This window comes from Perissodus microlepis, chromosome 16 (genome assembly GCF_051167445.1).
Source record: "Perissodus microlepis isolate ML-2025 ecotype Zambia chromosome 16, ASM5116744v1, whole genome shotgun sequence".
Lineage (NCBI taxonomy): Eukaryota > Metazoa > Chordata > Actinopteri > Cichliformes > Cichlidae > Perissodus > Perissodus microlepis.
The window spans coordinates 11207453-11351631 of record NC_140476.1 but is presented as its reverse complement, the minus strand read 5'-3'; the positions used below and the strand labels follow the sequence as shown (position 1 = coordinate 11351631).

Sequence of the window (144179 nt, the reverse complement as noted above, 5' to 3'; positions counted from 1 at the left end):
ACAATCCCTATAATATATTCACTTTTTAGCATTTAAGTTCATACCACAAGTAAAAAGCATTCAGGAAACCAATAACTGTAATTGCCAATCGTTTGGCCTTTTGAAAGATCTACTTCTTTTATAAATCACAACAAGATGGCTAATGTATTAGAAGTGTAAAAGAAAAAGGCAAAGAGCCATGGGCTGCAAATATCCGACACATTAAGCCTGGAAGATTTCCAGGGAAATCTTTCAATTACACAGAGTGAGTACCAGCGTGCTTCAAGGGAATGATGGATAACTTTTAGAATGAGCTGTCAATGAAGTAAACTACACTATAGATTTAATTAGAGTAACACATCTGGGAGCTTACAGCAGCTTGAAGAACGCTGCGTCGTAACAGACAGTTGGACGGCAAATCGATGTGTTGGCCAGAGGATTCATATAAAAACCCTAAGAGATAAAGTAAGATGGAGTTACAAGGAGAAACTTAGAGTCACATTTGTCAGTTTAATCAAAGGAAGGTACTTTAAGAGGCAGTGCACAATTACACATTTTTCTTAGTTGTGAAAGTTTGTAGTCCACGTGAACCAGTGCGAATGAATGTCAGTGATCATCTGCCGCGACCAGTTGGGGTTAGAGAAGGAAGACAGGATAAAAGACATGCTGTGAAAGTTTAATAAAAACAACTTATGTCGTCATATTTCAAAGCTTCCTTTGATATCTGTCCCTGATATCCCTTTAGTTAATAGTGAGACAGGTCTGTCACTCCCAACTTGTCACATATGGCAGTCTTCAGTTACATATCTCTCAGTCATGTTACCAGGTAGGCTTGCGTACTAAATGCATGCCCTGGCCAGGATTTAGATCCCAAACCTTCTACTGAGAGAGAAGTGGCAGGAAATGCCAGTGAAAACAACAACTATCTCATGGATATTGACCATATAAGCGACGGGCTCCAGTGTGTGAGACTGGGTTGTCAAACTTGGTGATGTGCATTAAAAGACCTCCACATAGGCCTGGACTAGAGAGATGGTTATCTACTTCGAGCATGAGGACAGCTGCACAGTCCATGGCAATCCCCAGGCAGGGTCTTGATGTGCTGGAGTACCTTAATGTCAAAACTGACAAAAATCTAACCAACACTGAGGCTTTATAAATAAAAATTAAATAAATAAAAAATGGTTGAGCAGTCTGGCTTTCCCAAGGAGGCTGAGATTCTTCTACATGTGCAACAAAATGTTGGAGGTCAGTCATGTGTGGTGAGCGCAGTGTTTGTGGTCTGCTGGGGGACCAGAATCAGAGCTGGAGGTGCAGCACCAACAGACTGAATAAACTGATTAGGAAGTCTGGCTATGAGATTGGCTGCAAACTGCACACTTTTGAAGCTGTGGTGGAGAGGAGGTCACTGAACAATGTTATCCATTATAGATATTCATTACCACCCTTTGCACCACTTACTGGACAGGCAGCCGAGCACTTTCTCTAACAGACTGATTTAGCTCTGCTGCCAGAAGGCCAGATACAGGAAATCATTCATACCACATGCAATAAAGCTTTATAATACACTACATCTGTCTGACAGGGAGTCACCCACTCTTTAAGTCTAACATTTTATTGATATTTAAAGTTTTATTTTGCTATACAGTGCAATAGCTGAGCACAAATAACAGCGGCAGTTTTTACTTTGCACGTTTTTTTTTTAAATAAATTGTTTATTTAGTTCTTTGCTTCATAAATCTTTTTATATACCTTATTTTATTTGTCTCTATAGCTTGTTTTTTTATTTTTCATTTATTTTTTATTGCGTTTTTCTTGTTTTTTTCCGTGCATTGACCTTATGACAATGAAGAAATTTGAATCTTCACTGAGTCTGAGATATTTTATTTACTTATCTTATTGTTTGTCATGGTCTGGGTAGTCTGTCCCCCCCCCCTCCCCCCTTTTTCTGACTCTTGCTCTTTTTCTCTTTTCAGGTGCAGTTGCGGGCGACTGTTCTCCCCGGGCCCACCTGCTGGTGGAGCCTCTGTTTCCAGGCTTCAGCTGTCACACCTGTCTCTCATCTTCTCATCAGTGAGCAGTACTTAAGGACCAACTTATGTTTTCATTCTCCCCTAGGTTTTTGCACATTGATGGAAGTATTTTTGGCTCCCTCATACTCCGAGCTGATTTTTGCTTTGTGCCCTGTTTAACTGTGCTCTCTTGATTGGCTCGTGTGAAAGGATGGTTGATGTTTTCCTTTGCTATTCCTGTATTGTTGTGGTCATTCAAGAGTCCAAAGCTGCTACTGCTTCAACCTGTTATTACAAGTCGGCTAGCAGTTACCTCAGGAATACTTGCAGTAAAAGTCGGAATTATCTGCCTGCCCATCCTCCACTGCTCTCTCCCAGTCTACTCTGCAGTCCTCTGGCCATTTAGTATGTTCTCCGCAGTCTGTTAATAAAGATAACCAAGTAACCCACCAACTCCACTTCCTTCTAAAATTAAGATCAATTCTGGAACTCTGGCTGAGTGTAACCTCTGTTTCCCTCTTACCTGCACAATTTCCTGCTGTAGTGCTAGTATTGTTAGGGCCAGCTCTTGTGGTTGCTGTTGTTGCTGTTGTTATTTATTGCTGTAGCAAAAAAATTTACCAAATCCAAATCTTATCTTCCTCTCTCACACTTTTACTTCTCCAGCTTCAGGAATTATTGGGCTGGAGTCAGTAACTCAACCTGGTAGAGCTCAGGGCATTCAGCATTTTAACAGCAGGGAAGTCATCCTTCTCAAAACAGCCCTTTATGGTATAGGTGCTTACTGTCATCCTCCATTTTCTCTGGCCTGGGGATGTCATTGAGGAACGCCTGACTAAAATGTTCACGTCCTGCTCCCCTCTCAGCACTTAACCCACATTTTGCCATTTTACAAATCAATGAAATAGGTGGATACAAGTATGACAGAAATAGCTGTGTACAAGTATGACAGTATGTCACAGAGAGAAACGGGTAGCAGTGTATTGAGTATTATGAAGCTATTAGTTCTAACAGATCTGCAATGAAATCTATGAAGTTGGTGTCCCTCAATCAAGATTTATCAGTGTGAGGCTTATTAAATAATTTTATCTAATCTTCTAAGATGTGGTAAGATCCTTCCAAGATTGCATGCCTCTGTCTTTCAGGCAGTCCGCTTGTGTCTCTGCCAGGTCCTACAGCATCCACCCTGTGAAAGACCAGTCTGTCATTGCTCTCTCAAGCACTTTGTGCCAGACATGTGGTTCCTATTTTGCAGCCAGCGCAGCAGATTAACATAAAAGAGGGTGTGTAACAGTTCTTGCATTGAAAACCCTGCCTGAGGCAAGAGGAGGAGAGGCCACAGCTGGATTACCTCATTTAGAATCCTTTAGAACACTGTTTACCTTGCAAAGTGTGCATCTCAATGAGGTATTGCAGTGGCAGCAAGCATAACAGGGTCAATGGTATTAACAAACAATCTTCTTGAGCGAATGATTTTACTTGGCACCAGGAGACATGGATATAAGGCTGAGAGTCATGGGTAACTCGTGAAATGACACTATGACAACATTTAGTCCTCAATATAGGCCATACTGAAACAAACTGTATTTCAAAACAATTATGATATTGCACTGCAACTTTAAGTGGAAAGATACACAGAACCCTATAAAAAAGTTGGCTTTAGCAAGAAGTGAACTGGACATTTCATTTTATTTGAGAGTAGATCATTAATTAAAACATCCATCAGTCCATTCATTTCTTATCAACTTATCCAAGATTGCACAATCCAGGATTGCTGGAGGGCTGGGGCCTGTCCCAGCTGCCGAGGGGTGAGAGGTGGGTTACACCCTGGACAGGTCACCAGTCTATTGAAGGGACAGCACACAAACAACCATTCATACATACAAGCAAAGTCAAACAAGCAAAAGTTTCAATTATATCATTACACCAAAATGTTAGGGATTAAGTTAGCATGTAGTTACAAGTTTTGGTTATTATTAATATATTGGGTATTTGTAACTTTCGTATTGTTTTTCACCCACAAAGCATAGACCAGAGGCTGGAGTTGATGGGAAAAGTAAAATAAAACAAGGTATTGGTTAGTAATTATTATATTAACAGTGTAAAAGAAAATGGTAATAAAGTCTCATGTAATTAATCATCAAACTAAATTTTAGTTATTGTATAAAGCAACTAATTCTACTACCAAATGTGAACTATATTCACAGGTGAGTCCCATTTTCCTGCCATTTCCCTTTGTGTGCCCTGCTGACCTGTTCATGGAGCTACTGGGATGCTAGGTTCATGTTGTTCATGTCTATACATATCTAATGTAAGTCTGTGTGGCTGATGTAAAACAAAGTAGACATTGCTTATTCGATTTTGGCTTACAGCCAGGAGAGCTTTGACCAGTACTGGATTTTGAAAGCACCAGTTGTGCCAGAAGGGTGAGAGGATCTTTCTTACATGCTTGTGTAAGTCAGATCAAAAAGAAAGTGAAAGATTTCATATGCAAAACCCTATTTAATTTTTTGACATTTATGTCTGTATTGTGAGGATGATCTGATATCGTCGTGTTGGTGTTGTTCCTGGAACAACATAGTAAATGTTGTTCCAGGATCAACATTGCAAGTGACCAATCACATTCTTGTGACGTTATTCTTTGGCGCGCCAAGCCATTCGTGCATTTATGAAATTCCAATGTTGCAAGGACAATATCAATTCTGCTTAGCGTTTATTAAAGGGTTAGGGTCAGGGTCAGGGTCCGTTGATCGGCGGACAGAGGCGGTTTCTCGCAGCTTAAGTACAGTTTTTTGTTTTACGGTGGATTTTCCCGAAGTTGCAAAAGTATGACGTCACAACATTCTGATTGGTCACTTGCAATGTTGATCCTGGAACAACATTTACTATGTTGATCTGGGAACAACACCAACACGACAATATCAGATCGTGCGTATTGTGATGGCCAGTGGGCTGGCCTTGTGTTTTGCTTTTTCTGTTACCTGTTTCTTGCAGGTAGGTGGAGCTGACCCAATTATAGATGCAGCACACCTGAGAAGGCCAGTCCCAGTGTATAAAGACACCTTGACTGAACCAGCTGTCTTGCTCTGGCTCTGGCTCTCTCTGTCTGGCACCCATCATGTTCATTTGGAAGTTTCAGTTATGGCTGTTATGTCCTTTAAATTGTGTTTAAGTTGCTTTACCTTATTTTCATTAAATATGTCTTACAGCCTTTAAAAGCCTGTGTGTGGTCTCCCTCTTGATTGTCACTTCCTATGAGCCGGGTTGTGACAAATGGGGGCTTGTCTGTGCAATTATCCTGGTTTGGTAAGCTTTCTAACATTTGATTGAGAGCTGGTCTGTTTGCAGCTGATTGCAACTAGTGCTGTTTGATGTCATCTGTTTAGGTGACTTTGTCTAGTTGTGTCTTGGCTAGGACTTGTAGGCAATTGTTGAGTTAATTGCTGATGAGTTTGGTTATTTGTGGTGATTTGATATTCTGGGTTTGCTGTGTATTGTTTTTGGGAGGCCACATGGTTAGGAAGATTAAGTGGCGGCAGTCATGTTAATACTGTTGTTTTGCTATAGACTTAAGTTTCCTGGCGCTACTGTTGGTGTGCTGTCTTGTGTGAACTTTGTGTGAAATGCAGTATGAGCTGTATTGATGATTGAATATGCATAAGTTAAAATCAGTGCTTTCCCTGTTAGGTTGAAGGAGTGTTTCTCTCTTGAGAATCATTCATGAAATTTCTGTTGCGGTGAACACGGTTAGAGCAGTTGTCTCGGGAGCACGTCCCCAGAATTGAGGAGGTCGCTGTTTGTGCAGTTGCTTTTCTCTTTCTGGCGGTTTTTAGTGCATAAGTACCCACTGTAAGTAACTGCATGAAGACTAGGCTATAGTTAACTAGATTTTGGTTAGGCAGTTAGTGGGAAAGTGCTGTTTTCAATTGTATGTCAAGGATCAATACTTTGTTATGGCTACAGTTGATGCTTTTGTTCAGTCTCCATCGGAGGAACTCTTGAATAGTTGTACTAAAGAACAACTGTTGAAACTTGTTGAACATTATGATGTCGATGTTGGGGATAAACGGTTGAAAGATGAGGTTAAAGGAGTGTTAAAGGCTGCATTAGTAAAGAAAGGCGTGTTGCCAGGTAAAATGAAGACTTTAGTGGCTGATGTTGATCAGTCTGTGGTCTCGACTACAGTTGCTTTGTCTTTTGAGCAGGAAAAGGAGTTGTTACTCTTACAAATGGAAAGGGACAAGCTGAGCATTGAGAAAGAACATGTGAGGCCTTCTTTAGAAAAGGAAAAGATGGAGCTAGAGCAGTATCGGCTAGACCTAATCAAGGCGGGCAAGTTATCAGGTGGTGTTGAGGCTGAAGAGTCTTCTCCACAAGGATTTGAAATTTTTGATATTGTGTGTAATTTGCGTTTGGTGCCAAAATTTGATGAAAGAGAGCCAGATGCCCTTTTCTCCCTTTTTGAACGCATTGCCGAATTGAGAGGATGGCCAGAAGCTGACTGTGTGATTATGTTACAGTCTGTTTTGACTGGAAAGGCTCAGGAAGCTTATTCAGCACTCAGTGCAGTTGATTGTCAGAGTTTTGCTACTGTTAAAGATGCAGTTCTGAAAGCGTATGAGTTGGTACCGGAAGCTTACCGTCAACGTTTCAGATCATGGAGGAAGTCTGATAAGCAGTCGCATGTAGAGTTTGCGAGGGATTTAACTAAGCACTTCAACAGATGGTGTTCTGCACTGGGAGTGATTACTTTTCAGGATTTATGTGAGTTAATGGTATTGGAGCAGTTTAAAGATTGTGTTCCTCCTGTGGTTGCCACTTACATTGCCGAACGGGAAGTGACAACAGTTTCTGACGCTGCTAAATTGGCAGATGAATATATCTTGGCACATAAGGGGCAGGTTGGTAGAAACTGTTTTTCAGTTGGTGCTCCTGCTAGAGCTATTGGTCAAACTAAGTTATGTCATCGGTTCCAATGGTGGTGTGAAGCCCAGTAAGTTTGGTCAAGCTTGCAACTACTGCCATGGCGATGGACACTGGAAAGCAGAATGTCCCTTGTTGAAAAGCAAGTTGGCGCGTACAGGCAAACAGGTTAAGCCTGCGGCTCTTACCATTCCTGCACGGGAAGTTTCAGTAGTCTCTCGGGAAACGCTAGTTTCGCCTAAGTCTGACTCAGAGAGCTATTCGGGGTTTGAGGATTTTGTGTCAGATGCGTTTGTATCACTCCCAGGTGATGTTCATAAAGTTCCTGTAAAGATTTTGCGTGACACAGGAGCGAAGGATTCTTTTGTCTTAGCCTCCGTGTTGCCATTTTCACAGGTTACTGGTACTGGTGAGTGTGTACTTGTTCAAGGCATGGGTTTAACCACTATCTGTGCCCCATTGCATAAAGTCAGGCTGTCAAGCAGTTTTGTGGATGATGATATCTGCCTTGGTGTTCGTCCTGCTTTGCTACTTGAGGGCGTGGGGAATGATTTGGCTGGAAATAGAGTCTGGGCTGACAGTTCTTTACCTGTTGAATCTAGAGTTCTGAATGAGTCCCCTGAGTGTGAACAGGGTTTTTCTGACTTTGCAGCTTGTGCTGTTACTAGGGCTGCAGCTAAAAGGGATGCAGAGCCTGTAACTCAAGCAGAAGAGTGTCAGGTTGAACCAGATTTGATTGTTCCTGAACATTTGTCAGTTTCCCAGCAAGAGTTAATTCAAGCACAGCGTGCTGATGCTTCACTGACTGAGCTGTTTCACAAAGTGCAACCTAGTGTTGATGCTAGAAGTGCGGCCTCTGGTTATTTTCTGCAGAAGGATGCACTAGTCCGTAGGTGGATTCTGCAAGGGTTGGACTGTGTTGGAAGTCCAGTTGTCCAGATTGTGGTTCCGACTAAATACCGAGACGAGGTGTTGAAGTGTTCTCATGACAAATCTGGGCATTTGGGAGTGACGAAGACTTACAATTACATCTTGCGCTACTTCTTTTGGCCACATTTTAAGCGTGATGTTTCAATAAGTCTATTAAACCTGCTCCACTTTGTCCCATCCCTGCTGTGAGTAACCCATTTGAACATTTGCTCATTGACTGTGTGGGCCCTCTTCCTAGATCAAAATCTGATTTTGACTGTGATGTGCCAGGTTACGCGTTATCCTGCTGCATATCCACTGCGTACCATCACAGCCAAGTCTGTGGTGAAGGCTTTGACACGGTTTATTTCTATATTTGGCATACCAAAGATTATTCAGAGTGACCAGGGATCAAACTTTTCGTCAAATCAATTTGCGCAAGTTCTCAAGCTGTTGAACATCACACATAATAAAGCCTCTCCTTATCATCCACAGAGCCAAGGTGCTTTAGAGCGCTCCCATCAAACACTGAAGTCCTTGTTACGTGCTTATTGCACCGAAATGAGGAGTGACTGGGAGGAAGGTTTACCGTGGCTTCTGTTGGCAGCGCGAGAAGTGTGCCAGGAGAGTACTGGGTTTAGCCCAAATGACTTGGTCTTTGGCCACAAAGTTCGGGGACCCTTGAAAGTGCTGTGTGATAAGTGGTTGTCAGGTGAACCACCAGTGAACTTGATAGATTATGTTAATGATTTTCGGCACAGACTGTATGTGGCAGGTCGGTTGGCAGAACAGAACCTTGAAAAGGCTCAGGTCAAGATGAAATATTTTCATGACCGGCGTTCTGAAGAGCAGCAGTTTAGTGCGGGTGACCAGGTTTTGGCTTTACTGCCGATTGCAGGGTCACCATTCCAGGCACGGTTTGCTGGGCCTTACACCGTGGTACAGAAACGGTCTGAACAGAATTATCTGATTGCTACCCCAGATCACCGGAAAAGAAATCTTTAAAAGCCTGTGTGTGGTCTCCCTCTTGATTGTCACTTCCTATGAGCCGGGTTGTGACAGTATGTAACAGTCAACAGATTTGAAGGGAAAGAAAACAAGGGCCATTGTTATAATGGCAACAAGGATCTCTGGGTCAGGAATCAAACTGTTGACGCTGCATTGTGGAATGTGCAGGGCTGGCTCTAGACAACACAGGACCCAAAGCAAGTTTTTCTTTGAGGCTCTCATCACTTTTCCTGGAGCCGAGAACTATGATTATATCGAAAGATGGATTGAGAGCAGGAAATACACAAAGATACAAACTCCTGATCTCTTTCACTGTAAATTCTCAAAACAGTTCTCAGAATAGAATGTTTTTCAACATTAATGTGACCACCTTTTAAGCAGAAAAAGACAACTCCTTAAAAAAATGTTGTTGTTTTTTCACCTAAAAATGAAAATGGATGTAATATTATAAATTTGGTCTTTACATACAGCGGTGTGTAAAATTTATGATCCACCCCTCGTTTCTTTATGCTTTGATCTGAAAGACCCAGGTGTTCTTGTGCATAAAAATAGATTAAGAGTATCTGAAAGTAATGTCCTTAAGAAATAGGAAAAAATATCTTATTTAAAACTTTTACACTCATACAGGACACAAGAGACCCATCTGGTCCTTCAGTTGATCCATTTACTGTTCAGTGAATGGAATGGTTGTGTACACACACACACATACAGAAAAGGGTGGAGAATCCAATCCCGATCAGAGACAAATTTCTACCCTAAGTAGGAGTGAGGGAGCAGCAGATCAACAAACAGATTGGGGCTGCTCTGCACTGATGTTGATGCTGTACCGGTCCATCTTGGCGAAGAGAGAGCTGAGCATGAAAGCGAAACTCTCGATTTACCGGTCGATCTATGTCTCTATCTCCACCTGTAGTCACGAGCTCTGGGTAGTGACTGAAAGAATGAGACTGTAGAAATAGGGGTTGAGGAGCTCAGCCATCCAAGAGGGGCTCAGAGTAGAGCCACTACTCCTCCATGTCAAAAGGCGACAGTTGAGGTGGTTGGGGCATCCGACAAGGACGCCTCCTGGATGAGGTGTTCTGGGCATGTCATACGGGAGACCCAGGACATGCTAGAGAGATTATATCTCTCTGCTGGCCTGGAAACGCCTCAGTGTTCCCCTGGAAAAACTGGAGGTGGTGCCTAGGGAGCGGAAGGTGTGGGCTTCTGTGCTTAGGCTGCTGCTCCCACAACCTGGATACACATAGCAGAGGAAAATGGACTGAAAGATGCAGTGATGGATGAATGGAATGAAACAAAAAAACCAAACATTTTTTTAGAAAAGGGAAACCAAAGGGATCCAAAAGATCTGGACTGGAAATCAGTGGAAACATTGTCAATAGCCATCTGTAAAATATGGTATCAGCTTTGTTGTGGTTTGGGACTACATTTCAGCCAAGGTGTTGGGGATCTTGTCAGAAAAATAGGTGGAATTATGAATTCAGATTTAGATCCACCATAAAATACTGTCTTTTTTTTAACATTTACTAAAAGAATACCTGGATAGAAAATCACACGGTGGAACATTGTAAGTCATGGATTCACCTCCCCAGACTGAGACCTTAACATTATTGAAGCATTGTTGGATTATCTTGACAGAGAACAGAACAAAAAGGAACCAACATTCAAAAATGAGCTTGTTGCAAGCCTATAGAACTGTTCCTGAAGACTACTTAAAGAAATTACAAGAATGCTTGTTTAAGAGAGTTCAGACTGTGTTGAAGAGAAGATCTGGTCATATAATATACTACATAAATATTGACTTTCAAGCCTCATAACATTGTGCAGACTCTGTTTTTCTGCTTATACTGTATTACCATGTGTGTTTGCACAAGTTTCAATAAATTGCTGCACATGTTTCCCATTGTCCTATTAAAATATAAAGAAATAAGGGATGGCTCAAGACTTCTGCAAAGCATTCGAATTTGTGTGACGGCAGTATAGTTTTTTTGAGGTATGCTTAGTTAAGTTAGGAGGTATGCTTTGCAGATGTATCTGATATTGCCATATTGAAGGTATTCGGAAGAAAAAAAACACGCACACACATTCTTAATGTTCCTGGAGAAACATTGCAATTAATGAGTCACAATTCTGGAAAAAAAACAACCATAGTCAGGGGAGTTTCCCTTTAGTGCATAATGGTAAATGGCCTTCCTTCCAGAAAGGCTGCCTATGGTGGGTCTTTACACACTTGCATATTCAGCCTACTGGTGATGTATGCGTTTCAACCATAGGACTGCACATTATTACAACACATTATTCAATTATTAATTAAATTCTGCAGATTCGGTTAATTAAAGGGACCATTTAATATATAAAACAGCAAGTATCTTAAAAATTCAATCCTTTTATTTTCTTTACTGCTTGTGAAATTAAAGGATTTTTCTTCTTCTCTGCTGCAGACCTTAAGCTATAGGCCCAAGATTTCTCCTGTAAAACCACCTTCCTAATGCATGCACACGGGGGAAAGGCCACATAAGAAGGAGCCCTTTGTGAGAGAAAAATGAATATAATTCTATGCAGTTTGATTAAATCATAATGTGGCAGGTAATGAATCTTCACCTTTGCAGTTCCATTACTCATTGGAGTCATGTTATCAGGCCCTAAATATAACCTCATTACATATTCCATTTCTACCAGTATGATTCAGAAAGAGAAAAAAAGGACAAAAAAAAGCTCCTTTCTGAGCGTCAGGTGTATATTTCACTTTACTGTTCACACTCCTTTCCTTTTCTCATTCCTTTCACTCCATCTCCTTGAGTTATGGCCAGCAATCGCATATACCAGCCAGATAAAGGTGACTTTTGCAACATGAATTGGAAATAGATGAAAGAACCAGGGTGAAGCACTTCAATGGAAGGTTCAATTATTTTGATGGTTGGTCTCAGGACATTTTTTATGATGACACTCATTTATTCCCAGTAGTGCTCTGTGGAGACTCACTTACATTATCCTTACTCACTCAGCATAATATATTCAAAATCAGCACCTAATTCTGGCCCATATAATCTAATTCCTAAATTTCCTGTTATATGATAAAGTTTAACTTCAACTCTTAATCCATCTTCAAATGACCCTGTGTTCCTCAGCCACAAACATCCAATTAAGCAAGGTAAATCTGTAATTAGGATGGTGCATAATGAACTTGACCCCTGAGGTGGGGCAGATGATGTCCTAACTAAAGATGATGAGCTAATCTGTTTCGACAGAAGAGTCAAAGGTCACCGATGAAGCTCAGATACGAGACAGGCCTAATGAATAACAATTGCTGGATTAACTGGAAGCCAATCCTTGATGGGGGGAGATTTGGCCAGTAATGACCTCTCAGATTTGCACATTGAAAATGGTGGTAATGATGTCATACAGACTGGAAGATGGCCTTATTTTTGAGTTTTTAACCAAACTGATTCTCTGGACTGATATCTCACACCTAAAAGTAATTTTGCAAAACAAAAAGAAGTATTGTTGGGACAATGGAATACACACTTTCTTACTCTGCAACATAGCCACACACACACAAATGGTCACATATAGTAGGGTAAGTCCATAATTACATCCTTTCACTACCACAAGTTTAATTAAAATTTAATGCAGTTATGCACATCTGAGAAATGTTCAGTTGTGGGAGACTGAGACTGCACTATAATTTCTAACAAGGAAATCTCAAGTCTTATGTTTCACTGCTGAATAGAATGAACCATTAACTAGATGTCCAAGTAACCAAACAATAATAAACTGACTTATTTCTGAACATCAGCACATAACTTGGTGATGCTGTTATATATTTTTTATATCTTTATTTCACAGTATGAAGCGTGTGTGAAGTGTGTGTGCGTCTGTGTGCACGTGTGCATGTGTCCTTGCTGCAGAGCATCCCTGGGGGTCTCCTCAGCAAATCTCAACAAAGGTCATTGATTGTGGGGGAGGACACACACCCTGCTTTGACCCCTGAGGTCACAGGAGGCCTGTATGATGGAGATACCCGAGAGGGTCAGATAATAGAATAACAATATATATTATGTCTTGTGTTTTATATGCCCTTGTGCACAGCCTGCACACATGCATGAATTCTCCCATTCACTATGTTTGCCCATTTAAAGCATGCATGCAAGTAATTAGTGTAAGCTTACGTTTGCTTTGTCTGTTAGCTTGCATGAATCTTGCATTTAAAACTGAGCAGTTCTCCTGCGGCTGGATGGATGTGTCACAGATAATTGTGTTTGCATCCCTGATTCTGCACATAAGAGAGGAAATCCTTGTGTCCACAACCCAAATATTGCTTTCTGTTTATCCTATGGATTATAAACTGTAGATAATTAGAGATAACAAGCTTGCTTATAGAGTCTGTCAGTGTTGCTTCTATCACCGGGCAATGGTGCCATTAACCTTTCCATTTCAAATGTGAATATTTGTTTTTGTCTTAGACAAAAATGGGAAACTCAAGAAAAAATATTATATATATATTTTTTACTTAAGTGCTTACACCAGTTCCATTCATTTTAAACAATATATTCTTTCGAATTCTCTTTGGTTTGCCTGCTAATTAAAAGTCTCAGCGGTGTCTCTAAAGAATAAAGAAAGACAAGTGGACACACATACTTACTTGGATGTGCAATCTCCTGTTAAAGAAGTAGTTAGACAGGCGTAAAGTAACAACAACAATAATAAAATATGAAATTAAACTGCAATATTCAGCATGGATGTAAAGACTGTTTACATGAACTTTAAGGGTTTGCACAAAGTGCTTTTAAAAGTTAGAGAAGTACTTGGAAACTGGCAAAAAATAAAGCTAATTTATCTGTAATTTTCACTCTAAAAAAATGAGATTTATCACTTAAATCAAGTTTAGGTTGTATTTTGTTTAGATTTTAAAATAGTAAACAACATGTTATTTACCATATTCAGTAGTGTATGTTTGAACTGTCAAAAATACATGTAATTTCAACAGAATTCAGCCAACACAGGTTCTCATATTTGCAGCTGCATCAGACACAAGATGCTTTTATGTGTTAAACACTGAGCAGTGTTCATCTCTCATGCTTCCCACTTGCCCCTCAGCAACAGATCCACATGCAGGCACGAAAGCTGGACTAATGTAGATCTAATTGCAGCACTGGAGCCCTGAATCATCTCTTAGAATGTTTTTCAGAAAACCTAATCGTGTGGACAGGCAGAGTGAACTAATTATCTGCATGCTGTTTTCCCAGCCAAAGCTTGTAATTTAGCAGCAATTGACCTCATGCAGTCTGCCAGCAAATGAAAACATGTAGGCCAGTCTGCTAACGAAGGGCCCGAAGACCCCAGGGTTTCTCCGGACCCTGCTCTGCACCGTGGACACAGAACCCCTCACTTCAGTTCCAATTTACTTCTTCACCACCTCCAGGGGAGACTTCATCGTCCTCACGCTGTGTAATGACTTAACGTGTCTGGAGCAGAGGAAAGGCCTGTTGGGAGAACAACTCAATACTGTGATTGTCTGGAAAACAGGATGTACTCCTTTCCAAGGTGGTTCACTGATGGCATGTGGCCTTAATGACTTTAGTTGAAGCGAAGACTAGCCGGTTAGGATTGAAAGTTTTACAAATATTGATCCTTTTAGAGTAGCTTTGACTGGCTGTGTGAGAAGGTGCAATTGTAAAATACAACCTAAGGTCAAGAAGTCACAGCACTGCTTTTGATTTTTTGAAAAGTGATCAAAGAAAAAGAAAGAAAAATAAATATAAACACGTCAGTCATTGTTTATCCACTACTTTATATCTGCAGAAATTATTGGTTTGGTGCATGTTTGTCCATATGATTCTTATTGTGATATTTATCGAGTCTAAGAGGTTTTAGCTTTTTCAGTTAATTATTTCTTGAAATAAGTACAAAGGCAATAACATAAAAATCTGTAATAATGAAGTTGCACCGGGCATGTGCCTTTGATGCACACACCAAAGTCTGCTTAAAACATGGCCTAAGGCTGTTACTGGGTGACATGAGTCATTGTTTCTTTCCTCACACAGCATTGTTGCTGTGCTTTGGCCATGTTGTGTAGACAATGTTGCATGATCCCTGTACTAACAACTGCCAAATTATGTAGAGTCAGCTAACTGGATACAGTACCAGCATTATAATATAATGGGTGCTCTTCCAGCATAAAATCTAATGGGCTATTGAGACGGGTAAGCAACAAGAATACTAATGAGCACAAGCAGGGCATCACAACACAAAAGTAAGAATGAGGCCAACAAAACTTGGCTTATACAAGCAAATACTCTCACTACTTAGAATTTCACTTTAAAATTAAATTTAGAGGATAAAATATAGATTGGGACGGATTTTATAAGGCTTTAATATGTATAATAGCTAATCAAATTATTGTAATATATAGGAACAGGAAACATTTTTCTCATTAGCCTCTTTGGGTTGAGATCACATGATTTTCTCAACCAGATTCCAACTCATCAGTCTGAAAAGTACTTTGATTGCATTGCACGTATTTTTTTTTTTTTACTGATGTACAGTGCTAAAGAAAGTTATAAGATCACCTGTCATAAAAACAAGAAGACAAATTTTTTTCAAAACTTTAAATTATTGAATTCACTAAACAGAAATCACATTTTTCACGATTTGAGCCAGCACACTGGAAATGTCAGAAATTAATCAATCACACCATTTAATAAGTCCGTGTTATTTTAGGCTTGCACCCCTTACATTGTCTAATAATTTTTTTTTAAGCACTGTATGCCTTTGAACTGCTGCCTGGTGAAATGTCTACAGCACAAATATGTTTTGATGCATTTATCTGCATTTGAGCACATAGACTTTTCATGTAAATAGCCATAAATGCCAGTTACAGTTCCACTGCCAGCAGTAAATGTTTAAGCCATAACAGAATCCAAACATGTTTGATTGATAAGGTTATGCTTTGGTTGAGTTGGTGACTTTTTTTTGGTTTTACTATTTCTTCAAACATGTAAAGCTATGAGCCATGTGTTCCCATCTTGGAAATTTGAACAATTTGGGGTAAAACAAAATGCAATTTAAATGTTTACATTAAAGCTGGGGCTTTTCATGTTAATATTTTCATTATTTTAAAATAAATGTAATAGTAATAATAATTTAATATTTAATTAAATTTAATATTTAATATGTTTTTTTGTATGTTTGGAAGTAGAGTGAGCAGAACAAAACACTGTAACTCTACTAATATTTAAGACAATATCAGCTGAATAGCTGATATTGTCTGATAACTCAGTTAGGTGAGTTGATGGGTTACTCCTCATTTAAACTTGCATGCAGCAGTAAGACGTGGCTTTCTTCCAAATTTTTTCCTCCTGAGGTCCAAGATAAAGCCATAATAATTGTAAACCCTCCCCAAAAATAGCATCTCGTCGTACAAGTCATGTTTGTGTCTCCCTTGAAGTGATTTGTGCTTTTTCGTGCACTGTATGCCTTGTATGTAGAGTTTAACTTCATTACTTGTAGCGGTTGCTTAAGTAAACAAGGTTCTTTTTATTAAGAATGAATAACTGCACCACCGTTATGTGCTAATGTGTTTATATATGTGTGTTTGCTGTGAGGGGTGAGTAAGTTCACCACAGACACGTGGTCAATAGTACAGTTACTGTTACTACACTTTATTACAAGCAGTTTGCAATGCCAGTAACTGGCTGACACGAGAGACATCTGTCATCAACATGCAGAACAATAATAACAATGAAGGATTCATGAATAACCTTCAGACTGGAGAAAGTCATTCAAAGTCAAAGTCATTAATATGGCTCCAATCCCCTGTTTCTAATTAAAATCAAAGGATTTCTGCAGTTTTGTGACTGTAATTCTGGCAACACTCAATTACTGTATTCTGTTCATTTCTTTGAAACCATTAAAAGATACCCACCCTGTTTTATTGAAAATTTCTTTCTCGTCGTTTATCCATTATTTGTTGATTTCATACATTTCTGAGCTTTGAAGCCAAAAACAGCCCCCAGATGTTCCATTTTGTGCACAAATAAAGTGGCTAAAACCCCTTCCTGACCAAAAAGTAGGGAATTATTTCTTTTTTAGTGATGGAGTCATACATACACTTTTAACCATCTGCCTATTATTTTATTATGTTGAATTAAATGTAAGCAGGAGGATTAAATGTGTCACTTTACATATTGGTGTAACTTCACACAAAATATGTAATGCAATGCGATAACATGCAAAGTGATTTTCCGATGTATGAATGCTTTCCGTATGTTATTTCATGTTGCGTACAGTGAAAAAAATATCAGGTATCTTTTAATACCTTTTATGTTTTTGAAATGAATTTCATGAATCCCTATATCCCAACAGCATCAGTGAATGCATGAGTTATAAAACAAAATAGCAGTTTTTTGTTATTCAAAAAAAATATTAATATGGTAAGCCAGTTTAGGGATAGTTGTGAAATTGATTTAACATCTGCTTACAAAGCACCTGTGGAATAATGTTAGCATTTATGTTAGCATATGCTATGGTTTATGGGAGCAGTTTATTTTATTTTATTTTATTTTTCAACAGGTGCTTGTTTTATCTATAATGGACACTCTAAAAGAAGTGAAAAACCAAAACGGTGAAGTTGTGCAGGACAGCATAACACTGAGTTAGAGAAGGCCTCTACAAGATTCAAGTAACAATTCTAAATATATTGTAAAAACAGTGCTCATAACTCTAAGACTTTCAAGGATATTAGCATACATTGACAGTGCTGTACTGCAACCATTATCATACTATTTCCTTTTTAATTGCTTATCCCAAGGTCTTATCATAATAAACAATATGATGTACAGACCATCGTTCACATTTATAATTTAACAGTCTGGAGTTAAAAGCATCAAATGGCACTTCACATTCTACAGTTTTAATCTGCCTCCCTATAGCTTTGCAATGTGAGGACGAATGTGGATCAGTCTGTTTACTTCTGCACCGTCTCTGGCCAAAACACCTCTTGAATGTTGCAAGTAACTGTCAGTAAAACAATGTTTATTTGCAGCATTTCCCACGAAAGTCATTGTTCATCATCCGCTGCTCAAAGTAAACATTTGTTCACTGAAGTGAGACTCACGCTGAAGCAAACTGTACAAAATACGGCACGCTGGTATTGTAATCAGAGGATGTAGCTGCATCCTTGTCAACCTGCGGACATTTTCCTTATGTTTGCTCAGCTTCCGCTGTATAGAGCTGCCAGTCCTGATTAGTTCTGATTGGTTTCATTTGTTCCTCGGTGTTTAGACATCAATCACAGCACTTCCTTTCCTGAGATTCAGTAATCTCGGCTGCCTCCCAGCAGCAGAGATTCTGGTTATATTTCGTGTGTGAATCTGTCTGTGCATGTCTGTGTATATGCTTGGTTTGTAACCGCGCTGGTGGTCTGGTGTAAATCTATAGGTGATCAGAGAGAAACAAACAGAACATAAATGGCTATGAGGGGTGAAGGTGGGAGTCTGTGTGTTCTTAGTGGAAAGATGTCTAAATTTTTGCCCACTGTTCTGGCAGTATGCCTGCATATGTTTGAGCCTGCAAGATTTCAGCCAGCATGTCAGTTTTTCCATATGTTAAGCTAAATACCAGCCAGCTATATCTAAGAGGCTGTCATTGATTGGTATTACAGTGACTGTCATCTGATGAGCTAAACAGGAATTGATTAAAAAATGTGTCTATAAACTTGTTAGACATTTACTAATATAATTATTACTATAGTGGTGATGTGGAGTTGTAAATTGAGTGTCAGATTTCTACTCTAACGTCAATATAAGCACTGAAAATTACTCCTGCTGAAACTAAAAAATCTAACTAACATATTCAAGCATATTTTTTTCAGAACTTCAAGTTTACTTGGATTGATCCAATATTTGTGTGAAACCCGAAGAAGATATCAGAGTAACTCTGTGGCTGTTTATCCTTGAACAGGCAACACTCTGGCTGTCCTGATTGCTGTTATTTTGGAATGGGAAAAAATGGCAATGCCCTTCCTTGGATGGCCCACGGTATGATTTATTACTTTGTTAAGAAGCAAAATAATCCTTCTTGAAGTTCTCGGCTCCCACTCAATACCTTGAAAGAAGAAGGGATAGGGTGTTAGGATGCAACTTTTGGCAAAACAAAGGGCGTGATTTTCCATGAAAGCTTGAGGAATGATGAGGTGGGAGGCTGGCAGAAAAATAAAATAAAATGGAGCAGTAGTGTATTAAAGTGAGATCTCTGACGTGCAGCTGAATTCTTCAACCTGGCAAGGCTTGGAATGGCCTTGCCTTTGAAGGATATGAGGCAGTGAGGGAAGGAAGTGAAGAAAGACAGGACAAACCATGTGTGGAAAAAGGGGATGGTATTACCCTTCTTCGTTTAACCACACAGGTCAACTGAGGACTTTTTTTTTTTTCGCTCAGTGCAATTACAATGCTGTTCTCTGTGAAACTGCCCATGTGGTTCTGGCCCTGGCATACTCTCCAATGGATGGGAGGAAATAAAGGATGGGAGGACCGTGGAAGTATAACACTGGGTTGGCAAATTGAGCAGAATCTAAGTGGTGCCTGAGTACTCTGGCAGACAGCATGGCACCTCTAATCACATTGAATCAATCCTCTGTAGAAAGCCCAAGTCAACATCACTACCAAACTCCACCAGTCTCTCACCAGTGTTGTGCATGAGAGGGCTAGTTGAAGCTAAATTTGAAGATAGCTGTGCTCTGACCCAAGACTATTTAGCAGAAACATCTTAACTCAGAGTGATGCTGAAAACCTAGCTCAAACATTTGTTACTTTTAGGCTAGACAATTGTAATTCTGTATTAACACGCAATTCTAAAATCATGGTGAAAGTAGTAGCGGGAACTGGAAGGACAAATTATATTTCTCCCATACTGGGTATTCTTCAAGCACTCCTTATTAATTCTAGAATTTAAATTTAAATTCTTCTTCCAACATTAAAAGTGCTGCTCCCAGTTTGGACAGACATCCTCTCGACTTTTAAGATTAGGTTTATAACAGCGCTAGGACTCAATCAGTTGACCTTGAATCATCCCTGGGTTCTGTTGCTATAGCTTCAGGCTGCTGTGGGACTTCCCATGATACAGTAAGGACTGCCCCATTTTTCACTCTCCATGCATTTATATGCCACTATTGCATGCCATTACTGCATTTTCTTCTCTCTCCCATAGTGTGCATCTAGTCTTTGTCTCTTTATGTCCTTCTTTTCTCTCTTCTCTTACTGCAGGCCCATCTAAAGTTGTGATCATCACAGCCTCCAAAGCTCAAAACTGGTTACTAATGTTTTGATTATGCTATAATGGTATTCAAATCTTTTGACTTTGTTAGAATAAGCACACTGTGTTCCATGTACAACAATGTTTTCAGTTGTTGTAGCGTTCACATTTTATAACGGATTTTATATTATATTTATATGGTAAGTAACACATTTTTGAATAGCAGACCTACTTTTATGGTTTCCTTTTATTGTGTGAATCCTATTTCTTTTTGCCAAAAATCAAGGTGTTTGGATTGTAAACCTTTCAGTTATAAACAAACCCTGGTAAGTGCGTCTCACAAATGACATCTCCCTGTAAGAATGTATCTCATACACTATTAGTCTATTAGTCCAGCTGATAGCAATCAGAGGACTATCTTAAGTTTAAAAAAAAATCTTGTGAGAGTAGTTGTAACTTTGTGAAACAACATCTTTGTTGGCATGTCAACTCATTTGAAATTAGCGAAACATTGTTTTATGTGTTAATGCCATCCCTTGTTAGACACTCCACTGACCTGAGATAATGACTAAAGAAAGGCACCAATAGTCGTGTGCATTGTTGCACAGATTGCGAAAGAAAAGAGCACATTTGGCTTAAGGCCAGCCCCAATTAATGACAGCAGGTCTGCTGAGAAGTTACAAGAAAATAGTAATTTGGAAGCAAAGTAATGGATGCGATGATGCTAAGCTTGTGTGTCAGAGAAACTGTGCCACTGGGCCTGTGTCACAACGCTTAAGTCTGTCTAACATGCATGTGTGTGTATATTAGCTTGTGTATACACGCAAGCCAGAGACATCATGCAAATTCAGTGCACTGTGTCCTGACACTGACACGAGATACATTCAGCATTCTGCATGTTTTTGTTTTAGTGCTTGCCCTTCTCTGTTGTTACCCTCTGAACCAACAGTGATGCAATGTTGCCCTTTGGGATTATAACAGGATTTTTACAGTATGTTCACTTAAGCAAACTAGGTATGCTATACACAAGGAAGGTTCTTGCACAATTTTCACATGGGAAAAGTGTGCAAATAATTTGTGTGATGGGAATAGTGCAATGATTATTGGGCCAAGTCCATAAAGACTTGCTGCTTGTCAAGCAAAATTGGAAGCAAAAGTTGGAAGTACAATTACTTAAATTACTTTGACAAAGTAGATTTATGTGTGTGTACTGAGCACATAAGACTTAAACACAGGCCTTAATAAATCTGAATTTGAATCATTTAATGCTGAGGCTGAATTTTTATCCATATTTAAGTAAAGTTTATTTACCCACTAATGTTTATATAACCTCTTACCAAATCTAAACATCTAACCTGTGCACTGGTTTGGAAGTAAGCTAATTAACTGTAGCCACTGAATTTCAAGCCTACAACAAGCCTAACAAACATTACCTCACTAGTTCTGAATGTGGCCTCAGTCACACAGGCCTAGTGACCTATCTGCAACCAACTGACAACCAGGAATGTCTGTGCACTTTTGAGAGGTTGCTGGCAGTCAAAATCAACTGCTAAAGCCCCATTCACACAGGCATAGTGACCCATGGCAATCATTAGTACCTAGGGAAAAGCGTCTAGCCCGTGAAAAGTTGGTGAGTGCTAGGAGTCATTAGCATGAAACTAGTTGCAAAGAGATGCATTTGGTCACAAATAAAGCAATCATGAGAAGGTTTTTGATGTAGCGCCTCTTTGCAACTGATTCCATCATTCTTTATAAGGTGACATCAACCTCCAGCAACCACACACAAATGGTCAGTGTTGTCACGTTTTAATGACACAAATAGTTCTTTATATTATTTTTGTGTTGCATAAAAAAAACATCAAGATTTTAGTCACCATATTGAAATCTGTGGAAAGCTGTCAGAGTGTTTTTTATATATTCATAATTGATTATTTTTTACTGGGCAAAATACTGGGCAGTTGTGGCTCAGGAGGTTGCCTAGTCCACTTGCTAAAGTGTCCTTGGGCAAGATACTGAATCCAAAGTTGCCCCTAATGTATCCATCGGAGTTTGAATGTGTGAGTGTTGAGTTAAAAAATGGCTTGGGCATAGAAAGGTGGGTGTATGAATGTGTGTGTAAATGAGGCTTGTGCTAAAAAAGTGCTTAGACTTCTTAAAGCGCTACATCAGTAGCAGTTTCTTGGTCATAGGCGTACGCAGCAAAGATCCAAATACCTTTTACACTGAAGTTGCTCTTAATTTAATGTAATTTAATTTACTGTGGACACCAGTAGTGCTTGGATTTGACCATCACAAAAAGGGATCAAATTCTAAAATTTTAAGTCACTAAACAAATCACTTGTGATATTTTTTCAAAGAAGAAGAGGAGTGGAAAGCTGTCTTCCAACGGAAACCACCTTTAGTCATTGTCAGTTTCCTATCCCTGTGCATGTTCAGTAAGACATTTGGACAAGAGAAAACAAGTATGTTACAACACAATTAACTCCTCACATTTCAATTAACATTTGAGTATAATTAACATGCCAAGAATACATCATGGTATAGCATAACTCCAGATTTTGGATCCTCACTTCTGACCTGACTATTCGCATTTCAAAAGCACTCCTTTCTAACTGCTTACCTATACAGGCATCTAATCATCCATAGAACCATAGAATGCAAAGCAAAAAATATCTCCTAATTGGGCACAGTTGCTTCATTTTTCATGTTTGTTTGTGCTTTGCAATTAGGAGCATTTCAGCTGCCAGTTGGACTGTATACTGTGTTTTTGAGGATGAGTACATGCTTCATAATTTGAATCACAGTGTATTGCAATCATCCATATATTAGAATGGATCAAACACCCTCTCCTCCCTAGAATTTCAGATATGCAAGAATAATTCATTTATGCATTCATCCGAATGAAATGAAAAACTCAAAATACCCATTATAAGCAGCTAGCTCTCAAGAAAGAGAGAGAAAGTTGAATGATTATTCTTTTCACAGAAATATTTGTAGCACCGTAGGAGGTTGGAGCCAGAAATATGCGTGTTGATAAATTCCTATGATGAGATTCAGAAACAGCTGGCTGCGCAGGGTAATTTTCTGGTTTGTTGTCTTCTCAATACTTCCCGCACTCTCTCACATGAGGTGAACGTGCACACGCTCACTCTTACACACACACATAGATATGATGCAGAAGAGAGGCGAACAAGACAAGAGAGGCAAGTTGAAGTTCTCCAAAGTCCATACATGGATTCCTTCAGTGGTTTAGCTTGAAGCTATCTTGAAGCAATGTCCTGCAAAATACTCAAATCCAGGCAAATTGATGTAATCTCAGTTTTTTCTTTGTAGAGGAAAAGATGAGCCGGAGACACTTAGTCAGAGAAGCGGTGTAGGCTAAAGACAGTCAGGCCACACCTCAAGCCAGGCCAGAAACCAGACGCTAAATCACAAAGACTTGCTCAAACTGAGTGTGCTTGTTAGCAAAAGCTTGCGAATCCTTCCCCAGAATCATTTCAAAACAACTTAAACAAGACAGGAAGAGCATCAGACATGTTTTACATGAAAGAGTTGCGACTGATGACTGATGAAGGTTTTCCCACTCAGTGCTCTGGTTAAATGTGCTACAAATACATTGCGCTATTTCGTGTGTGTCATAAAGCAAAGGAGCATAATGACACAGAGTCCATTACACACGGTATTTAGAGATTAGACTAACACTGTGGTTTTGTGGTTTGAGTTGTGCTGATGGTAACCATGTGTTTCCAGAGGACATACATACTTTGACTGTGCTGACAAATAATACACTAATGCTTGCCAGCATACCTGTTCCATGATGAAGTGCCATGTGGGTTTTACGGGAACAGGCTCGGTTATGATCAGCAAAGCTAAGAGCCTTTGCCTATACTTTACTGTAGCTTTCAATAATTCCTAAATGCTTTCATGTGTCAGAACCTTTGGCAGATCATTTATTTCTTCAAAACACAAATCTGGCAAACAAATTGGTTCAAATTTTGAGAAACGAAAATACAATGATTGGGCTTTGTTTTCAAGAGCTTAAGCTTAGAAATTCTTAGTGCAGGCACATTGAACTGGTTGTACTTAATATCTTAGAAGTGTTATTGTATTCATTTGTATAGCTAGAAAAGCATGAAAACATTCAACTCACTTGCTGTGGGAAAGTGATACGATGTGTTAATAATCATACATGGCTGTTTTTATCTGAGTGTGCAACTTAATTTGATGAGTAAGCAGTTTGAGCGTCATCAGCAATGTGTAATCATGGATGTGACAACCTCTTATTATGAGTTGAGGTGATTATTTTCAACCGAACAAACACAATCACCCCCAGTCTGAGAAGCACACCAATTATTCACTTGCTCACATCAGCAGCTCAGCATCACTTTCCCTCAAACGTTTTACTTTTGAGTTCTGTGGCAGAGTTTTGCTTGCTTACGCATGAACAACTGCAGTTTCTATAAAGCTTTTAATGATCCATAACTGCCCTGTAAATGTGTGTTTATAGCTGCATTCAAAGCCCCATCCAGTATGTAAAAGGTGGAGGTTTTGCACTTTTTCGGTCAACAGTGTAGCCAAAGGCAGTATTAAATCTCATAGCTTGTTAAAGTTTTTAGATGATAAGAAAAGTTTATCTTTGCTTCTGTGAAATACCATACATACTGATTCACTGTTAAAGTAGTTGAAATATATTGTGGTTGAGAAGTTTGACTAATGAATAACTATATTGTACGAAATGTCTAGCTGGGTTTCCAGTGGGCTTGTAATTTGCATTTTATGCATAGTAGCACACTCAAGAGTGTTGCCACAAACAAAACAACATTCCCGTGAGACCTCGAGTAAGAACTTAGCCCGGACATTCATAATGTTTCAACACAGGGTCTTAGTAACGCAGTTGGGATTAAATTTGTAGCTGTGCACCACACCCATAGGCTTGGTTTTCACCAGGCGTGCCAAATTGTTACAGCTCCACAGGCAAGACTAGAAGCAGATGACAGAAACTAGGGTAGTTTAGGTCTACGGTCTTGGAAAAAGGTGTTATTATTAGGCTTTTCACTTTACATTCTGTTCTGTTTTAGCTTTGGCTAGGACTTGTTTTGCATCATCTGTCAAAGGGCACATTAATTTTGATGCCATTCTGTATCTGCAGCACTTTCTTCTGTGTCAGACCCCTGTTCATTTTCTTTACATGCCTAAATCAACCTTCAGTGTAAATGTTCAGTCTGCAAGAGTGTAATTTGATGAATAAGTGCTGAAATAATCATATTAATTTGATGTAATTAGGACTCACGTGACACTGTTCAGTGTCACTCAGTGCTCCAGCTGTCTTGCTTTTTGGCTCAACAGCTTGAACTGTTGTTCAGGTAACCTTATAAGCAGCCATGATTAATTAGAAAGGAACACCTCATTTTGTAGCTTTGGCAGGATTCAAGCAACAAGTGTGTGTGTGTGTGTGTGTGTGTGTGTGTGTGTGTGTGTGTGTGTGTGTATCTTCACAAGACTTAAACCCAATAGACTTGCACAATTCACCCATCTTTGTTTTTACTGATGTGAAATGTTTACTTTAACTGTGGATCACTGTGTCTTTTACATGTTTATGGTGTGCAAATATTCAGAGACACTTTGTGCCTTTGCATTTATATATACATACACGCATGTTTGAGTATCAAAAATGAAAAGTGCAGCAACAGTCTAGACCACACCTTCCCAAAGTGTGGGGAGTGCCCCCCCCCCGCCCCCCGCAATGGCTAGGGGGGGCGGGCACGGTATGAAAAGGGAAAAAACAAGGCTTGGACACTGCTAGCACGGGCGCCCACACAAACGCAAAGCAGGAGATGAAGCATAGCTGAATATGTTTCCAAACCAACTTCATTCTATGCCAAAGACTAGAAAATATGGTGAAGCATATTTTCCCTTTGGTTTCACCTGCACAAGTGCCGAGGTAGGTCTCTTCTGCATAATTGGTTTTCCCTTGGTCGGGAGCACGCGCTGGGCTCTCCAAATCACGGGTAAACAGTATCCCACATTCTTGATTTTTAGGTCACAAACACTTGTAATGACTAACTACTCCTGACATTTTGGAGATTTTAGCTCTTTATACAGTAAAGTTACAGCGGGATACAAATGATATCAGGCTGATCCCGCCACGATTTGTTCCCCCGCTTCACATCACAGACAAACAGTATCCCACAGCTGTTTATGTTTTTAAACCCATTTTGCACAGAGAAGCATTTTTTGAAAAATGTATTGATAGCAATGTTGAATATTATTACACAGGGGAAAAAAACAATTGCACCTAAAATAATTACATCGTGATGCCTCAGCCTTTCTACATAGAGGGACAGTAACTGCGTGTGTTTATATAAGCGTGTAAAACCTGAAGATAGAGACAAAATACTGTTAATCTGACTATCTGCCATTCTGCAATTCATCTCATGTAAACAATAACGTGGCGCACAGTGTGACGTGAAAAAAAGCCACATACCTTTGACCTTGCATGATGAACTCTGTATTCCTCGTCCACACGTAAACGCAAAAAAGGAGTTTTAAAAAATCTCCGTTTTTGGTGATTCGAAACGCCGTTTACGTGTGGACGAAACAGCTGCGTTTTCAAAAATACCCGTGTAGGTGTGGACGTAGCGTAAAAGAGTTAGTAGTTTATTTTACTACTACCTGTAATTTATTGCAGATTACTTGTATTTGCTTAATTGTTTACTGTTTGAGGTGTGAAATAAACCGCAATGGAGCAAAATATGGGTGTATGTGGTTGGAGGATGTGTTTGTACGTGTGTGCGCGCGCGCTGGGGGGGGCAACATTTTTCTTGTAAAACAAAGGGGGGCCTAGAAAAAAAAGTTTGGGAACCACTGGTCTAGACAACAACAGCAACAAAGATGCACCAATGAAAGTGACAAGTCTGTAGAGCCATTAGCCAATTAGCAGCTATTATGGAAGCTGTGCAATGCTGATACACACTCAGGCACACAACTTCAGGGCCTATACTCTATCATCTGTATAATTAAGGTGCTTTTCTCCTGAATATTTTAGTTAAGTGTCTCTGCAACAGTGCAGCAACAAGCCTTCTTTGAGCTGTCTTCTCACTGAAGTATGCTGCTCTCAGAGTGAAACCATTAGAAATCACACAGACTACACAGGTGTGATTACAATTATTCATTCGATAACATTATGTTGGTTAGACCTTCACATTGAACATTTTTACACTGAGATTTAAAATGCAATCTAACTTCACTCTGAAAGAATAATCAGTGGAAATACAGAGTTTTATTACTGATTCCTTCTGAATAGTTATTGTTTATTAAAACTAAATACCAGAGATGCAAAATGCTAAACTTTTCAAGTAAAGAACTTTAAAAAGAGTGGATTTGTTTAGGAAGTGGAGTGCACTGCCATCCAGGTCTCATTTGGCATAGTTATAAAACCTGTCTTGGGGGGGTGGGAGGCATGTGTGTTGGGGTGTGCAGAAGTTTAATCCTAGCAGATGGAGGAGGATTGGTATCCAAGACAATACTGGCAGAAGGAACGCTATAGGGAGTGAGATGGGAGTAAGGACGCTGTCCTTCAAAGGTTGAATAAAACTGATTCTAATATGAACACATTGTTGTATCAGGACAGAGCCGTCTCCGCGTAGCCCACAAAACACAACCCTTTCATTCACTTGAGCTAATTATCTCAAACAGTATTTGGCCTGGACTCTTATGTTGCAACACCATGAAATGAGTTTATTATTACAGTAAAATTAGTGATCAAGTGCTTCACAGGAGGTTTTTCTTTTCTTTTTTTCGCCTGTGGAAACAATAGATTTTTCACATATGAAGCCAAAACAGCTTTTCAGTTTGAGTTGAGTTGGAGATAACATGCATATGATCATTATTTTACATATTTATTTATTTTGCGTATTATAAAATCATAAAGGAGTGCAGAAGTAAATATAATTAGATTAGTTATGGATTCATATTCATTAAATTTCAAGTACATGAATCATCGGGGCAGTTTTAAACATTTACAGCCAACTCCTTGAATGTCTCCAAAACACAGTGAGGCCGTGTGTGTGTGTGTGTGCATATGCATGTGTGTGTGAGAGCAGAAAGAAAAAAGTAAAAGGAGAGAGAGGAAACTTTCTTTCTGAGTTTCAGAAAGAAAGTTTCTGTCAGCATGCTTGGATTTTTGTGTCTCCTCGTGACAAAACCTCAATGCCATCAAGGAGACCATGTTGTTTCCTCGCTCTCTAATTACCGGCTCTTATGGTCTAGCCTTGTTTAGTTGTCCTACAGTAAATAAACCCTTATGTCAGACTGTTTAGTTTCGAGCAATTCTTTAGCTAAATATGCTGCCAGGTGGGACTGAATTTTTGTGTACATTCTTTTAGAGGAAAAAAGTATCCACATCTATGTCACTGTGTTCCTTGTTGCTAACGTATACGGTATACATACTTGTGTAAGGCTGTTAGCTGTAGCAAATTCATGACGGATTTGCTTTCCCAAGGGAGAATCCTCAGGCATGTGGGAAGTTATGTGTTTGTCATTTTGCTAGTTAATTAGTTTGAAATGGTCTGTACGCAACAGCAACACAAGCCGCTCTCTGACAGTTTACGTCTGTATAAAACTTAATTGCATCAGCAAATTATTTTGAGGAAAACCAATTACTTTTTTAATGAATCCAATAACAAAATGCTTTTAACTAACATTTTCATAAAGCCACACATATGCATTAGTAATATATTCATTGACAATATCTCTTTTTACATTTGTAGCAACTTAAGAAAAACGGAATATATTTGAAATCTTTTGTCATCTTTCGGCTTGGTTAAGCTGTGAGAAAGATGTTTATATTGGCCCAAGGCATGTCTTATTTATTTGATATTTAAGATTACATTTATTTTCTTAAACATGAAGTGTTTTTGTCTCGCAAATCTAACCACTGAGGGAACTCCCAGGTTTCCTTGTTTGGTGAGAGTTGTGCAACTTGTGCACACCTGACATCCACTCCTTATCACCCCCTGCTGACAACATAAACCATGCCAATTCATTCATTCACATAACAAGGTTAACCAGCCAGCAATTATGTTGCAACCAAATGTAATCATAAGTGGAAAAAAAAAGAAAAAGTAGGGAACAGGTTTGAACAACAATACCCACTTTGGCTAAGTAGTCAGAGAAAAGAGGTGAGAAAGAAGAGGAAAGACAGAGAGAGGCGGGAAATAAAAATAAACCATTTCCACACGGTTTCATTTACAAGTAACTGTTTTTTTTTAATTAAAAAAGTTAAAAACTAGCAGAAATTCCTTGTCTCAATAAAAGGTAATTGAAATGTCATGTCTCAAAATACCGAAGGAAAGACAGAAAGGAAGGAAACTTTTGCACATGTTTACTTTATATGGGATTAAAAAATGCATAAGTGCTTCAGAGGGTTAAACACACCAGTTTTTTCTGTCTTCTTTCTTTTTTTTTTTTTTTTTTTTGGCATCATTCTGTAACTGATCTCAAACCAGGAACATCCCCTGGACAGTCCAAAGCATTCGCTTGCAGCAATTTTACTAGATTGGGCTGGAAATTGTTTATATGTCTTAAGCAATACTTTGAATAGAGCAACATAGCGTTGCACTGCAGTATTGGTCCTTTGATTTTAGTTAAAGACTTTTTGTCTAACACTGGTTTTGCGCTACATGAGTGGACACAGATTTAACCGATACTTGCGCCAAAGCAGAAACAAGCCAGTCAAGAGTCATGCAGGAAAACATAGGAAATTAATGATAAACTGAAGAGCATGCCGATTTCTGCAGCAGCTCCATGTAGTTTGAGGTTTTGTTGATGGGAACTGTTTATTGACAGTGTTAACAGAGAACAATAGTCACATTTAACAACCAGTCTTTTTCCTATTTATATCAAAACAAACTCACAAAACAACTGAAAAATCTGCCCCAACATGATTTATAAATTTGGCCTTGTCACCCCCACCCACTAAAGTGTGACAGTAGAGGACATGATCATGAGTGGATGTGGAAAGACGCCTTGCTCTGCTTCACTCTGTCATGGCTGGTCATTCAGACTTATCAGAGCCATCTCTCTCTAAGGGTAAGAGTGGGGGGATTTACCACATGAACCATAACCCAATTATTCATTGGTGCAAATCCAGGAAATGGAGGGGCAGTTGGGTTTTTGTTTAGTTGTGTAGTTAGACACACTCAACTGAACACATTCTTCATACGATAAGAGTGAATGCTTCATGTGTGATGCTGTAATTAACGTCTTTTCCCAGCATAAAGATTTCCTTTCCTTGATCTTAGATCACAGACGTTCACGGGGAATTGGTTGCATCTGTGAAAAACACGAAGGTTTTTGTAATCAGATGCTTCGACTCCCTTTAATCAACTTTTAATCAATTTGACACCATCAGCAAATTCAAGACGGGGAATATCTAATCCTGTCTATACTATGTTGTTTTCAGTACATTCCAAGAAATATTGCACCTCCATTCAATTTCTGGTAGCAAGCTGACACATGGTGCTGTCAAACAAATGTTACTTTAAAAAAAATATATTAGTATTTATCTTTAATGGAAGCATAAAAAATGTTAGTTGTGTTCTTCTAGTCCACATGAGTATAATATTGTAAATAATCCTTCTAAGAAAATAAAAGGATGGGGGGAAAGGGTGAAAAGTTGTGGTGCTGGCAATGGTAAGAAAGCCTCCGTGGTATGATGTTTGGTGTGGGGGGGATAGTGTTACATACCAGCAGCCTGCTGGCTTCTCCTCCTGCTGTACGCTGTGCGTATGGAGGAATGTGCCGTCTGAGAACCATAGGGAGGAAGAGAGTACTGACAGCAAGCAATAATCACAGTCAGCTTTTCTGTTTGTTTGTTTGTTTGCATGTATGTTACTGCATAAGAAGGCCAAGTCTTGGAGGCTTCAAAGCTGCTTCTAAAAAACATCTGTTCTATGAGTTTGGAACGCTAAAACAGCCTTGTCAGAGCACATGATGACTTACAATTGCGGCTTTAAATCAATATTTTCCTCCATCTCATACTGGATTGTTCCACTGGCAAGAGTTCAAGATGGACAAGCGCTCATTGAGAAGGGGGGTGGGCGGGGGGGGGGGGGGTGCTGGAGTGGATAGATGGGAGGCACCCATTGCATTCTTTCAATTCACCACAATCAGAAACAGATTTCCAGCAATTAGTCTGAACTAACTTGCAGGTTTATTGACTAAAAACATAGTGACAGTGCCTCTCAGACGACCAAATGAAAACGATAACTACTAATCATGTTTGACTGTCAGAATGAAGATCCTTTAAATGCCAAGTTATAATCTTAGTCACGTATATTGAGAACTTGAATTTGTTCACATTCTTTTCATTCTAATGGGAGCTTGCCATTTTTAATTGTGCTCTTTTGTGGCAGCAGTGACTTTGGTGTCTAAAAGAAATAAAATCCTTTCCAGATTTGAGTATAATTCTTCTAATATTCTACAAACATGCAGAATGAAAAAAATAAAAGGAGATTCTGCCGTGAAGCTAAAGCCTGTAAACTGTGAGCCCAGAATGACCATCCTTTGAATTGATTGCTAGCTGTGGGGCCTCTTGTATTAATCTCTTTCAGTGTGTAATAAGTGAATTAGTGGGATGTAGAAGATGATGTATGACAAAGGCTGGCATGTCTAAAACCTGCTGTAAATCCACATGCCACAGTCACTTAATAATGCAGTCAGAGACCTCCTGGCATCATTCTTCACTGTATCCATTGACAACCTGAAGCTCGTAAATTTCTCTGGTGGTTTTTTAAGCTGACTGCTAAGTTATTATTGTTTCTAATATTTAGGTTAAATATACTGCAAACTAACAACTGATTTACTGAAGGATGGTTTAACATCCTACAAGCTACATAACTCACTGAGCTCGACAGATGGCGAAATTAAAACTACTGTCCTTGATTTGCAGGATTGTGTTATATATGCAATAATTTAACAGAGTAAATGTTATTCTAAAGCTGTGAAATCTATAGGTTTGTTCACATCACATTTAGCTGTGTGTTCAGTGGTTTGTTTTAAAGTTTAGTTTAATTCAGTGACTTCATATTATTATCATTACTTCAACTGGGTACTATATTCCTTAGCAGCCTTATTTGTAAATTAAACCTTCAATAGAGGCTAAAACAATATTTATTTTTATTTGATTTAAGATGGATGTATGACAGGATAAAAGATATTTCATCAGTAAACTGATAAAATGATTTATATTCAGGAGCAGATATTTCAAATCCAAGTGAAGCAGCATTGTTTCTCTGTGTGTGCTATGTCCTTTAACTTTTCCCATACATCACAAGCCTTCAACCCCCCACCACAACAGCTGGCGTCTCAGCAAGTGCCATGACGTTACACTGCCACCCCAGCCTTTCAGTATACGTCAAGTATTGTGGTGTCAGGGGCCCCTAATGGCCTTCAAAGTAAAATGCAGACAGTAGAACGAAATACACATACAACATATGTCCTTCAGCACAAAGATAAATAAAACTTCATCCTGCTGTGGGTGAGTATTACAACATGGAAAACAGTATAAACAAATAGGTATTTCAGAATTATATGTTTATATAGTATGAATTATAGGTTAAACATAGCTATAAGCTTAAATATAATATAAATTTGTCAATGTTATATTACAAAACAGCCGCATAATATGACAAAACAATTGTTTTTGTACCCTTATTTAATAATCCTGTGTGACTCACTTTTCTTTTGCACTTTTGCAGTGCTTTACAGTTTTTGCCAAAGCAGGATTGACACCATAACATCATACTGTTGTCTGCCCCAGTTTCCAGTTTAAAAACAAGAGGACACTAAAAGTCAAAGCTTAAACCAAAACGAACAAATAAAGTATGGCCTTTAACCACAGACTTTATGTTATTTATATATTTAATAAATAAATAAAGTTTCTCATGGTGCTTATGTGGCTTTGTTTAAACACGGGCTCACACTGCATTTTCATTCATAATAGTAACTGAGCCAAATGTAATCCATTATGATCAGATATTTTGGGAGAGAATAAACACCCTTTAAGTGTAAGGAAAGGTTTGGTAAAAGAAAACATAGTGCAGACTGTTGTTTCTAGATAAACCCATTACGTTCATCTCAGCCCCTGCTCTCCATTCGAAGTGATTCATGTTACAGATTTCGGTGAAATAGACGATAAAATACGCTAAACTGCTGAATTCGTCATTCTTTTTTTTCTTTTTTTTTTCTTTTTTAAAGACGCCTGTGGTAGAAATTTTAAAATGACCTGTGATGAACTTGAACGCTGTTTTGATGTATGTTAAGACTCTGTAGGACCCAGCGGAAAACTCCTCCAACCGGAGGGAGACGGAGCAAGAGAGAGTGAGAAAGCTGAGTGGGGAGAAGACGTTCCCAGATTAGTCAGTGGCTTCATGGAGTTATGTGTCTCTGATCCGCCGCCATGGATTGCAATCCGCGATCACTCCTTTTCGTTTTACTTCTTTTGTTGTCCTGCGTTATCCCCGCGTTTCCCGTCTTCTATCCCCCCAATGAAGGTAAGGGAACTCAGGCTGCGGACATGTGTGTTTGTGTGTATGTGCGCACTTGTGTTTATGTATGAATGGTGCGCTACGGCACGTATCGCGGTCAGAGCTGTGCGCTCGTCGAGGGCTTACTGTCTAAATTATAGTCTCAAAAATCAAAGGACTATCCAGAGCGAATCACGGTGACACTGGACATCACCGACAAACTGGATCAGATCGCCAGCAGATAGTAATAATCAGAGAGTAAACTTGAATCCAGATCCGAACAAGCCAGACAAGGTAGCGCGATTTCCGATAATTTGGCTAAGAGGACTTAATAGTTTCCAAATAGAGATGAATAAACTACGTGATGTCGAGACAGCTCCCAAAGAAGCGTGATTATGGGACGAATGGACGTGAAGAAACTCCGATATTTGTGTTTATATGAGATGTGCTTGTCTGTCTGTTTTACCCAAGAATCCATTTGGGGTAGACGCCCCAGTTACCGGGTAACTGTGAGCTTAACTCAGTTTTAAGGCAATAAATAGAATATGAGAATATTCGCATAGTGCGTAAAAACGTGGCTGCTTTTTTAATGGGTTCGACTCGAATAAAGATTAAAGTCTATCGTTGTGATCATGTAAATTGCAGTTTCACGACTTTTTTAAAAGTTGCATTTAAAGCCGATTTCATGATAAATGAGCGACAAAGACGTTGCACTTTATCTCTCTTTAGGTCTTGGTCGCTTTTTAGGCGAATATAAGCTTGTGGCAGTATTTTGAAGCCGGGGCAAAAACAGGCTACGGTAGGCACGTCCACTCTCAGCACAGTCATTTATTCAAACATATGAAACTAAACTACAAACAATAAAGGAAGGGGAAAAAACTTTACACAACAGAGGGAGGTTTGGTTTGAACTTTGTAAATTATTGGTTTACATCCTGACATCTTTAAAACTTTAACATGTTCGGGTCAAAGTGTGTGTATGTGTGTGTGTTAAGCAGGGGCAGTAAATGCAAATGCACTCTGAGGATGAGCTCCAACCCTTAGCACTCCACAAGAGACAGAAAAAATGTAACTGAGTTTATTTTTAATGTCCAGTTCTCTGTGGTTTATGTCACATAAAGTAAGGAATAATGTTTAAAGTTATTCTGGGTAAAAGTCCGAAAGAAAAATGAAAAATGAGTCTGTAAATGTGAATAGAACCTATTAACACGATAGCCATCTAAATGGTGCTTTATGTGAATTATCAGCACACGCCGGCTCAAAGGTCTCAGTTTAGGATTCCCAACAGTTTAAACCTTAATGGCGAGAAAGTAATGGAATCCGTCCGTATATTGTAGATGTTGCAGTTTACACCACAGTAATTGAATGTTCAGAGACAAACCCACCCCGTGTAAACTTCCAGATTAAGGCTGATGTTGTTGGAGAAGTTTGGAAAGTTTTGGACGTTAGTTTGTAGGTCACGCCAAAGGATCTCTTTTATAATCCAACAATTATCAAACTAAAAGTTTCACTTGTCGCGCACTTAATAAATGAATTAATTAATCAGACCAGTCACATTTCAGTGGATTTTCTTCTGACCCTATAAGTTTTGTGATTTCTTTTAAGCCATCAAGCCTAAAATCAATGTTTTCTTAACGAAAAATGTTTGTGGAATGTAAACCATTCATTTAATGCTAAAAAAGAGACTGTCTCCCTTTTTTACGCACAGCATTTGTTGTCTGGGAAATATATCTCCTTAGTTGTTAACGCAATGCAAGAGAGCATACGATTTAATTTATGGTGTTTGACACGAAGGCACGGGTCGGGAAAATGTGCAGTTCTGTGGTGAAGCAAAAAAAACTAGAAAAGAGTCAAAGCCACCCAGGCCTAATGCAAATCCACATATAAGCATTTGATTGAAAAATAAGACTGGTGAAGTTTTAGTTTGGCTCACGATGGTAAAAAATAAGCAAATACACACTGACCCTAAAAAAATACACACAATTCCACTGGTAGGAGTGTGTTAGTATTTTATTTTGCGTTTGGAGGAAAGGGAGAAAGTGAGACGATACAGAACGCGGAGTGAGTGGGGCGGGGGGGATAATTTAAGAGTTTAGGATAAACGTGTAATTTATACGAGTGAATATCAGAGAGAAAAGAAACGATGAGAAGACACACACACACACACACACACACATACACAAACAGATAAACTAACTAAACAGTTTGCATGTTAGCTGGAACAGGAAAAGTGTCAATACAATGAAGAAATCAGGCAATTACGTTCGCCCTCCAGAGTCATAAATCAGCCAGAGAGTGTCAGTATCGAGCTGCCTCGTCTATACAGCACATTGTATAGAAATTCATATAGACTTGTACACCACAAATATGAAGACGACAAAGACGTTTTGAATCACATAAGCGCTGTTTCTCCGGTTCGGGTTAAAAGTTAAACAGATGGAAACACACGACTGTTTTGGTCGACTTTGACAGTCCTCACGATGAAAGAGAACTCATATCGATCCTTCACCGGCATTAATTTCTACAAGTAACAAAGTAGAAAAAACATAGTAATTTACTACAAACCTTAGAATGAGGTCCACACACATTTTTTTTCCCGTGACACAAAAGAAAATCAGAGGTATAATCACAGAGTATATGTGCACTTAAAGGGCTATCTTGGATCTTTCTTAATCTTTATTTAGATCATAAACTTTTGCTTTAAAAATAAAGCAGACAATAAACACGCTGGAAAGCTGTACCAATTTTAAAAATACTGATTTGCATAAACATAATGTGACGAATTCGAAGACACGCTTTTTTCATGATCTTTTACGTTGAACTGTAGGTCACTGTTTACACGACCGAAACATAACGTCACTTTTACTGGCTTTATTTTTTATTTCACGCCAATAAGTTGAAGATGATAAAATCTACCCTGGCGCAGAGATTATAAAACAGTCCACTTGACCGTGGGGGGCTGTTTGTACGTTTAAAACTCGATGGCCATAAAAACATCTTCTGTGACTTCGCTGACGTCTTACTGTAGTTTATATAAGCTATCAGTAAATTAGGAAATGAATCAAGTGCGTTATAACAAGTAAAGAAAAAAAAAAGCATCAGTAGAAAAGAAACCTCAAGTTTAAAAGGATGACGACAAACTTATGATGTTTTCCTCGCGTCTGTACTTCGTTCAATTTTCCGTCTCCGCACCGCACCTCAGCAAGCATTTTTATTTAATTTTACTGTGTGGTTTTCATTATGTCTTAATGATCCCGTAAAACTTTAGGGAAAGTTTAAATAAATACAGAGAAACGCCTCGGTAATAGATTTCAGCAGAGAGGATCCATTTTCACTTCGAGAAGCCTTTGAGGAGACTTTGTGCTGACATTAGCTATCCGATATCGTTTAAATTCCCCATAATTAGAAGAAAAAAATATCTAAAGTTTCGAAAGTCATTAGTTTCTATGATGTGGTGCAGCATGTCCTTCTAGGTGGTGTAATGCTGGTTCGCTGCGGGACGTCCGGAGGCCTCTGGTATTTTTAGTCGGCGTTAGGGAGGCTTGGCCCGGAGAGCCCGGCTCAGCAGTCCCGCTGGGAATGATGTGCGTCTCAGAGCGATGGTACTTTTCAGAGGGGATGGAAATGTGCGCAGACGCAAAATACCCCTCACTCCCGTCCCCATGTATTCTAAATGCCTATATTTATATGTGTATGCTGACCGAAGGGTGTCATCCTCATTTTAACGTTTCATCTTCAGAGTTAGGCGAAAAAAATCCGTATTTAGGGAGGCTACATGTGTAGATATACAGTACGTGGTCATGGTGTGCAGGAATGCTCTATGCCTTTATGTCTGTGTAAATTATATGAGAAAGAAAGAAAGAAACGAAAGAAAGAAAGAGAGAAATGGGAGCAGAGGGGCTGGGCAAGCAGCAGCAACATCAGACAGAGCGACTCTGCTCTTGAATAATTCATAATGGGAGGTGAACACTTCACCCTTTAACACAGACACAAGTCGCTTGCTTTGCCTGCACTGCGGCCTGCCAACCTTCAGATGCATGGAACCAGGCTGCAAAGCATCATCCACTCTGTCAAATAGCAGATATTGATAGATAAGGACATGTGTTCTATGCTATTCTATTATGGAGGAAGCTGATTCTTTGGTCATGCCCCTCTCTTTAGTCTCTGACTGACTGACTCTTCTTTCTCCCCTCTAACATCAGCTGTGAAATATGTGCCTGCAGTGGAGAACTATTTCATGAGATTTTGTATTGTACAGTTATTATTTTCATCTGAGCAGTTACTCATGGTAACACTGGCATCAGAAAAAGTACCCTTTCTTGCTTTGTTTGCTACAGTGTTCAACACATAATATGCCAAACGATATAGGTCACCAGCAAGTGAAAAAAGGATGTCTTCCATTCCTTGGGGCTAGGGTTATGAGTGTGGGCGTTTGATGGTGACCTTAGTTTGCTTTATATATTGATTCACCTGTTTCTACCTCTGTGATGTTTTGCTCCCTCCCAGACAGGCTGGCTGAGTTTGCTATTAATACTCGTAGTTCCCGTTTAGAGGCACTCCCTGTTGGGGCAGGGGCTATATGCTTGGCTGACGCTAGCTTGCTAACTGACTGTGTGTGTGTGTGTGTGTGTGTGAGAGAGAGAGAGAGAGATTGAGCGAGAGAGTAAGAAGACTGTCAGCAAATGTTGATGTGTGCACTTGTGTTTGCTTGAATGCGCATGTGTGAGAAAAACTGCACGTTTTGGTCAGGTTCTACAAAAAATGAATGCATACAGTAGATGTGCGTGTCCATGTCCAATTACATCATATGCTTGCAAACGCTTTCCTTTGGAGGATTTCATGTGTTGGCATCATTTGACTACCTCTCAGTATATAGCGTTTTTTGTGTTTCAGAGTATTTCAGTTCTTCTTGCTTCTTAGTTGAGGATGCGTCCTTTGTGTTTGTTGTGCTTTGCATGTATTTGTGAGTGTACATGCATTTGTGCGCATGTGTGGGTGCTGATTTCTTCAGCCAAGTGCAGCTGGAGGGGGCTTTTTACTCCTGCGATATGAGAGCTGTCTAATTTTCTGCTCTCAAATTCCCTCACTCGGCTCAATTTGAGTGTTGGGCTCGGCTCGTTGAGAAATGTAAATTGGAAGCAATGGCCCTGGATGCTGAGCTGCTATTATCTGACATGAACAGATAGCTTCATTAGACTCTAATATGAATGTGTCCACTGCCACTCAACTGGCTCAGCGGTTTAGCATGACTGCAGCTCAGGTGAACATCTATTGTGTTTTGAGTCCAGAATAATAAATCTAGGTGTTTGTGTCTGCCTTTCTATGCTTCATTTTTAAGGTCCTTTTATGCCACATTGGTTGATGTTTACCTGATAAGTCTGAAACAAAGAATCACTTCCTTCTCCAACTTTTTCTGTAGTACAAAACAACGATCCATTCACAGAGAAGTGAGATCGCTTCTTCTTGCAAATTTAGATCCCGGTGCTTGACAGGGGTAGATTGTGTTTGACTTAAAAGGCTTCCCTGTGAGCCAGCGGTCCATCATGACTTGATACATACTTGATATGTGGACATTCTTGCTTACTGAAGCCTTGCACAGGAGAATGAAGGAAGAATGCATTCTTCATATTCTCACAGTGAATAGAGTTACAGCTGCAGGGCCTCTACTGCACTGCTGCTTCACTTTGCTGTATGTGTCCACTTGCGTTGCTAAGTGTTTGCTACTTGTTTGAGTGTTCAGAGCTGTCGACTGCTTTGCTCTCAACGGGATAAGTAAAAAGAGGCTGAGTCAGTGTTGCTGGAACTGATGAAGTGTATTGCTCTTTTTTTCTTTATAATAAATGGTTGTCTGTCCTTTACTTTTTTACCCATTTCACATAATCCTAAGCTACATTTTCTATTGCGCAGTAACATATTAAAAGTATAATGTCTCCCAATTAAGCCCACTGTAGGTTTATGTGCTTTTTTTCTCCACCATACCATTGCTTGTCAGAAACATTATATTTAAGCATCCTATTTTTCCTCAGTACTGTTTGAAAAACAGGACTAAAAGGGATTAACTGTAAATAATTTACGTCATGAACACCACCAAAATCTTTTTGTGTATTTTATTCTAACTACATAAATTGTTTTTTGAGGTGAGAGCACTCAAAAGCTTTATTAACTATTGTCTGAGCTTTGTGTCGCTAGACAGAATCTATTGCCAAATTGCTCGTGACAGTTTGGTTGCTGAAGTGGGGCATCCTTTGAGCATAAAGCTGCCTTCACATTCCTCACTCCATGTGTCATGACCCATGCTGACAGTTGTATTCAATGACAATTATTCACTCCACAGCCAAGTGTATACACTAAGAATAGAAAATGCTTCAGCTCCTTTTAAGATACTCTGTGTCAGAGTCAATTTGGCCATCACATCTACTATTCGCAAGTGTACTTCTAATTATGTTCTGTGGAGGTAGGCAATGAAAGCGCTTTCACAAGTAATTTGTGACTTCAAAACTGCTGCACAACTGACATAGTTGTTAGTTAAATTCCATAATTTGAATCCTGTTTTGCAAAGCCAAAGCCTGCACTTGCATGATTAAACCACTGAAGCTCCTTGTCTTATTTGTCCTCAGTCATATTTCCTCTATTAGACATGGATCCCCTTCTGCTGCTTGATGTCTGTTTGAAAAGAACGAATTTCTGGCAGGAGACACACTTAAAACTGTTTTTTTCCATTCATTCTGGATTGGATTTATATTTTGATTTCAGTGTGGCCAATTGAATTTCGGACCACCTCTGAAACCGGTGATTGCATTTGAATTTAGATCCAATAGAGTTTTGCTTCACCTGGTTACACTCTATTTTCCATGGATATGTGTGTGGGTCGGTAGAATGGGGGTCAGATGGGTCAAAAGAAAAGTCTTTAAAAAAAGAAAGAAAAAAAAAAGGAAAAAAGACATCTGGTGGCTTTTGAAAAACTGACTGTACTTTAGTTCAGTACCTTTTCAGGATATTTCATTGTTTGCCCAGTGAAGTTTTGATTTGATGCCTTACAAAGCAAGGATACAAAGCCTAGTTTATTCACTTACCTTCAGAACAAGGATGTGTTGGAAAAGTGAGGACAATTTGACCAGTCTTAACTTTCTCCTCTCTTCCAAGAGCCCCTTAAGTGTTAACACTTAGTTTTAGAGTTAAATCGGTTTAGGGACTTGTGGTTGTGTGTATGTGCATATGTCTGTGTGTGCGTGGGGGGCAGCTGAGTAAATAGAGTCATGATCAGTGCTTGAGGTTGGTGAATCCTCCTGTGGGATTAGATAAAGGCTAATTGGGGCTAACAAGGGCTAGACACTCATATGTTTTCTTTGTTTTTCCTCTCTCTCTTCCTCACCACAGTCAACCTGTTAGACTCAAAAGCAAGCCAAGGGGAGTTAGGATGGATTTCCTACCCATCACATGGGGTGAGTATCTTCCATCTCTATATTTACCCACATCATGCCTGAATATGTTTGCATTTAGGAGACAGATCCAATAGCATGAATTGAATGTCAGCATCAACGGTGAAATCAGCTTTTTCAGATTTTTGTGGTTCTCACTATGCCATGTTGAAACAATCATCCAATGAAGATTAACCCACTTTTTTAGGCATTTTGTTCATTTTTTTTATCTAGCAGGTTAAAGTATTCAGAGCTTACCATACAATCATACTGCCTGTATATGTGTTTGTGTTTTTGAATATATGTATGTATAAATAAAGATTAAACATAAAAAAGCATATATTTTGGACTTTTTGTCCAAAAACATCTGCAAAAGAATTCCAGATTTACTTCCAGCCTCCCATTAACAACTCAGATAGCGTTTAACAGGAAATTCCATCAAAAGCTGACTTGTTGCACAATGTGATATTGCCATGTTAGTATTGTTCCTGCAGTATCTTAAATAATGGTGTTAAATGGCCATCACTGACTAGACACACTGTTCTCATGTCATACTTTTGCTACCTTTGTACCAGAAATCATTTATAACATTTGTTAACCTTGCAAATGGGTTTATATTAACCCAAATCGTGTTTTTTGTTTCCTTAACCTCAAGTAGTTTTGGTGATTAAACCAAACAAATTACATCTCAGTTATGCAGGCCTAAACACTGGTCAATGACCCCATGATAACTAGCGGTCACTTGGAAAAAATGTTCATTCCCTGACTGACTGGCGAATGGTTGTGAGATGTAGCTTTGTGTTGTTTTGTGAAATTGATCATGAACAGTGATGCACTGAAAAGGTTCTTGTGATTGCTTTGATCGCTACCACATTGGCGCGGATGCCAGTAATTTCTTTGGAAGATGATGAGTTGTCTGCAAAAAATGCACCAATTGCTTACTGAGAGGTTATGGAATTGTGAACAGTGCAACTTAATCGGAAATGGAGATGGTGTTCTCTGTTTCCAGTTTGTGTTGCACTTTTTTATGTCTGTGGTTACTTAGTGAGTGTTTGTGGACAAGTTTCAAGTTTTGTTGCAAACGATGCGCAGTTGTGTCATACTGCTAGTCACTAAAGCAATCGCAAGGAAGTTTTTAGAGCACTCTTTTTGCGACCGATTTCAATCAGTCAGCAACTGCTTGCCATCCGGTCGGGGAATATATATTTATCCCTAGTGACCTGCAGGTTGACAAAGGGGTCATGTATCAACCTCTAGGCCTGTGTTGCTGAAGCCTACACAAGTCTTGTGTAAAATTAACAGAATGTGACTGAAAACAAGCAAAAACATTAACTTCATCTAAAAATATTAACTCAACTTTGACTTTCATAAACACATCTAGTGATAGTCCTGTGTTTTAATCTATTCGTTTACCACAATGTCAACTCTATGTATTTTCTTCTATTGATAATACTTCTGCCCCACAGGGCTAATGGTGCTAGTGTTTTATGGCCTTATTCTCAGAATAGCACAGCTAGGACATCACAGCAATCTGATAGGTCAGTTCAATCAGTCGCCATGGACCAACATTAATTTATAGTCGTATAAACAACACCCACCCACATGGCAATATCAAGTAAACCTTTGATTTGCTAATCCATAATATGCAACACTTCATTTTGTCTGTCTTTCATTATATTACAGAAACTACTGTAACCTTTTATCAAGCATTTTTCCAAGTTTGTTTTATCCATTAATGCAATTGAAATTAACAGGAGCACAAGGAGGAATCACATTAATATTGTTTTTAGTATTAGTATTATTTCATTGGATGTAAAAAAAAAAAAAAAAGCTCATATATCAGTCTCTGCTTCTAAAATCCTCCAATGGGCTCTCGTTCAGTGTTTATTTCTCCAACTTGTTAGACTTCTGTGCCTCTGAGCAAGCCCACTGTCTCTCTCTCACACACACACACACACTCATTCACACACGCACACACACACTTCCTTCTTTCTCCTTTATTAAGTGTTAGAATTACTCCTTGGCAGTGGCTTAAGGTAATCCAGTCATTTGTTCCATTGAGCTGCCAAACCTTGTTTCTCTCGGCCATATACAGAGCTGGCACCAACAGAGCACTTGGTTTTTTCATGAGGTTCAACCACAATGAAAAAATTACCCAAAGGAAAAACTTCAGGTCCTTAAAATGTATTTAGTCGAAAGACAATTGCAACCTACACAACAACTGCATGACCAGCTGACAGGCCAGATTGATGTTGTGTTGATAGACATTATTCACATGTGAGCAGCTAGGGAAATACTCATTGATACGGCTATTTGATCCAGCGCTGGACACCAGACTTTTTGACAGAGGTTAGGCAATTTGTGCAACCATGTCTGTTTTACTTCAAGTTTTTTGCTTTGACCAAGTTCAGATGAAGAGCGTGTGGTTATATAATTCATAAAAATGCTGCAGGAATGTGAGTCAATGTCATTGTTAAATGAGAATAACTCCAGAGAGATAGAGAAGGGAATGGGGGGAGGATCAAAAAGAAGGAGACTGATAGAGGCAAAAGGGATGAAGAGAGAGGGGTGGGGAGAGGGAGACGGAAGCAGGGAGAGGAAAGGACAGGAAGGAATGAGGGAGAGAGAGTCACACACAGAGATATTGCTGATGATCAAGTCCTCAAGGTGAATCATCTGTAATTACTCACGTCATCCACTGACTGCGCTCCGATAAGCAGAGTGCCCTGAGAGACTCCTGCTCACAAATGATTTCTCATAATGTGGCAGTGGCACTGAGCCCTCACTCCCTCCCTTTCTCACGCACACACACATACACAGACAAACACTCATTCACATTGATGGAGAGGCCGTGGCTATTGGCCTACCGAGACACAACTTGCTCCGGTCAGAACAAATTAAGAGCTTAGCCTCCCCAGGATGTTCACTCCAGAGCCACCGACTGGACTGATGAGTGCATGAGTGTGTGTGCGTGTGTGTCTGTGTGCGTATGATCCAGATATACAGTTATCTGTCTTGGAAGCTGGCTGATTGCTTAGCAGTGTCCAGGGGGCTTAGCCCATCACTAAAGTGTGTTAAAGATTACATTCTTGCATGCTTTGAAAGCATTCTTCAGCAACAAACCAACACCCTAGACACTGGCTGTGCATACAAAATAGAATTAATGGATAATTACAAACTAAAGTCCATTCTTCATAAGAAGGGAGAATACAATGTCCTTTCTGGTTGTACTTGGAACTTAGATTCATTGTTTTTCAAATAAATAAAGTCGCTGCAGCATTTAGACCCAAAGTGTTTACCACAAGTTATAGCCTAACTCTAGTTTGATTTTTTTCTGATTAAATACCAAGTTTATGTCAGTTATTTGCTACATGCTAATCAGCAAAAATAAAAAAGTTTAAAAGTATTTATACAGTAAAAACATTGCCTTGTAATTGTTTTTACATGGGTTCAACAGTCTACATTACTGTGTACTTTAGTAAAAGTGCAGTAACATTTGTATTGTTGATGATAAAGAAGCTTGACATCTGTAGAATAAAAAGCTAGTGCTCACAGTATGTGAACTTTGCTTATAGTGTCTGGACTCGCACAAAAATTGAACCAAAACACATTCACACCTCACATTCCAATTCTCAGGTCTGGAATGAGAGGGTGAGGTGACAGGCAAATAATAGCAGGGCTGATTATGCTTTGGGATCAGGCCCACCAGTCAGCCTACTCTTTCTCTCTCTCTATCTGTCTTCTTTCGTTTTGACAACTGCTGTTTCAGCTTCTTTAATCATCCAAGTGCTTAAAAGCCCCCGCGAACTGCGTCTACTTCATGTGCAAAATCAGCCTGACCAGATAAACTGCTTTAAAGAGAGAAAGAGAGCGAACCTATCCTTAAACAAGGATTAGGTTGGTAATGCAAGAGACCAGAGGTAAGGAGGAAGGGGGAGGGTAAAATAAGTTATTGTTACTTTCGTGTTCCTGAGATAAGTTGGCACAAATCCTGAGGAGTTTATGTTATTACATCCTATTAAAAGTTGTATGCATTATACAACTGTACTGATAAGCACAGTCAGATTTTCCACTAAACCTCCCTAAACTATGAAAATCTTAGACCTCAGTGTTACAAAGAAGCATTAGTAACAAGTAAACCTATATTTTACCAGTGCAGTGAAGATCATGACATTTTTGAGACAAGCGTGTCTTAAAAAATGAAAAAAGTAAAGAAAAAGAACATTAAGAACTTTGAGAATTACAGTACTCGCATTTTTCTTTCTTGAGTACTGTTTAAATATAAATGAACAGCATTTGTGATTCCAGCATCCCCAAACAATTGCCATCAGCTAGTCTGTCCTTGAACAAAACACAAACAATGATTAGTCAGGCAAAGCTCAGGGTTGCACATAAACAAGAGATGGGATGAATACAAGGAGGGATCACATAAACATTCAGGTTTTCCTTTGGCCGGACAGAGTGGTGAAATATCCTCTATTTGATATGTTGCAGTTGTTGAGCCTGTAACCCCAAAGACCTCTGTGCTCTAAGCTTCTCGTCCAGCATTTGTTGCACACTCCGGCTTTTAGGATCACCCTCTCCAGCTGTAGAGATTTAACAGAACGTTGTAATTATAATTGTTTTTTTTTCTTCTGTTCAGTAATCTGATACCCCAAAATCACAAATAGCCAATTTTGGCAGATGAGTAAATAAAGAGCTTATTTTAAAAGTAAAAACCAAAATGTCAACCATTCTGGTTTTGATTTTAACAGCAAGTAATTGTTTTTCTCTCCCAAATGAAGTTGAAATAATTATCAAAATCTTTAAATAAAAAATATATTTTACATAACTTGATTAAACTGAATTCTACACTATGTTATAAATTATCTAAACTATAACATAACGAAACATTTGTTACGTTAAGCTCTTGTTGAGCAAGTTAGACTTGTGATAAGAGCATGATTGAGCTTGTTTTCTTACACTTAACAAGACTTGCTTTTAATGTATTGCTGCCCTTTACAAGTCCATATACTGGCCCATTAACTACCATTGACCTGAGTGTCTTTGAAGTGGATAAACTGGTGTGCTGACTCTGTGACTCAGAGATGTGCCTGTTGCTCTAGGTATGTCCAGAGCAGATCAAGTTACCACACTTCATTTTACTGTCCCTTTAGCTACTTCACCTACAGCACAGATCAGAGAAACCAGGGGCAAGATTACACTGAACTTTGTCCCAGCTGTGACCATCAGGGGTCAGGGTCAAAGGTCACGTGGACTGCTGTAGGGTCCTAGTGTTGTTATATATCAATTAGAGGGCAGGGGGATGGGAGTTACACCCTCAACCCCTTGAAGAGAAACAAGGGAATAGCTGCTGACTAGATCTTTTTTATCCTGACTGACATTCAGCGTTTCTTGTGTAGGTGGAAGAGCTTTCATGTATTGCAATGAGTGAGTAATAGCAATATTAGTGGAAATGTTGGGTCTAGAAACTCATGGGTACTGTGGTACACCTCCACTGAACCACACATAATGTAACAATCAACTAAATACGGATAATGATGTTAACATATTCTCTATTTCTTCTTATTTCTTTTTTACTTCTGGTCTAAAGGACAGAGAGTTGTAACTTAGAAATAAAGTGAAGTGATTCAAGGTTAGACAAGTTAACTCCTATGATGTAATGATTAGGGACAATGATGGGGAGACATTTATATCCCTCTCATTTACTTTGGCAGAAAGTTGCTGAAGCTGAGTCATATTCTCATATAGCGTACTTAATGCACACATGCGCAGGCACATACAGACATATACTGGATTTGATTTGAAAACCTTTCTGTGTTTGTGTTTGGCAAGCTTCTCAATAAGACAGCTTACAGACTGCCATCAGTCATAGTTGCTTTAGATTAAACGCAGTTTGGAGCATACTGGATGAGTATATAAAAGGAATGACACAAAGCTAGTAGCTCACACTGAGATCTGCACTATTGAGAATAAACAGGATTCACACAAAGGCTGTCTCACTCCAAACTCATTACACAAAGAACTGATGGTTGAACAGGGCAGTCTGTTACCTTATTGTAAAGTACAGTAGGTAGTACCCCTACCTGAAGGGGTACTCTATGAGCCTAACTTGAAGAAGAAGTACAATGTCTCACTGGACTTGTCACCTGTTAAAAAAAAAAAAAAGGAAAATGGAGGAGAAGGCTGTTTGCAGAATGGTAGAAGTTCATAAACTGCTATATTTCATTCCTGTTAAGTTCAATTTTATTTATAATAATGCCAAACCACAACAACAGTCACCCCAAGGGACTTTATATTGTAGGGTAAAGACCCTCCATTAATAGAAAGGAAACCCCAACAATTAGACGACCCCCTATGAGCAAGAAGTTGACGACAATGGGAAGGCAAAACTCCCTTTTAACAGGAACCTCTGGCAGAACCAGACTCAGGGAGGCACTGCCATCTGCTGCGACCTGTTAGGGGCAATGGGAGGGAGGACAAAAGACTCACTGAGAAAGAAATCCAGAGATTAATAGTAACCAATCTGGTATATTAAGTGGTGATAAAGACATAGTGAGTGAAAATAGGTGAGTAAAGAACAAACACTAGGCCTATTGCAGCGTAACATAGAACATTCAGGGTCACCTGATACAGCCTGAACTATAACCTTTATCCACAGTATGATCCTTTGTTAATCCTAAAAAATGTATAAAAAGTGAATAAACAGCAACTGAAAAAATGTTTTACATGACAAAACTATAGTTTTTCATCCAATTTTTGGAAAATAACTGTTCTTCCACTGTAATATCGAATGATATATGCTGTATTATGGGATTGATATGCTACAATTTACTATGCAGTATGGTTCTATCCTCAGCTTTAATCTTTTTTGTTGCTGTTCTTAGCACCTTCACTGGCACAAGTCACCCAATTTCATGTATTTTTAGACAGAACGCAAACATCTGTCACTTCTCTTTAAAGCAGGTCACCACAAAAAAAAAGTTAAATTACTGGTTGAACTCTCCTGGCAGAAACACATTGCTTTAACCATGACAAAAAGCACACATCTATATAAAGGACAAGCATAATAGGATATATTATTATTCTTATGTCCACGGAAGTCTATTATCTTGTAAAATTTAATCAAAGTGGCAGTCCTTGCCTTCACTTTCCTTTTTGTTATGTCAAAGTCTTTCAACATAGCTTTTTGCATGTCATCACATCATTTTTATGCTTCTGTTTAAAGTCGTGCTCTTACACCTTTGAGTAAAGCAAGGTGAAATGTTAAGTTTAGCTTTACCTCTCTATATTTAGTCCCACTCACTCCTGCAGACATTTCCCTGTTATTGTTAGACCTCCAAAGAGCTAGGACTACTGGCTGATGAATGACGTGATACCAAAGAGGGTGATGAGGGAGACTAAACACCAAAGAAGTATCGGCCCTCAGTTTTCATTTCACTTTATCTCCTGCTTTCTTCTTTTTCCTTTTTTTTTTAGCGCTTTCCTTTATTTCCTCTTGTTTTCTCTCCCCTGTCCTCCTCATTCTCTCGCTCTCTCAGGGGTGTTTCATTAACTTTGCCGTGAGATGAAAAGTGAGTGGCTATCCCTCAGCCTGAGAGCCTCTTGAACATCAGACATTCATACATATGCTTTACACCCGCACACCCCCACACACAGGCAGACAAAAACATGTAACAGAGAACCAACTCCTTCTTAGCTCGTCATTAATTTCTGAGTTCAGCTGAAGGCACCTGCTGTGTTTGCCTGCTATGAGACTTTAAACACTTCATGTGAGCTTTATGTGAGTGCGTGTGTGGGTTTATGTTACCATTAATGCTTGTGGGTGAAAGGAGCAATAATTTAGGTTCCAGTTACCACGAAATTCTTTCTCTGTATATCTCTCTGTCTCTGAAGAAAGTGCTGCTCATTTAGACACACATGCATTCTGGATTTCACCATGAGAAAATATACACAAAAGCATCCATTTACGCATTTACGCCCATTTGTTCTAATGACTGCCATTTCAGCCACTATGAGCCCGCTATTTCAGGTGTTTGTCCATTCATCATCACTCCGATTCAGCGTTGATTTGCCGGGACAGCAAAGCCAAAGCACATGATCAATGAGTCTACCCGCTGTGTTGAATTCAAAAGGAATGACCCCACTTTCTTTTTCTCCTCTCCTCTCTCTTTGCTTTCTCCCAGTGGAGGGAAAATGTAAGATAGACACAAACGTTCCTGGTATACACTCTCATCTGTCTATACGTCGTAGCTCCTTTTGTTTCATAGTGGATTCAGCACGTTTCCTTTAGTAGAAGTAGTACTGTGATGCAAATAACCAAGACTGCAGCTTGAAAGTCCTCACTTTTAGAGAAAAACATTTTAGTATAAGGGTGGAAAAAAGAAACACTATGAGATTTTGTTAATATTTAAAAGTAATTAAGGTGCCTCACACAAATTTAAAAAAGATTGAAGATCACGTTTTCTAGCTTTTTTTCTTGACGATATTTTCAGAGCCTTCTAATGTAGAAAATTTGGCTAAGCCAGCAAGTTTGCTTTTAATTAATTTCAACAATTTACAAGAGATCTGGTAGTGTGATTTTTCACCCTTAAGTGTTTATTAGATGCTTAGTATTCAGCAAGAATGTTTCTGGATCTAAATAATTCATCCCTAAATGCTTACAGGGTGGAGATAACTTTATTTTTTCTCTGCTATCTTCCCCTCCTTTCCTCTTATTCCTCCTTCTTTGACTGCAAATTCTCACTTTCCTCATTTGTTCTGTCTTTAACTCACCCCATTCCCTTTACTCCCTTTGCTTCTCTTTTGACCCCAAACTTCCCAATCCCCTTGCTTTCCTTTTTTAAATCTAATATATTTTCACTTGATCCTTTTCATTACTCATAAAAAAATCTGTCTTTCCTGTATCTATGCTTCTTCTACTTTTCCTTCTGTTGCATCCATTCCTTGTTATCTATCGCTCTCAATCTTTAAATCTACCTTCTCCCCTTTTTTCTGTATTTGGTCTCGCTTGTCTATTACTCTTCCTTGTCTTCCTCTGTTTCTCCCTTCGACCTTTCCTTGTCTCTATTTTTTCCAGTGGGAGGAGATCAGTGGGGTGGATGAGCACTACACTCCCATCAGGACCTTTCAGGTCTGCAATGTGATGGACTACAGCCAGAACAACTGGCTTCGGACCAACTGGATCCCTCGCCAATCTGCTCAGAAGATCTATGTGGAGCTGAAGTTCACTCTGAGGGACTGCAACTCAATCCCGTTGGTACTGGGCACCTGCAAGGAGACATTCAACCTCCTCTACCTAGAGGCAGATGATGACCAGGGCAGCCACTTCCAAGAGCATCAGTTCTCCAAGATTGATACCATTGCTGCTGATGAGAGTTTTACTCAAACTGACCTTGGAGATCGCATTCTCAAGCTCAATACTGAGGTACGCGAGGTGGGTCCCATGACCAAGAAGGGTTTCTACCTCGCATTCCAGGACGTGGGCGCCTGTGTAGCTTTAGTGTCAGTAAGGGTTTACTTCAAGAAGTGCCCACACACTGTGAGGAATCTTGCCTCTTTCCCTGATACTGTGCCCATGGACTCCCAGTCACTGGTGGAAGTCAAAGGCTCATGCGTCAATCACTCCAAAGAGGAAGAGCCTCCTCGAATGTACTGTAGCACAGAAGGGGAGTGGCTTGTGCCTATTGGGAAGTGTCTGTGTAACCCAGGATATGAGGAGAGAAGCAGCACCTGCCAAAGTAAGAAACATATTTTTTTTGCAACTATTTCTCAACAGTACTCTCACACATGCCTTGCCATGCATTGATTCTGCATGTATAAATGCACGTGTCACTTCTCTTCTGCACATATCCCTTATTTGAACCTTTGGCCTAAACAAGCAGATTTTTTTAAAGCTGTAAAAGTAAACAATGTGATATCAGGACTCTCACGCTTCATATCTGTCAGTCCAGAAGGTTTAATGTCAAATACACTCTCTGTGTGCATGTGTGTATATATTTGTGTGTGTATGCATTGTTTATGTGAGCTCTTCAAACTAACCCCAAATTCCCAGGGTGCTAGGTGATTGGTTGGTAGTTATACGTGCATATTCCATACATGTGAGTAGAGTGTTGTCCAGGTCCATTGTGCAGCATATAGAGGTTCAATAGTAATTTTCTCTGTGACACATCATTAGCTATGGGAAGATTTTAAGCAGAGCAGAAAGATGGGACTGATAACACAGAAGAAAGGAGTGGGCTGGAGTGGATGGTGAATGATGGGATAGCTGCGGTGATGGTTGTGGGTGTTGGTGAAGGTAGCAATGAGTAGTCATTTGATGTGGTTTCAAAAGTATGCAAATCTGCATGCCTAAAATTGCCTTTCATGTCCTGACCAACAGGACTGGTCTTCCGTACTATCGTCACACATGTTATGCAGGGGACTATTTTTTGTTGCTGCTGGATGGTTTTTAAAGTGAGCTTGTCAGAATGATTGCAGTGATACTTTGGCTGCTAGAGTTAAAGAGCTGTGCTTGGCCAGTGGGGTGACACCTTTCTCTGCAACACATCTCTACATGAGAGTTTAAAGCAGCGGTCCCCAACCTTTTTTGCGCCACGGACCGGTTTATGCCCGACAATATTTTCACGGACCGGCCTTTAAGGTGTCGCGGATAAATACAACAAAATAAAACTAGTACCGGTACCGAAAAAAAGAAGATTTATTCATAACACACGTGAAAAGACCCAGGAAAACCGAGTTAACGATAAAAACGATAACAAAATAACACTGAAAACCCCGAAAACCATACATTTCACACCTGAGCCTCAACTCTCGCGGCCCGGTACCAAACGACTCACGGACCGTAGGGCTGCCACGATTAGTCGACTAGTCACGATTACGTCGACTATCAAAATCGTCGATGACTAATTTAATAGTCGACGCGTCGTTTGAAGCTTTGTAAGATCACAAAAGACGTAGGAATAAGTAGTAGGATTTAAGAGTGTAATAACGGACTGACACAGAAGATGGCAGCACTGCATGTACAAGGATGCCAGCTGCCGTTAAACCCCGAAGAAGAAGAAGCTGTGTCCCAGAATTCATAGCGCAGCCCAGCTCAGTTTACAACAATGGCGGCAGCTAGTTAGTTTTAATATTACTCTTATTATGCTTTCTGGGTCACAAAATAAACGTTTAACATATTTTCAGGCGAGAATGTAGCTGTGTAAACCTCAAATATCTGCTCAGTTGATCAAGACACCACATATTTTCAAAAGCGCTCCGACGTTTTCGGAGACGTCTGTTACCCACTAGCTCGATAGCTAGCCGGGGGCAAGGCTCACTAGAGCCCGTGAGAACACCGGACTCCCGGCAAATCGTTTTCAAACCCACCGCTGTCTTTCACTACTCAGGTTAAACATATATAAGTCACTAAGATAACTTAAAAATGTTATTGTTTGGCTTTTTTTTTAGTATTTTATTTGTTCCTGAGTAAATCGGTTTGGCTGAGATTAAAGTTATAGTTTTTACACAGCTGAATAACCGTCAAGCAGACAACTGACTATCAGAAGTGTGAGATGCTCGAGAATATACTCCGGTGTCCTGTTATATTTTAGATAGCAAGGAGTTTATTAAACTTCACCGAAACAATCTGCAAATTTTATTAAAATTTAATAAACTATCATCTTTTCTTTATTTTTAGTTAGCACATACTTTAAACACTTAAAGCTGTAAGCTAATGATAGTTACATAAGAGCAGATGCTGCTGGTGCAAAAAGCTGTATGTTTTATGTCCAATGGATGCATGATCTGATTAGTCGACTAATCGCAAAAATAATCGCTGACTAGTCGACTATCAAAATAATCGTTTGTGGCAGCCCTAACGGACTGGTACCGGTCCGAGGCCCGGGGGTTGGGGACCGCTGGTTTAAAGTATAGTAGACAACATGTAAAATGCCTCTGATTGTTGGTGTTCCTCCTCACATCATTTTGCCTGAACAACTTTGTCAAAAGAAGTAAAGTTATCCATTTTGGGATAAAAAGGGATTAGCATAAAAAAAATGAAAATAACAAAGTCTTCAATATCCATGGTGTAATGCATCATAAACTTCCCAAACATATATATTTCGATCTGGGTTTTAAATCTTGTAGACATGTACACAGATAGGACATCATTACACCACTTTACACAAAATTAAATTTCCTCTGTTTTGCTTCTGTGGTTGCTATAACAGCTTTCATCAATTACAGTTACAGTACTTCATCGGTGTTTCCATGCATAAAAAAAAAAGAAGAAGTAGAAAGTGGTCCCTGGTGTGCACAATACAATGCAGATGTGTTCAGTTCATATAAATGTAAATGCCACTATGGATATGATTACATTATATTACATTTATACATTTTTGTTTGATTATACAAAATATAAAATAGTGGCAAACAAGACCAAAGTTAGCTGAAGGTTTCCATGATGCTCTATATCTGCTCCTCTTTACTTATTTTCTGTGAGATCTTCTCTGCTTAAGAAGCCAGACACAGCATCCATCTGAAAGCAGCCACCCCTGCACTGCGGCTGTCCCAGAATGACTTTAAAGTTAAAACGGTGTTGAAGTTTCTGAAAAGGAAATCCGTCTTTAGCATTCTAGGTTATTATAGTGGGTCCCAAATGGTCCCTTGTTCATCAGTTCTCTCTTTTCCAGAGCCATGCCCAGTGTTAATTAAAGATCAAAGATGGTCTCCCAGGTCAAGCCCCTGCTGTCAGGGCCAGGGGGAAGTGCTTTTTTTTTCTGTTGCTGTGAACTCCAGGCCAACCTGTCTAACTGTACAGATAGGAGGGAAAACTTTTTCCACACTTGTCAGTATATTTTTCTGAATTTACTCATTAAAAGCCAATGGTATCTACTGCTGAGCTCCTTTGTCCCCGGTGATTAACATCTTCAGAGTAATTAGAATTTCTCCCAAGTGTCACCTGTGATTTTCATTTTTGGATTGCATTTATTTTGGTTTTGTTTTTCCAACTGTCATTTTTAAATTACACGGAAAAAGTGTAATTTTTCATTTATATCTTTCTTATTTTTCTGCTTTTTGTCCCTATATTTGAAAGAGTACAACATGTCATTTCAAGAATGGGACATTGTACAGACAAATGGCTCACCCCTGGCCCCCCCTGCTCCCCCCTCCTCTCACTTCCTGCCTCTGTGAATTGTGTGAATGTTTAGATGTATTTGACAATCTCTTATTAGTTTCAGAGTGGTCTAATGGACTCTAATAAGGTCTTATGTTACCATGGAGTGGGACAGCTGCACCAACAGGCCCCCACAATCCCTGCATGCAGCCGTTGGGGGCCCCATCATGCAGCTTGCTCTCCAGGCCTTCTATGTTAACAGATAGATGGCTGAATGGGGTTAGGTCATCCCAAACTGATAGCAAAAAGAAAAAAAGACATATTTACAGTGCTACGAACAACAAGCCACAACATTTTCTGGGAAAAAGAAAATGGAGAAGTGGAGAATAAATAGCACTGTATATTGTAGATACTTCAGTGATATTAATTATAGACAAAGAAAACTCTTCTGTTGGTAAACTCTTCAGAGGCACCCCAGTGTCCTGAGAAATTTCTGTTGCTATTTGACAAAAATAAACAAATATGTTATTAAGATGCTTAAAAACACAGACAAACATTGAACTGATGAAACATTTATTTTTTCTGGCAAGAATAATAAGGTGGCTTTAAAGACAAAAATGCTTGGACTAAGTATTGTTGACTTTGACAGTGAAGATTAAGCACCGTTACTGAATACTTTATGCTTTGTTTTCTTTGATAAGATGCCTTGTTGCAGCACCTCCTCTCCTCCTTCTCTACTTTGTGAGTCTGTCTGTCTGTTTTTGACCGAGTGAAGGGGGAAGAGAAAGAGTTCGCAAGCAGTTGCTTTTGTTTACACAGACTCCAAAGTGTGTTTAAGGGCTTTAATAAAGTAGACTCTAGCATTAAACCATCATTATCTTTCTGGACTGTGTATGTGTGTATGTGCGTGTTTGTGTCCATGGTCAGCGATGTTTGTCAAAGCAAGGATGTTGTTTCAGTGGCGCCTTCAAAGGAGCATGTGAATTCTGTCTGGCTTAGGCAAAGGGATACAGCAGTTATGCGAGCATGTGCATGCTCTTTTGTGCATCTGAGTCAGACTGTGTGTCAATATAAACTTTACAATATTCCGCTATATATATATATATATATATATATATATATATATGTATATATATATGTATATATATATGTATATATATATATATATGTATATATATATGTATATATATATATATGTATATATATATATATGTATATATATATGTATATATATATATATATATATGTATATATATATATATGTATATATATATGTATATATATATATATATATATGTATATATATATGTATATATATATATATGTGTATATATATATGTATATATATATATATGTATATATATATATATATATATGTATATATATATATATATATATATATATGTATATATATATATATATATATATATGTATATATATATATATATGTATATATATATATATATATATATATATATATATATATATATATATGTGTATATATATATATATATATATATATATATATATATGTGTATGTATATATATATATATATATGTGTATGTATATATATATATATATGTGTGTGTGTGTGTCTGTGGTTTGAATCCATGTCAGAGCCGCGACTTTTATCCAATTTTTGTTGCGATGAAACTCTGTGAAAAGATAAGATGAAGATTATAATACAGTACAATGCGAATGGACGTGTCGCTGATCGCCCGGATTACTGTATGTTTTGTGAGCAGCCTTCAGCCTTTCCACACAGAGAATGTGAGGCCAGATTTAATCTCGCTAAGGCACTCTTTCATCTGTCATTAGAACAGACTGGAGCAGGTGAACCAACTCCTATCTACCATCAGTGTGAAATTCCTGCAACCCTAATTTGATCCTAAAACAGCAAACGCATGCCAGTTTGTGTACGCCTGTGTGACTGTGTGTTTGCGCATGCACGTTGCAAATGCAAGCAGCTGTTCGCTCATACGTTGACGAGAGACCCAAGTTTACATTCTTGCTGGATTTATCAAGACACACAATCCTGAAACCTTCCAGTAACGTAAAGCTTATTACAATTACACAGACAAAGTGTCACACATAAGCCTCAGTTGTTACTCGCCAGCATTGCTTACCGTATGCTTTCACGATAAGAGGAGGAAGGCGAGCTGTTTTAAAAGTGGTTTTAACTTCTCTTTTTAAAATCATTTGCCACTGGCGACTGGACCAACACCAAATAAAAGTTCATTTTCCCTTTCTGTTTCCTTCCTCTCCATTCATCCCAGCGCCCGATCGACTTGGCTGCCGGATCAAAGCCCGTCGTCCATCTCATGTCAAATGTTTTATTTCACTCTCCACTCTTTCACTTAAGTGATTTAGCTGCTGCCCTCGTGCACTGAACTGCATGGCTTTCAAGCAGACATTCTGGACTCACATTATACATCTTTCACTGACACTGTCACGCAAACCTGCAACAGCTTGGTCAAAGAAATACTCAAGCTTAGCCTGAAGATATTCAACACCGACTTTAGCCTCTTATAAGACGATTATGTATAGAAAGACAACAGTTATGCTTAATATTTTTCGTGTGTGTGTGTTTTTTCCATGCTGTTGCTGTAGTGTCTTTGTTGTATACTTTTCTGTCAGACTGTTGAAGTTGAGTGCTGTGAATTCATGGAGCTGCTGGCTCTCCTCTGGTGCTTTGGAAGGACTCTGTTTGTTTGTGTTGGCCATTATATAACTGCCCAGCTCTCACAAAACATGTCACTTGTACCCGCAAATTTACACAAACCCACAAACCAATTGAAATGCACATATACGTAGCACTGCCTTCTAAACCGCATTTATTATTTCTAATCCACGAAAAAACTAAAATTTATCATGCCTTCTTTTCTGTATTCACACAGCAAATCCAGCATGTCCAAATTAACACTGTCAGATTTGATTTCAACACTATTAAAGTGTCTATATGGGTCCACACCAGAGAGTGTTAATTTAACTCTTTTTGGAGAGTTGGTACGTTAACTCTGATTTAGTGTTAAACACCAAATCTGTCTGGAGTTGATAATTTAACACTTACTAATGCTAACTAGGTGTTAAGAGTTTATATGTTAACTCTCAAAGAGTATTTTAGTTTAACTACGTAAGAGTTATCTTCTAATTAATTCTAAAAAGCGGGAACTTTACTGTTCTGAACTTCTAGAAATTTCTTTTGGAAATAAACATTTACTAAAAAGATGCAATTTTGTTTATCAAAAGGTCTGACATAGGTGAGCTGGTAAATGCAAATAACAGCATTCTCATCACTTATTTCTTCAATACAACATGCATGTCCTTCATTCATCACTTTGTGGAACTTCAACGCACTTCTGCTCTCCCCCATACTCCATCTTCACAAGCATATCCTATGTGGAGATGTTTAAATATAATAAAAATTAGCTGACACTAATTAATGGCACAAATCAACTGCAGCACAGTAAAAAAAAAAGGAATCCTTTTTGAACCATTACTTGTGTAAAGTATTTTCCCAAAAGACAAGGACACAGGCAACAGGTAATACTGAACTAAATGTAAAACCTCAACCTTTTTCACTTTTACCTAAACCGTGTGCACAAAACTCTGGAGGGATCTAAATGCTAATAACCCAGTCAGGACATCTGCTACTGCTGTTTGCTTGTTTTTTTTTTGTTTTGTTTTTTATGGGAGATCGTTTTCAGGCTTCAAGTAGCACCATTATACCAACATTTCACATTCTAGACATTGTTTTAGGTGTATTTGACCAAAAATTTGACTGAAAATTCACATGCAAGCTTTTTTTCAAGGCTGTGGTATTTGCCCGCAAACAATACCTTTCAGCTAGCTAAAACAGAATATTATGCTATCAGCGAGCAACATGGCTAATGCCTTTCACACAGCTTTGTCTCAACTCCAAAGAGCCACAGAAGTAAAAGCTAATAATAATAATTGAAACAATCTTTGAAAAAATGACTTACCAAGCATGGCAAACAACTCAAATATGTAGAGCAAAATGTTCTGAAACGGCTTCACTTCAGCTTTGATTGGAGCCTATGGTGCTGGGGGCGGAGTCTGTGAATTTACTCTGTTGGTGTCATAGCCCCTGTAGGAGTTCAGAGTTAAGAGGTCAAGAGTTAATGTTTCCATTGTAACACCTCCAAATTTGAAATAGAAACACTAATTTTTAACACTCGATTTTAACTACTATCATTTTACACCTCAGAGTTACATTAAAAGAATGTGACTCTACTTAGAGTAAAATTAACTCTAAGACTACTAACACCAAAACATTTAACACTTTTGAATTTGCTGTGCAGGTACATTTTTACAAATCTGTCTGTTGTAGCACTTATGTGTCCAGTTCACTGAGTGGTGTGGTGGAACATTATTCAGTTTTCCAGCAGAATCCTCCTGCACTTCATATACCGTCCTTCCCACATTCATAATGAAGAAAGCAGCCTAGCTCAGTATAGCAATAGCCTGTACTATTCGGTATTCGGTTCTTTGATGAAGGGCACCTTTGCTCTTTGTGGTTGAGAATGGAGGTCTTTTTTAGACTATTGCCACACACACATTTAAAAATCTAATCCAGGCAATCACATCAGTTAAATCTGTCCCATGTGTCACTGTGTGTGTTTGCGTGTGTGTGTTTGGATGGGTGAATTGAGCATTATACAGTACACGGCTCTGTTCTAACACTGGTGTTCCATTGCATCGGTCTCCTCATCTCTTGTCAGTTTAGCTTAGTGGGGATGCTTTTTCTGCTGCAGCGTTTTGGCTGTGTGCTGCATGGCGTGTAGCCGCTTTGGAGCTGAAAAGAAGAAAAGAGGCTAGAGAAGAAAGACAAGGGGTGGATTGAGTGCTTCGGAGAGAAAGGTTCAAGATCATGATGCTAACTCTATATTATATGTAGTTACACAAAATTGACACCCCACCCTGATGTAGATCAAAATTAATTTTACACAGTCTTTGTTAAAAATAGGTTAAAAAAATATCGGGGGGGATTCATATCAACCGCCCTGCCACCCTTATACTAATTCTCATTTCACAGCAGCTAGGAGACTATACTGTATGTGTGAATTATGTGTGTGTTTGTGTGTTCAAGCAGGTAAAAAGGACAAGAAGTGTCACAAAAACAGACATAATTACAGATTTTATTGAGCTGTAGTGTAAGTGGATGAAAAACCTCAGCAATGATCTTGAATATGCTTATTTACTGTAGGGTGTATACGGTGTATATGAGACAAAGAGAGAGAGAGACCACATTCATCCACTGATCCATGTGCAGCCTGAAATATAGCATCAAAGTCTCAGTTCATCTTTAAATCACTGTGTACTTCCTTATCTCTTTGTGTAGTCTTATAGTATATTGATGCATCGTTTGTGTGTGTAGGTGTGTGTGTGTGTGTGTGTGTGTGCATATGTGGCTGGCATTCAGGAAGCGGTAGCCAAGGAAGCAGGAAAGGTTTGCTCATTCTTGGTATTATTGCCTGTTTACTTTTCTCTTTATGAGCCTTCCAGTGCAGGCTGGGGGTAGCGGGTAAGCCTGTCAACCCAGAGCACTGGTGCTGTGGGGACTTCAAAGCTTTTGGTAACCACAGGCTCAGGAATTCAAGTTAACACACAGTCACAGACAAATATACACAAATGCACACACAAAACCGTGCCTGTAGCAGAAACAAGAGGGATAGATAGATGGGGTGTTTATTTGTTGGAGAGGCCCCTGCCAGTTGACCGAACCTCTTCACAGCGACCAGTCTTTGTGTATGTGTGTGATGCATGTGGGTGTTTGTGCCCGATCTGTTCACAGAGATAGAGTGTACAGGCAGTATGTGTGTCCAGACAGAAAACAAATACACAAAAGAAAAGAACAGCATATGTATAGATTGACATGCATAGCTGTGATTTTGGTGTTACGGCCATATCCACAGATGCAGCCCATGGGTGTAGCTTAATACTGATGGATGATAACTGTGGATTTAGCAATACATTTTAATCTCAGGGCATCTAGTACTCCCATTTTGCCAAAAGCAGCTCTATCACAGACATATGCGCAAAGTGTCTGTTTGGCTTCAGTGCCGTGATACATCAGCCAAAGTTTATCACTTTGTGAAAGTTTGGAAGTTTTGTGTTTGTACTTTGCTTTGTTTGGCTTTCACCTGACAATAAATTTCATCTTCATTTGCTTTTAGTGCTTGTACAAGTATGTGGTTAAGTTTAGGAAAATAAGCTGTGGTGAAAAAAAAAGTTTTAGGCTACTTAAGCATAGACAAAACATTTAAATATGAAGCCGAGGGGGCCTAAACAACAGTTATATGTTGATTCATAATTAGGACCTTCCTTACCATTACCAAAAAAAACCCCATCATAATATTGTCACCAAATCCGCAACTGCAACAGGTTTGGCATCAGTATTTGACCACTCCAAGAATGCATGCGAGCATATGTGTCATTGTTTCAGTGGAAAGTCAAGGACTGAAGGATGGACAGCAGAGGAAACATCCTGTGTGATGAAGTAAATGTTTAGTATACATGTAATGTAACACAGGAGGGAAACGGTGCAGTACAACACGGCAGTCACTCCATCATTTCTGATATATGAGAAGCAAGTAGTTGGAAAGAGCTGGAGGAGGAGATGGGGAGGTGAAGGCAAGGAAGAAAGAAAGCAGCTGTCACTGGGATGTAGACCCCCGCTGATAACTGGTGCTGAATGTCGGTTTTATGATTTGTGATGTCACCGGCATTAATTTGACATCTGCGTCATTCTTTCTGCTTTGCTCCTCAAATTGTTTTCCACTTGTGCTGTTTTAAAACATTTCTGCATATTAGCCCATGAAGTGATTATCCACGATAGTTTAAAACAGGCAGGTGTGTCACAAGATGAAATGACTATGTGTGACATTTACAAAGGTCAGTGCATATTTAGTTTTTCTTTGGAACTGCTTAACTTATTGTAATTTAACCTATCACCTTAACATATTCTACTCAGTTGTATGTTCACTTTTTATTTAAAAAAAGACGAATCAAAGGAAAACACAATATTATTACAAAATCTTTCTTGATAAGGAATTCTAGAAACACCATTAGAAAGCAAGCCTTATCTATCTATCTATCTATCTATCTATCTATCTATCTATCTATATATGTGTGTGTGTGTGTGTGTGTGTGTGTGTGTGTGTGTGATTCTTTCTTGGGAAACTGGATGCAGCATTATCAGAAGCTCATTTGTATTTCAGATTATTTCTCCACTTTCTGCAATGACTTTTTTTTGTATATTTGTGCAACCATAACCAAGCTCCATTACCACTTTCAGTTGGTAATGGAGCTGACTGACTGCACAAAAGACATATTAGAGGACCATATAATGTCAGAAAATACTGTAATGAAACATTCATTAGAATGCTACTACTACCAATAATATGCCTACTTATACTAGAAATTGATATTCAGCCTACGCTTATATCACATTCTTAATTAAAGTTATGAATAAAAGAGGCCTAATAATGTAAATCTATTTTATGTGATCTCTGCTGTCCTTGGTGCTGAAGCTGCAACCTCAGACACTTCTAGAGGCTGCGACTGTCAAGTGTCTCACTTATCTAAGCCCGCACTGCAGGCATGTATAGTGACACTGAGTAGTTGTCAGAAGCATCATCTTATTGTATAGATGAGATGCGTTCAGTGGAGAGAGCCCTCTCAGTGTCATTTCAGTTGAAAAACCCTAGCGTCACCATATAAATGTCTGTCTTCGAGCAGCTGTCTGATCTTGCTGTGCTGCTGCATCACAGATGTCAGCATAACAACCTTTCCGTTTTAACAAACGCTACATTCTTTAATGTCAGCCAAGCAAAAAGAAAAAAAGAAAAAATGAAAACAAAAGGCAGTGTCTGTTTTAAAACTTCTGAAGGTTAGGGCACAGCATGGAAGTCTGGTGGTAATTCTGCAGTGAGGCCTGAGTCAGTTAATGTAGAAACAGTTACCGTTGATGTGGTGGCACATTAGAACTGATGTACTTATTTGTCAGATACCTCTGTTGCTACAGAAGCCTCCTAGACATTCAGATGTTTTATGATATCTGATATATTTTTTTTCTTTTCTGCATTCATTTGCTGCTCTAATGCTAAGTTATGTGACACATATCAATACATCATAATCAGTATTATCTAAAACCTTGTCAGACTGACTTTGTTGTGGAAGGTTGTTGTGTAAGATAACAGTATTTTAGACTTGGCTATAGCCAGTTTAAGTCAATTATTTGTACTGTGCAATATACAAACAGGGAAACTCTATATGCTATATATGGTAAAGCAGGTAAACATCAGAGGTAAGACTTAATTAGCATACTATAATGCAATTGACGGCTAATTTGACACAGCAGCCTACAGTCTGCAAAAGCAACCACAAATGATCTGCAAGGGCAACAAGGACGGCACAATGTCCACCTAACCCAATTCCTTGTTACACAAAGTCAAATCAAGTTTAATTGTTTTATTTAGCCCAGTTTTGATTTAACCCTGTGTATCCCATAGCACCTGAGGGCAGCTCTTCTAAATTCATACAATTCATTGTTTTTCTGTTGCGTAGTTTCTATGATTGTCTATGTATAAAAACATTGTTATACAGACTGTTTTTTATTCTATGTGAATAATATCAATTCTCGTATGTCAATTACATATTTTCGCAGTATTTTTCAGTTTTTCCTCCTGAGTCACCTCAAATGCCTTGATGGCATTCGTCTGTAATAAGAATAGCCTGTCAGTGTGGCATGTCTATTAACTCTTCAAGAAGCTGAAAATCTTTGTGAAAGGAGTCCAAGGAAAGGCAATGAGTCAATGGAGCATCAATTCTGTTTAGTGACAGTGATACTGAGGTGATACTTTACTGCCTTAGGTGCTTTTTTTTGTTAGTGTTAGCTAATGACTGCCAGTGGTGTTAGGAATTGTTAGCCTCTGTTAGGTGGTGTTACTGAAGTGTTATTTGAAGTAAAGCTAATCCTCTCAGCAGCTGGTTTCTATGAAATTAAACTGTTCAGTGCAGGGAAAGTATGCTCTTTTTTTTTAGGATACTTGAGTCCAAATTATGGTCCTGGTATAATTTTAGCTTATAAACTGGTGTTGTTGTTGTTGCTATAGTTGCTAATGGTCAGCTGTCCGGAGACGATTTACTTTCCTCTGCAGGAGAGTTTCACATCTCATCTGCTAACAATAACTTAGCTAAATGCAACAATGCTGTTTATGTATGGGTTTTTTGTATGCTAAAGTATTGATTGTAGTTCAGGACATGAGGCTTTAAGTAAGGAGGATGGAATGAGATTGAGATGAGGGAGGAGAGTGCCTACATAGAGGAAGGAGGAGAAGATGACAGAGTGAGCAGGGACTATTCATCCCAGGGTCCAGTTGCCTAGGTAACCCTCTAATTTATTTACTACTCTGCCATTAGTCAGTCACCAATAGCTGCGCTGGATACTTAAATCACTCACCTCAAAGTTGAGAAAAGTTTAGTGGGACGTGCTCACAGTTTTTTTAAATGATATATTATTTATTTTTTTCACATTTAGTCCTCGAATGTCTATGGTCTCTGGTCCCTGTATATCTAAGTGTGGGGCTTTTATTCCTTCTTTACCCTCTTTTGTATATTTGAATGTGCTTGTTTCCTTCTACGCGTGTTTGCCTGTGAGTCATTGACCTTACTACCGTGACCTTGGTGCTAATATTGTTTGCGTCTTCCATCTTAATCACTTCTGAAAGATGTGGGGCTTCACAGTTCCTCTGGGATCTATATGTGCTTATGTGTATAAGAGTGAGAATTAGTACGTGACGTACAGTAAGCCTTTTAATGTTACAGCGATCATTAGAGAGAAGGTGCTTACTATGACAGCAACCACTGACACATGTCAACACACACACACACACACACACACACACACACCAAATCTGAGTCTGTTTTACTGGTGGAGTATTATTTAATTTTTTGTTTCTATTCATTCTTTTATTACATTTTTTTTTTTAAATAGATGCCATAAATGACTTTCCCGCTTTATGTTTTAAATAAACCCCAGCAGAAGTTGTTTGTTTTAATACAGCACTTCTAGCCTTTAAAAAGATTTTGTTTTTGAGTTTCCAGATCCAATTTCTGTATTTCTATGCCTAAGGGGCAGTTAGTTGTATGTAATAACAGAATATGTTGCCTTTGAGAGTAGGATTAAGGCTTTGATAAAGGAGTGCCTTACTTTTCTGTATATTGAGCTGAGCTTTTAGTTAAAGAGGCCATGATTGGATCGGGTTCCATTTTGAAGCTGTACAGGAAATGGACTGAACCAGTGCCTGCTGCCCTGAATTTAGGTGTACTTTAATTTTGTTTACAAGTGTGCATGAAAAACATGTTGGGAATATGTCTGTGGTTTTATATGTATATATATTGTGCCTCTGTGGTTAAGAGAAAAAATGACTTACATGTGTTTTTGTTTTGACCCACAAACTTAAGCTTGCTCCTGGAAAATTATAGAATTATGACGACAAGCACTGTGGAGACAGCAGTTGAAGTTGAACTTTAGGCTCCTTTAGTTGGTGTAAGAGCTCAATGAAGGTGGCAAACCTGGTAATAATGTCAGATATGTCACAACCGGGAGGTCGAACGCTGGAAAGTGGACTCAAATGCAGATAGCATATGGAGACTCGGAGGTATAGTGGAAAAAATAAAATAAAATAAAAAAAGATTTGTGAAGATTTATTTTGGCACATGAAAATGGCACACGCAAACAGAAGTACTAAACATGAACTAAGGGCGAGAGGGAAAACACTAAATCTCTGAGTTTGCTCAATTACAATACTAACGTAAAGCTTCACACCAGGGGACTAAGAACCTGTAACAGACACTGTGACTGGCAAGAACTTCAAAATCACTAAATACTACACAAAAGTACTCTATGAGATGCTGTGACGCAAGCAAAACTATGAAGCACTATTCTTGGCTAGAGCAATCTCAATGATAATCAAACATGTAAACAGGAATCACACCGCGAGTACAGCAGCAGAGTCCAAAAGAAAAGGTCGCTCTTAATGAACTGGGGAAAAACAGCCTGGGCTCAATACTGGGTATTTTCCAGAGCAGGCACACTTAGGTGGAAGATTACAGGGCAACGCTCACTGAGTCACTGAAACAAAGGAGAGCGAAGTCAGAGCGAGCCCAAGCAGGAGTCCGGGGAGTGAGGGCTAAAATGCATTAGTCTTACTTTTCTAGGTGGAGGTGAGGCTTGGGGGGGAAGAAAGGTCCAGGTGAGGCTAAAACAGTTCACGTCACTCACGACGAGGTCTTGGGCAGGGCGGCAGGCAGGTGACTACGCCGAGAACAGAAAACAAACCAGCGACTGAGAGTTGAGCAGGTTTATGACGGCAAGATCCAAATTTCCCTGAAGCCGCAGAGGGCGAGAAGACAAGTTTAGCTCTAGAAGACGCACTGAAACAGGATTTACATGTCTGTGACTTTCACTGACGAGGGTTAGCTGACGTTGCGGCAACGAAAGTTTGAGAACGCTGGTCTTAAGAGCCTGCCAGCTGATTACACACAGGCGTAACAAACGAGGAGGTGTGGTGACCCCTGCCCAGTGATGGATTCACTGGCATGCTGGAAAATCCCGCACTCACCCGGACCATGACAAAATAGGCCGAAATGAGTGGTACTTCAAGGTAGATCTGAAATTTACCTGAAAAGGTTTATTTTATCTCTTTATTTTTGGTTTTTATTTAGTTTTTTGACAGGCCATTTTGCTGAAAAAAATGAAAAATCAGCGAATGGCACAGACTTATTTGTCTGTGCCATTCGCTGAGTACTCTACTTACTCATTCCTCCTTGCATTGCCTTCTTCTTTATGTGAAGAAAAACAAAATAAAGTAAGCAGAGGATAATATATATCTGTTTTGGTGCCCCTGCAGAAGTTTCTGATGTCCCAGACAGTGCTGTCTTCCTGAAATGATCCATAGACTCAGACGCCACGCATCCTTGATTCTTCCTCCTCCAACAGTTGATAGAGATAAAGTAAAAGGTCTCTGCACTCATTTAGTGCATACTCTAGCCATCCCCGTCCATGCGCACGAAGAAGAGTGGTGACATTTTACCTTCATCAGTGGCGGTTAACTTAAAAATGGTGTCAAATGGAACGACATGCCCCGCGGTGTAAATGTGCATGCATCTGTGTGTGTGGGAAAGTGTTCATCTGTAAGAGAGGAATGGGTCATTTGTGTGTGAGAAATATGCTGCTGCTGTGTATGCATGTGAGTGCACGCACAGTTTTTGGTGCTGATTAAAGGCAGTCAGGCCTCAGTGATCAGGCCTTCTGCTTGCACTTCGAATGCCAAACACAACCGAGGATTCCCAGTGCAGCCAAGCATAGTGGACAACCTTAAAGGACTGCAGCTGTGTGCATGTTTTTCATCTTTTTATTCTCCTTTATGCTCTTCACAGACAACATAAAGTTATATAGATGGGGAAAAAAAGTTTTCAAAAAGCCACTTTTTCTCCATCTTCCAATTTTCGGCATCTAAACAAAACACTACTGAGTGTGCGAGTCTTAGTCTTTATGTATTCCTTCCTAAGCTTTAACTCTGATTTGTCAAGCAAACTTTTAAGCCATTCATGCTGTACGAGCAAAAGTTAGACTATGGGAGTTTCGACGCCACAATTCATCACCCTGACATTTAAAGTAAACGTCTGTTCCAAGAACTTGGTCAATATTAATGTTTTTGTGTTGCAAGTTCTTGCAGACTTATTGAGCCATCACAATAATATCATGATAAGATGCATGATGCAACACCTATTTCAAAATCATTCGTGCAGCCCTTTCTTTTTTTTTCAGCATAGCCCCATAATGCTGTCTTTTATTAATCCCAGATTTGTGTGCCAGGAAGTGTTTGCACTGCCAAAAATGTTAAACGCCACTTCCCTCAAAACAGAGGTGTCTCTGTGTGCCTTTCTCTCAGCCTCTCCTCTTCTAGAGGCTTGAGTGAAGTGCCACTTATACCAGGACAAAGAATCCAACCTTTAAAGGTTGAGGGATATTGCAGAGATGACCTTTCTTACAATTACACACACTCACTACACACACACGCACAAATATGCATGGAAGGTTGGGGGTGCAGTGTGAAGATGAGCAAAGTAAAATGGCAGACAGCAATGTCCAACAAGATTACTGTACTCATCATCCACAGATTTCCAACCTCCACCAATTCATTTCCTTCCGCCTCTGTCTGTTCAAATGGATGGCACCAGACATTTGTCAAGGTGAAGGTAGAGCGCCCCATGCCTCGCAATACAACCAACCAATTTTTCCATTCTTCCGCTCTGCTAGTCTTTTGCTATTAAGTGTTCAATTTCAGCACCTGGAGGTGATGCCAAAGAGCAAAGCCTCCAGGAATGTTAGAGAAATCTCACTGATTAATGCAACACCCCTGCACTCACTCCTACCTGTTTCTAGTGGCTTTGTACTGCTGTTGATGCAAATGCCTACAGTGATGTGCACTGTGCTGATACTTGTGTTGCACAAAAATCTGTTTTGTTTTGTCCTGTCCATCTGATACATTAATTTCATAAACACATAAACAGGAAAGCTGATTCCCTAAATCGAGTTAGAAATTAATTATGCAGTGTGACACTGCAATATTTTTCTTGTGTATGTGTGTGTGTGCATTTAGTATTATCAGATGTCAATACAATATGACAGAAAAGCTCTCCAGTGAGCATGTGACAAATATGAATTAGTAGAATAATAGCAGCATTCAGATAATGGACAATAATAGAACAATAATTATAATAATAATAAGAAGAAGATATTAAAGAAATTTCCACTTTTCAGACTATTTATTTTCATTCTTGGTGAATTGCAATTTCCTGGTCAAAGAGCCTCACTCGTTGCTATGCATGTGTGTGTGTCAGTGGGGGTGGGCTGAGGATGACAGCTCAGTGCCAGAGGTAATTTAGGTGTATTGTATTGATGAGACCTCAAATCTAATGAGCTTTAGCCAATTAATCCATCGATTTACATGTAAATGGCTCCTGAAAGGTTACTGGCTGTGGCTGCCATCTGCATGTACTTACCATGCTAATGTTGTGCTGAGTGACACTCAACACGAATGCAGAAATTTAGGAGCTGAGAGACTAAAAGTGTCTCAGGGAGAGAGAGAGACATGACTGCTTGATCTTTGATAGATTGCGCCACCTCCCATTATCTGCAAAATAGGGTGTTAATTGCAATGCCATATATCAACTGTGGGTGCACACACCTTTTAATTAAGAAACAAACATCTTTGATCTGTCAATCTCCCACTCGACCCCTGCACATGAGTCTGTAGGAGTTTTTTTTTTTATGTAGGTTCAATATTTTTTTTTACTTCATTGATATTCATAATTTGAGTTTGAGCAATGTAATTCAAAAAAGAAAACAAATTAAAACTATTTTCCTCTTGAGATTGATATATTTATAAGGAAAATGGTAGTTATTTGTGTTTTTGTGTGTCCTTACAGTCTCAAAAGCTAGAAATAGTCATAAAATTTATAATGATAAGAAATAATCTTACCTTTCTGTACTCTGTAATATCTGTGATCATGAAAGTGTCATTTGAGTGCGACATGATAAACAATTATTCTGCATTCCTCTCTTGCAAACCTATTATAGTTTTACAGTAATTGGTATTTCAAGTATCATTTTTAAGTTTCCTTTAAGTGTGAAGAATAGCTCGTCCTAGCTGTGCTCTTCCCGAGTCTTGCTATCAGCTAGCATACTGGCTGAGGTTCAGCGTTAATTACGAATGTGCTCAGCTTAACTTAGATACTCAGTAAATTGTCCCCAGGTGGGGAAAGAATAGGCTCTATCGTCATTTCTCATAACTGCAGTTGAGCTAATTATGATGGTAAGTGTGTGCAAGCGGGTTGTGCTGGCAAAGCCTTTTCTGTCATCTGTGTATGTTTAGGGCCACTTGAGAGTGGAAGCTTCTACGTGCATTTGTATGTGTATGATTTGGTGTGCACTGTGTGTGTGTATGTCTGTGTATATGTTTATGTATATCTGTTTGGAGGGTGTGTGTGCGAGTGGATATGATGCTTTGAAGCACTTTGTCTTTCTGTGTGTGTATGTGTGTGTGGGTGGGTGTGTTTGTACATTCAAGCATGGCGAGACTACAATTGGCACATGCTAAAACACGAAACTTCCAAAGCCAACAGTTCTGTTAAGTGAGATGTGCTGTGTTATAATGATGCCATCTATCATTCCTTTCATCTCTCCATTCCTTTATCCCCTCACTCCTCCATCACTGTCTCTGTGGCCTCATTAATTTAGCCCGGACTATTTATGGGCCTATAAAAACAATACGGAAAGAGAGTAAGGCTTTTACTGGCAAAAAAAAGATACTTCCAAAGCATGGGAAAGATGAGGAAGCCTGTCAAATTAGATGCAGCATACCACATTATTTTCAGTTAATTGCACTTGACCCTTAACATCTGGTTAACATTGGACAATGGTTACAAATACCCAGTATTCATTTGAAAAATTAAAAGTACTTTAGTCAATATTTCATACAAAAACTAAAATAAATAAATGGGAATTTACTCTGGCTATGCAGACAGATTTTTAGAAAACCAAACACAGGCTACAATGCAATAATTTGAGGTTAGAATTCATTAATATTGAAGGTAGCATTGTAGGACAATTAGAGCACATTCTTAAACTTTCACAAACTGTTGAACTGTAAACTTCACTGCCCTTCAGCTGCCTGTCAACCACACCAATTTTAATATGAGCAGCCATGCCTCAGGTGGTAGAGCAGGCTATCCTGACATTAGTGGTTTGATCCATGACACTCCACTCAAATGTCTTTGGTCAAAACCCTCTACCCCAAATAGCTCATGATGGCAGGAAAGCTCAATCATCTATAGCATGTCAGTGAAACAAAGTAACTGAGAAGCTATTTTTTACTGTTTGTAAAAAGCACATATTTAAATTGTGTTATTGTGGTCATTTGTGTATGTTTACCCTTACATATACAAGTTTGTACTGGGTGCACTTACTTCACCTCTGTCACAAGTATGATGTAAGTTTAACATGCTATAATTTGTCTTTAGAAGCTGATGCCTCACTTTGTATATTTGCTGCATCCATAACCATATCTACCCAATAGGCCTCTATTGTTTCTTCATGTCTCAAGTTGAATAAACTTCAGCAGTGAGATGTAGAACATCTACAGCAGCCTTATCTCTGTTATCCAGCTGAAAAAATAAAGCATTGTTCCAAGAGAACTGTCAACAACAAAAGATAGACAAAAGTCTGGTACTGTGCTTCTTGATGATGCCAATCTGGAATTGTGTGATCAAAATAAAAGACATTAGTGTGCGAGTAAGACAGTGTTTAAAATACATCTGGGTTTTTGATTACATGAACATGACTGTTGCTTATTTTTATTTGTAATCTGTCAGTGGAAAGCTGATTTACAGCTGAATTAAATTTGTATTATAACTTAAAGTTAAAAACACAGTATGATCAGAATTAGATTTGTGGGGACAAAAATAAGGTCATAGTTAGCCTGGCTGACAACTGTGCAGTTATTCCTTACCCATACCCTGTAGTCCTGGGAATGTTCTCCCTACCATTTGAGGTCCAGTGACTTTAAACTGCAAGACTTTCTGTCAGCCAGTGAACCTGAGTAACCTGTAGTGACTAACAATGAAGTGTAAAATGCACTAAAGATTAGTCTGTGAGGGGTTGTAACATGCTTGCTGGGTCTTTTAAAGCTTAAAAAAATGGGCTTACATGAGAATACATAGAACTCAAGGTAACCCTAACAGGAGGCTGCTCACATGTACTGTTGTCAGATACACTGGAAGGATGATTTTATGTTTGCTTAAGCAGTAGAGTACTCTGAAGGTTTGAAAGAAGATCTGAGAATATCATCATAACTCAGAAAATCTCTCGTCGGTGCAACTAATCAGTTATCTAAAAAGAAATAAAGAGTGTGATGAGTTCAGGAGATAACGTGTAAAGATCCTGAAGTTGTTTTCACGTTTCTATGCATTCTGCATCTGCCTGAGATGACAATCGTTCACCAAGTTTCTTTTTAATGATGGACTACCCTGAGTAGCTGTGGGGTTATCACCCTGCTGTAGAGTGAAATACCATGTGCTCGCCCAGCAGGATAACATTCCTGCTGGCCCCATGATTTCCTCAGGTCATTCATGCAATTCTCATCCCCACTGTAATGGCATTGTACTGGGGCTCAGCTGCCCCACTAGGCCCCCCACGTTTCCCCCTTTGGCCTCCCTGACAGCACTGCCCTTCAGCTGCCTGTCAACCACACCAAGTCCACGATGGTTGATGGGAGCTCATTGGGAGAATGGGGTCAAGGATGGGGTTTATATAGCTTTTAGTTAGCTTGAATTATTTTTTATTCATTTTTTTTTCCACCACAAGTATTACTTTCATAAGTTTCTGGCAAAATTTGAATTGCTTATCACAAGTGCATATTTTAGATTTCCTCATATGAGGCGTGAAGTATAATTCATAAACTAAAAAGTGAGGGGAAAAGTTAGTGGCAAAGAAGAAAATCAATTGCCTTAAACTACACTTCGCTCTCGATTTGTCTCTTGATTTCATCTCTGTCTCAGCTTAACATGAAATATATGTATTAAAGTGGCAGGCACATAATAAAGGAAATCCAAACCGCCTGGTATTTTCTGAGTTAAATGCTATTTGATCTCTTTACATACAAAAGATAATTTCATGACGTTGCCTGGGCAAAGCAGAAGAATTCACAGCATCTGCTGCATTGACAAAGTGGATGTGTGGAGTGAAAGCAGAGCAAGAAGAACAACATCTGCCACTACTTATAAATTCAACGAGTATGCGTCACACATCTTTTCTCAAAGATTCTCCTTTTTTGCGGCATTGTGTGTGTGCAAAGATGGCTGTTCATCATTATTCAAGGACAGAGCTGATTAAAGGTGATTAAGCCCTTCCCATCCATCACTCTCGCCTTTCAGCCTGTCACTAGCCCCAGTATTAAGGGGGGACACCAGCGTATGTATGCGTGATTGTCTCTGTGTGTGTGAAACGGGGGAAACAGACAATGTCCATCCAGCTATGTGTTTTCCTAAATATTCGCCATTACCGTAATTGCAGACCATTTCTCAAGTAGAAAGAAACAATATACATGGGTCCTTAATAATGTTGCTTAATGCTAAAATAATACACAAAAGGATTCAAATTGTGGTTTCAGCTTAAATGGTCCATGGAAGCACATTCTTTACAAGACTCTTTAGCAACCCTATGATGAATGTCCTCTTTCTCCCTTGATGAATGATGCCAGTGAGAACCTTTCTGGCTCCTGCCATTCCTCATAATAACAACTTTAAGTAATGCTAACTAATATCTTTAAGAAGGGAAATTTTCAGGAGGAAGGATTAATTAATTGATTTACTGTTGTGGTTTCTGGTTCCTATGGAAAATACAAGAGAATTAGTAATGCCGTCAATTAAATGTTCCACAAACAGTATAGACTGTGGGAAAAGAGGAGCTTAACTAAGTTGATGCTGTCCTTGGCAGATTGTCATTGTATTCATTAATTTCACATAAGGCGCTCGGGATAAGACCTTAAAACTGGATTTCTTTGTGTCTGCAACATGTAACTGTTCCCATGGCAGGTAAAGCTTCTGAAACAGTTTTTAGACTATCATGACGTACTATACGTCTCAAGCTTTTTGAGATAGAGTGAGGGACGTTTTACACAGTGTGAAGTTCATTGTTGATTGTGTATATGCATTCATGTACAATATGTTTGTGTCACTAGATTGTATTTGTAGGGATGCAAAAATGACATAAGTGGTGTCTGGAAATGTTGTATTTCTTGTCTCAGTTTCCAGTTCCATCAGCGTGACTAACTGGCGACACAATATACTTGATTGAGTTTATCAGTTAGTGTGCAAGGTTTGTATGAATGCCTGTAAGAATGTAGGATCCAGAGCAGAGCATATTTTGTAATTGTCATTTAACATTTGTGTCCCACTGCAATGTGCTGGAGTTTCACAATCTCCCACTAACATTAGCTCTGCAGGGCGCCACACTAGAAATACACTTTTGCTGAACCTGCACTCCTCCAAGTATCTCAGCCTCACTATCACCAAACATCATCTTCTCTGCATCCCAAGGGCACAGAAAGTCACAGAAACAAAAGTTTAGGAAGGCATGATTGTGTCAGTTCTGAATAAATGAAGGTGATAAGCATTTCAGATTTTTGATTTATTAGCATTGTTTAGGATAACTCTTTAGTCTTGGATACTTTTATACCCATATAAAGCACACATTAATTACATTTAATATAATAATGCTCTATGATACAGTTTACAGTTTTTTTCATTCTGCTTTATCTTCAGTAATCTATGGCTCCGCCTCGGTAATTAAGTCCACATTCCCCATGAACCTACCAGGTATTGCAGCTATATGACAATGATATCATAGTTAAAATATGCTAGTGTAGCTGTTCTTTCATATTTATAAACTGCATATATCGTTCCTCATCCTAAACAGTCTTTGCATGTTTAATAATTAAGGTTTTGCCATTATTTCAATTTATCTTAATTTGTTTCCAGTGCATTGTTTCACAGGGCTTTTATTCATTCCCACAGCAACTGTGATTGTGTGCGGTTTATCTGTGTGCGTGTTCAAGGAGTTTGGTTTAAATGGACTCATGTGAATTCTATCTATGAGTCAGTGCTGACTCATTATCCCAAACCCACTTTGCACACAACATCTTGTTTACACACTCAGCAGTATTTTGTGTCTGTCTTTGTATGTTTGGACATGTGCCTTTAATTTGATTAAAGTGGGTGTGCACTCATCTGAATACACATGCGCTCATAGGTATTAAATGTCACACACAATAACACATAGGATGGCGTGTAATCACGCCTGAAAATAATTACAAATGTATAAAAATAAGCATTACTTGCCGACATTAACTCACCTTACATGTCTGTACGCTGCGCCAGCCGAGGGTGATGGGAGACTGAGAGTAGGGGCAGGGAGAAGAGCTGGGAAGAAGAGGGTAAGACGAGAGTCCTGGTGTGTATTTTGATCGTGCCAGGATGTCTGGCCCTGTCTGTGGTTCACCTGCGCTGGTCTGTCACTCACACAAGCTCACACACGCACGCGTAACCTCATAACACTGATAGGAATAGGCAAAGCATAACATACACACATCTCAATCAAAAGTTTCTGTTTCATAGGAAGGTTTTAGATAGTTTTCTCCTCATTCTGTCTCTCTGTCTTTCTCTCTGTGTGACCCAGTAACCACTGCCCATGAGTTTTTCTCTCTGCCTCCCTCCCGCCGTCTCTCTCTCTCTCTCTCTCCTAGCAGCAACACATGGTGGGACACCCGTGGTGAGGTGTGTCATTTGAGGAGTGATTTAGTGCTGTTCTACCCCAACCACTGCTGAGCCACCTGCCCCAGGAATCCTGCTCTATACACACACAGAGACACACATTTACACACAGATGCAAGCATATGATGGGCACATACTAAAAAAGTGGTTAAGCACTACCAAAACCTCTAAATGCTCTGGTCTCTACAGCCTGATTAGACCCCATTGTGCTATTTTCACAAATTCTTACATACCAGCTCTGAGTGGATCATGAACTGAGGCATTCTTCTGTATATTCCCCATTTTTCACTAACTAATTAATCTTTTACAAGGGGACCTGTAAATGGCCACTGTCCAGTTTCAAAGATGTTGAAACACTGTTCACTAATTATATGGCAACAATTTATTCAAGCTCCTCTAAAAGTAATCCAAAATATGTAACAGCATTTGTATTTGACATTATTTCCTTGAGGAGATGTGTTTTTCCATTACAGCAGTATAATACAGTTACTGGCTGTAATGGACAGCATTAAAAAAAAGCTTGATTTTGCACATTGTAGGACAGCAGATGTGTTTCTGTTTAGTTACGGTATATAATGGAATAAAGCATAAAACAACACTAATCTGAATGGTCAACACTGTAAGTAGAATGGGCTTCAACGTTGGTATAAAGCTGAGAATTTTTATTATTATGTTTATATGAAACCTTGATTAAATTTCCTGTTATATTCCCTCCTACATATGGGGGAATCTTATTGGCCCCCTCACGCCTGCACTGTACAAATACATTCTGACCTTCCTGTCTCTGTCAGAAATTTGTTGTGTTGTTCACTTTCAAGGTGAGAACTAATGAGGTACGTGCAACATATCTGATTTAATGTGATTTTGTGAGATAACATTGCAATGCACTAGGGTAATTAAGTCTTTAAAATCAGGTGCATCCTAGCTTTAGATGAAGACCCTTTTTTTTACCATCTCTAAACACTTGAAAACAACAGTTTTCTACTGAATTTAAATTTCAACACACATGGATGTTCATTTTCCTTCTAAAGTCCAAGACATGGCAAAACACACTCTTAGGAAGCATGATCTAAGAAGGTTCTCACTGAAGCCCAAGTGAAAAAACATTTTTAGCTTTACACAGTGGAAACTAAAAGTGGATAAAATTGCTTGAATTATATCCCTGTTTTTACAGTAGTTTATGTTGTTTCCCTTAGTAACAAATGAAAACCAGATGTTGGGGTGTCAGATTACAGAACACCAGTGTTGTCGCTATTTGTTTTCAGAATGAAAGACTGCATAATTGACACATTATTAAAACAAGAAAGAGTGAATCGACACTAAGTGCTGATCAGATTTGAAACTTATATGTGTTAACTCGGCAATAAAGCATATCAAAACTGAGAAAGCAACCCCCAGGATTTACCAGTTTCCAATAAATATTTCTCTCTTCTATTTAAATCGTTTCCCAACAACCCCTCGTCAGTACTGGTTACATAGATCCCATTGAGAGTAACACTGTGGGCTATATGAAAACCAGAGTGTCATATTGTCTGAAGTGAAAGGAGCCCAGGGGCTCTTTAGCATATGGCAGCAGCTACATTCTGAGGCTTGTGCCTGAGGTGCCTGTCAGCATAGTCATATGCGATGTGTGTTTATGTGCGTGTATTAGTATGCATCTGTCTGCATGTTTCCTTCAGCTGTTCTCAGGTGTTCTGGCAATAAAGTGGTCTTTACTCTAATTCCCCACACACGCACCTCAGCAGGCAGAGTAACATGTCCCCGACTGAGGCTCAGTGTCAGCAATCACATGGATACCTATTAATCTGAATTACAGTACTGAGGGGACTTTAAACTGGAGTGAGAACGCATGAGCCATATTTATAAGACATCAAATAAATATAGATATAGATGTAATGTTGGGGAAGCCTTTAAAATAAAATTTGTATCATCATTAATTTTAAACAAGGAGAAAATATTTGAATTACATTTAAACAGAATGGCTCTTTGTAATCACTTCCAGTACACAGTGTAATAGTGTAATATGCATCATCATTGTAGTATTTCAATATTGTAGTCTTGTGGGAAGGCAATCATCACATCAATTACTACTAGTTGTTAAAGTATTGCCGACTGAGTTCATTCGGTGAAGTGGGTCACTGTCATTGCACTTTCATTGTGTGTGTGTGTGTGTGTGTCCAGCAGCAGTGCAGCTGACCTATTTTCTTTTAAAGAAGAGAGCATGTCCTCTGCGGCACTGGTCAATAAAACTGCCCTGTTGGAGCTTAACTCTAAAAACAGGGGGGGACAAGCAAGGATTTTTTCCCCTATACACACACACACCCACACACGCATTCACACACACACACACCCAAGCAGACATGCAAATATGAGCACATTTCCTCATTTTATTGAAAACTGCACTACAACTTGAGTATGTTTTTCAGTTTTCCCATTATCCATTCTTTGTTATAGTCTTTATCTGTCTGCATATTTTTTTCCTGTTAAGAACCCCCAATACGCATAAAACATACAAAAAAAATATATCGTTCATTAAAACCAGTTTCCATTTCTTGTATTCGCTCTTACAGTAAACGATTTCAAATGATAAATATGTTTGGCTTTGAAGTATTTCTTCAGAGAATAACAGCGACACAGAATGCTTGACATGCACTTAAAGAGAGGATGTTGTGAGTTTCATCATCTCGAATAATGGATTGCTTATGCTCAGTACTGTTATTATGAAGTTTTTTTTAATATCAATATTAAAAAAAAACTTTCTGGAAAAATAAACTAGAACATAAAGCAAGAGATGGGAATCTGTCAACTACAGATCAGTTTCTCATAAACAAGCTTGCAAATAGTAATGCAGTTGCCATTTGTTACTACTGCCATAAATGGGTTTAGGGTACTATAGCCTGGCCAGCTAAATCAACAAGATGACGACATGTGTACATGACTGGTTATCGCCAGTGTTAACAGAAGCACAATAGCCCTGTAAAGCATGAGGGGAGGCAAATGGGTTTAAATGCTGATTGGGTTGACTGCTGTGTTGCCAGGGACTGTAAAAGTGGAATGTCTATGTATGTGTGTGCACTTGCATTTGGGCAAGTGCGAGGGCAATTAGAGGCCAATGTCTTCTTCAAACACAGTGACTGCATACAAACAGATAAACACCCCACATGTGTTGAATTTAAAAACAAGGACTGCTTTTTTTGTCTTGTGTAGTGGATAAAGGCAGACAAGTTAATATGATGATAAAGAGTATGATATCTAGAAATGAGTTACTCACTTTTTATTGACAAGCAACATTTCTGCAGACATCAGGACAATGAAAAAAAAGGGCTTATGTAAAGTGTAGAAATTTCTTTATGGGATCATTACAAATATAAGACCTAAAATCCATCTGTTAAATGTACACACTTAGTAAGTACATACTTTTTATTATTTGCAGCGAGCAAACTCAGTGATGTAGCATGTAGTTAAATAAATGGTGCACTGACTATAACCTGTATCATAAACGTGTAAACAAGAATTGAATCCAGTTTTTGGGGGGACACTCAGCACTTTAGCAAAAGTCAACCCCTCAGAAATATTTTGAAAAGGTTTTCTAGAAACAAGCATTAATTATAAAGTAAAATGCCTATATTGTCTGGTAAATGCTCATAAAATGAGCTCAAAGAGGTTAAAAAAAAAGGGGGAGTAATTTGCTAATAACATTGTTACCCTAAGTTGTTCAGCTGATATCTGTCCACTCATTTTCAATAATTAGGGAAGGTGAAATCATTCGTGTCTTTGGAATGAGGTTAACCATAATTCATTGTTTATTGATATATAACAAGCATTTCCTTCCTTTAATGCTAGAGATGGAAAATATAGTCCCCAGGGTCTATGTCCCTCACACTTTTATGCCTCGTAGTATGTGTGGCAGGTACAAATTAAAATCCTGAGCCAGTTGCAGAATAGAGACATCGCAAATTTTTTTCTTGGCAGAAAAACCAAAGTATATAGCAACGAAAAAAAAAGTTGCTATATACTTTCTCCACTATCACTCCATCAAGTGCAAGGTTAAACTTCTGCCTCCTAACAGTCACATCACCCCTTTATTATTGAAATTAAAATAACCTCACTGTGTGGGTGGGTGGGTGTGTAGGGGTGTGGGTGTGTGGGGTGTGTGTGTATGTTTCTGAAGTTTGTTACGGCTGGTGTGCCGATTGCCCTGGATTTTCTTACTGACCTGGCTAATCTCTGGAGTGTGGAGTGTGTAGGAAACAGTTATTGCATCCTTGATGGATACAGCAGGGAGTTGATCCATGCCTCTGCATGTGTGGGGTTAGTAGAGTCCTTGCCCTATTTTGTCCCAGTTTATTGTCCTTCACAGCAGCTTTGCACACATACATACGCACACATGCTATTTTAATAAAAGTGCCCTTGTCAAATCAAATGCAATGTGGAGTAATGTGACTTAGAGTAGCTTTCATTGTATTTGCTAATAATTAAATGGAAAAAATTAATTAGCAAGACATTTTAAATTCCTGATGATGGGGAGATTTTTTTGACCTATGTAATTTGCGCAGATATAAACCGTGTTATGATTGTTTGCTAAAACTGGATAAATTAAATATACAGTGCAAATGTATGAAAATAAATTTACTATAAATATGAGATTCAAAACATGTCATGTTTTCATCTCAGTGCTTTTCTGATTTAAAAATGCTACGCTGATTTCACCGTGTAGCATCTCAGTAAACAATATATTCTAATTGGCATCTGTTCTGTTGATTTTGATCATTTTTTCTCAAACTGAAGCTTTTGTGAATATGAAAGGGAGAGGGGGGGGGGAGGGAGGCTTGAGTTTCCTCTTTTTATTAAATCAAGAAGATTAGACTGATATATGAAGGCCGATACTTGCTCCAATTAAAATCTAATATAGTGCAGTTAGCACACTGCTTGTTTTATGATTACATTACACTAATTAACATGATTTTAATTTGCTGGAATTAATGAAGTTTAATTTCAAAGGCTACATCTGGTGAATCTGCTTTTAGAAAACACAAAGAATGATCCGTTACTTCACATAAACCCTGTATCATATAATTCGCTTTTATATATATTTAAAACAAACACATATATAGTATTTGGTTTGTTACTATGATAATGTGCCTTTGAGTATCCAACTTCAAAAATGTATGCTTTTTTTGCTTGTGTGTCAAAGTATCAGTAGTATAAACCGTCCCCCTCCTCTTCATCCTTTCTTCAACTCATCCTATCCTCCTCCTCCTCCTCTTCCTCCTTTCATCCTCCTCTATTTCCTTTTGTCCTCCACTTACCCTCTCATCAGGCTGCTTTATTATGCAAATCAGTGTTGGACCGCATCACTTAATTAAGCTTTACTATGCCAGTTTGTGTGTGAAATCTAACACACATGTACAAAGCACACTCTCAGGCACAATAACACATACTCATCCTAACTTTTAAACAAACATTAAAGGAACTGGGAGGTTTAATGATTGGTATTCGGACTCTGAAATCATGCTGACAAACACACAAGCGGTCCCTCTGTGCAGCAGAAGCACCTCTTTGAGTGAGCGCAGATAAAAAGACTTGAATAGCAGGGTTTCCCCAAGTCATTAGCCTGCAGTTAGTATCTATACTCCAATCTGGCCCTCCGCTGCTCACCTTGCAATGCCAACTGCTTCATTCCTATTGCTCCTAAAAGTGCTACTTATGAGATTGTGGTGGTAAAACTAAATAGCATGGTCTGAAACTGATGTACCAAGTATAGGTGCTCTTGACAGAGCTAGCTCATTAATTAATTTTAGTGAGGAATTTGAACTTAGTCTTAATTAAATACAGCAATACCAAAGTTTTTAGATACCAATTGGTTTATTTACTGGTATTAAAAAGTAGCAAACAAAAAAAGAATATTTATAGTTTAAATCTACAAACTAGCAAAAAAAAAAAAGAAGAAAAAATAAGCAACTGTAATAAACTTGTTGTCACTTCTACATCCCCTCTTCTTCTTGCAAGCTATTCTGTGCAAACAAGTGACCCAAACAAAAACAGTAAAATGATCAAAAAATATGACCCTGAAAGTTTAGAGTCTGATAAAACCCTTCTTGTTATTTAATTGGCTTCAGTAGCTTTCATCCCATTTACAAAAAAAAAACAAAAAAAAAAACTGAATTGGAGGCACTGTTAAAATGAATTCTTGCTCCTGACCTTCTGGAGGCTTGAAAATGTAGAGAATAACTTCTGCATTGGTCGACAATACTGACTACTGACATCTGAATATATTCTCACATGTCCCTGTAGTGATTAGCAGGGTAAATGACATGATAATTGAACATAAAGAGATACAAATGTGTAGTAATTTGCCTTGAGACACAGCCTATCAATTCTGATGATTGTTTTCATTTATATTTCTGACAAAATTAATTTGGTTTATTGGGTTACAGACATATTAACTTCAGCAAATTGTTTGCAATTCAGTGTACTGGATATCCATGTTACTCTGTATATCAGAATACTGAGTTATATATTCATAAATTAGTTTTTCTTACCTCAATAAGACTTTCTAGGGTATATTTTGCAGGTTTTTTTAAGGTAATAAAAATGGCAATATTAGTGTATTATAGCCGCTTATATCTAACATTTCATGCCAAACTGAAGTGCATTGAAAAAACTTAAGATGGGAGATCATAAAATAACTGCAAAACTGCACTTTGAATATTTTTTTTAAAAAAAACATGTGTATTTTTATGCGTTAGTCAACAGTTTGCTTAACATGTTTCTACATCAACCCCATTATTAGGAAGACAAAAAAATCCCACCAAAATATGCTACGCTTTCATAAAAGACTTTGACCTTTCTGGGATTTCTGTAACTTGTTACTGGTTCTGCCTGAAGCAGGATTTCATGGCAGGGGGCAAGATGTTTACTGTTGCCATGTCTCCAGTAACATTACAAGTGGCTCCGGATAAGACCGCCAGCCAAATGCCTAAGCTGTCAAAGTAAATAACTTTTCCATTTCAAAGAGAGCTATTCCAATTAAGGAAAGAAAGTTGGAGCAAAAGAATGAGAGGGAAAAGCCGCAGAAAAGAACTCAAGGAGGGAGTGCAAGATGAAGGGAGGCGGACATGGAGGGAAATGGAAGAGGAGGAGAGAAAGAGTGAAAGTCATTGCAATCTTATTGGAGTGAAAAAGAGAGGTGGTTTGGAAACAGGAAATTAATTGTTGGGCCTGCGTTTTGGTTTGGCTCTGTTTGCAGCTAGACTTAACCTTGAAGTGTATGAATGGGAGAAAGCACTAGGCTGGGATCAAGACTGAAGCATGATGAAATGATAGGGAGTCAAGGGCAGAGCACTTTCCCACTTTCCCACTGTAAATTGAATGGTGTAACACAAATCAATTTGCAAGTTATGTTCAGGGGTTAAGACACTGATCATGTGACAAGTAACATTCTGAATGTCATCACATTTTGATAAAATTATCACAAGGTAGTTGAATAAAATGAGCTTAATATCTTTTAATAGTGTAGTGATTTGGATTTTCCCAGTTCTTTACCTTGTTGCTGAGTTTTGGCGACCTTTCACAAACAGACTGCAGGTTCCACTTGAAAGCTGTATATCACAGATTTTCTACTTAAAAAAAAGTGAAACAGCATCAGCGTGACAGGATTTTTCTTCCCCTTGAGTGCCTTTAATGGAAGATGATAAAGACATTGAACGGAAGTCTTGTACGAAATGAGACCTTCCATCCTAAACAGCAGTCAAAGCATGTAGAATTGTTGAAGTACTGGACTGGACACCAAATTGTAATAATGATCACTACTGGTAATGGTCACTACTAGTAAAAAAAAACAAGGAACTAGATCCACAATCCAAAGACATGTAGTTAGTGGGAATAGGTTAAATGGAAATTCTTAATTGCCCATAGGTGTGACTGTGGGAGTGAATGTGAGTGCGAATGGTTGTCTGTGTATATGTGTTAGCCCTGTGACAGACTGGCGACTTGTCCGGGGTGTAGCGGAAGTGGATGGATGGATGGATGATGGCTAGACCATCTAGTACAGCAGTCCCCAACCTTTTTTCACGGACCAGTTTATGTCCGGTAATATTTTCATGGACCGGCCTTGCGGATAAATACAACAAAATAAAACCAATACCGGTACCAAAAAAAAAGAAGATTTAACACACAGGAAAAGACCCAGGGAAACCAAGTTAACAATAAAAATGATTAAAAAAAATAACTCTAAAAACCGATAAAAACCCTGAAAACCATAAATTTCACACCCGAGCTTCACCCCAGGGGTTGCGGACCGCTGATCTAGCACTTATGCTAATTATTGGAAAGGAAGCCCCTTCTTGTTTGCAGTGGTCATGGATATGTTGATAAATGAGGTCAGGCAGGAGACTCCATGGACTGTGATGTTCGCAGACAACACTATGACCTGTAGTGAGTGTGAAGCGCAGGTGAAAGAGAGCCTGAACAGGTGGAGGTATGCTCTGGAATGAAAGTCAGTAGAAGTAATGCAGAAATCATGTGTTTGAATGAGATGAAGAGTGGTGTAACAGCGAAGATCCAAGAAGTAGAGGTATTAAATGTACAGAAGATGAGATTAGATACCCAATGTCAACCAAATTTAAAGCAATGGACAATGCACAAGAAAGGTGAAGAAGAGAGTGGAATAGCTGGAGGTGAGTGTCAGAGGAAGTTTGTGTCAGAAGAACAGCTGCAAGAGTGAAAGGGAAGGTTTACAAGATAATAGTTTGACCTGCTGTGATGTATGGTTTGGAAATGATGGCTTTAACAAAAAGACAGGAGGCTGAATTGTAGGGTAGCTGAGTTAAAGATGTTAAGGTTTTCATTGGAAGAGACTGGGATGGAAAAAATTAGAAATGAGCATGTCAGAGGCACAGCTCAGGTTAAGCATTTTGAGACAGAGTTAGACAGGAAAGGCTGAGATGATATATTCGACAAAGGATGCTGAAGATGTAGGCAGGACAAAAAGAGGAAGACCACAGAGAAGATTCATGGATTTAGTGAAGGAGGACATGCAGAGGGTTTGTATTACACAGGAGGATGCTAGGGATAGGGTGAGATGGAGGCAGATGATCCGCTGTGGCGACCCCTAAAGGGACCAGCTGAAACAAGAAGAGGAGTATTGATTGAGCAGAATGCATTCCCAGTTATTTTTCAACCACCGTGTCATGTGGCTTCTGCAGCCGTGTATGTGTACACGTGTGTACTTCTGTGCGTGTATAACTGCTGTTTCAAAGTGTGTAAAAGGATTGTTCCATCTGCTGATATGTAGAAAGTAAAAAGACATCATGTTATACCTTTATGTGTGTGTGAGTATTTAAGACCATCAGTTGAATGGCTGTTTATATGGTTAAAGAAATGAGTACTTGAAGGAATAGTGACAGAGCCTTTGCACGCTATTGACTGCGAATAAATAAAAGATAATTAATGGTGGAAAACCTTCATATTTTTCTCTGAATGTCAGTGTAACACTTCCTGATTGGATGAGGAGTTAATCCCCTGGGTACAAATATGATTTTACCATCAGTCTCTTTTAGAGCGGCTTTTTATTCTGGCAGACCTATATTATCCGTTTCCAGCAGTTGTAAAAATATGGTTGTGGTCATGAAAAAATCTGTACACTGACACATGAAAAATCTCATACTGTAAGTAGAGATTTTGTTCTCTAAGATTCTCTCGGTATCCAATAAGTTTCATAGATGTGTTGAAAAGTCTTCAGTGTTGACTCACCAGAGTCATTTAGTATGCCCTGCAATGGACCGGCCACCTTTACACGCTATGCCCCGCCTCTGGCCCTGTGACGAATGGGATAATGACACTGTAGCAGTTAAGAAAATGGATAAATGGATGGAAGATGTGAAGTTCATTTAGTAGGTGCAGAGGTTAATAAAGCTACTCAGTAATTTAATTTTAGTTCCACAAATTTATGAAATTTATAAATGACCTCAAGTACTTAAGATGTGTATTAATCTATAGCTGGAAATAGTCCAAGCTAATTTGCAATGTCTTATTGTGTGAGCAAGCTTTGCTAAAAAACAAAACAAAAACATGTATATATATACATGCCTTTTTTTTTGTCTATTTCTAACATGTATGCAGGGGAAAAAACAACTTGATTTACATTCTCTGGCAATATCCATGCAAAATTCTAAGCTATGATATAAATGACTTGGAAAAAAATCTGCCACATGTGAAAAATAACTTCTCCTATGAATATGCATGTGTCTGCATAAGTGATTTGTTTCTACCCTTGAGTGAAGTTGGTATAATACAGTACCTAAAAGAAAACAGATCTACTTGGACTTGAGCCCAGTGACTTAGCTGGCCAGTATATATGGTAAATGCATCTTTGTTTGGTGTTAACCAGTGGTGAATTGTTAGTGGCATACATACTCTATCAAAGTCTGCTCATGGCTAGACTAATCAGTCTCTCCCAGTAGTATGAGACTAATGCATTTTAACTCTTGCCTATTATCTATAATTCTCTTTTATATTTCACAATTCTGTTAACCCAGCAATTTCCTCTGCTTCTGTTATACGATTGGCTGTCAGGTGTAATTTCCTGGTGTGTCCTCCAATCAGGGTGGTCTGTTTTCTGTGTGTCAGCAAGTGTTGGGGTTGCTCTTCCATCAGTAGGATCATACTGGGGTGTTTGAATCAGCTTCACATTATATTACTCTCTCACACAAGCATGCATGTACCCTCTCTTACAGACTACCACATTGTGGAGGAGAGGTAGTATTTAGTGCAGCACAGGGACCTTGGTGTGGCAGTGTCAGTGATGGATATGGCAGTAGGATCAGCAGTGTTGGCTTTTGCAGAAGTGTGTTGTCCACCACTGGGATCTGTCAGATCTGTTCTGCTGAGCCCACACATTCTGCTGGCTGGCTGCTATTGCTGCTAGCTATTTCTTTAATCGCTTGTGTGTGTGTGTGTGTGTGTGTGTGTGTGTGTGTGTGTGTGAGAGAGAGAGAGAGAGAGAGAGAGAGAGAGAGAGAGAGAGAGAAAGAGAAAGAGACAGAGCGCAAGCTTGTCTGAGTATGTGCACAACACTGGGTTTACAAGGAGCATATATTACAACTGCATTTGGTTATAAATCCAGCAGAAAATAAAAAAGGTCATCAAGTACACCTTAATGGCCATAAAAAGACAAACACAGTAGCTGTTGGTTTAAACTTTTTCATAAAAAGTGAAAAATTCACAAAATAAACATTTAGACCTGATTACTTCCTTGCCTCGATCTTTCTGCACATGGACTCAGTCTTGGAATACATTATGCTATTTTTTTCCTTCTAAACAAAGACTTGCAAACTGAAATTGTCCTCTGAGACCTTGTTTTTTTATTTTTAATTTATAAGCTGTAAGAGATGAAGAATTAAAAGCAGTACTACGCTAAACAGACGATGAATATCTGTCTTCAAAGAGCTGGTGAAACACATGCCTAAGAGATCCATCCATAAAAGCATGCAATAAAGACACACCTATGAGCTGCCATAAGTAAAAATCGTACTATATTAACATCATATTAGCACATCCCATCTAGACAGCTTATGCACACTTAGCTGAATTGATTTTTTAATCACTTTGACTTTGACTTGGATATGTTTAAGAAAATGGATAGATGGATAGGACATTCATACAGTATTCCAATTCTAAGATATAAAATTTCTGGCATTTTTGTGGCAGGAACTGGAGGAATGGTTATAGGAGCTTGAATTTCCAGTTACTGTGGTTCGGCAGTGGAGATACCGCTCATGCTTGGAAATACAGTACTGTTGATGGTGAACTCTAAATGCAGTTGACCATCATGGAAAGAGACAGTTTGTATGCCTAAATGCTTTTTATCTCACTATAACTCTGGATAAGTTGACAGAGGTTTCAACCTTTGGTGGTGGGAGAAAAAGGGAGCACTGAATAAAGTAGAGTGGAACTAAATATGTAGAGAAAGGAAGAAGAACAGAAAAACACAAGGGAAAGTCTTTTTTTAATCTTCCCCCCTTGATCTTCCATCCTACACAGAAAAACAGACACACATACAGTCTACTTTCACATGCAATATACTTTACACAGGTAGAGTGTCACCCTACTTGCACAGATTGCAACAGATTAGTGGTGAGTAGGAGTTAAAAGAGCTGCTGAGTGCACATTTAATACCACAGATATTTAAAGAGAACATCCCTTTTATCTGAGGGGACAATCTGCATTATTCATGCTGTGCCCTCTGAGAGTTGAAGGGAGGAGGAAATAGATGCAAAGACATTTCAGAGAATTATTGTTTTTACTAGCAGCCAATGGATTCCTGTTACATTAACAGGAGATATACATTCTGTCTCCTTCCAGCACTTTGTTGGTGTCAGTGTGTCTGTGTGTTTGTGTGTGTGTGACAGACAAAGAGAGTGCATTACACATGTCCAATCTTTCATTTTTTGACTTGCAATTGTTGAAGGTGCTCTGAAGAAGAATGCAGCTATTACACAGCTGCCGATGTGCTGGTTCAGCACGATGCTCATGTATCTGTCTGTGTTGTTTTTGTTTTCAGTGTGCAGGGCAGGCTTCTACAAATCTACTCTCGGGAATATGGAGTGTTCAAAGTGTCCACCTCATAGTTTCTCTCACCATGAGGGGTCTCTTCACTGTGGCTGTGAGAAAAACTACTTCCGTGCTGAGGGAGACCCTGCTTCTATGGCCTGTACTCGTAAGTGTGCATTTTCCCCCAGTGTAAATAGCACTAACATTTCCTGGTGAACTATCACATAGTGAGTCAGTGAGTCTCATATGTTGCAGTTTGCGTTTTGTGTCACTAATATAAAGGTTTCCAGACATTTTAAACAACTTATTGTTTTGCTGTCGTCCATGTTTGCCCATGAAAATAAACACATTCAGCACAACATTGGAATTCCAGAGATAACACACTGGGAAAACAGTGAATAAGTGGACACAGGAAGATAAAAATCCCTCATTTTTTTTAAAAGGTCACATTTTCTACCACCTTTTGCACTTCCTGTGTGAATCTGTTTGCCTCCATCTCATGCAAATGGATTGCAGATGCAGACGACTCCTGCAAGTATTCAAAAATGCATTCTCTCTAAACCAATAAATCACTGCATTCCCTGATGTCAGATTATTGATACATCCGTTACTAACGGGGCTAGGAAGAAAAAAAACTGTGTGGGGAATGGTGGAAAATATAAATCAACGCCCGCAGCCGCAGACAGAATGCTAATTACAACGACAATCACAGCAGGTCCCTGTTGTGATTATCTCAACATCATCTTGTCAACTACGCAAATTTCATCTCATTGGGACAAACTGAGCAACGCTAGAGCTGAAAATGAATAGATAAGTTAGGAGATAATGATCGTGATTATCTCAGGAGAGGTCTTTTACTGTTAGCGGTGTGATAAAGGTTGTTTCAAGCTGACTTTGGAAATTTGTTGGCAAGAAAATTTCAAAGGTCAGAGGGAAGGTTGAAGAAAAGGAGAAAATGTTTCTATTTTGTTCTTCATTCAGTATGAATCATTGCATTATTGCTATTATTAAAATGTAACAATGCAGTCCCTCCATGTCGCACAGTACCACTTACATATGACGTTAAAAAATTACAGTATGTTGCTGTTCATCTTGACTTGACTTTTCCACAACCGTATTGTAATGTTGACCGACTAATAATTAGAGATTAGGGCCACTTTTTCCTGCTTTAGCTGACCACTTCACACATTAGGGTTAGGCGCTTTGCACATGATCGTGACCGATGACCGATAGCATTGCTGCAGGGCAGCAGAGGAAGTTAAACTGCACAATTATGGTAGCACCGTTCATGACACACAAAGTGTGGCCCACATGTAAAAGGCGCAGAGGTGAGAGCTGACCATAATTAGACAGATATCAGCTGAACAGCTAAAACTATATTAATTCATCACATTTTCTGGCTTGTTACTTTTTTAAATTAGACCTGTAGTATAGATGTCCTACAGTTCTTTTTTTTTTTTTTTTTTTTTTTGTTTGTTTGTTTAGGTGTTAAATATTTCATCTGTCTTCCCTTCGGTCTTCACCGTGCGCTGCATACACACTGTGGAGAAAAAAAAAGTTAACAAGATAAGCGAGCATCTACAAATGAAAGTCACATAATGGGGTTATTTAAAAATCCATCCAGCAGTCAAAAGTATCTTCTTCTGTTTTCTCTCACTTGATGCTGATGATGGATTAGTGTAGCTGCTCCACGCTCATTAACTTCAAAGCATACAGAATTCTGGGTGTAAACTTGTGTTTGCACGCCCCTGCATGCCCAGACATGTCTTTCTTACAAATATTGCTTATATGTGAAGGTGCTATTTGAAGTTTATTATGAACCTTATAATAATGATATTGATTTCATGCACCAATTGGTAAATGAAATAAAATTCACCTTGAGTTATGAGCTATTGCGCTTACTTCGATCATTGTTGATCCACGACATCGTCGCTCATCAGCACAACGCTATCACACAGCACAGTTGCAGACAGGCAGGTACGCAGCCCCTCTCCTTGCTAGCAGGTAAGGTAGCTGACCTTCAGAACGATGAACAACACTTTGAGGGATTTGGAGAGGTCACTGATGCTCCCGTTTATACATCACGGAAGCATTAAATAGCACGTGATAACATATGTCATTTAACTAAGGCGTTTACTGTCTAGCTACTATATATATAATAAAACAATAATGTTAATGGCGCAGCCCAGCGCATCTGTAACATTAATAAACAGTGTTAGTTTAGTAGGATAACAAAATAATTTGTGTTCAAAAGCAGAGTCACCACTGTTACTGTATTTGTGCATAACTCTGAGTATTGATCTAAATATTTGAGTATTGAGTATTTTCATGGGTGTTAATTCTGAGTTTGAAGTTCTAAGTTGCAGTACATGCAGTACACAGCAAAAATGTACATTGCTGAAAGTAAAATGAGTTAACTGACTTCTTGGAGGAATTTAATTTTCAATGACGAATCCAAACTGTTAAAGTTAAAGAAAATATAAGTGACTGAAACTTCTTCCACAGTAGTTTTGCACCTTTAGCTTTAACACATTGTGTTTGGTTTCACGTGCCAGTCAAGATGTGTTCAATCATTTTGACTTTTACTTTAGCTTCCCTGTATGCATGTGCATACAAGCAGTGCAGTGCATATACATGTATGCACATATGGGTAAAAGCTAAGCTGAAATGCAGACTCAAAACTCTGATGTGGTCATTGGATGTTATGTTAATTGTACATTTTTTCTGATGTTTCAGATCTGTTTTTACCATTTAGATATTTAAATGACTGACTTTTAGAAACTTCTTGTGTGCAACTGTATTTAGAGTTAAAAAGTTTGAATCATGTAACTTGACATGTAATTTGACATGTCTTTAAAAGTTAGATTCATGAGACTTGCAGATATCCAAGTTATCAGAACTTCTTTGCAGCCAAATCGTGTGTATATTTTTCTTTTGATTTCTCTGGCTCAAGCACATAAATATCTGCGATGCAGATAACTGAGACAGCCACTGCGCATAGTTTGGGAGTGAAGTAATTTCAGCAAAACAAACTAAACAAAGTGTTTTATCTCAAGACACAATCCAGTAAGCCCATTTGAATCTTTTTTTTTCCTTCCTCTGCCTTCTCAGTTTCCCCCACTGAGCTATTTGGCAGTTTTGCTATGTCCCCCATGTAATTAGTCATAGTTTTTCATATGAGTATCTGGAAATCTGTTTGTAATAAGACAGATTTTATGTTAGTCTGAGTGAGTCAGACTCACTTGCTCCGACTGTGCCATGCACCTCTTATTTCTTACGGAATTTGAAAGTGAGATGTAAACACATACATACTGTAGTAGATTCACTGATTTACATTAACATAACCCTAGTATTACGACAACTCATTCACTGTATAGCACTCATAGTAAGAATTTTCTTCCATGAAGATGTCCAAGTAGGCAAATAATGCATTGTGAAATATATATATATATATATATATTTGCCTTTTTGTGAATTGTCTTCCTTATGAAAGAAAAAGGAAAAACTTTGGGAAATTTAAGGAAGAATAAACACCAAATCCAGCTATAAATGGGTGATTTTTCACAACCCTGCTCCAATTCTCAAAGAGAAAGACATAACAGCAAAGAAGTAAAATGACCATATAGTTAGACTTAAAGTTCATGTTACATGTTCTGTGTACTACACTTAGCATATGACTTTGCTGTTAAATGTAATTCAGATTAATGCCAGTCTACTGACTGATGTTAATATTGCTTTTCGTCTGTTATGCTGCTGCACTTTTCCTTTCTTTGTGTTCTTTCCTTTCAATCTGCCTTTTTATACTATACTAATCAGTTTTTTGTGTGTTTTTTATACTACTAAGCGTTCTCTCCTTCTGTAAATCCAGTGACCTGCCTCTCGATCTCACCTCATCTCCTTCTGTCTACCAGGACCTCCTTCAGCTCCCCGGAACGTAATCTCTTCCATCAATGAGACTTCTGTTATCCTGGAATGGAGCTGGCCTGAGGACACCGGAGGGCGCAGGGATATCACCTTCACTGTCCTTTGCAAACGTTGCCGTGCTGTTGCTGCTAATGGCAGCAGCAGTGGGACCCAGCGCTGTGAACCTTGCCGGAGCAATGTTCGCTTTCTGCCAAGAGCCATGGGACTGCACAACACCACAGTGACGGTTGGCGACTTGTTAGCCCACACTAACTACACATTTGAGATTGAAGCACAGAACGGTGTGTCATCGCTGGCACCAAAGATGAGACAGTACGCTGCCGTCACCATCACCACCAACCAAGCGGGTGAGATGTCATGATGTATGGGTGGCTAGCTAAAGATATGAGCTGAGACGATTGACTATACACAATAACAGCAATAATTTTGAACCATTTTGGATATTGATTGAAAGCTGTCTGCGTATAATCAATAAAAAAGATAGATCACTGATGTAAAAACATAGGCCCATTCTCCAACGACAAAGAAAAAATAGCCTCTGGCAGAGGTTGGTCATCTCCTGCAGGTTGCAAGATTTTGCTTATCTCTATTTTTAGCTGGTCTGAGGACTGGGAACTATGGAGTGGCTGATTCATGCATGAAGAAAAGTGCATTTAATACAAGTGTATTATATATGTAATAACAAGTACTGTGTGTAAATAAAAAAATAGCAACCATGTTGATAACATAGACGAGCTTCTCCCCCTCCTCCCCCTGTGCTTCTGAATATTCTCATAAAATAATACCCTAGCCTATGGTTTATATACCTCAAACATATGTACTACAACCATCAACCCTGGACATTTACAAGGCGATCCCAGGCCGCTATTCTCTTGTTTAACGACCAGGATCGAATGTCCTCCTCCTTTTCCAAAATATAACTCCTCCTTTTAACATACTCTCTTAACGTGAGGATGGGCTCCTAAAACTCCCATCAATCTTTTTATACAAATATCTCTCTACACATCCAGTTCTTACAAGAAAAAGACGGCAAAGGAAAGCAGTGCCGTGAAATTCCAAGGGTAAAATAAATCTAGCTGCAGCAGAAAGTGCCAAACCTCAGAAATCCATGACTCTAGCAAGGAATGCGCAAAGGTCCCAGTCTGGTTCATCAGCTTATTTTCTTCTTTTTGCCATTCCTTCAGTGTTCCCCTACACATTTTGCCTTTGTGTTTGGAAGCTCAGCATTTTTTTTTCTCAAGCAGTGTGGTTCCCTACATCCCCCCCACCGCCCTACCGACCTCCTTTACTTCTACCTGTCATGTCCCAAACCAACCCCACACCCAGTTTTTCTAATGTGTTCCTCTATTTTTCTGTATGGCTCTTCTTCTAAACCTTGAAGGTTGATTTAGCACCTGGAAGGGTGTTTTTTTTTTTTTTACAGACCAGACAGATGCGAATTTCTCTCATAAGCTGTCATACAGCAAGGTCAGACTCCATCACATCGATGATGATAGGCAGATGGCAAGAGCAATGAATTTAAACAGAGTCAGAGTAGAGATGCCTTCAAGAAAAATGCAATGAAACCTTTAGTACTTCAAGTCTTTTGCTTGTTTTAAAAGTTGCATGCAAATATTGAGTCTTGGTGCCTCTGCTTTATGAATGAAAGAGACACTTTCTCTCATAGGTTACAGGGTGTACTGATTATTCTTAGTATCAGCATCAGTAATGTAGTCCCCTTGGAATTCACATGCCTGTAAATCAGGAAAGCTGTGTGGAGAAAAATGAAAATCAAGTAATGTAAAATGTTAAATATTATAACAACAGATCCAAAATTGTAAAAACAGCCTCACACCTGTGGGTATGCTCAACGGGAAATACCATGAGGGTTGGATTGTATTGTAACTGATTCAGATCTTGCTACTTGCAGCAGTCTTTGTGAAATGTCGTGTTGGGCTGACTTGGTGACAGGCTGATTTTCTTGTGATAGAAAACATGCATGTACTACAGCATGTAGTTTAAGCTTCAGAGAGTTCCAGGAGGGAGCCTCAAAAGAGGCACTGCATAGAGTAAACAGTGTACTTTTGGAAACTTTTAAATTAGACACACAAATACAAATGCAGGAGCTTTGGTATGTATAAATCACATAACATATAAAGAGTCTGCTGTGTGTCTGCCTTTTAAGTGACAAAATAGGGATAAGCGTTAAATGTAGATTTTAAGTGTCTTTCTGGGTGCTCGTATGTTTAAGTGCACATGCATCAAAAGTTCAGATTAAAGCAAAATTAAAAATATACAAATTTGGACAAAAAAAATAAAAAAATAAGCACATTTTTAGTAAGCATTATAATGTAAGTGTGTGGTTAGTAGGATTATCTCTGCAATCTGAATATATATTAGATTTGAAGAGGGCTTATCAACACTAAGAGGTCTGTGTGTGCACAGAATATCAAAAGCCATCTTAGTGCCTAAGTGATAATCAGATGAAATGAAACTCATCTTTACTTACCATTTATCAGTGTGCTCACATAGATGCAAGCAGATTTACACACCGAGAAGGACAGCATACACACCTCAGTACTATACCCTCTGTCCCGGCTATACACACTTACAATCCCCTCTCTCTTTAACAAATATCTCAGCCTGCAGCTGCACACTCTCCATCAGCCCTCAGAGTTTACAAGGATTAAGTATGTCAGTGCACTTGCCCCACCCGTCTATATGCTTTCCCTCGAATAAACACACATACTTACACACCAGCACACACGTATAGATGCCAAAGCTGTTAAAAGCTGGATTAAGTGTTTCCCTGGAAGGAGCAGTGTGTCCTGGTTGTGCTGTCAAGGTGCTGTCAGACAGTTCTCCTCCTCTCGCCTCCTTTGCCCTCCACTTATTTCATAACTATGCTAAGAACAGAGTAACTGTGATTCAGATGCAGAGTAATCTCTAGTTGCATATCTCTAGTGATATGATAATATGGTTGGTGATGATAGCCGTTAAACAATGAGAAAGTAAAGGCAAAGTTGTATATTTTCTCTCATTTGGGCAATGATTTTTGGCATTGAATAGCATCTTGTTTAATTTAGTTTCCAATAATAATTACTTCTAACTGTGTGCCAGTGTAGAGGTCACTGTTTCAACGTCTGCAGCATGGCCCTCAAATTATGAGTGAATGACAAAGAAGGACAGTTTTTAACACCAGTACAGGCCTGGTACACTGTATCAGTTATGCCTCAGACAAAAAACAGAGTGACAGCAAATTAAGTGCTTAGCGGTAGACATGCCGAGGAAGATAGAAAGGGAAGCAAGGCAAAGGAAACAGAGGAGTAGAGGAACTTGAAGCTGCCTCTAAGCGACCCAGACACAGTAAATCATTACCACCATAAACCACAGAGCCAATAAAAAGCACAGCCTCACCCCACTATCAGAACCAGAGGGAGAGGAGAAGAGGAGGAGCAGGGGGTATAGAAACAGATTCTCCCCATCTGGATTCATTACAGGAGAAAAAATAACTTCCCGCGGAAATACACACGAGTAAATATACACACACACACTCAGACGCATTCTGCAGCCATATAATCACAATCAAGAAAGGCTTGAACATTTCAAAGACAAACATGTTTTTTCCTGTGGTCTAATAAAATTAAAAGTCGATGCCTCAGATGCCGAGCTGGCCCTGGAGCTGCCTGGCAATTAGAGAGCAGTAAAAAAGGGAAATGAGAAAGGGAGTGAGGAGAGAGACACAGAACGAGAGAGGGGTGCGAGTCTTGATAGAAGGAGAGATGTGCTGAATTACTAGATTGGGACCATGTGAACTCCCTGAGGCAAAGCGGTGCATGGGCAAAGGATTGGCGAGGAAGATTGGCGAGAGAGAAAGCGACTAACCAAAATGGATGAGGACAGCAGAGAGGAAATTGTTTATAGTGTTTTAAATATAAGTGATGGAGGACAAACTACTATACTCTGATCAGAAATAGCAGAAATTATCGTGCTTATGCTTGTTTTTGGTAAACATGTAAATCTTACTGGTCCTAATCTTTACTTAAAATGACAAATATCGATACACATTTTGATAAATTTAAAACCAGTAGAAAATTCCGATATGTTGATCCAGTGCAGTTTCTTGTACATTACTTCACACGGTCTTGTTCCACTCACACCTGGGCCTTTGCCTTAGAATGCCACCCCACTAAGCAGCAAACTGAATTAGGCTAACAGGAACTATAGACAATTGCCAGGATTCAACACTGTGGACTGAACTTCCACTGAACCTTACACTAACGGAACTCACTCTCTGACTGTCTATGTCTCCTGCCCAGCTCCCTCTCCAGTAGCAGTGATCAAAAAGGAGAAGACAACTCGAAGCAGTGTCTCCCTGTCCTGGCAGGAGCCAGAAAGACCCAACGGTATCATCCTTGACTATGAGATCAAATACTACGAAAAGGTTGGTACAGCATATATCACTGTTAAAGTTTTCCCTGTGTGCATTTGCATCATAAAATGTGCCTCTCTAAGAGAAAAATATCTAACCCTAACTCATTTGGGGGAGTACACCTAAGATGGGAAGATTGTAAGCATTCTCTAAACATCTGGTAAGAATGATGCTAAATTCAGAAGATAAAAGCACATGGCATAGTAATTCGTGAGCTGCTTGTGAATAGATTCTAGTATTTTATTATTTCAATCCAGCTGTGTCTCCAATTTAGGCATCAAAGAGAAATAAATACCCTGAAAACTGGTCACTTGAATTTCCTGAAAATATTTCTCACCGGGGGTATAGACTGAAAAGGTTTACTTACATTTCCACCTTTTTAGGCCCATGTAGTATATCCATCAGTCTTTCTCTAACATTTGGAAGCACATCCTGGACTTATTCTCTGGCCTAGTAGACTGAATTTCTGTGAAAATAATAAAATTTAACTCAACTCTAACCCTTATAGTCTTTGTAAATGTTATTCGAACTAATGCAAGTTGTAGTTTTGGGTTTTCAGGTACAATTTAAGTTAATATAAATTGAAATGAAATGAAAATGTAGTTGTCGTTATGTTGTGCATAATGTTTTATTTTTACAATAAAAGAAATCTCTTCATCAGAAGACCATGTTTTCTTTTTCATGTGACAATTTTTACATTCTTCCTTTCTTTTTGCTTCTCTTCTCTTTCTATCTATCCTTCCATCTCTCATGCTGCCCTCCTCTCTAGTCCACTCCTTAATGGAGACAAGTTTTATGGCAGACAGTAAATGCATCTGTGGGGTCCCTCATTCTTCTGTGAGGGAAATTAGTGCAGAACGAATTACACTGGCTTTCAGCACCAATGCTGGGCTATGGCTGACATTTGATGGTGAAATTAGCCGTGGATGCAAGTTTAATCACTCTGGCAGATTCAGTGTGTGTGTGTGTGTGTGTGTGTGTGTGTTTGTGTGTGTATATGTGTGCGTGTGTGCCCCAGATCAGTTTGCTTGAATGCCAACAGTGGCCCCTAATCTCTTGATTAGTAGGCTGACAGAAGCTGTTTCCTCTCTAAACTCTGGTCTCTGCTCAGCCATCCCTACCTAAGATGTTAAAACAAGGCCGGAAAACAGTGAGAGGAAAAGTTAATGAGTGATGCTGGGTCAGAGCTCACTGCAGGTCTTATTCTCAGCTGTGATTTTCCAATTGCACACACATGCTCACTTATCACCAATGCACGCTCGTTCAAAAAGGACAGGAAAAATATGAGGGTGGAGCTAAAGTAAAGCATTTTGTAATAAAGCCTTCTGGGTATTTTGCTTGGTAACCGCATTATCTTTCAGGAAGTGCTGGAGACACAAACACGCATACCCACAAAGCAAGTTCCCATAGGATTCTCCTCAGTAGACATACATACCCAGGGATTTTAAACCCCTGACAAAAGGCTCTTCCACGCAGAAGAGCAAACTTGGAGAACCATGGTAGATCCCAAGACGAATGCCAGACAGAGGCCTCTTCTTGTTGTAGGCACAGGGACACTGAGGGCAACTAGCATGCCAAGGATAAAGGCCACAGAAGGAGAAACACTGGAACACGAATTCCCCACACCAAGACCACACCATGACTCACTTATGAGACAGAAAGAGGCTTTTAGAGACACATGCACACACACACAGATATAATTGCACATAGACATAAACAGGATGGTGAAACAGAACACAAAAACAGACTAAGATTAAAGAGATTAAAAGAGAGAGCTTTTACCAAGGAAGTGATGTTCAGGTTTACATCAACAGACAGACTTTTTTTTTTTTTTTGCTGTGGTTTCCTGTCTGGATTTAAACAAGTTTAAAACAGACATTTGCAGTGAGAAGAATTCAGTAATCCAGTAGAAATTTACCAGCGACTCCAGCCTAGCATCTGTCACTGTAGAAACTGCAGTCATATCAAAAAATGCCAAGCATATAGTGCATAGAGTAATCGATCCTCAGTGGACCAACATATTTTGGGGGGGGGTTGAACCCACTGAAAACAAAAAGGAAAGTTATAAAATTACAGCCTTGTTGTTTTTGTTGGGTGATAAAATCAAATACTGTTTTATATAAACATTTCATAGTTTAATTTTGGACCATAACATATTTCACTGCTAAAATCTGGATAAACAGGAGTTCTCTACTGGGATGTTAATGTGAGGCAAAACAAAAATGTTATTTGTCACAAGTCATTTCATCTCATTTTGTGGGCTACTGCTCTAAATCCTGTGATTATTGGCCTTCCTAATGCACCAAATTGCAACGTATTTTCTGCTAACTGATAAAAATGTGTATTTTCCAGATATCTGTGTAAACTTAATAGACCACGTTACTTCAAGATGAAACCACGTGAAGCTAAGGCACTAAGTATAGTGTTAGCAGCTTGATTAAAAACAATCATATTCCTTTGATATCCAGTATTCAACAGATGTGAAATTTTATATAACATAAGTGAAAAAAAGCACTGGATACAAAAAAAGTGTTTTATTGCAGAATGGCAGGAATAATAATAAAAAGAGAGATACTTTTTTTTTAATCCCAAAAGTTGAGGTTAGCAGCAGCCAAAAGCTAACAAAAACAAACAAAATAAAACCCAGAGCTGTAAAAAACATCGCAAATATTGTGTCAACATAGAACTGTTCTGAAAAGTAAAAAAAAAAAAAAACATTAAAGAGAGGCCTCAATAAATCACTATACATTGAGGAGCTTAAATCTAAAATGAATACTACCTGGGAAGGGTTATACCAGACAAACAAGCCAACTCATTATAATTAAATGAACCACAGCTAACCAGTTTTCTACCTCTGGCTTTACTCACTTTGCTCTCACTAGCACACTTGTAAAACTGATGGGTCAGAATGTCTGAATTGGAAGGGCTGCACATTTTATGTCCCATATTTGGGGATGGGGAGGTTTTGTAATAATCTTGGGAATTTCCAACCAGAAGGCTTCCCAGGAGAAGAGAGGTGTTTCATCTTTTGGAAATCCCATGGTAGCTCCATGCTCTCCGTGTCCGTTAAACAAGCTAAAGGGCAGACCGATAAGACAGTTCCTAGTGCACTTTGTGGAAATCGAATTTGTGCGAATACACTTTGCTAATTATTTTTGCGTGTTTTATCACTATAATCTAAAGAGCCGAGAGCCGAGAGAGAACTCCAGATAAAATTAATTTAGGCTGTTTATTTAGTCTTAGACAAAAGGGATTTTTACTAAAACAATTCACAAGACTTCTGCTGTACATCACCCATCTTAGGATCTGTATGTTTTTGCCTCTGTGTCTTGTGTGTGTGTGTTTAAGCTATAATTTACTGCAGCTTTGTTTATGTTATCAAAGCACAATTCAGCACTGAGACCATATTAAATCCTTACAGCGTTCTGGTGTTCAACACACAAAAAAGTACATGGAGGCTCATGCACAGAACAGAAAGTCCACAGTCACACACATGCACACTCACACATACACACACACATATATCTATGTATCTATCTATCTATCTATCTATCTATATATATATATGTATATATATATATATATATATATATATATATATACACACACACACACACACACACACAAAGATACTTGTGCCACACCTGTGTATGATTTTCAGGGGATGACATGCTGTCCTGAACAATGACAAGCTGTAAGAGATTTATAGCTGTGATGAAGGGTTGTTCCAGTGCAGGTCTGGTGTATCAGTTACTGCCTCACACACATGCCCGTTTTAAAAAGCTTTGTGCACCATAAAACTCTGATCTAGTCCATTAATAAGCATTAAGTTTCTTTGGGGGACTGAATTTTTACATGCCAGGGTCTTTGAAAAAAGAGAATATGACAGTGTCAGGAATTTTATAACATTGGCTACATTGCAAAACATGTAGCTCATTTTAAGGATTGCTGAAGTCATCCCTAATAGGTTGTCATTAATATTAACAAGTGGCCTTGTGCGGTTTTCCTCTTAATCCAAAGTTTGTTTTATACCAGAACTGGGTCAGCAATAATGTGCCTGCAGTCCTCTGTGGGCATGGACAAGTCTAGCAAATTTTACCCAGGACAGTTGAAGGCTATAAAATACAGAACCGTGTGCGTGTGTATTCTGTTATACAATAAGATCTTGTTTTATACCTCTGTAAGATGTACTCAGTGTTAATTAATTTCATAGAGTGCTACTTTCCACCTTCCCACTTTTTCTCTGCCCTCTCTTTTCTTTCAGTTTGTTTTTTTTCTTTCTTTTTTCTTTTCCTTCCACATCTGGAAACAATGTGTTGAATACAGACCTGGTGTGTAAATCCTCTTGTTGTTTTATCAGTGGAGATCAGTAGGAGAGAAGTCATAAAACGTAAAGGGCATAATTTATCAGATTTGCAAGAATGCTATCAAACTGTCTGGGATGTTTACGCATTTGCATCAGTACAAAAACAGAGATACATGATTCTACTATGGAAAACTTTATATGTACATATATATATATATATATATATATATATATATATCTACATATATATATATCTACACACATTGTATTCATTATTAGTTTACACTACTGCGTCTATAAATTACATAGTACTAAATCAGTATGTTAAATAAATATTTAATTCCTCAAAACGATTTGATTTCTCATCTGTCATCCTGCTTCTTTGTTCTCTTTTTTCTACAGGAGGAGCAGGAGACCAGCTACACAATCCTCCGTGCTCGAGGTTGTAATGTGACCCTGAATGGTTTGAAGCCCAACACTGCCTACTTGCTTCAAATCAGAGCCCGTACCGCAGCAGGATATGGAGCCAGCAGCCCCACTTTCCAGTTCGAGACCAGCCCTGACTGTAAGCTCAGTAGAGATTAAAATGAAATGAAATTATATGATAGCCTTTTACATACAATTTTTTATTTTGAATTGTGGGGTTATGAAACCTCTCTGGCAGGATGTGTGCATGTTAATTTTTTTTTGTTTTTTTGTTAGAAGACCTTATGTCCAGTTGTGTAGCAGCTGTTTCAAACATGTTCGCTGACAAGAACAATTTTCTTTCCTTTCTTGCTGTTGGTGAAATTTAGATATTCATGCAGTAACTTTGGCAGAATTTCAGAAGTGAATTCAACCATCACATTTTTTATTGCAGCAAACATGCAAGTGCTTTGGGGAAAATGTGAAAATACTGCCCAAGATTTTTGCTTTACTTTGTGTCTGTTACACGCCTAAGTTGTTTCATTTAGCTGTTACTGTTCCATGGGATAAAAGCTGTGAAAGCACATTATTGTTTATATCAATTTTGCTGCCAAATATGTGTAAGTGTCTCTAGAGTGAGCTGAATCACCTTTACCTGCTCTTGTGGGAACTAAATAGAATATCTTATTGAATCAAAGGTATATTTATTCTTGATGTGCATGCAGTACGTTGGAATAGGACTAGCAGGTAATTGAAGTTTGTATTGTGATGTGCTGTAATGTTAACAAAACAAAGTTAGCACTGCTTATTACTTGTTTCTTTCTGTCTTTCAGCAGCCTTCTCTATCTCAAGTGAAAGCAGCCAGGTTGTTTTGATTGCCATTTCTTCTGCCGTAGCCATCATCCTGCTCACTGTGCTTCTCTACGTCCTGATTAGCAGGTCTGTCCACCAATCACTTGCCTGGATTCTCACCTTGAGCATTGTCTCCTTTAGTCACACCATCTGTACTCTCTCCTTTCAGTTGATTCTGTGTGCACTTTTCAAAAATGTACTTTCAAAAGCTTAAAAGAAACAAGTTAAATGATGTGCCATAAAAGAGGGCAAATTAAAAAACACCAGTTAATAACCAAAAGAACTTTTACCGCTGTGGTTTACAAGGTGTTTTAACCTTGTTGATGATTCCTTGTAATTGTCATGCTATCATTATTCATTAAATATTTGAGAACGTGTTCTAAATTTGTTCAAAGAAGTTCTTTTTAGAACAGCTTCGTCAGCTTTCTCAAGAAGTACACATTCTGATAGCCTGTATGGTCCTTTAAAGTCCAGATCTATACACACTTCAGCTGAAGTTGCTCTTGGCTTAGTTGCCACTCAATCAAAAAACATGAGCATCTTGAATAAATGGAATCTTTTCAGTGCGTTCATGCACAACACGGGTGTTTGAATGCCAATGTGAGCGCGGCTGAAGTTGGTGGTCAGCAGGTTTCGGAAAGAGTATAAATCCACATCACATTATAAGACTTACTGATACTCTTTTGGGTTATAAGAGCCAGAAGTATATACGCATAGACATAAGTATGCGCACATGGATCTTGGTAGCGTTTGGGCTGGGCTTGTGGGCGAATTTTTATTGGAGATGTGGCACTACTTCTGGTCTTTCTCTGTTTGCATTGGCAGGTTTTGTTGCCGGAGCAAATCCAAACATCCTGATGAAAAAAGACTGCATTTTGGCAATGGACACTGTAAGTACTGGACTTTGTTTATCTGAGAATTGGCTCTGTCTCTCCTTGCCATACTTTACTAGTCACTGAATACAGATAGAACTAGCTAGTTACATAAAAGATAATTTGAGGGATGTTATTTGAATATGCATGTCCTTCTGAGAACCTTTTGACCAATAGCGGTTGTTTTAGAGTAGATATGTCAAAGCTTGAAGTGGATTTCCCCTTTAAGTTTAGATATATCTTTGTTTTTTCATACGAGAAGACAATAATCAAACAAGACCATGTTATGACCATGTTTTTGGCCCATTTAGAAACAAGTATTTGAGGCTTCATTTAAAAGGAGAACAAAATAACACTGCTTTCCAAACCAGCCAAGTGAAGTGGCTAAATCTGCGCTTTAGTTTCTACTTTCCAAATAAAAACGTTTCTTGATATTACTTCTACTATTAGAGTCAGTACTAAATAAATAGTAATTTAATTTTCTTTTCATGCTACTTCCTCATCCCTTTATTCCTTGTTTCTTCTCTCTTTCTGTCTTTACGAGATGTTATTTATTTGAAATAGTCCTACCTTTAAATTTGACCTAGGCCTCTAGAATTCCTCAGGTACTGAAGAGCATCTGCCCACTGCTTCATGAGTAGTTTGGATGGGTCAAACCCAGAGCATAAATTTTAACACACAGGGACTACTAAAATACAGCTGTGTTACATATCTTCCCTTCGTTTTCAAGTTTATCATAAAATAAAACATATCTCTGAAACATAGTGTTTCTTAAACTTGATGTGTTATGAAGGGTATAATTCCTCTTTGTGTTATTGTTCCTCCATCATATCTCAATAAGAGAGACTCTCTGGGGAAAGAGAAAAGAGGGAATTGTAAACAAAAAAAAAAAAAAAACTCTTTCCATTAAAACAGCTAAAAGTGTCTTCATATCCATTTGATAAGTGACTGTTGCTTTAATGCATAATATATTAAGTGAGAAAATCTCAGCCCTGCCTGCTCCTTGAGGGAAATTCTTCCCTAAAATTCAATCATTGAAATACTCAGGACTATATCGTCTTCATGGTTTTGGTTTCATTGTGTAGGGTTAGTTGGATCTTTTTGCCACCATCTTTTTGTGTTTCCTAGACTCCTCCGAAAGTGCAATTTTACTGTAAGCTGTGCTATTTTGGAGTTTTTAACTAGTTGGTAACCAATGCAACTTTCCTGTGCTGCTGCAGTGCGTCTGCCAGGGATCAGAACCTATGTGGACCCCCACACATATGAGGACCCGAGCCAGGCTGTGCACGAATTTGCCAAGGAACTGGATGCCTCCTGCATTGCCATAGATAAAGTGGTGGGAGCAGGTGAGAATAGGCAAAGGAAAATGTATGGCCAGATGCTGCTGCTTGTATAGATTCCATATAGGTTTGGCAACTTTGCAAAAAATTCATGTCATTTCTAATATTTTCAAAACAATTATCAAAATGAGCTTGGTGGGATACATAAAAAAAGGGAAATCAAAAAAGACTTTTCCCACTTTCGTATCAGTTACTTCCTTTTACTTTTGCACTCTTTCATGCTCTATTTAAATGACAAAGACAAACCAAGTGCACAACCACTTTAAGGAAAATGGAGTATATACAGAGCTCCTATACATCTATATTTTCATAGCAGTGAGCTAGTTATCTATGCGTCATGCTGCACAGCCGGGAATGAGAAAGCATTCTATGCCCCAGCTTGATGTCTCTTCTTTCCAGCCTTCACCTAGGATGGAGGGAAAGGTGGTGAAATGAGAAAACCTTCAGTTGGTTCATGTCTCCTTTAACCCTTTCTTTCCTTCCTTTATTTTTTCTTTCCATTTTCCGTAGCTTATGCTCCAGTTCGTAACTCCCGATGTACAGTAATTGCAATAGTAATTGAAGCCTTGTCTCCTCTTTTCCTCTCCACTCATGTACTCCCTGATAACTTGAGCAGGAGTGCAGACGGGAGGGTAATGCATTATGATTCATGTCGAGTGCAGTCAGAATAGATGGAGACTAAAGCACACAGCACATAACAGCAGACTGGTCTCCAGAGTCCCACCGGCCCTTCACACTGTAAAACTGTCAGGACAGCCTGAGAGTCTATTACCTGAGTATACACTGGACTCACACTCTGCAGTGCTAACCACAATATATTTTTCATACATAGCAGACACAAAGCACAATGATTTTCACAGGGCTGCAATGGTACATAGGAGATAACTGTTTATATATTAAAACCACATATAAAAAACAAAATCAGCTGTTCTCTTTTAATATAATAAAAAATGTGGTACACGTTTGTGCACAGTTCATTGTGGCTGTCATTTTGGTTTTACACAAGCATTAACTTCTTCAAATCTGCATGACCATTTGCAAGAAATGCACACAAACTAATGTCCATACTTCATTTAATATTATTAAATACATGCAATTTGATGTTTGAGGCATGAAAAGTGAAACAGCAGTGAAACATGATCTATCGAAAATGCAAATAGATGAAGAGTAGCGCCAATTTATCGTCATTCTAAACCAGTATTAGCTGAGTAATACCTTAACCCATAGTCGATTTACAGCAGAAAAGTCTACACTGTACTATACATTTTTAATGTGTACAGTGTATAGTTGATTCATAGTGTATTTTAGTGTTCTTCCATAGTAACACAAAGAAGGGAGAGTGCAACTTTGAGAACATGTTCTGGACAATATAAATAAAATGACAAGTTGACAGGGTGATTACTTTTGAAAAGCAACTTAGTAGTTCAGAGCAGTTTAATTTTAGAAAGATGGACAGAAAATCCCTGAAAGATTTTCAGATAAAAGCCAGAAACCTTATATGAGAAAACCATAAATTTGCAGATCCAAATGTGAGATGAGAGGAGAAGAAAGGGGACTTTGGCCTGCTCTTGCTAATCTATTTTAACTTCGTAAAATGTGAACCGAACACCAGAGGTGAACATTAAAGCTCCAGCCATGATGTAAACATTTTTGTCCGTCAGCTTCAATGCACCCTGCCACCCGTCTGTGTGATTTTTATAAAGCCACATAAGCACTCTGAACAATATACAACATACCTTCTCTTTCTCCATTCCTGCCTCAACTCCATCTGTCTTCATTAAACACGTTAAAGGGACTTTGATCCTCTTGCCAATCGGTGATTGTGTGTTAAAAGACATGAAACACATGCTCCACTCTGCTTACATGGGTTAGACTTTAACATCAAAGTGAGATACCTAGCTCTACTCATAACAGGAAAGGAACGAGTGTCCCTAATCAAGCCTTATTAGACGAAGATCTTCTTTCTCTGAGTGACCACATAAAAAGGTGCCTTGGCTTGACTTGCCTGTCCACTGCTCAGGACAAGAGGTGCAAAGCAGAGAAGGAAAGAACAGGGATGGTCTGGGTATTTAGACAGGTTATAATTATTCAGGCTTAAGTCCTTCCAGATGCCATTGCTTCAAGTCCAGGATTTGACCCATGCTCTCTGATCCAGAGCAGCTATGGGACATGATTGTACTGGATGAAGAGTGAGATCTGCATATCTTAGTTCTGACATCACCATTCTTGAGCACACTCAGCATGCATGTACGTTATGTTCAAACACCCACTTACATTCAGTACACACACACACACACACACATATATATACACACACCCCTCATCTTCTGCAGTCCAGCCAAAACTCTGTCTCCAGGACTGCCTTTGAAGTGGCCAGCATACCTACAAAACTTACAGTACCTTCTGGATAGCTCCCCATTGCATGCACGTACTTACAAGTAGTAACTGAAATTCATGCATCCCCTCACCAGCGAAGAATGCTAATTGAGCTCTCCCCGAGTGGATGTTAAGTAATTTTGTGTTTTAATTCGACATATAAATGAAGCTGAAAAGTTGTATTGCTGTCTATTCACTTTGTTATTTTGGCTATGGGTACACGCTATGCATTAATCATGAAATGCTGTTTTTTGTCCAACATCAACCAAAGCATTTCCTGATTAATTGGAGTTAAGTTATTACAGATGGAAATTTTAAGATCCTTCATGATCTGCAGCTTTGTCTGAATGAATCACTGACAGGCAGCTGTAAAAATCATATGTTGTAACACCTTAAACAATATCTGAACCCCTGTTGTACATCAGAGCAGTCAGGATTTTCTGACTCATGCTATGCTAGATGCTGGGCTCTCAGTGGTGAAGCTGACCTAGCCGTAGGTTTAAGGAGTATCAGCATGCAACCTGTCTTTGTGGTTTTACTGCTGATCATGTACTCTGGTACAAGAGAGCTAGTAAAGTTAGCCATATTCACTCCAAAGTGCTTTTCATGGCAATGTCATAGACGTCATACACAAAACTTGCCTTTATTTTATCTTTAGGTGAATTTGGAGAAGTCTGCAGTGGTCGCCTGAAGTTGCCCAGCAAAAAGGAGATCTGCGTGGCCATCAAAACTCTCAAAGGTGGATATACAGACAAACAGAGGCGGGACTTCCTTTCTGAGGCATCAATCATGGGACAGTTTGACCACCCTAACATCATCAGGCTGGAGGGGGTGGTAACACGCAGTAAGTTCCACAACAAACTGAAGAGAATTGAATTACCAGGTGCTATTTTGATAATTATATGTTACCCTGGTTCTTGGAGAATATTAATCTATGAAGCACTTACTTTTTCAGAAGCATGATGTTTCACAGAACACAACAATTTTTAGTCACATTCCATAAGAGAGCAGGCTTCTCCTGAGAGTCTTTTTACCGATTCCGGATTTGCAGTTGTCTTTGACAAATGGCTTTAAAGTGGCCGACACTTCTGTGAAAGAGCAAAGGAGTTTTATTGAGTTGCCGTGGTGTAAATCTCTGCAGATCAATGTGCTCTGATCAAAGCCTGTGTCCAAAGCAGGCATAAATCCATAAATCCATATCTCTGACTAGCTTCCCTCTGGGCCTCTTTATAAGACTATCATTAGCACACAGAAGGCCTCTTTAAAATGGAATGACTGCAGAAACGGGAAATAATGAGTCTGAACTTTGTCGCAAAGAAACAGTCCTGGCCTCTATATTTCCCTGCGGCACTTGGCTTGTTAAGTAGTTCTGCCAGTATTGTTATTCTAAAGAGTAGAATAAAATACCAAGTGAACTTGCCTTCTCTTTATTATTCTGGATTTTAGGTTCTTCTGTTACGTCTCATTTGTTCTTTGCTTCCTCGTCTCCACCTTGTCTTACATCAACTTGTTTTACCTGCTTCCTTAACTTATCTTCTTAGCAACTTACTGCCGTGACTTGTAATCAAAAACAGCCCAGTCTTACAATGTAATGTAATTTCCAAACAGCAATGAACTGGGCATGTAAACCATATTGTTCTGATTATGCTTCATCTCTACAAAGAAAGAAGGAAAAAAAGAAAAAAGAAAGAAGGGAAGGAAAGGAGGGAGGGAAGGAATGAAGGATGGAAGGAAAGTAGAAAAAAGAAAGGAGGGATGGAACGCCAAAAGAAACAAAGGAAGCAAGGAAAGAATGATAGAAGGCAGGAAACAGGAGGGAAGGAGGGAAGGAAAGAAGCAAAAAAGAAGTTAAGAAAGGAACAAGAGAAGGAACAAAGGGAGAAAGAAAGTAATGACAGTAGAATGAAATAAATAAATAAACAAACAATAGAAAGGATGGAAGGAAGGGAGGAAGGATGGAAAAATTGAAAAACACGAAGAAATAACACAAAGGAAGCAGGAAGGAAGGAGGGATGAAGGACAAAGCAATAGAAGGAAGACAGAACAACACCAGTTAATATCTTATAACATATCATTTTGAGTCAACAGTGGCACAAATTATGTTACTAAACTGTCACTTATGCAGTTTTTGTAGGAGAAACTTGTTAAACATGCTAATACGCATGTATTTGTAAAATAATGTCAGTAAATAAGGCCAAATAATAGAAAACAGTAACCAGAACAATAGAAGCTAATCATACTCCTTCATCCAGTTTTGTCTCTTTTAGAATAATTTTTCAGTTAGAACGTACGGCATGGTTCTGCACTGTACTGATGAATGAAATCAGTCCACTCTGAAAGTGAAAGTCTGTGTGTGTGTGTGCATGTGTGTGATCCCTCATCACACATTGTTTGCCTAATACATCTTAAACCACTCTTCCTGTTAATGTCCGACCTGTGAGAAATGCTGCAATAACACAAGACTGCGGTTTCATTTGCTGGTTTGAGACTAATAGGGGAGGCCCCAAATTCACTACTTCGCACATGACATTTGGAGAGATGCCCCGAGCACATGTGCATAAGTAGGAGCAGCATGAATGCAGGGCATAGTTTTAGGAGGTCCATTTGATATGCTCCCACACACAGACACACACCTACACACACACAAACACACACACAAATGCACACTGCTGTCGGGTGATTTATTAAGCTGCTCCTGTTAATTCTTAATAATCCTGAGACTTTCACACCCCATTTACCTTGCTGCTGCTTTTGGCTGATCCACAGGCTGCATATTTGCAGGAGCACACACACGCGCACACATGCACACTTCTTGCTCAAGCTCATACATCCACACTTGCACACATACACGTACACTCACACTTGGGTCCGCAGAACAAAGGGGCTTGGGGGCCTTTATCTTTGTTGCCAATGTTGAAAGTAGAGAGAAAGAGGGGAAAGGAAGGGGCGGAGGACAGGAGGGAGGACCGGGTGCGTGCATTCCCGTCTGCAACTATAAAAGCAGTTCTCTGTTAAACTGAACAATCCATCACAGCCTTTTTGGGACAGGGTGTGGGTGGAGGGTGTTGTACTGGTCCTGTGACGGTGTTTAAATGATGAGAGATTTTTGCTCTAATTGTAAGTGAAATTGGTACAACTTTCCTGAGACATGCTGTTCTGTGAGTTTTTTTTTTAAAAAAGGCTATGTTTTACTGAGAAACTCCTTTTTTTTCCAGGTAAAAAGTTGGAAGAAACAATTGCTAGCATAAATTATCGTGTGCATACCTCATAACACAGTGGGAGTCAGTTTATTTTTATTTTGTCAACTTCACATTTTTAGCTACGCTTAGATGTAAATAAACAGAATCAGTTGAAATAGATTCAAAATCAAGAGTCATTTCAAGCTGAAATTGACAACATCTGTTTTGTTTAAATGTGCTCTGATAAAGAAAATGAATTACCAGTACAATGCAGATTCATGAAAAGGCCCTTTTCTTAAAATTTCCATTGAGTTTAATAGATTTGCTTCTTTTCACAACTAATTCCGTCACCCTCTCCCTTCAGCCTGCGCGATTCCTGAAAAAAAAGTCCCTTTCTTTCCAGATGTGGGGTTGGTTCACATTAATACATGCAAGAGGGATGGAGATGAGAGGGAGGGATGGGGTGATGGGGAAAGAGGGGCAGGTATGATAGAGAAAAGGTAGGTCAGGAATGAAAGAGGAGGGAGCAGGGCACATTAATCAGAATAAAAAATGGAAAAGAAGAATATGGCTGGTGGTAAGTCAAGAGTGAAGCTGAGAGAACAAAGCCATCTGGGGCACAAACAAGTCCTGACACGGATGCTGTTCATTTAACCATGGCTGATTTAAAGCTTTCTTAAAGAGTTTTTCCCCCCCTTTCCCCCCTCTGTAATAAACTTTGTGCTGGCCACAGTCTGATCAGGTACAGATGATAGCAGGCAGCATGGATTTACAGCCAGATCTTCCACAGAAATAAAGATGTCACACTCTGACAGGTGACCTGCTGGGACCCTAAAACTATGACTAGGATCATTTCATTCTGGTGTGTGTGGGCGTGTGTGTATGTAGGCGTGCATGCGAGTGTAACTGAGAGAAAAGAGCTGAACGTACTGTTCAGCCTGGTCACTCTCAGGGTCTGTGTACGTCTGCTTAATGTCGAGGTACAGCTCTTAATGTCCACTCATTATTATTTTTGCTTGTTTCAGAGAATAAATCTAAAATCAATACAATACTGGCACAAAAGAGGGTTTTCTTTCGTTGTTGTTTTTTTTTAAAGTATTCAGGATGTTATTGCACTAATTTTTTTTAGTCCTATTGCTGGTATGATATGGGAATTTATTGAAATCTTCTTGTTGTAGGTAAACCTGTCATGATCGTCACCGAGTACATGGAAAATGGATCTCTTGACAGCTTCTTAAGAGTGAGTAATAATTAAAAACACACTTATGGAATTTTAATGCACTGAAGAGGTACAAACCCACACCAGTTTTGCAATGAACGATTAATGGCTAGTTGAAAATTAAGAAACATTCAATGTCAGCTTTGTCATAGATTCTTATTTTATAATTTATGTAAGTATTATTTATATTTTATATATGAAACGAATTAGGACAGTCAGCTAAGATAGTAAGTTTTAACACTACACTATAACACATTGCACTGTATACACTATAAAGTACCTGAGATATGCTGGTTTTAGCAGATTTCTTTCAGCTGTACTCTTCTTACACCTTGTCAGCGAACAAAATATTTTGAACTGCTCTTTCAGCCAGGACTGAATGTGATTCTTGCCATGCCTCTGTCTCTTACAGAGAAATTGACCTGCCTTACTGAAATTAGCCAAAGCACGGCAGCCAAGCCGCAAAACTGGCATGAAAGCATGTGTACTAATGCCTGTTTTAGCCTTTTTCCACATGCGTCTGCAACACACGTAGACAAATCCAGGACGTGTAGCTGTTGTCTGCCGACGTTTTGACAGAGGCCAGCACTTCATCATTGAAAATGTGTCATAAACACACAAGCACGCATATGGAAATTCATAGCTTTGCGCTTTAGCTTATGTCTGTGTTATGAATCTACAAAGCTTTGAAGTGACTAAACCAGGTGTCCTGGCCACTAACGGTTCAAAATGAAGTGGAAGGTCTGGTTGGTTTTTAGAGAAAAACATACTTATCATACACTCAGAATAAGCCATTTCATGTGAAAATAAATCTTTATCAATGTATACAGACAAGCCATACTAGCTAAAAAGAGCCTAATGAAAGCCTATTGATAGATAGTTTTGAAAGAAAAATGTAAAAGTTACTTCAAAAACTGTGACCATGCAAAATTTACATAACTTGCAGTTACTTGGAAGAGATGATTATTTAAATTGAATTTATAGAGAAGACTGGACGATTGCCTTAAACAGACAACACAGACACATAAACCATAGGATAAGAGTATTTATGCTCAAATTCTGAATGGAATGAATTTGACAATGCAGGGCAACAGAAGATACAAAGAGCAGCAAGAACAGACAAAATGAAAGCGCTATGGATAATGAGCAAAAAAAAAAATTCATATGGCTCTCCTCATGTTTCCTCAGTTTATATTTATCTCATATTCAGATAGTAGCAGCAGATCATAGAACATATATGCCTAGTTATGAACTCTTGCCAGTTTGAATCAGTGTAAACACCGCTGCTTGCCAATGCAAACAATAAAATGTGCTTTGTGTTTACATCTCACCCACTATATGTTTGACTGCTGCAACTCAACACCTGGCAAACATTTGGCTATAAAAACCCATTGGATAATGTGCCATGGAAATGCATTATATCCCTTTTTTCCACATGATATGATTTTCTGATGATTATACAGCATTCAAATATATATATGTGGATGCCAGTGTTCATATTGTCTATGTGTGTCATCACATATGTAGCATATGAAAACTGTTCCACAATAACAGCAGTGATTTATTTAAAAAAGAAATTCATTGTTATGGTCTAATCCTTATTTCCATACATTACTCTGTATTTGGCTCTGGGATTTCATAGTTGAAACGAAAGATGAGGTACATAATGTCAAAGGTGATTTTTAAAGGTTAATGAAAATCCTGTGGACAGTAATGCAGAAAAGTTTCATTTTATGCAAATACCCCAAAAGGTCAGATTCCCTTTGTGTACTATATAATGTATGTTAACGTGTAACATAAAGGGAAAAGCACGCTTTTCTTTCTATAATTATTTCTTTTATCTCCCTTTTTAGAAACATGATGCCCAGTTCACAGGAATCCAGTTGGTTGGCATGCTGCGCGGTATTGCTTCAGGCATGAAGTATCTGTCAGACATGGGTTACGTTCATAGAGACTTGGCCGCTCGAAACATTTTGGTCAACAGCAATCTGGTGTGTAAAGTGTCAGACTTTGGCTTGTCCCGGGTGCTGGAGGATGACCCGGAGGCTGCTTACACAACTAGGGTGAGTTGGAATACAAATACAAATAAAACATTTAAAGACAACACTGTTTTATATCAATTCTATATATATCCTCTCCAGCAAAAATAATCCCCCCCCCACCAAAAAACAACACACTCCATCCTCTTCCGGTCTTTGTCTTTGTTTTTGTCATCACACATACACAGACACAGATGCTGTGCACCTGTTCCCCTCACATATCACAGCAAGGGTGAACGACACATAAAAAACTAGTTGTTAAAGGGCAGACATAAATCCACATATCCTAAACTGGAAGGTCATAGGGAAGACCATTAAAGCCCCATGTGCCATAAGACGATGCATCTCATTGAGAAGAATATTGTTGGGCTTTGCCACTGTCATTTGCTTTCATAATGTAAATGACAGAGGTTTTTACTTCTTAGATTGAACTTTTTTCAGATAACTCTTTGAGGTATCCTGCATAATCTGTTGGTGCCTGTTTACAACAATGGCAGGAATTGCCTCTTGAGGCTGCTAGCTAGTAGAGAAGGCATCTACTGGCCAGATCTATTGGGCTGATTACAACTTATAAAAGCCGTTTGACAGGCTAATAAATTCTGAATTGGTTGCTTTTTGGTGATACACAGAAGTTGATAAAGTTCATCCTTTAGGAGGAAAAGCACCGATACTTTCAGAAAGTATCATGTCTTGCTTTTAGAGGCATAGGCACACATGCCAAGAAGACAATTTCAGACATTTACAGTGCTTCTTACGATGATGGAAAATCTGTGCTTCAACTTACCTTGGAAATCCACTTAGGATACTTCCCATAACAATGTAATAATAGCACATAGGCAATGGAAAATTAGTATTATGAGAAAGATCATAAAAATGGAATCCTACAGATGGTCTCCCAGTAAGTTTGGGCAATTCAATTTTTCAGAAAGAAGTGTATGCATGTAATTAGATTTGCACACCTGTGGTGAGAGAAGCTCTAATTGCTCTGTTTGTGTCTTTGCATCTCTACATCCTGAAGAAGCATAACCTGGTATGCATTCATGTATTTTTAATGTCATTAGCCCTGTGAAATAAAGGCCTTTGATTGCTTTTTCAAACCTTCCTTGAGTACCAGAACCTGGATGTTTTATGCCTTTATTGATTTCTTTCCACCATTTCCATTAAATTTAAAAAACAAAAAATATCGTAAAAGCATTTTTTATTTGCTTTAGCATTAGATGCTCAAATTGAAACACACCCAGTAGGCAAATTATGATCCAGACACTGATCTTAACCGTTGAAAGTGTGTGCGTGTGTGGCCATTCTCAACTGAGGAATCTGTGGTCTTAACCATGCGTGCAGCCTTTTAGACAGAGTATAATTTTCTGGCTGAGAATGGCTTGTCAAATAAACAGTCAATGTGCCGTTTGCCTTTCTCCCAGAAATTCATAATCTGAAATAATGAGATAGAATAATAAACTCTGCCGCATTAAAGTAACTGACAATGCTAGCACATGTGGGCTTCAGTGGATTTTTTTCTCTCCACTTCTTTAGTCATTGTTTTTTAGGAAAAAATCAAATGTTTGTGGTCATATGTGCATGTTTACATGCATGTGCGTCCCACGTTTAAGGGTATTTCTGCACATTTTAGACTTTAACATCTTTGTGCAGCAGCAGCTGGGTATAGTATGTGCAAGAGCAAGAGCAGAGTGTATTTTCTTGTTTGTATTTATAAAGTGTTTCTTTGTAAACTGCTTTATGTGTGCCGCCATTTGTTGGCTGTCTGCATTTCATACATACATTCCCCATTATTTCCATAACTTCAGTATGGAAATAGTAATAGAAGAATGTAAAGTTTAGAGTGCAGCATGTGTGACTGCACAGCATTAGGCAAAACCCAACTGATTGGGCCAAGGTTTCTGTTAACTTTGGCTACCATCAGCCTCTTCCCTATAATCCATTTTGTTCATCTGTCTTGATTTTTAGCTAAAATGGCAAATACTGCTACACACTGTAGTATGGGGTTATCCAGGGCACCTTGTATTACAATTTGATGAAGGTTTTTTTCTTTCTGGCTTTAACTTTCTTTAAGACTGATGATAATCCATTTTGATTAAATCTTAATATAATGTGTTTTGTTACAATAAAGTTCAATGTCCCCTTATGTGACAATTTTAAAGTCTTTTTTAGAAGTCTTAGACTTTTTTTGCCAGTCTGGGAAAAAATTTAATTAAAGACAATGAAATGAAAGTGAAAGGTTAAATAAAAAACCTTATGCATGGCTCACCTTTCTGTGATGAAACATGAACTTTAGACTCTTCCAGACCAGACTCTTCCAGACCAAAATAATAAAAATATTATTTTTACAATTGTTACAGTTTTGAATCTGAAGCTGTGATCTCCACACTTAAATCCAAACCACGAAGACCACCAGGATTTAGGGGTTTCAGAACAGCCTAAATAATATTCATAAGAAATATTCTTGCATCGGACACAAACATATCTATATTATTGCTAATATATATTGTAATATATCTATATCACTAAAGCACTTCTGGATGGATGCAAACTGCATTTTGTTGCCCTGTACCTGTGCATGTGCAATGACAATAAAGTTGAATTCTATTCTATTCTATTCTATTCTAAACCTGCACCTCAGATCCAAATCCTGGTTTTCAGAAATTTTGCTCAAGAATACATCCAGTTTTAAATATTTATATCCACGAGCAGTACTAAACTTTGAAATTCTATTTTTAAAAAGTTTTTAAAGATTTTAAGATGTAATATCAAAAGGTTTATCCAAAAAAAAAAACATAATTTTAGGTAGAAAATTAGTTATGCTCAAGAATTATTGATGTTTTTCAATGACAGATTGAATGACTGAAATACAAAATGAGCTCAATGAATGACCTCTCATTGTCTGTATTTCAGGGAGGTAAAATCCCTATTCGGTGGACTGCTCCAGAGGCTATCGCCTACAGGAAGTTTACATCTGCCAGTGATGCTTGGAGTTATGGCATTGTGCTATGGGAGGTGATGTCATATGGGGAACGACCATACTGGGAGATGTCCAATCAGGATGTAAGTTCTATTTATTTGCAAAGTTGCATTCCTTTAATAGGTACACATCCACATCTGCAGGGCTACCACCTTTGCACATTTGACAAATTTCTGTATCTCAGATGAGATACAGAAAGACGTACTCTAGTAAAGTATTCTTACAAAACTGAGAAAAAATCACTTACTATTACAATGTATTTTGTTCTGAATATTATCTGCCTTTTTTCAAATGCTGTCCGTGTTGTTCCTCATAAAGGTAATAAAGGCTGTAGATGAAGGTTACCGACTGCCCCCACCCATGGACTGCCCTGCCACCCTCTACCAGCTCATGTTGGACTGCTGGCAAAAAGAGAGGAACAATCGGCCCAAGTTTGAGCAGATAGTTAGCATCCTGGATAAACTCATCCGCAACCCCAGTAGCCTCAAAATCACAGCGAACACCACATCCAGGTATCAAAGCCATCTTACGTGTATTTGTTTTCATTATTATTTTTAGGTGGTTGTCACTTGCATATATAAAACTTTACACTTAAGAAAATATGAAAAGAAAAACCCAGAACTGCTGGTCAAGACCATGCAAGGCTGGTGAATGTCTCTTAGTCTTGAATGGTTTCTAAGTTGTTCTTTTTTTCTCTTCTTCTTTTAATTTTATTGCCATGTACTAGACAATCCAGTACTGTATTTTAGGTCATATAAAGTTCTGGCTGGTGATCACTAGACATATTATCAGCATATTTATGAAAGTTCTACTTCTCAATAACATAATTTAACATTTTTAATTTCATGAAAATTTGGGATGGGGAAGTTTCTTTCACTCGTTTTACCACCTGTACACAAAGGAGCTCAATATAAACACCTATTTCTTCTGCTTGTAAGATTTAAATGCAAATTAGCACCACTAGAAAATGTATCAGATCTCTTTTCTAATATTTTCAAAAATGTTATCTTATTTGTTTCTCACATTACCTTCTTTTTTGCCCTTGTTAATGCTTTGTTCCATGCCTTTATTGAATCAGTCATTTTCTCCCAGGGGTGTGTGGGTAAGCAGGGCAACATACACTTGTCAGTCCTGGGCAAGAAGGGATACAGGCATTGGGTCTGCAGCAGACGGCCATGGTATTATGTAGACGTCAAACCTAGTAACATTGACTAATGATTTCTTAAGAAAGTGAAAATAGGTCCCTTGGAGTTTGCATGTAATTTTCCTGATTGGCTTTTAACACTGGGTGAGCACAGGCTGGCCGACAGAGGCTGGTGCGTTGATTTATGAGAACTCTCTGTGCGTATGTGTGTATGTGTGTGGTGGCGGCGGCAGTTGCACAGCGGGAGCAGCTGCACTCAGCTCCACACACCTCGTTTGTCTCAGGGCTGTCCTGGCTTGCTAATGCAATACCCCCTCCTCCACAAAGCCCAGAACAAAGCCTGTGAACCAAGTAGAGCATCTGGAAACTTCGAGGGTGGGACCTGGTCAGTTTACTCTTCCTGCATATGGATGATGAGAGAGTCAGAAGGCCAAGGTTGACTGTCAGGGGCTAATTATGGGCCAACTGGTGTCCAGTAGAGGTTAGAAGCCATTGTGTATCTGACTTAACTTTCAGGGTGTCTAAATTACGCGAGATTGCTGCAATCGCACTTTCTAAATCAAAGGTTGGTTTTTTTCTGCACAACAAAGCATGCCAATGGCTGCTTACAGTATTACCTTTAAATACATAACACTCAAAATTTTATCAAATCTAAAATATTTATATAGAGAATATCTCAAATATCAACCTTTATCCAGAGAGGCCAGGAACATAGGTTGGATAAAAGGACTTGGGAAGCAACAAGGATTGGTGCCTGGACTATGCTTGGCAATTGAAATGGGCAAACATTCAACTGTGAATGGAAACCACCTGATAGTAGAAAAGAACACAGGCATTTAATACAGAGAGGCATATGTTGATGAGAATATCTAAAAAGTCACAAGTATGAAAAACTGGATAGAAGTTAAATAGAATAGTTGCCATTACATATGATGAACAATACTTCAATTCAGTTACCAAAAATTCTTAAACTGTTAGCTCAGACACTACCAAAACTCCACAGTGAAAATAAATTGAACAAAGAATTCGGAGCACAGTCACGTATTGTTGCTGAAATCAAATCAAAATGTCAGTTTAGCTTTCCTCAGCCCACCAGAGTACTGGTTAAAACTACATGATATCATCAAATTTGGCAGTGGCAGCAAAGGGCTGCAACTGCTAATATTACCCCTAAATATCAGTCTAAACTGTCCTTGAATTGCCTTGGAGCTGTCACGCTGAAAGGTAATTTCATTCCCTTTTTTGTGAGCTCAAAAATCAGAAGATTATTTGGAGATTAAAACAAGGAGAACTACAGAACAAAAAGTGAAGCTTAATGACAGCGAAAAAAGGGAATATATAACCCGACTCCCTTTCTCTCTGATGTAGTCATATTTTCATCTATATTTTCAAGTGGGTGTTTTCTGCTTTGCTATATAGTATTAAGTAGACATTACCCCCTGCCCCAAACCCCAAGTCTCAGACAGATGCTTTTTTTTATGATTTTCCAATTCATCACATCTCTCTGTTTCCTCACCAATCATTGTGTCTCTTGAGCTGCAACAAGATGTTGCTGAAAATGTAACAACAAAGGAAACGTTGAAAATGATAAGGGAGACGAATCAAGGTCATCTGCAGTTTACCTCTCAGTGGAGACAGCAGAAGGGAAAAAATGAGACAAAAAGATCAAAGATAGAAAGAAAAAGGGATGTAGGAGGGGAGGGAAGAAGATCAATAATCCTGAAAAAAGATTTTTTTTTATAGCCCAAAACTTTAAATGGAAGATAGTTATCTTTTCTATATCTTAATTGATTTTTCCTGATTTGTTTTCCAGCAAATATCAGCAAAAATCTCTATTGATTCCTCTTCCTCTTTTTTCAAAAAGAAGTAACACATATTTAAAATATTTTTTAAATGGGTTTCTACTGTCAGAAGATTCACATATTACTCTCTTTTTGTGCTCATGCAAACCACCCCCTCCATCTAGCCCTCAATTCCCTCCTTTGCAGACAAACCATCTTTCCAGGGGGTCCTGGGGGCCCTCAGCATTTTGACAACCCTCTGATCTGGCAGGAAAAGACTCAATCACTGTAACAGCACCCACTCCACCACCTCAAGTGCATCTTTTTTTCTCCTTCTTTTTCTTCTTTTCTCCTGTCACCACTTGGGATACCATCTCAATAATCTCAATGTGCCTAATATTTTGTTGGCTTAGTGTGCTGTTTCTGACACCATTAATTATATTATATTGATTTAATTAAAGAAAATTAAATCAATAAAATACATTTTAATTAGAGCAGGTGAAGAAAGCACGTAACATATCTTATGAAATATAGCGCTCCCCAAGGGAGCGCTATCTGTTTTTTTGTTGTTCTTTTTTTTTGACCTGCTTTGCTGTATTCCCTTGAGCGCCATACATATCTTGGCACAGGTGTATTTATCTGATCTTTGTGACAAATGCAGTGTGTCCTTAGTTTTTGGAACCCAGTTTTAGATGATACTCAGAACATCAAAATGAAAACGCACAGTGTGGTACTACTGGATTGATTATTGTGTTATGAGCTGTACTTTGACCTGATATGGTTTGGCTTTGTTTCCCGTTCGCTGCACTAATGTGCTCAGGTTTCACAGTAGCTGAGGGAATCACATTTGTATAAACATGAGTTGCGGTATCTGAAAGTCGACATTAATAAAGCACATTGTTTCCTTGGGCCCTCTGCACTCTCCAGCTCTAATGTACCTTTACTCTCTGTAAGTCTTTTTACCCGTCATTGTTCCTCATCCCCACCTCCCTTTGGCAAACATCAATCAGAGCTAGTCACAACAGTGCCTGCAGTTTTTCCCTACACCCTCTACTGTTGACTGAGCATTTTAAAGCCCAGTGCAGAGCATTTAATATGATTTGATCCAATTGAAACCATCAAGTCTAATCAAATCTAATGTTACGTTCTGCTGCATGGTACATCTGCTACAGGAAATAATGACGGAATTAGCCAGAAACATTGCTAGCTCAAAATAATAAAAAAGGACAGTGAAGCAATGACTGCTGATGATAGCATGAACAATGAACAAAGGCTGATGTCTGTTGTGAAAATGCAGTTGCCAAACTGTTTCTGAGACCGTAAAGCATGCAGACCATTGTGCACACACACTCTGACATGTCTGACATGCTTCAGACTCTGTAAATGGTGCAATAGTGTATGCTTGAAAAGACAATATACATAGTTGTAGGACTAGTTCACTATGACATCAGCTGGCTGTAGATAAAACAGAAACTGTGATACCTGGTGGTGTTTATTCTCCTGTTTTCCTTAAACTACAGTATGATGTGAACTCTAATGACATCTAGGACACGAAAATCTTACAAGTGGTTCATCATCACTTATTGATATGTTTGCTTCTCCCTTGACTATTCTTCTCCTCTCTGTCAGGCCAGCCAACTTGTTGTTGGACAGAAGCAGTTCAGAGGTTCCCTCAGTGGGAACGATGGGCGACTGGATGGATGGAATGAGGACCTTGCCCTGCAAGGAGGCCTTCTCTGGGGTCAGCTACAGCTCCTGTGACACACTGGCCAAAACCTCCACAGAGTAAGGCAACAACACACACAGACACACACATTAGGCTTCCTTGCCTATTCATGTCAGCAGTGTTTACAGGGCCCAAGTATCAGAGGTAAGGCCCAGGAATTTGAAGAGACTCTTGGTGAAGAACAAGCACACACATTCTCTTGTTCTCACTAAGTAAAGAAAGCTATAGAGCCATTACTAAAGGTGTCCAGATGAGACTCATGGTAACTCATAAAGACAGGTCTTTAGCTATGCTTTCAATGCTGCAAGTATGACCAGAGGGGAAGGTGAGAGCATTGAAAGAAAGAGAAAAAAAAAGAGAAACCAAAAAAAAGAGAAAGAGAAAGAGAGGGTAGAAGAGTTGTGAGTTCCACGAGGGAAAGGGAATAAGAGAGACGCTATTGAGAGAGAGAATGAAAGGGGAATTTTGACAAGATAAAAGAGTAGCGAGAGGGGCCTTTGAAAGAGAAAATGAAGGCATAGCTGTCAAGTAGGTGTGCAAAGACATGGCATTCTCTGTGCTGTAAAGCATTAAAATGCAAAGAATAGAGCAAGGATAGATTGCTAGAAAATTATTTGGCAGCCACATCCAGAGAAATCACAACTGGCGAGCACACAATATAGGACCTACAGTATGTTCACTTGGTAAGAAAGTATGTCCTACAGTGTGTATTGTTGTTCGGTCCCTTTCTTTCCCTCTCCCTGTCCTCCTTTTTCCTCGCTCTGTTGGCCTGCTGCTAGTTTAATTGATGTGGAATGTGACAGAGTAAATAATTGGACATTTCTAATCATTGTGATCAAAGCAGCCATTCTCTGCGTTGATAGCAGTTGTGGGGGCAATTGGGGACTGGTGGTCAGTACTACAAGCAGTTGTAACTCAATAACTGTACAAAGCAGGGAGTCATTAACTGTGTTGGGCTTAATATGCTGGAAAGAAGGATTGTGTGTTGTGCATGAGTTTAAACTATGTTAAATTGGTTGGAGCTGGTATTAAAAAAAGCTGTTGTTTAGCAGACCTCCTCACAGTGCCAACTGTAGACTTCATTGACTTGTAACTGGAACAGAATAGTTTTTCCTGGAAATATTATACGTAATGCTTTGTACTACCTTAAGACAAGCTCAAGTGTGTTTATTTTCCACACAGAGTGCTTAATTCTGAAATATATACTTTCAGCTTCCTGTAATTTTTATTATGGTTCTTTTCTTGTGTAGGAGTACTACACAAAATGTTTTTTTTCTCTTCTCTTATAAGTCACTATCCAATGTGATAAATGAATGTGTTTAATCTATGAAAAGGTTATCTTAAAATGTTGTATTTAGTGCACAGACTACGTGGAAATCCACAATCAGTATTGACAAAATACATCAAAGACAAATTGCACTGAAGGAATCGTGCACTAAACATAATATATTGGTCTACAATGCCTTTTCAGTGGCTAGATGCTAAATTGGATCACCGCAGTATTAATCCACTGAAGGCTTCATCTAAGGCACCTAAGCTCAGCTACAAGGCAGAAGCCTTGGCTCGGACTATGAATTGCACTGTATAGATTTCTGTATTGATCTGTACAGTCTTAATCTAGTCCTTGATATTCAGCACAAGGCCTGGCAATGCTCTGACCTCAGAGGAACAGTTATCATACTCGGCCGCAGTGTGCTGAGTCATCTGTTGGAGTAATTGATTAATCCTTTTTCAAGAAGAGAAGATGGACTGACATATAAATACTGCATCATTTGGAGTATTTTTTTCACCTGTACACTGTCGATGTCAAAATGTTTTAAATTATTTTAGGATCTTTTTTTTTTTAATTTTTAGATTTTCTTTTACAATGTGATACACACACACAAAAATAAATCAGCATACAATATAATCACAATCTATACACTTTATTTTTATTACCCGTTAAAGAAAACATTCTCATTGCAGTGGCAGACAAGTCATCATTGATGTCTTGTCTGCCATCATTGATGTCTTGTCTGCCACAGAGGTGAGATAAGCAGTTTGTGTTTATTCTTACAAAATGTGCTAATACCACCCATAACAATAATATCTAGTTTAATGTGTTAACATTGCTGGGCCTGGCTGTTTCTCAGTAGAGTGGTTCTGACGGAGGTCCACGTCACACAAGCCACTTGCCCAGAATGGGAGCCATCCATGGGGATCACCACTCTCTAACACCCAGCTCCACCCTACTCAAGCTCTGGATGGTGGGTGGAGGACCAAGGCCTAGGTCTAAGATCAATAACCTCCAGAACCACTGATGGGCTTTCACTTGTCTGACCTTTGAAGGGATAGTTAGTTTTTATTGAGCGGTAACTTCATCCCATTTTAGGCTGTAATTATAAAAAGGAGTAAAATGCCACATGTTCTAAAACAGGGCTACTGATTCGGTGCTCAAAATACTAATACAGTGTAAATGTTGATTAGTATTGCACACATAATCATCAGTAGATGCTGGTTTCAGCCTCTTTTGCATGCTAATGACCAGAAAACAAACCAAATGAAAAGCTTATAAATTACAGATTAATTATTTATCTTTTTTGTTGCAAAGGTAGATAGTTGTAAACCCAAGTATTGTGTCAACTTGACAACAGAATAATTTGTATAATCAACACTGAAGCAACTATCCCTTAAAATCGTCACACAAAGTAAGGCAGAATCTGTCATTTGGATCACTGTCAGTTTCTGGGTTTTCAAATTGTATCTATATTTTTTAACTCTATTTCAAACTAAACTTTCTGCTTGCATATGGAAAATAAAAACATTGTTTTGTTTTTTTAAAAAGCACTAAATGGCTGAAAGAGTTTCTTGCAGTAATGCCATAATCCCACTGCTTCTACTAATACAATACACTATTTAGGAGAAAGGAGTCCTAACATGTGCTGTGATTGCTGTGTGCTGTAAAATCAATACTCTGTGTACTGCTTTGTATGTATTTGAAAGTTTTTGGTAGTGTATGTTTATTATTGAAGAAATGGTGCAATATTTAAATTAAGCTGACTAACTGCTTTGTCTATTTCAGGTTTACACTGTATAACACTCTTAACAACTGTATTCTAGTTAACTCAAGTGGTCTTTTCTTTGAATGCAAGTAACCAACCTTCTAAGAGCTTTTAAGAGTATTAACGCTTTAACAGAAGCACTTTATGAACCAGTGTCGTGTTCAACACATGTCCCTGTGCTGCTCCTCTCCACAAAATTATGTGTACCTGTCAAAGAAATCCAGCTTAATGCAATGCAGAAGAGTAGTTCTGTTCTGCCACTGTGGCCCTTGCATTTTATTGTTTTCTACCCTGACAGGGTCATAATGGCAGCTGTCAGTGAAGCCTTCTGGGAAATGCAGTCCTTTGCAAATGACAGGCGCACAGGGAAGCGAAGGGAGCAACACTGGGAGCATGCCACTATTGTCACACGGATGTCATATTTACTATCACTAACGCACACGTTTCCATTTTTTTCCTTCCCATCTTTCTCTCTGTCTGATTTTGTCCCATTTATTTTTCAACCTCACTCTGCCCCTCTCTCCCCCTTTCTCGCTTTTCTTGCAAACCAGGGATCTAAAAAAGGTTGGAGTGACTATTGTAGGACCGCAGAAGAAGATAGTGAGCAGCTTGAAAGCCCTAGATTCTCACAACAAGAATGGCCCAGTACCTGTTTAAAAAAATGGACCCGACAAATGAAAACCACCAGAGACCTATCTGTTGGTCTGTGTTGACAGACTGTGTTTGCTAATTGCACTCTAACACAGTGGCTGCATATTCAGACTGAAAATGGCGGAAAAATATGGCATGATTCAAATGATGTCTTTCATTGTTTCATTTGAAAGATGTCCTGGCAGAGAAGTGGGGAAGAGCTCAGTTCAGTTCTACCTGCTAGGTAACTCGCTGACTCAACCCTCTGCCCCTCTGTGCCCATGTTGAGTTGCCTTACAGACTAAAGGGGGGTAGAGAGCAGAGAAAAGAGAAGAAGGTCAGAGAGACCTGATCAGGAAGACAAAGGAGAACTGTACTGGGATGCAGGGCAAGGACTGCATTAACATATAGCCGAACATCTCCATGATTATGGCTTAGCCACAGCACGCCCGAGAATCAGCCTGTAGTCCAAGGCAGTGAAACAACTGAAACACCTTGCAAAGAAGGGTATGACGGACAGCAGCAGCAGCCCCACTTGTAGAGCCCTCCTGGAGTGAGGAAGTCTGAAGCGTGAGATTTTGTTCCAACTACCTTCATTTACCGTCTCTATCCATGCGAGATCTCAGCTGGAATGGACACACCGAGATGCTAACCGAGCCATTTTACTCTGTAGCTCTGATCTATAGCATTTGCATTCAGTAGACATGTCACTTAAAAGCAATAATGATATAATCAGTGGAATAATTTCATTGTATGGAAGCCATGAGTCTATCACATGTAAAATGTATTGAATGCTGTGCTTTAAAAATAACAGGGGCCATAAATCACTTCACCCACAGATTTTTCTTTATGGTGACATCTGTGTTCTTTGTGCTTATGAACAGATATTGTACAGTTTTAGTGCAGTTCTCTCTGTAACCCCTTTGTGTGAAATCTCAGGATGTATACTTCCTTATGTTTTCTCAAGCAAGGACAAACTGATGGGAAAAATGGAGCAAACTAGAACTGAGAATTCAGGTTAAGAAACATGTGCAAGAAAAGGGAAAACAGAGGGATGATGATGAGAGACAACAAGTAAAATCAATGTCAGCCCTCTGCTTCTGCTGTTGATGTATTGCAGAAGTGTAATATACTCAGAGCTCATGTTTCTTCTTTAGGGAAGACAAGTTAGCATCATCAAACTCTCACAACTCTCATTTTCTTTCTAAAGAGTGTAATTTTTGCCTGTGTAAGATCAGTTTAGTAGGTTGAGATTAACACTGCCTATCTGAGGTTATAGTCCAGTAACTTAGGTTTGAATTCATAATTTATTAATAAAAGCCATTTAGGAGTTGTCATTTTGTTTGATTGGAAAAATTTGTGTAAAAAATAGTTTGTTATATTATAAAATTAACTTTAACCGATTATTTTTGGTGTGTTTAATGCAAAAAAAAGTTGAGTGCCTCCTGTAGTTGGACTTGGTTTTGGTTTGACGTCAAGAAAGTCTTGGCCTTCTTTCTCTGTTCTCTTTGGGATATAGAGTTGGTTATTACCTAAACTAACTAGATTTTGCCCTGGAAGAGATGCAGCATATCTAATAGATGATTGCGTTCTGAGATAGTATCCAAGTGCGTCATATCTCCAGTATGGGCTTTCCTAAAAGCACCTTAGAAGACCTTTGTACAGTGAAGTACTTTACGATGCTAGTCTCCTGCTTTGATGTCACCCAGTCAATCCCTCAGTGCAACATGTACCCAGATTTTTTGAACTGGCACTTTGGTACTTTGTGCTTTTGGTTGGGTAATATGTAACAAGAAGGATGCAATATTTAAGTTTCTTCAAGCACTTAGTACGCAGTATTGCAGCACTTTGAAATTAAATGTTATTGCCTTGGCGCTAGATTAAACTTGTCTAACAGACGGGGTGATTTTGGTGCTTTTGGGAAACCCAGCCTTGGTCAGTCTGTCAGTCCTGTCTTCTTTTCTTTGGTCTACCTGTGGATGCTACTGTTGCTGCTATGTGTTTTAATTAGCATGTACATAATGTAAACCATTGTTATTATGGCAACTAGCACTACAGATCCCACTATATGTACATGTCCATCCCTTTTTTGTACAAATGTTTGTATGTATAAAAGCCTGAATAAAAATTGTGCAACATTTTTAATTAAAAAAAAAGAGAAAAAGCATTTGTATTTTATTTTATCTTGTTTTGAATTATATTTGTCAGCTTTGTTTTTTTTTTCTACAATAAAAAGGCAATTATGATTACGTTATTTATTTGTTAACATTATACAGTGCATTGTTCGTTTTTTGGGAGGGTGGGGGGAGGGGCGTAGAGTAAATACTGTGTCAATGCTGTCTGTGTTTTGGTTCTAGACTTACTTTATAAAAATGACACAGCTGAGAGAGCAATACTGTTATGAGCCCTATATCCAGATTCCTAAATTTATGTTTCAAGTCTGATTCGAGTGTCTGTGTGAGAGTTTATGTGTGGAAATGTAGATCGCCTTGTCTACTAATGTAAAATGATTTGTAGTGGAAACATTTATATTTTTATAATAAATATTCTCAAAATATTTTCCAAAAAACAGATGATGACAGACCTGCTCCTGTGTTTTTTTATTTGATCATGTCGTAGTCATGCAGGCCGACAATTTTTTATTACGAGCGCATGATTCACATGTTAAATAGATCACAAGTGTAAGTTGTTGTTTTTTTTAAATCTAAAACATTATTAAATGTCTTTCTTTTTTATAATTTTACACCCAAGAGAATTTTTTAATCAGAATTCAAGCAATCCCAAAATTAACATTTGAAGTATACAATCCAAATGATCACTGATAGGCAACATCAAAAACCGCACTCATGGAACTGGTAATAACAATGTAGGGTACTTTACAATAAGAAAATAACTGAACCTTCATTTTAAACTCAGTAGGTTTGTGAAATATAAATAAAAATCAGGTAATTTATAATGTAATTAAAATACACAGAATCAAAATTCCAAATTAAAGAAATGATTAGATCTTAGAGTTTAATGTTATTATATTTAACTTGGTTTAGCTTGTTAGTTAAATAACCATTTCAATTTAGTTCTTATAACCATGATGTCCTATCTACCTCCCCTCACCCCAACTGGTCATGGCCCATAGCTGCCTGTCCCGGTTGTGCTGGAGGTTTCTTCCTGTTAAAGGGAGTTTTTCCCTCCCACTGTCGTCAAAGCACTTTCTGAAAGGGGGTCATGATTGTTTGGGTTTTTTCTGTCCTTTGTTCTTTGTATTATTGTAAGATCTTTACCTTACAACATAAAACGCCTTGAGACAACTATTGTTGTGATTTGGTGCAACATAAATAAAACAGAATTGAAGAGAGTACACGTGTGTCACATTAATTTTCAAGAAACTTTCTTTAACTGCTGGAATGAGTTCAACATGATGTTATAAGCAATTGATTTAAAAAAAACACACAGATATATGCAAACATGCCTCTGCCACTTAAATAGGAATCTCAGATTGATAAAACAAGCCAGCAATTTTGTAATTATTCATATTCTGTCTTTGATGTCTACCTATAAACACTTACCAGGATAAAAGAATAATTCCATGTGTGTATATTAAACAAAGTATTAAGATTCCAAAATTCCCCAAACCAAACCAAAGGATGTATTTTTCCCATTGTATCAATGCACACCAACTTTTAAAATAAACAACTTTTAAAAAGCTTACATTTAACATTGAAACATTTTGTCATTAATTTGTAGTAATCTGTCTTTTACTAACATCCTGTCTGTTATAGGTTTGTCACAAGACACATTCCAAACCACTTATTACTCTACTCATCCATGCTGGACCCAGCTCTTCCACATCCTCCACATCTGTTAACCAGCTTCCCACCTCTGCCTCTGTTTTTAATCTCTTCCACTCTCCTCCTTGTGTCCACAGCCACATCTAATAAAGCATTTTGCTTCCGATCATCCATGGTTAAAGTTGATTTGTTTCATGACTTTAATGCGGAAGATCTGTATTTTCTCTCTATTTTTTCCTCACTGGGAGGAGATGAGATGTGGGGAAAGAGTGATGGTTGCTCTGCTCAGTGTTGAATGCTGACATTATCCAGATGGTCCCAGGCAGATGTGCACAGTGAAATAAGAGGACATTGCCCTCCTCAAACAATGAACACAGTATGCTTGACACCGCCACCAATTTTTCTCTTGTTTTTTATCTGGAAGACCTTTGTGGCACTGAAATCGCAAGGGTGATGAGAAAAAACAGAGGGAGAATGAAAGTGGGGGAGGTACAGAGAGTGAATGTTAACAGATTATGAAGCCACAGACCAGAGGATAGAAGGCAGGTGTGCTAAACATATGATGCCGGTGGTAGTTCTGCCTAAGCAGATAAGAACTTTTCAAACAACGGCATACTATAACGGAATAATGCAAGAGAAGATTAGCCAACAGTATTCATCACCCTGCTTGGCAGATACAGAAAGCACGGTTCCAGTTGGAGAGTAATGATAATGAGAAAACAGAGTCATGATGTGTAAAATTAATTTCTCACTTTGAGCAGGGGTAACATGCAATCATGAAAAATACAGCTTTGCAGTAACATACTGGTCCTCTTTCTAGGATCTGCCAAACACCGTTTCCGTTTGGCCTCAGACATTTCAGAACAGTCAATGAAACTGTTATTGCTGTGGTTTTCAAATCATCTCCCCAACCCTGTGTGTTAGACACCAGGACAATGAAGAACAATAAAAAAAAAAGTTTTATGTTGACTTGAGGCCAGTGTTTTTAATCTGGTGTCAGTCATTTTTCCATCATCTTCATGGGTCCGTAGTTTGTGTTTAGATTTTCTGCTGAAGTTGTGGTTAATTCTTGAAACTTGTTGGTGTACACATCCTGTGGAGCTTTTGTAGCCACATAAATACAGCTGATGGAAATTAACCTGATTCTTATGGAGAAAGAGTCCTATCCTCCCCATGTAGAGATATCTCCTTCCTTTGAACCCTGTTCTGTGGCCTACCCTCATCGCTCTGTCTCCCCTATTTTCCCTTTTGGTCTTTGGTAAAAACAGGTCTCCAGCTGTGTGCAGCTGCTTTACAGGGCCTGACGACATGTTGCAAACTTCTGTTGCTCTGGTGAGCCAGTTCTGCTGTGAGGATGACATCCTTGTAACTTTACTTCCCGGATTTAAACTTCACTGAAAAGGAACCAGGGTGTCATGTGTTAATTATCTTTGTTTCACACCAGGTTTATCTGTCTGCAGTAGCATATTATGAATAAATACAAGCTGTGTACCTCCAGTGTTCTTCAAAATGTGCAAGAGCACACACAGAGCGGGGCAGTGCTGACACAACGGAAATCTTATATGAAAACATATACACTGCAGGGACCACTAAGCTGTCACACACGTACCGGTGCACACATTCAAAGATACTGTAGATGGATGTTTGTTGGTGGCTTTGTAATGTCTGTGTTCTCTATGGAACCTAAACACATCCTAACTCTTCAATCATTTTATTACCACATTCTGCGCTATCATCACAGCACACACTAACACACAGGTCCCAGGACTACAGTGCTCAGACTGCTTCTGTCATTTTAACAAATGGCACCATCACAAAGGGAAGTGAAGCTATCATCACAGCCTCTACACCACTACTGGATATTTGTCTTTTTAAGTGGAAACTACAAGTAGGTGTGCTTTTTGATCAACTTGGGCCCCAGGTGGAATCACTGTCACTGCGTCGTCTCAAATGAAATGACCTCAAAAAACTTTTTGTTGTGTTGTTTGGTTGAGTGCATTCTCAGCGCAAACCCTGTCTTATGATTTCTTTTTGGATTAACGTTAAGATTTTAGTGTTTGCATATTTTTTGATTTCAAATGTTAGAATAGTTCTCCAAAAGGATTATGTATGTGGGTGAAAGCCAATTTAAAAATGTGTTCTTTATAGACCTGAATTTATACCTACATTAGAACTACATTAACCTCTTAAGCCCCAAGCCTACCTGATCTCCTGCCTTTTGCCCCCGTATCAGGGGGCGTTGGGGCTTAAGAAGTTAAAATAGTGTTTTTGTGAATAACTGCATGGATACGCTTACCAGTTACTTTGTTAGGTATGGCTGTTCAGCTGCCCGTTAACACAGGTATTTGATTAGCCAGTCACATGGCAGCAACTCAATTCATGTTCAAAACAACCTCTTGAAGTTTATATTACGCATCAGAATGGGGAAGTAAGATTATTTAAGTGACTTTGAATTGGACATGGTTGTTGGTGCAGGGCAAGCTGGTATTTCAGAAACTACTGATCAGCTGGGATTGTCTCACCCTACCATCTCTAGGGTTTACAGAGAACTGTCTGAGAAAGACAAAATTTGTAGTGAGGGCAGTTCTCTGGGGGAAAGTAAATGTCGGAGGAGAATGTCCTGCCTGCTTTGAACACTTAGGAAGGCAAAACTATCTCAAATGACTCATTACAATAAAGTTATTCAGCAGAACACCTGGCAACTTGTCAAACCTTGAAGAAGATGAGCTACAGAGAAGACCACACCTGGTGCCAGTCTTGTCAGCGAAGAACAGGAAGGCTATAATTTGCACAGGCTCACAAAAATTTGCTCAAAATGGTTATTTGAACATGAGAATTAGTTCACTGCACATAAATGGCCACCACAGTCATCAAATCTCAATCCAACAGCGCACCTTTGTTATATGATGGAGTGGGACATATGCACATGAAGAAAAACAAAAACCTGCAGCAACTGTGTGATGCTATCATGTCAGTATGGGACAGCATTTCTTTCCAGCACCTTGTTAATTAATGCAGTTCTGAAGGAACTGTACTAGCAAGGCGTACTTAATGCCTATGCAAATTTTTGTGTTTAATTTATTTATCCCAGCCTGTCACCCTTAGCCTCTGTCGTATAGAGTGATGAACTTGTTTTTTTGCAGTACCATTGGTTGTTGCTTATAGAGATTATTTAGAATGAGGTGTTCCATGCCTGCTAAATAATAGGATATGCTAGACTACACAGTTGTATCGCTTTTGCTTACAGGACCTCAATTGTCGCTAGAACTCAGCCATATTTATATTCATATTCACAGTCTATTATGAAATAATCACACTATATAATTTTGATTACTGATTTGGGATATTTAACAAATCAGTATGGGGTTAACCTCTAGAGAAGGTGTTATTACCACTCTGTCTTTTAGTGTTAATGGCAGAACGAAGGCCACAGAGTGGCTGGTCTTGCCGCCTGCTGACACCATTGTCCATACCAGGGAGAATTGATTTTCCATGAATGCTGAATGATGTGAAGGGAGTGCTGGCCCTCTGATGTCAGCATTCTGTCATCTCTCTCTCACTCTGCATTTTCTTTGTCATTCACCATTCTCCTTTCAGTTTTTCTTCTCCCCCATCTTTTTACCCTCCCTCTCTTTTCCTCACTCTTCCCCTGCCTGCCAATTTTCCTCATGTTTTTCCTCTGCTTTTCTCTTTCCTGTTCTCTTGCCTTTCCTCAGCTTCTTGCTTCTCTCCCATCACGTAGTAAGTTCCTTAGTCAATTTATATATGAACAGCTCATTAGTAATAATTTTATTATAAAGGAATCAGCTATAGTAATGCCTTTCATGCCTTTTCCTTTGCTGTGTGATATTACAGAGCTGCTTTTTGAATGCCATGATGTGGTGTTAAATGGCACTCCAAATCTTTAAGGCTGGGCTAAGGGTCGAGTCTGAGTTGTCCTTAGTTGACACTACACTGTGCAAACTGGCAAGTAAAAGACAAAAACACACAATTTCATCATACCATGCTGGCCTCATCTCTTTTTCTTTCTATAGCAACAGGAAGGGTGATTACATGACAAGATCATTATCCTAAAAAAAAGAGTCAGATTTCCACTGTTGTCGTATTTTTGCATCATTCGCTTAATTTCACACAGTTGAGTATGGTAGTCAGTTTGGAACAACATGGATTTTATCTAGTTCATATTCTCCTTCGACCTTCTCCTTTATTGTCCTAATTAAAAAACATTTGTTGATTTAACAGTAAGTAGTTTGCATTTTGTTGGACTAAAATTAAAGTATCTGTTATGTCAATAATGGCTGAAATGTGGCTATAATGATTATACTTGTGTTTGCTATAAGTAGCTTAACAAATTGTTTCTTTAATAATCAAACTAAAATGTAATGACAAAGGAGGAGCACATTTTTTAAATGCTATTAAGATTTCCTCTGATGTACGAGCACTTTTGAAAAAAACAAAAAAAAAAACAAATAAAACAATCAGTGTGCCCTCTGTCTCTCTCTTCCTGTCTACTTTTATTCTCTTCATTGCGCCATGCTTCCATAAACATATTAAAGGCATATATCACCAGGATCAAAATCAGTGTGTGAGAGGCAGCAAAGGGCTGATTTACTGCTCGGTTTCCTCTGTGTCTGCTAGTTTTATGACTGGGGTCGAGGGCCATGGACACAGGGATACATTTCTGACAAGGTCTCTCTATGACTACTGGTATTCACGCCACTTTTCATGCCTTTTCACTCTGTTTGACCTCAGTGAATTGCAAGGCCACATGTTAATGCTACTATTGACTTAAACAGCTGAGTTTCAGAAGATATTGGATCCAAGGATCACCAGCTGCTACTGTGGTAAAGAGATGGCCATATTTATTCTTTAGTGGGTTGCCATAATGTTGCAACATTATTTCTAAATGTACTTGAGAGAAAACATGTAATGTACCAAAGAGTATGGGTCAACATCATGACAATTTCAAGATCTATCAAATCTGTATTTTTACAGTACTAAATTTACACTAAATTGTTTCTGCAATATTATGTTATTTTTAGTTTCACAATTTTTATATTATCTAATTATTCTTTTTCTACTGCACAAAGATCAAAGGGCATGTTTTCATTTATATACAAAATCTGGAAATGATTTGTGAAAAAGCTGGAGAAACACAGTACAAATACAATACATGCAGTATAAGAGGGATAGCACACTCGTGGTTAAGTAATAAATAATGAACTTGATGATAACAATCCAGTCTTCTAACTTCTAAAATTTGGAAAACATTCTGAATGCAGTGGAAATTGAAAGTTTTAATAAAAGTGTTTGACATACACCAACTGCCGACACCAGTGTTTTTTTTTTTAATCAGAGCTTATCTTGGAAGGCTCATATTGTCAGGTTAGGGCTGTGTGCAGGCAGGAGTGGGAGTAGAAGGACCCAATGTGCAGACACTCGGAGGCGGAAAGTAACTCAAAACTCAGCTTTTATTGCTGGATGGCAAAACATGGCAAAACGTGGCAAACGTAACAAAAATCCAAAATCCAAATAAACTTACATGAACAGACAGACGGAACACACAGCATAAATGAGAGTAGATCACGACACAGACACAAAGAAACACAGGGCTTAAATACACAGAGGGAGCAATCAGGGAATGGGTAACAGGAGGGAAACACAGCTGGGGCAAATCAGGCCTAACGAGACAAGGGGAAGCAAAACCAGACACATTAACATCAGACATGGACTTTCAAAGTAAAACAGGAAACATAACACAGACTCACAGGCAGGCACTATAACAAAGGGAACAGAGACGTGGGACCAGGGCAGACACAGACACTGACTGGACGTGGGGATACAGCAGACAGGGGAGACAGCAACTATGGAACACAGACAGAAAACCAGAACACTAAAACTCTAACCAAACCCCACCCAGAGAACCTAACCTAAGAATAATCCTAAAACCCATAAAGCAAAGCTAGAATATAATGAAATAACAAAATCAAAGAACCAAAAACACAAAACACTGGGTCAACGACCCAGGGACCCTAACACATATAAACCATGTAAAAACAAAAATGCCCATAGAAAAGATATTGAATCTAAAAATATTATCCATACTCTATTGTTCCCTAACAGCTCCATATATGTATGGGGAAACATACAAAGTAAGCAGTAATCCAGTTTATATCCTACAGAAGAAAGCTATGCATATTCTATATGGATCAGATTAATAACAAGCCAATCCACATATGAGTCATTAAACTACACATCTTAAAATGTAATGATTTACTTGATTTCACTGCACCAACAATGTAAAGCACAAAATAATTGCCTTCCAAATTGTATTGAGAGGTTTTTTAAAATTAGAACGATAAAGTTTGAGCATAACCTTCCACAGGAAAATGCGTGTTCAAAAAAGCATTCAAAAGAAATATAAGAAATTTAAAATCTAAAAAAGATGTGTATCTGTAAAAGGGTCAAACTTAGAGTAACTGTGATGGGGAATTAATACTCAAATTTAGAAAGCTGCTTAAAAATCAGGTGGTAATCAAATGTACAATGGAACTATATGATTATCACTGTTTATCGTTTTTTCTTTTTTGAATATTTATTTATTCTTTTTCTTTTTTGGTCTTTGTGGGGGGGGGGGGGGGGTGTAAAATGTAATTAGAAAAGTGTTGATATTTATAATAAACTTTATGGGAAAAGATAGCTGTAACAAGCTAAAACTTATTACAGCCATTTTTAACTGAAGTTTTCCCATCTAAATTAATTATTTGTTGTCATCATCATTATCATTTATTTTTTTAAGTTAATATTGACCCCAAATTTAAAAAAGTCCCTAAGCACAAACAGTTACAGGCTAATCATGACTACCCCAGAATGACTAATCCATGAATCACGGTCTAACCAGTGAACATTAGATCTGTGCTTGCACACATGATAGAAGCAGTACATAATTTATTGTACTGTGATTTATTGTCTTTTTTATTCTTTCTTTCCTTCATTCATTTTTTCCTCTAACATGTTTGCATGTTTGGTTAAACCATATGAAGTTCTCCCCTGTCTTTCCTCAAAGTAAGTCAGTTTAACACACTCCATCCGTCAACCCTCAGTTAGTCGTTTAAACATCAGCCATATCATTCACAGTGTGATTACAGTGAAAAAGAAATTGTGGAAACTTAGATGTAAGTGTAATGGCATGTATTTTGTTGAAAAGCCATAAATGTTACATGGTTCACATGTGCGTAATCTGTTTATATAGTCAAAAAGTGTAATTGTGAGTAATTTATGTGTAATGTTTGTGAGTATGGATCATATTTCATTTACAATCCGAATTATACAGACTTGAGGCTATGAAACTAGCTGATGACTGACTTGCAGAAAGCTGTGTCTTCTGGCTCTGCTATAATGTTTTTCCCTTGTCCCTGCTCACATATACATGTAAGGGAGGTTAAGCTATTTATTTTTGTGTTAATTCTGCCTGACATTTACAATTACCTTGTGTTTGGTTGCAGCCAGGCCTGCTTGAATAGGGCTGTTGACTGTCAAACTTGGTTAGATCTCCTTAGATCTCAGCCCTTCTTTCATGGGGACCTTATTGTTTTTGTGTGCGGAGGAGGGAAGTACGTGTGCGGAAATCCTTGCTCCTAAGTGTGCTCTTTATTCTATTCTATTTTAGTTCTAAACGAATGTGTAGGGGCAAGTCTGGCCAAGCTAGATCTGCTTGTCAGTACAACTATAGGGGTCATTGTATACCTAAATCTACCAGTGGGCAAAATTTAGTCACTATTCCCAAGATTTCAAGGTGCTTCATGCTAAAAGAAGCAAAAATGAAAGAAAAGTAGAAAAACAACATAGAATATAATAAAAAAAATACTGAGGTAAAAAAATAAAAGCTTAAATGTACCTTCTTCTTGTAGGTCAGAATCAAGTTCGACTATAAATTGTGAGATGGACAGATAAACCCAAATAAAAGAGGTTAATTTTACCTGCCATGATCTATCAGTATAAATGGACAAATGTTGTAATAAAGCACATTTTTATACTATAACAACAAGAGCTGCAAAACAATTTTAACCAGAGGCATTTTATGTTTAGTGGGACATTTTTCAGTGGACCTTTTGTCAGTCATGTCAACATATGCACCTGTATGTTTGTAGTCCCAGTGAGGACCTGCAAGAGACCGGATGCTTCTCATGGCTTCAATGAGAAATGATAAAACCTTCCCTCTTCCGATGATTGTCATAAAAGGAAAAAGACATTAACAAGCTAGGCAGTATCAGCTGGCTTGTCATGCTCTCTGATTCTGACTTCCTCTCCAGTTACAGCCATTCGTGCAGTTCAGGGAAGTGGCTGCCATAATCCACTAATGACATGAACAGTTAGCTGAAGGACAGATAGACAGACAGACAGACTCTTGGGGACTGTCAGAAATGTCTGTATTGATTTGGTAATATGAAACTTTTTCCTAATGGAGGCATTATAATGTTATTATGTTATTATTGCAGGCCACTGGAAGAGCAAACCTAACATTTAGGGGTAAAGAAAGACTCTTTTTGCTTTAGTGATCCCGTATCTCTCTTTCTCTGTGTGTGTGTATATATAGACGTTTATAGGTCATATAGCACTGACTCATTTTATTTTTGATTTCTATTTCAAATTCCCAAAAGATGGCTGACTTGGGATTGCCTTGGGATTCCCACAGAAGAGCTGGAGACAGTGGCTAGGGAGAATAAGTTCTGGACAAATTTTCTTTGACCTAGTCCCCCCATCAGTGGCACAAAATGACAAAATTAATGCATTGAATAGACATTGTGTTCTGCTTCATTTAAAGGTATTAATAAGTAATAAGGAGAAAAACCATCATTTGAAAAGTGAAACAGAAGTGTTAAGAAGCACAAATGTCAGATAAAACTGTAAAAATTAAATACTGAAAGGGGCCAAACTGGCAGATGAGTTACAGACAAACAGAGATGCACACACACTCGGGGCACTTTGCCTACTTTCCCTTATACCAGCGCTATGGTTATCAAGGCTCTTGTAATGATGTGATGGTCTGCTAGCACCCCAGCCACTTTAGATGGAAAATATGAAGCGATCATCCAAAAGGTCCAGCTTGATCAAACGCACGCATAAACTCTACCTCCTAGTCTCTCTCTGCCTTCTATCCAAAATGAAAGGTGGCAACATCAGGAGGAATATTTTCATTGTATTAAGAGGATTCATTTAGATACCCTGGTCCTCATCAAGCCTGTAAGCTCTAGGAACAAAATATCTAAAGGGATGATCACTTCATCCCACTGGAAAGCCATTCCTCCTTCCTCATAAGTTGGAAGAATACTGTCAGTGGTGAGGAATGTGAATCAAGGTGGACAGTATGAGCAAAGGTCATCAACATTTGGTTGTCATTAAGGCTGCACCCAGCTCTCCATGACAACATAATAAGCTTTTGTTGCAGAGAAGATGCAGTATATAGTGTAAGTACGATGGATGCTTAGATCCGTGCTATAGGTCACTATGTAAATGTGAGGTGCTCCAACACTCTAAATGGAACAGGAAAAAATATTTGATGAATTTATTCCTATGAGATTTAATTATTTAAAATAACAAAATTTGGAAGGAATCTTTGAAACTAGTCATACTTTTACATAATTATAGACTTAAAGCTCTGTCTGTAGAAGGGTTGAAGTTGACATTTTAATTTTAAGGTACTGAAAAAAAATGTGCTCAACAGGTTTCTTCTACACTAAAACAAATACATATTAAATTGTATCAAAATGTATTCATACTGTACATTCTTGTATTTTTAACATTCTGCTTTAGGAGATGTCCACAATGTTTCAAACAGTCAAGAAGTTAGGTTTCATACAGCAAGGGATTGCTGTAGGAAAAACAATTTGCTGTAAAAAACCATGAAGTCTACATTACATCTTGTCACTCTTCACAGTACAATTGTGATTATCTAAATAAAGCTTCTCTCAGGAAATCGGACCTGGGCTTTTATTTAACGCCAACAATTTCAAACTGTTTTAGTCATCTCACCTCTGCAGAAGTTGGGAATGTCATCTGACAGCCTCCATCCCTATCTGGGTGAGATCAGAAAGTAGTCATCACATCCCAGACCATCTGTTTACACCAAGACAAGCCGCAGAGCTCTGACTCGGGGATACCTAACACCGCCAGACAACGCAGCTGAGTCCCAGTGAAAAAAGCAGACATTGTGGGGTGGCTGCCACAGCTTTTTAGAATTCTGATTGCACATAGTCTAAACAATACAAATGGAGAGGGGCGCTGTGGAGGGAATAGTTATGGATAAGCTGTTACAATGTTGCCTTACTGAGAGAGCGTTTCCCTTTTTTAAGGAGTATGTAACACAGTTTTATTATTATTATTATTGTTATTATTATTATTATTATTATTACTACTATCACCACCTTATCATGGTGGAGAGGTATATGTTTCTGCATGGCTGCAGGAGCTATGGTGTAATTAGCCCCTAGTTAGCATCTCTTTAGGCAAATTGGTCCTTAGTGCCTCTGCGAAGGGCCAGACTAAGAGCCATTCAGAAAAAAAAAAAACCTCCCATGATGAAGAAGAAATCAAGGGACATAGCTGCCCTGTATGGAATAGAGTTACTGGGGCCCCACCCTAGAGCCAGGTCCAGGGGGGAAGTGTTTGTGGGAGAGTGCCTGGTGCCTGAATGGTTGGGCCTAAGCCTATGAAGCCTGGCTGGGCACAACCCGAAAGCAATACATACACTGTCTGGAGGGGCCAAAGGGGTCCGGTGTTTAGTGGATCAGATACCAGGAGCATGGCTGTGGACCTCCTAGGTTTCAAGCATGTCCTATCAGGAGAAGGCCCTGGAGCAGACCCAGGACATGCTGGGGAAATTTGATCTCTCAGCTGACTTGAGTCTCTGTTTCACTGTGGATGAGCTAGAGAAGGTAGCTGGGGAGAGGGAGGTCTGGGCATATCTGCTCTGACTTAGACCCCTAACCCAGATGTGCAGCAGAAAATGGATGAAGTGGATTGTTCCTCTTCTTGTTTGCATTATTATTATTATTATTATTATTATTATTATTATTATTATTATTATTATTATTATTGTTGTTGTTGTTGTTGTTGTTGTTGTTAGTTACGACACAGGTCAGAATTTTGTGTGTTGTTTTCACTCCTCCACACCTGGGGGTGGCATCGTACATTATTCATGTTGCATATGTGAGTTCCAGGTGGAGGCCAACCATTGGTTGAAGACTAAATGAGACCCGTCAAGACCGGCTTTCCCCGCCTACATCCAGCTTGTGTGTTCAGTTGTGTACTGTGTGTGATGAAGTATAAGAGCTTGTTGAGTATATATTGTAAATGTTGTAAAGTCTCTTTTGTTGATTGATCTGGTAGCTATAGGGCAGTGGTTCCCAAACTTTTTTTGCTGGGCCCCCCTTTGTTTTACAAGAAAAATGTTCGCCCCCTCCCACGCACGCGCGCACGCACGCACGCATCCTCCAACCACACACACCCTTATTTTGCTCCATTGCGGTTTATTTCACACCTCAAACATTTAGTAAACAATTAAGCAAATACAAGTAATCTGCAATAAATTACAGGTAGTAATAAAATAAACTACTAACTCTTTTACGCTACGTCCACACCTACGCAAGTATTTTTGAAAACGCAGCTGTTTCGTCCACACGTAAACGGCGTTTCGAATCACCGAAAACAGAGATTTTTTAAAACTCAGTTTTTGCGTTTACGTGTGGACAAGGAATACAGAGTTCGTCACGCAACGTCAAAGGTATGTGCCTTTTTTCACGTCACGCTGTGCGCACGTTATTGTTTACATGAGATGAGTTACAGAATGGCAGATAGAGACAAAATACTGTTTCTGTTAATCTGACTATCTGCAGGTTTTATACGCTTACATATACACACGCAGTTACTGTCCCTCCATTTAGAAAGGCAGCGGCATCATGGTGTGATTATTTTACGAGTAGTTGTTTTTTTTTCCTGTGTAATAATATTCAACATTGCTATCAATACATTTTTCAAAAATGCTTCTCTGTGCAAAATGGGTTCAAAAACATAAACAGCTGTGGGATACTGTTTGTCCGTGATTTAGACACGGGGAACAAATCGTGACCTGATATTATTCATATCCCACTGTAACTTTACTGTATAAAGAGCTAACATCTCCAAAATGTCAGGAGTAGTTAGTCATTACAACAAGTATTTGTGAACTAAAAATCAAGAATGTGGGATACTGTTTGTCCGTGATTTGAAGAGCCCAGCGCTGCTACCAAAGAAGGAAAGACCAATTCTGCAGGGGAGACCTACCTCGGCACTTGTGCAGGTGAAACCAAAGGGAAGATATGCTTCACCATATTTTCTAGTCTTTGGCTTAGAATGAAGTTGGTTTGGAAACATATTCAGCTATGCTTCATCTCCTGCTTTGCGTTTCTGTGGGCGCCCGTGCTAGCAGTGTCCAAGCGTTTTGTTCCCCCCCCTTTTCATACCGCGCCCCCCCCGCAATGGCTCTGCGCCCCCCCTAGGGGGCGGGCCCCACACTTTGGGAAGGTCTGCTGTAGGGGTTGTTTAGGTTAGGGAGACAGGTTAGAGGCCTCTATTTTCTTTTGGATCTTTATAATAGGTGAGTTAGTTCTGTTTCCTTTCTAGAATGTTTTGTTTTTTGGAGACTGCTTAATATTTTAACCACCTTTACTATGGAACAGTGACTATAAGAGTTTTAGTATTGGGAGTTTTGTTTTTGTTTGTTTTTATTTTCAGTCTCAGTTTTTCCTGCTCTGTGCTTGCGAGTATCTGCTTGCGAGATATTGCTCAGGGAGTACCCAGTTTTGTATTATATTGTAGGTATTGCTGTAAAAGGGTGCGTAGAACACCCACAAGGACAACTATGATGTTGTTAACTGTGTTCCATTCAGCTGGAAATATTGGCCAGCTGAGTGAGACTTTTATCTCTGGTAGAAAGACTCATTGCTCTTTTTATTGTAGAGTCTCACCCAATGGTTCTTAAGGAAACCCAGGAAATCAAGTTAAGTCGTGAGAATGTCACTTTCAACAAAGATGTATGTTCCTGGACAGGATTTTCCAAGAACAATATTACTACAGCGAGGGATTTATTGTTTTTTTTTTTTTTTTTTGTACCGGTTTGTGTGTTTTCCCCTTTTTTTCCAGCACATCTCTCTTCCAGACACACTCCTCCATATTATCCGAATGGTGAGGTCATGTTCTCATTTTCTTGCTCAAATCAACACCATGCTTTCAATCTGTACCGGCACATTGACCATTTACAGTTTATGGTAATTTCCAGGAAATGTTTTACTTTGAAAAAAAGTCTTACATTAGTTGGGATATTTCTTGTTTATTACATTTATTTCTAAATTTTCCAACACATTTATTCATTTTAATATAGCTGCTGTATGACTTCCTACAACTGGTTGCATCTGTGAGTGTTTGTTGGCTCAATGAAAAATGTTTGTATCAAGTCTCAACTGCATTGTCTCTACTAAAAACATTTAAAATCTTTCTTTAAATGAATGAAAAGAAATAACATATTTCATGATTGATCATCACATGACTTACTGCAGACATAGCTTGTCTGAATATAAAACCTTATAATAAACTAATTTCCACTGGGTCAGCCAACAAAAACAGACATTAGCAAGCTATTGTCTCATTCTCTAGCTACATTATTCCCATATACTGGGTAAATCCCCTTTTGGTGTAATTGCATGTAAAAGCTATTATCATCTGGGTCCATGCTAATCATATTTTGAGGCTGGGCTCTGGGGTAATTGTTGAACTTTCTGTCAATGTGTGGAGATAGAAATGCAATCCTGGCACTGGCATAGCTGCAGCTGCTTCCCTTTTCTGGTCTGAACCCCTCAACCACTACAGATTGGCTTTCATTCTGCCCTACAGCAGACAATGGAGTAGAGTTAGGTTCTTCAGATCATTTGGCGTTTTTTTCTTGTTACTGTACCTTGAGAGTTGGCACCTCATTCCTTGGGATGAAAGATTGACTCCATCATGTCTCAGCCGCAGTGGAAAGAGAAAGAAAGAAAGGCCAGCAAGAGGAGAATGAAGGGAGAGAGAACAAAGGAGTGGAGAGCGAGATGGAGAGTTTCAAGTTAACGCTGTGTATGGAGACAGCTGTCTCGGAGCAACTCACTCTTTGGAAACACTTACAGACTCATCAGTTAAAAGAGCTGCACCTGCAGCTATGCTTGTCTTTGACTGTGTGAGAGAGATGTACTCATGCACATGTGTCACTGTTAAAGTGTGTGGAGCCAAATTTGCACGTAGGAGAAATTACATTTTTGGAAACACTGACTAATCTGTATTTACATTTCTGCATGCACAGTTTACATCTGTTGCACGAGTACTATTGTATACTTTAGATTTCCTTTCACTCAGCCTCAACTGGCTGTTTCCAGAATGCTTTTACTGATCATGTTATAGGCTGATATAGTAAAGGCCCATACAAACAATGAAATGTTTGACTGATAATGCCATTTCCTGACATTTGTTCAAATATTCTTTGGACTTAAATGTTAACCAGGAACTCAATGTTTTGTTCTCAACATCATTTTTGGTAGGGTTACAAAAGCAGCAGCAACATTAATCATAAAATGCACATAAGTGAATGTAAATGAAAACATTGTTATAAAAAAATGTTTTATGTTACTTTTTTTGCTTTGGTTAACATAAGAATACAGGTGTTACCACTGGCTGGACAGCAACTCAAATGTAAATGGTTACAAAGAATCCCTGTAGAACTTTCAATAATTTTAATATGTACATACAAAATGTGAACAAATATATTCATAACCACCAAGTCTCATGAAACATTCATCACAGGGAAAGGCGGTAATGATTCTGGCATCGCATAGCTTGGGAAAATATATGGCTCCTAATTACTATGCCATCAAGCATATTTGGTCTTTCAATTTTTCATACATAATATGGGCTTGAATCACAATCAGAGGCAGGTTTGTGCTTTGTCACTTTCTCTGCTGATCCCAGAAAAATATTTAAACCAGACATTTAAGAGGAAAAAAAATCATTGGATATTCTGAGATTTATTGATATATGTCAGCACTATATTCACAGCTACAGAGGGTGATATTGTTTAATGATTTATAGGTATACTAACTCTTGCTAAATGTTTGCTTTAATGTATGTATCTAGTGACTAACCTTCCACACAGGCTCACAGTCATTATCTACATACATATATGGTCAAGTAGTAATGGGGCGATTAATCAAGACTGAAACATAAAGTAAACTTAGCACAAAAAGTAAGGAAATTTATGTTTGGTTGATTATTTTTATGCTTCTTGGCAATAAATCTTTTACTGCTGGAAGCCCTGTGTATTTCCACTTAAATGGTGCCATGTTTGTAGAAAAACGCATTTGTGGGTTGACCAGCAGAGTTGAGTATATGGGTTGCACCTAGAAAAACTTGCCAGATCTTGTCTGTCAATGCCAAACAGTTCATTCTGCTTTTTAGTCTTGTTTTGAGTTTCTTGGTGCTGACAGTCAGGTGCCTGATTAGCAGCACTACTCTAAGCATGCCACGTTTGATTTAACTGGATAGAGGCCGTGCATAAAGGGAATTTCGAGCTGGTGGTCCATAAAACCAAACTGCAGCATTATTTGGAGTGAGCCCTAGCCCAAATTCAATGCCAAGTTCATTGTCAGAAATAAAGTGGGGATCCCATGAAGATTCAACTTAAATTAAATTTTATTTATATAGCACCAAATCACAACAACAGTTGCCTCAAGGCACTTTATATTGTAAGATAAAGACCCTACAATAAGACAAGATGACACCACAAGAAAACTATTTCTTCACCCTGCTAGCAGAGACTGCACGCAGTTCATCTCTGGTCTCTTAGGGCTGCCAGGAATCCTGAAATGACTGCCCTTAGCAATCAGTTTTGTTTGCGCTGGTGTCAGGGCAAACAAAACTGAATGTAGAGAAATGTTATGCTGAAAAGTGAGTCCTGATTCTGCCTACGGTACTTGGTTCATAGGGTTAAATTTTGGAGAAATCATGGAAAATGCTGCACCCATAGGGTAACAACTTTTGGCAGGAGTATGACGGTGTGGAGTGGCATCTCCCTCACTGGAAAAACAAGGCTTGGCATTGGAGGCAATCTTAATGCAGAGATGAGATTTTGGAATCAGCGGAATATCTCAAAGATGATGCTCATTCCCATAAAGCAGGATTTTTCAGACACTACCTCCAGAATTCGGGAGTGGAAAGGATGGAATGGCCTACCTGTAGTTCCTGCAGAACTGTTTATGCCAGAGTGACCAACACAAGCCCAATGGCTGAAGAATGGGATGCCACAGCAGTGTGTAACCAAGCTGATGACCAGCTTGAGGAGGTGGTACTATGCTTTTGTAGCTATGTGTGGTTCTTCTACATGCTGGGACCTACTTTTGCTAAATGAATACATTTTTAAATGACCAATATGTCTTATTTCCTCAAATTTCAATTATCAAATCCAATAAACAACACCAAACAAGAATCAATATCAAAATAAGCTACTACTTGGCATTGGCTGAGAAGATCTGGCCAGTTCTTCATGAGTGCAATCCACAAATAGGAAAAAAACAGGCTTTCCAAATGTTTTTTGCCAAGAAGTTACTGCAAGGGAATAATGTACGAAATAATAATTTAGTTACTTTTTGTGCTAAGTTTATTTTTTAAGATTTTAACATCTATTTACATATCATATCTTACACAAATAAAAGACAAGAATAAAATACAACTGTGTGTGTGTGTGTGGGTGTGTGTGTGTGTGTGTGTGTGTGTGTGTCTAGGTGTATGTTTGTGTGTGTGTGTGAGAGTGACAGTTCTGTGAACTGTTGCAGATGCAGCAATCAAGTGATTTACAACAATGGCATAAACTTCCCTGTGCTGTATATGTAGCAAAATGGTATTGTAAATTGTTTTACCAATTTAACCCATGAAATTACACCAACTGTCAAATAAAACTCAAACTGGAACTGGAATATAATTTGTAATGAAGTATTTGTGTTTATATTTAAACCCAAAGA

General features: G+C 38.8%; 1 protein-coding gene across 3 annotated transcripts; it reads left to right on the top strand.

Annotated features, from left to right (window-relative positions):
- Positions 1–33443: 33443 nt before the first annotated feature.
- Positions 33444–126674, top strand: epha3 (eph receptor A3). 3 transcript variants are annotated; one of them, XM_084908614.1, is made up of 18 exons: positions 33444–33634; positions 40984–41048; positions 50104–50764; positions 87108–87263; positions 91009–91368; positions 95320–95444; positions 100141–100303; positions 100977–101082; positions 101821–101885; positions 103088–103213; positions 106242–106427; positions 109941–110002; positions 111835–112044; positions 114931–115080; positions 115316–115509; positions 119552–119707; positions 121781–121894; positions 123241–123356. In XM_084908614.1, exons 1-17 carry the CDS (start codon positions 33541–33543, stop codon positions 121860–121862), a joined length of 2961 nt encoding a protein of 986 aa, XP_084764740.1. In that variant the 5' UTR covers positions 33444–33540; the 3' UTR covers positions 121863–121894; positions 123241–123356. The 3 variants fall into 3 exon arrangements, with proteins under 3 accessions (XP_084764740.1, XP_084764739.1, XP_084764738.1); XM_084908613.1 differs by lacking the exon at positions 121781–121894 and having other exon boundaries at positions 100980–101082; positions 123241–126674; XM_084908612.1 differs by lacking the exon at positions 121781–121894 and having other exon boundaries at positions 123241–126674.
- The last annotated feature ends 17505 nt before the right edge of the window (positions 126675–144179 follow it).

Excerpts from the sequence above, each read along its gene's own strand:
- epha3 (XM_084908612.1), top strand. The coding sequence starts at position 33,541 with ATGGATTGCAATCCGCGATCACTCCTTTTCGTTTTACTTCTTTTGTTG. Across the intron at positions 50,765-87,107 it reads GAGAAGCAGCACCTGCCAAA|TGTGCAGGGCAGGCTTCTAC; the intron begins GTAAGAAACATA and ends TTTTGTTTTCAG. Across the intron at positions 95,445-100,140 it reads AGATCAAATACTACGAAAAG|GAGGAGCAGGAGACCAGCTA; the intron begins GTTGGTACAGCA and ends TTTTTTCTACAG.